At 41.8% G+C, this 144,179-nt stretch overlaps 3 protein-coding genes across 5 annotated transcripts; 1 reads left to right on the forward strand and 2 right to left on the reverse strand.

Annotated features, from left to right (window-relative positions):
- Positions 1-673: 673 nt before the first annotated feature.
- RAB8B (RAB8B, member RAS oncogene family) lies at positions 674-74,224 on the reverse strand. Its single transcript, XM_064267438.1, has 8 exons — positions 74,033-74,224; positions 18,559-18,619; positions 15,462-15,522; positions 11,152-11,229; positions 10,092-10,181; positions 8,098-8,163; positions 5,477-5,527; positions 674-4,359 (listed from the first exon to the last, which is right to left on the reverse strand). The coding sequence occupies exons 1-8, from the start codon at positions 74,154-74,156 to the stop codon at positions 4,267-4,269; spliced, it is 624 nt and encodes a 207-aa protein (XP_064123508.1). The 5' UTR covers positions 74,157-74,224; the 3' UTR covers positions 674-4,266.
- A 39,052-nt stretch (positions 74,225-113,276) lies between these two features.
- Positions 113,277-116,160, forward strand: RPS27L (ribosomal protein S27 like). The gene is made up of 4 exons (XM_003418342.3): positions 113,277-113,403; positions 114,228-114,336; positions 114,973-115,083; positions 115,954-116,160. Exons 1-4 carry the CDS (start codon positions 113,398-113,400, stop codon positions 115,980-115,982), a joined length of 255 nt encoding a protein of 84 aa, XP_003418390.1. The 5' UTR covers positions 113,277-113,397; the 3' UTR covers positions 115,983-116,160.
- Positions 115,855-144,072, reverse strand: LACTB (lactamase beta). Of its 3 annotated transcripts, XR_010317428.1 has the most exons (7): positions 143,695-144,072; positions 143,106-143,172; positions 138,235-138,425; positions 137,572-137,923; positions 136,081-136,246; positions 121,742-125,028; positions 115,855-120,844 (listed from the first exon to the last, which is right to left on the reverse strand). XR_010317428.1 is itself a non-coding variant. In XM_064267439.1 (6 exons), exons 1-6 carry the CDS (start codon positions 144,055-144,057, stop codon positions 124,503-124,505), a joined length of 1,665 nt encoding a protein of 554 aa, XP_064123509.1. In that variant the 5' UTR covers positions 144,058-144,072; the 3' UTR covers positions 115,855-124,502. The 3 variants fall into 3 exon arrangements, 1 of the variants encoding a protein (XP_064123509.1); XM_064267439.1 differs by having other exon boundaries at positions 115,855-125,028; XR_010317429.1 differs by lacking the exons at positions 115,855-120,844; positions 121,742-125,028 and adding an exon at positions 125,035-132,572 and having other exon boundaries at positions 136,081-136,242.
- Positions 144,073-144,179: the final 107 nt, after the last annotated feature.

Consider the following 144,179-nt stretch of genomic DNA (forward strand, 5'->3'; position numbering starts at 1 on the left):
CATGAGTATTTTCATTATGTAGTCTTTATTTTAGATGAACATTATTGTAAAAAAAAGTTCACCTGGAATAAAATCCATTAAAAAAAACGAAACACAGCATCAGTATCAGTACACAGTTAATGAATCAGCTTAAACAAGTTTAACCACATGACAGGTCCACTTTATCTGCAGGAGCTTTTCACAGTAAGCCGCTGGAGCAAAAATAAAATATGCTTAACCATACACAACAGGATAATTCCAGGGAAAAACTAGATATTTTCCTTTAGGGGCATGATTTTAGTCAAACAGTTTATGGTATTTTGGATTAAAGGAACTGCGTGTCAGCTGCAAACAAAATAAAATCTAGCAATAAGGCCAAAGGAATGAATAACAGTGATTAAATTCACATTTTAAAAAAAAAGTCAGAAAATGAAATCAGAAGTTCTATTAGTTCTTGGCAACAAGAAATGTAACTGAATGTGGCACAAGCGTTTCAAAAAACAAAGTAAAATCTGAAAACATCTCTAAAATAACTAATTTTCATTTCAGTTATTTAATTTTTTCATAATGAACATGACAGCCATTAATTGCATTAGTCTAAAAAAAAAAAAAGACTGATTCTATTGCAAAACTGTGCTAGAATTGGAAAATTTTATTAAACTATCCTCTAGGTCAAGGGATTTCATTTCAAGGCTTCTTCTTTTTTTTTTTTTATTTCCCTTCTGGATATAACAAGAAGGAAAATGCAATCTCTTTTCTGTTAAATTTTTTTTTTCTAAAAAGCCTGATTACAGACACGAGTGCTTAAAATCTGAGCTAAGTAAGCCAACATAATGCAATGTGGTTTTAAAAATTTAAGCTTAGAAATTCACCTGTAAAGATTAAAAACTAAATTTATTAAAGAATCCAAGTCATGAACTAGAAAAAATGTCTGCTCAAATGTATTACTTACTGATCACAGGAAAAACTTTATAAGCCTTAATACAGATTCTCAGCATTCAGAACCTGTAAAATTGAGTTATAATCTCTGACATAGAAACTTCTGCAAAAATGTATCTATATTGCACAGCTAAATTTATTAATGGGGACAGGGAGAAGATACTTTTTTTGCGCTACTGGATGTGACATGTATGTTCTATTCTAAACTAAAATTCCTCCTACCTTTCCCAATGATGCCTTTAGTTCAAAACAACAGATATAACCTAAATTTCATAGAATGCTTACAGGCTGGCTCACTGCTTTTCTACCAGATATTAGAATACTAGTTAGTTAAATGAGGTATAATTAAAAAATAGTCCTTCAAAGTAAAGAGTACATGGTCTTCTGAAAATTTACAACAAAGGCTGCTCAAAGTGTTGCCTTCGATAGCAAGAAACCCGGCAGCAGCACTAACTGATGCACAGGTGGATTACTCTCTCATCATCTGTCTGAAGTAAAATAAGTCCCCGGTGAAACATTCTACAATCACCTGCTTTACATGCTACTGAGTTACAGCACAGTTTCATTGTCGGACACTCCCAGACTCTGTTTGAAAAGGGCTAGTCCAATCATCATCAGAAGTCAGCACGCTGATAATAAAGTGCAGCCACCGAAACACTAACACTGCTGCAAAAGTTTTCGTGTACCTGATCCGTAAGACCACAAAGACGTTCACCCAAAACTAGAATTCTTCCGTTTCAGCAGGGAACAGACAATTATCTGTCACTAAATTCATCTACGAATAGAAAAAATAATGCACTGTATGTACATTATTAAGCAAAGTCGAGTATTTATTGGGTCGCTTTACCATGCAGAAAGTGAAATTTCCTATGGTCTTAGCTCAAATTATATACAATTTAGCAAAGCTAAATGTAAGAAAATAGCAAGGACATTTTATTTCTATATAACAGAGCATATACACCCCAATTTGCTACTACTTCAAAGAGCACTTTTAGACTCATCTAACTTTTACAGGCTCTTTCAAAGGGAAGTTCATGGAGACTAGTTATTAACCCATATAAGACAAGAGAAGAGAGAAGAAATACAACAAAAGCAAAGCATTCTGTTAAAAAAAAAAAGTTAACCACACCACAGAATATGTCAGTTTTGGTTTGCAGACAAGCCCTGAGATATCAACCAAAGTGTTAAGACACCAAATAGTCAGAGGTAAATTACTAAAAGAAGTACATTCATACATGGTGCCATGACACTTGCCTCTTAGAAAGTATTGTTACCATCCAGAAAGCTTAACTGCTTGGATATTTTTGAGAAAATCAGTGAATACAGGATGTCTCTAAGAAATTCTCTTTCCTTCCCAAAAATGTATCTAATTCAAAGATGGTGGACTTAAAATCAACTTTCAGTTGGGGAACTACTGATTCTACTGGGCCAAATGTTCCTTAATTTTAGTATATGAACCTCTGCTTTAAATAGTCTACTCTTTTTTAAATAGCCTAGTTAACTACAAAAAAAAAAAAAAAATTCAGGGACACTGAAATTGGTCAATAATAAGTTTAGTATACTGTATCCATCAAAAATAGATCTAGTACACTTGCTGCCGCTAAATTGTGCGTAAGTTTTCAAACAAGTAGGAAAGGCTGATTGGTCCAAGCATCTAACTACATATCTTAATTTGAAGCAGAATTCTCTGTGGTAACAAGCAATCCATTTCCACCTCAATTCTCCATTCTTAACTATCAAGCATGGTGGTATCCTTTATGAAGCAAAATAGGCATACCAGGAAAAGTAATTATTAACAGAATTCATGGCCCTAATCACCTCTTTATCATCCCCTCTGTTATGACACTGAAGGCTACATTAACAGCAATGACATACTGATCTGAATTTTGGCACATAAATTAACACTAAATACCTTTTTTTCTTATGTGATAGTTTCATCCATAAAATGTATACCAGTACCATTGCTCAGCAAGAAAGGCAGCTAAGCTTTTGGGTGGCTTTGGCCTAAACAACCAGACCAAGTTCTGTAACAACAAACCTGAACAGATGGAGCTGGGTTCTACAAGTAAACAACTGTTTTAAAACTGAAATCTTGCTCATCTTTTTTCTAATGAAAAGGCAGACCTTTCCTAGAGGTTGCACTAAGTCAATTATTTTCATTCTTTAAAAATAACACTCTCCCCTCCAAAAAAAGGAAACCAAAAATTATTATTATCACCATCACCAAGAGCTATCTCTATTAAATGTCTGTCAAGTTAATCTCTCTTCCTACAGGTAAGCTTTCTGCACCCTAAAATCTAAATCTAACTTCTGTTAACTGTTCAGACAGGGATTATGGTAGGAATTAGGTGATGTAACTAAATCAGCAAGCTAAGGGGTCAACCTAAGAAAAAAAAAATAGAGTATCCTAATATGACAACACCACAAATAGATGCTGAAATAAAACCCTAAATGGCACATCTCTCTGCTTCTGTAAAATTTCACCTCAAGAAGTTCACAATTAGAAACAGACAACAGTATTCAAATATGTTATGTTTTCGATAACTGAGGAATTACAACAGATCCAACAAGGGAGAGAACGGTAAATAAAAATCCTAGAAAAAGTGACAGGAAAGATTCCCAGATGCAGTTTCTATAGATTAGGCAGAGGTGAGCACCTTCAAAAGTGATCCTTTCAGCCACTCAGACACTCTGTGGCAAAGAGGTCTAGAATGAACCAAAGCTGTAAACAATCTGGAGAAATAAAGAAATTGTGGCCTCTACTGATGGGCATTCTTATGAATCTTTAGAATAAATTTTACCACAGTTTAATGATTTTTATTTAAGAAAATCACAAACCAGAGTCCTGAAATAAATGCTATCAATGCAATAACATCTGGCCATAAGAACTGGACCAAATGTTCTTTAATTTTAGTATATTAACCTCTGCTTTTTAAATGTTCTGCTCTTTTTTTAAACATTCCCCAGTGCACAGATCTGTCTAGAACTTTGTGAGACCAAACTCCACACCTACGAGTCTAAGATTGTGCTGTAACCGGGACAGGCTAACACTGATGTGCAAAGTGAAAAGAAAGATAGCAGCTTCTGCAACAGGCAATAAAACAAAGAAAAAACAAGGTAAGTCCTGTATGTGTCTCCACTTCATTGCTTCCGTGTTTGAAAAAAGGAGCCTGTTATTTGGCTACGCCCAGAGGCTGAGTCCACTTGGCATTTTGTGTCGAGAGGTCTAGGTTCACAGGTGCTCTCAGCAGCAGCTGGGCGGTGATATTCTGAGGCTGGATAACCTGTGCTTTCAGAGAAGCAGGAAAGGTTCCTCTCGGTTGGCTGCAGTCTCTCAGAAAGAGTTCATCAAAGTAGCGAACAGCGGAAGAAACTGGTCTTCTTTGATCGGTTTTCTGTTATTTTCACCGGTCCACCTGCCCCTGATAAATTGCTGTCATTCTAAAAGATAGAGGGTAAAGTTACCAAGAAAGGAAAGTTTCATGGTTTAAGCCCAATTACCTAAAAATACCACACCATATCTTAAAGTATTCACTAAAAAAACAAACAAAAAAATATTTTATTAGAAAGGGACATAAAAGGGGCTGGACAGTGGGTGGGAGAGAGATGCTGATGAAGAGTGAGCTAATAATATCAGGTGGACACTTGAGACTGTGTTGGCATCTCCTGTCTGGAGGGGGGACGGGAGGATAGAGAGAGTTGGAGGCTGCCAAAGTTTTCACGGAAGGAGAGATTGGAAGGGCTGACTCATTAGGGGGAGAGCAAGTGGGAGTAAGGAGTAAGATGTATATTAACTTATATGTGACAGACTGACTTGATTTGTAAACGTTCACTTGAAGCTCAATAAAAGTTAATAAAAAAAAAAAAAGAAAGGGAACTAGCAAATCTTCAATGTTGTGTCTTTTTCTTTGGAAATGATGGATTAAAAGGTGAAAAATGTTTTTAGGATAACACATTTTATATTAATAATATATTGGATAGGAAGCTCCCATTTCTAGTCCAGAGAAATAGTCAATGGAGTGGACAGTTTCAAGGTTAAGGATGGAAACAATATTAAGATACTGGTATAGACAATCCTGTTGTTAACAAGATACTGTTGTTGAAGGTAAGAAGAGTTGGTAACACAAGGTATACAATTATATTCAGGATTTGGGTTAAAACAAATTTCCAAGGTTGACTTAATGGTTCATCACTGGAATATTTTCAAATTTACGCAAACACTGGCAATTTCAAGATCATAATTACACGTAGGTAAAATGTTCATCATGTGAAAACTGAACTAGATAATTTCATGGCAAAAATTTAATTTGTGCCATTATTAATTTTAATTATTCTGATCAAAATCCAATTAAAGACCACTTAAAGAGCCAGATGAAAGAACTGAAACAGCTGCCAGAAATAAGAATCAAAGTTTAACCAGGTGACTATGTAAGTCAGCGAAAAAAAAAAAACAAAAAACAAAAAAACAAGTTTAATGTGACTACATAACGTAGCCTTTTGATCAAAATGCTGAATAAAAACTATCATAATGAAAATAAGAACTATAAGCAATACCAACCATTTTTCTGTTGAGTTTTGTCATTATATCTCGTGCAAGTGTAAAAAATGCCTAAAAAAAAAAAAATCATAATTATAGAGTTAAAATATAGTTTGGGACAGAAATACAGAAAATTCTCATCCCTTCACTGTACAATATATTCCGTTAGAATTTTTAACTGAGAAAAGAACACAACTGTAATCATAGTATGCATATGTTATATCCCATCTTTCATTTACGTCATAAACATTTTCCAAAGAATTTTCCAATGTTATCAAGCTGCCATTCATTCATTCCTCAACATTTCCTCCACATAGCTCCTGGTAGAAGTTCCTGATATGACACTCGTGGAGTTAGGAGTAGCTTCCTCAGTAGACCAAGAGCACCTCAAGGGCAGAAGCTCTGGCTAAGTCACCCTTGCGTCCCCAGAGCAGGGCATACTGCCTGATCTGGGAGATGCTAAATATCTATTTAATGAGCAAATAAATGATTATATATTATTTCATAGCTCTAAAATCTGTCTTCATAAAAATCTTTACCTTTTACTCCTGTACTTCTTTCAAAGTGCTTTTATTCTTACACCTGAGACCCCTTATTATGCTTCACATCTTCCATGTCTTCCAAACCCATGGCCTGCGAGTTGATTCTGACTCATAGCGACCCTGAAGGGCAGCGGAGGACAGCAGAGGCCTGCCCCATAGGGTTTCCAAGGCTGTAATCTTTACGGAAGCAGACTGCCACATCTTTTTCCCGTGGAGTGGCTGCTGAGTTCGAACTGGCGACCTTTCAGTTAGCAGCTGAGTGTTTAACTACTGCACCTCCATGTCTCCCCAGTCCAAAATCCAACAGTTCCTGGAGCTCAGCTAAATCCCCCAACATGGAAATCAGCTTACATGGAAGGGAGGCGAATCTGATTAATCTTGGCGGTATGTTATCCATAGTGCCTCTTGACCTAAACCAAATGTTTTTAAAACCCATCCTCATTCTACTCTAATTCTACAGAGCCAAGGACTCTTGAAGCTTCTTAGGCTGTCTCCATGCTATGTCAGACTCTGCCGCCAGCCACTCCTGCCATCCAAATAAAACGTTCAGGAATAAAGATTATGTCAAGTCAAATGGAAACAATATGACGACTCCTCTTACTACTTTTTATCTGCAGTTTAGTGTCACACTGGTGACCTGGGAATCCAGGTTTCTAAGTAAGCCCCATGCCAATTTTTATGAGGTTAGTTTTAAGCTCTGGGAAAACTGCTAACTTTTGTAGAACACCTGGCTAGAATAAGCAGCTTTTACACTTCCACAGCTCCATGTCCTCTCTAAGCCACAGCTGGGATGGGGTGGGGTAGGGGTGGGGGGCAGGTACTAACTGACACCTAAGCCTGTTCTGTTGGCCCAAGGGTAGGAGCTCATTCTGTGGGAGAAAACCTATGTCGGCCATCTTGGTGGTGAGCTCTTCTCCACCATTCAAGTTCACTGCAGAGGCTCTCCCCTCTCTGACAGTGAAATCCTCCTGTAGCAAGCAGAAGGAAGCATTTTCTGCTTATCTGTGCTTGTGTAAATAAATCAGCGGGGCTTCCTGTTTCCTAACACCCATTAGCCAACCTGAAAAAAAATGAGTGCTAATTGTTATTTAAAACAAAAGAAAAACTTCTGATTAGCATCCCCTGGCCAATAAGGTCCTTTATGTCTTGATATCTAGCCAAGATGTATGATGAACAGTGAATAACCTAAGCAATTAAATGTTTATGAAACCATCGATATATTGGTAAGTGAATTACATGAATTAACACACATTCATACATAAACATGTATTACTTTTATGATCAATTTAAAAAATGCTTTTTAAAAATAAAATATTAACAATTCTGCCCTTGGTGAAGAAAACAATTTGGTTTTCTTCAACAGCTAACTTACTGTAAACTTACATTAAAGCTACTCTCTGATTAACACACAGTCTGATTTCTAGTAACTGCCATTGTGTTAACAATGTATCGTGCTTAATCTAGTCTAAATATGTATGCTAAGGAAATCTCTTCAATAAACCAACAGTTTAATGCTGTCTTGAGAGAGTACAGGTATGAAAGCAAGAGTCTTCTGCTACGGGCTACTACAGCTGTTAGGTGCCATCGAGTCAGTTCTAACTCCTAGCAACCCTCTGTACAAAAGAATAAGACGCTGCCTGGCCCTGTGCCATCTTCACAATCATTGCTATGTTTGAGCCCATTGCTGTAGCCACTGTGTCAATCCATCTTGCTGAGGGTCTTCCTCTTTTCCACAGACGCTCTACTCTACCAAGCATGATGTCCTTCTCCAGGGACTGGTCCCTCCTGAGTGATGATAACAGGCAGGGGACACTGCTTGGTCTGCTAGTCCAGCAATTCCACCTTCCCAAACAAAGGGAAAAACTGAACTTAAACGGAACTTCCATCTTCTGTTCAGTCAATCTTAAATGAGTAATCTAATACAAGCTCATATGGAAGCTGGGTGCTAGAGATTCAGCAACCAGGGCCCACATAAAAGTCAGAAGCATAAAAGTTCACAAAATGGAGGTGGGTCAACAAAAGGCTTTCAGTGTTGCTTGAACGTAGGCATCTGAGCACTAGTGCCAGTGCATAACAAGTCACCAGACATTTCTTTCTTACCTCTTCTACATTTGTACTGGATTTTGCACTTGTCTCCAGGAACTTAATCCCATAGTCAATTGCTAACTGAAAGGCAAAACAGAAACATTAAAATCCAGTGAAAGTAGCTTGAACATATAAAGCATTTATATTTTTTAGGCTTTTCAAAGTCCTAAAGGTAGAGTATCTATTTTAGAACTTCTGCTGTTTTCCAATTTCTTTACCTTCCTCTATGATGTTTGGAATTTAATCATCTTAAGTTAAAATAAGGTACAACTTCCCCTTAAAACATTTTAAGTACTTCTTTCTGTTCTGTTGAGCTTTTAGCTCTCTCATATACTTACAAGAAAAACTATGAGATGGATACCCTCTATACCATTAACTGGAGATTCTTTGGCCTCTTTTATCTGCTCCCGAAGTACAACTCTCCAACAGTTATGTGATGGTTAAGGTTATGTACCAACTTGGCTGGGCCATAATTTTCAGTGGTTTGGCAGATATTATGTAATCATCCTTCATCTTGTGAACTGATATGAGCAGCCAATCAGCTGCAAGGCCAATGAGTTTCCTTGAAGGTATGACCTGCATCCAATATATATGGATGTTCTCGCTAGGCTCTCTCTCTGGATCCTGCATCTGACTCATCCTCCTCTGACCTAGGTTCTTGGGACATGAGCCAGCGGCCAGCAGCCTGCCCCCTAACCTCCAGATCTTGGGATTCACCAGCTCCCATAACCCCATGAGCCAGCAGCCTTCCGCCTGACCTCCCAGTTTTGGGTTTGTCAGCCCCTGTAATCATGTGACTCAGGAGAAGCCTTCAGCCTGACACCCGACCCACGGATTTGGGACTTGCCAGCCTCCACAACTGCATAAGCCATTTCCTTGAGAGAAATCTCTCTCTATATATTTATATGGAGCCCCAGTGACACAGTGGTTAAGGGCTTGGCTGCTAACCAAAAGGTCAGCAGTTCGAATCCACCAGACACTTCTCAGAAACGCTATGGAGGCAGTTCTACTCTGTCCTTACAGGGTTGCTAGGGGTTGGAATTGACTCAACGGCAATGGGCTTGGTTTTGGTATATATTTATATATATATATATGCTTCATTGGTTTTGCTTCTCTAGAGAACCCAGCCTAAGACAAGTTACTATATTGATTTTAATAAATTGGCAAATAATAGAAGCAAAAGCTTAAAATATCAAAGTATTCATTGCTTTGATTTCTATTGATTGAGACAAATTGTGAACTCTTCCATATTTTAATCTATTCCCAAAGAGCTCCCAGTTCATTTACAACACCAAGATTAAGTGATTGTTTTTAGGGGAAAAAGTTTGCTGGTCAGAATGAAAAACAAAACGCATTTTGCATGTATCACTAAAAAAGGCCAAAGCAAAATTTCAAGACTTGAAAAGTGAGCAAAATGAAGCTTTTCAGTCAATGTAGAAAATATCACAGAAGTTTTTAAATAGGTACATAAGATACTCTTTGGCTTCACAGGGCACAAAACAGAGACCTGTCTATAAATGACCTATAACAGCCTCCACAGCTTGGTGAGTCACAAACAGTGTATTCACAGTGGCCTACAACTAATGTGTACTAAAAAATTCTTTAATAAAATAACAAATTGGAAAAATGATTACTGCTGAAATGTCACCTATCCTATTTTTTCAAAGAGAATGAATTACTTTAACTTGAATACTGGGCATTTTCACACAGATATAAAAAGAAAGCATCTGAACTCTCAGCTGCAGGAATCTTGAAAAGGACCAATTTGTACCTCCCAGAAAACATGAGCGAATTCCTTAGGAATGAGTCATGACCACACAGTATACGGGCTGGACCTGGAATACTAATTCACGCCATTCAAGTATGGATTACATGTCTCTGCTGGGGATAATGTTAAAGAATGAAAACAGATTTTTTAAAAAACCTTAAATCAATAATTAAATAACAGTAAGAAAATACATGCTCAACATGAGTAGATTGAAATCTTCAAGTATGCAATTCAAATTTACCTTCTCGCCTCTTTCTTTGGAGACTTGTCTTTTGTCATTCATATCACATTTGTTACCCAGGATCATTCTTTCAACATCTGAAGAGGCATGCTTCGGGGAGAAAAGAGGACGTTATAAAAAGGGCCTGAGAAAAATCGTGTTCTGCTAGACAAATGCTAACCTGTCAGAAACGCACCCGTAAATTTAATAAGACAAATAATCATTCACTCAACACGAGGCCTGATTCAGAGAAAAGTTAACAAGGTGGCAGCAGGGAAGCTCCGGCTTGAGCGCCTCCACAAAGTCCGTGCAAACTATTTTTCCAAAGGCTGTGGAACTTTGTTCTTGTGTCTCTTTTTGCACAGGAACAAACAGAAATAAAACGCATGGTTATATAACCACAAAACACATAAACATACGTTAGTGTCAGAGGAGGAAAAAAAAAAAAAAACTGGTCCTCAGTGACTCAACGGGAAAGGTATTCTGGATTCCCAACCATTTAAAAAATGAATTCAGCTGGATTGATAAAGATGTGTACCAAATTATTTCAGAGTCACAGTTCTTTCTGAAATGGGAAAGACACAGAAAAACCTTAATTCCAATCAAGCAGGAATTAAGCCAAAATTACAGACCCAGCTTTCAAATATCTAAGATGGATAAAAGGTTTGAAGGGCAAAATGTTAAATTGCCGGGGTAAAGATAAATTTTTGCTCGCCAAACAGCCCGACAGACAGCACCTGGGGATCGGATGGTTTAGTCCGGGCTCTCCTTTTTAAAGGCTGGATGACTACAGGCAAGTCACTTTTCTCTGGCCTCAGTTGCCTCATGTGTAAAATGGAGATTTGGATTAAGTTATGTCCAAGCTCTGGTCCAAGTTTTAAGTTCTCTGAGCTCTCTCCTCCATCTGCCCCCACCCTCAGACAGGCAGAGGAGGCAGGCAGGCAGCACAGGACAGAGCCCTCCAAGGTGGCTGCCCTGCCCCGCTTCTCAGCAGCTCAGCTGCTCACAGAGACAGGTGGAGCCTGGTAGGAGCTCCCAGCAGGGCTTGTCTCCGGTGCCACCACCTGCTTTCCAGACTTACCTCTTCAATGTTTCTTATCCAATTTTTAATATTGTCAAAGGATTTTTCATTTGTGATGTCGTAAACCAGCATAATCCCCTATAACAGAGAGAAAAACGAAGATCTCTATTTGGTGTTTTCCATTTTTAAAGCTGTGGGATATTAATGTCAATGTCCTCCTTCCCCCCAGAAGCCTTTTATTAGTTTGTCCTTTTTTCCCCTCTTTGTAAAAGGGGTTCACAATAAATTTGAAGAATACGGAGAATTAAATAAATAAAGTCTTCCACTGTTTCACTATGTAAATAAATAATAACTGTTAACATTTTGACTGTTAAACTTTAATGAATTGTGGTAACGGAGATGCACCCTTTCTACCTGGCCTCACATGATAAGAATCAGCACCAACAGGCACTGAGCAGAGACGACACCGAGAGCAAGAGGGAATCACTTCTACTGCACACTTGTTTAATCCAGACAGAAACCGTGTCCCTTCCTACTCTTCTAGTAAGATTGAAACCATAATGCTTTTAAGGTTGTTTCTTTTTATATGAGCTGACTAAAATGTCACTATTTATCTAAGTGAATCACAGACACTTGTATATAACACACTGCTATACAGGTTTAATGGAAGGCCTTGTTGTTGTATTTTTTTTTTTAATAATTTTTATTGAGCTTTAAGTGAACGTTTACAAATCAAGTCAGTCTGTCACATATAAGCTTATATACACCTTACTCCGTACTCCCACTTACTCTCCCCCTAATGAGTCAGCCCTTCCAGTCTCTCCTTTTATGACAATTTTGCCAGTTTCTAACCCTCTCTACCCTCCTATCTCCCCTCCAGACAGGACTGTTGTCATGTTTTTAAGGACCCATGTCTGGTATTTCTGAAGAGTCCACCTTCCGATTGCTTCAACTAACACCTGTAGGTTAACTACTCCTAAATCTACATCCCTAGACCACGCTTAAGGAGCCCTGCTAACCGTAAGGTCAGAGGTTCAAACCGACCAGTGGGTCTACGGAAGAAAAGACCTGGTGATCTGCTCCCATAAAGATTACAGCCTAAGAAACCCTATGAGGCAGTTCTACTCTGCCCTATAGGGTCAATATGAGATGGAATTGACTCGACGGCACACAATAGACCACACTTCTATATTAAGTGCTACACCCACTATCCATCCACACATTCAATAAGTAGTGGGTACCTGGAAACCCTGGTGGTGTAGTGGTTAAGTGCTACGGCTGCTAACCAAAGGGTCGGCAGTTTGAATCCACCAGGCGCTCCTTGGAAACTCTATGGGGCAGTTGACTCTGACCTATATAGGGTCGCTATGAGTTGGAATCGACTCGACGGCACTAGGTACACTGTGTAACAGATATTATGCTAGGTACTGCCAGCAGTAAACAAGATCAACAAGGTGCCTTCCTCTCGTGGATGGCTAGCAAAGGAAACTGATGATGAACCATCAATATGCAATTAATTATAATTTTACAACTGCTATGAAGAAGCACAGGGTGCTCTGAGTGCATATACTAGGGATGTAACCTATGCTGGGAGGATTAGGGTGGTCAGGGAAGGCTTCCCTGTAGAGAACAACATCAACGCCAAAGCCTAAGGACTGAGTAGACTTGAACTGGACAGAGGGGTCCGGGGCAAGGTGAAGAGGGAAAGCCCACAGTGCCTAGCACACAACAGATGTGTTATAAATATCTTGCAGTCCATGAAAGCTCAGAGCCCAATGGAAAGCAAGGCAGCTTGCCAGGAGTGCATAGATCACAGAGGAAGGGCACACGATGAGGCCGAAGAGGTAGGCAGGGGCCAGATGTGCCTAAAGACCACAGACTGGACATAAGCACCTAGATATTCCCCGTAGTCACCACAAACTCAACTAAGTAAAACAGGAGGTTGTCTTCTTCACCTTCAAATCTTCTATTCCTCTCATCTTGGTGAAAGCCAATGCCTAACCAGCCAGCAAGCCAAGTAGACACCTGGGGGTTACTTTTCCCTCCATAGTCAATCGGACACTAAGTCCTACAGCCCTAACTACTTCAGCATTTCCAGAATTGGATATCTGGCAGACTCCAGTACAGTACTTACCAACATGCTGCATACCCAAACCAACCAAAGGAACCCTGCCATAACTACCACTTACTGAAAATGGTGCCCACCAGTGAGAACACATGACCCAAGAGAGCCAAAAGACTATCAGAGCAGGATTTCCTGAAGATTTATGTAAGGCTGCTTCTAGGCATGAGATGTGCCACTTTTTTCATTGCTTATTGTTGGCTGCTCTTTCAGCAAGCAAGCATTTATGGAACATCTACTATGTGTCAGGCACTACTGTAGGCACTGGCTTTACAGCAGAAAAGAGAGATAAAAATCCCTGCCTTCAAAACAGCAAAGACACGACTCTAGAAGAGCAAAACTTTCTAATTATTTGAAGTTCTGAAGCAACGTGAAGAAGGACTAGGCAGTAGATATGCGAAGGTGGACAATCCCCAAATCTAAATTAAACAGCATGTCTCCACGACCTCATCTTTCATTCCACGGACTAGAGCTAGGCATTCGAGCTGGACGTTTGCTCCACATTCTCAGTGCTCCCACCCACTTGCTGGTGAAAACAAGCACTGACGTGATGTCAGCACACCCCTCCCAGAGAACAAATCATGGTCAATAGAAAGGCTGTGTGCATCGAAAGCCTCTAATCGGAACTACCTGTAAACAACTCCAACTCGTCCCTGTGAAGGTGTTCTTTTTGGTTTTTTTTAATTTATTTGGTGAAAATATACACAGCAAAAGCTACAGCAGTTCAACAATTTCTACTTGGACAATTCGGTGACACTTGAGTACATCCTTCAAGTTGAGCAGGTCTTATTTATCTCTACAGTCCTTCCTGGGGGGAAACCAACCAACCAGCCTCTTCAGGCATACAAGATAAGTCAGTCCCTCCCACTTTGATTCCAATCTAAGCAAAACAGAGCCACTTGCAACTCTCTTTCACAATCTTATTAGGGTGGTGTGTGAATACACACATACAAAATGCTTAGTGGTGTGTAGTACAAAGGTGACGAAGTTTAAAAAAGGGATCCCTAATCTTTTTGTGGAGCCCTGGTGGTGCAGTAGTTAAGAGCTTGGCTGCTAACCAAAAGGTCAGCAGTTTAAATCCACCAGAAGCTCCTTGGGAACCCTATAGGGCAGTTCTACTCTGTCCTATAGGGGCACTATGAGTTGGAATCGACTCATTGGCAACGGGTTTTTTGTTTTTTTTTTTTAATCTTTCTGTGGGGATGATTTACTGTTGCCCAAATAATTGAGGCTGAGTGACAGGTGGGGAGGAGGGAAGGGCAGCATGATAATGAAGGGGTTGTAGAGTCTGATCACGCCTTCCTGGAGACAAGGGGATGGCCAGCCAGCATCCCCTTCAGCTCCATCACCCCTGGCACCACTCCTGGGAGCAAAACAGTTTTTCAAGTAATGAACTGGGTGTGGTGGCAGCTGATACCCCACAAACCATAGGTTGGCTTCATGATCTCAACTACTAAACCTTCAAAAACTTTCTGAGCATAATGGGTTTCACTGAAATTCAAGGCTTCGACTTGTGAGGGCTTAGGCCTTAAAACCAGAGGTAAAAGCCCTGGTCTGGACCTGACGTTCTAGGGGCTAAACTGCCTGATTTCCACTGTACTCCCAGACCACACAGCACCTGCACAGAGCTGACATGCAATATAAACGGGTTGTTGAATGGCTCAGGTATCTCAGATGGAAAATAACCAAGCAATGAAGTTATGCTAACAAGGATAAGGTCAGGATGTAACACAGAAGGACTGGGTAATCAAGATTCACCAGACTCTAAGCCCCCAAATCACAGATCATTTAGCTACTTCCTGGTTAGCTGGCAGAACGCTGGCCAAGGAGCCTCCACGCATAAGCAGTGGATGTTGTAGAGGTGGCAAGAGAGAAGGGGTGATGGCACTGGGGCTGAATGACAAGAAGGTGCTGAAAATGAATACTGAGCCACGGAGGCTTGTGGTTTGCCAAGATTTTGCATAAGGTCTTTAGAAGAAAAATCACAAAAATATACAATCACCTCAACATGTGGAGGAGATCTAGAACATCAACAAGCCAACCATCTGATTATTATTACGAAGACCAATGGCAAAGTATACAGTTACCAAACATAAACATAACAAAAACCCCTTTACATGTCTTGTGTTCATTATCAGTCTATTTCCCCCATAGTACTAGACCCCAGCTTGAATGCTATGATCCTGCCAAATGAAGGTTCATGTTTGACTTTCACCTGAAGAGTTACAAAACCCTAAACCACACTCACCATGGCTCCTCTGTAGTACGCTGTCGTAATTGTTCGGAATCTTTCCTGACCCGCTGTGTCCCTAAAATTTGAAACAGAGAAGGAATGGCTTTAAAAGTCATGACCAGCATCACTGAGGAGAGACCCTAAGCAGCAGGAGCTATATAACACTGGTCTGCTCACAGGCGCAGTGGTTTGAAGGGTACAAGGGAACCCACCATGCGTCTGCCATCTGGAGGCAGTGTGGCCACAGGAGCCTGTTGGGAGCTCACAGTGACTTGGGTGAAAAACTTGGACTTGATAGTAAAAGGCAAACCCTGGTGGCATAGTGGGTAAGCGCTACAGCTGCTAACCAAAGGGTCGGCAGTTCAAATCCACCAGGTGTTCCTTGGAAACTCTATGGGGCAGTTCTACTCTGTCCTATAGGGTCGCTATGAGTCAGAATCGACTCAACGGCAACGGGTTTTTTTGGTCTGGATGGTAAAAGCAGCCACAGGGAAATACAGGGGCCCTGTGAGGAGCTAGCAAGTTGTACTGGTTCAAACACATGTGGGAGGGAATACAGAATAGTTCTGAATTCTGGGGACTCCTGGAGGTAGTTACAATCCTTTTTGTAAGTACTTAATGATTAAGACATTTTGCTCTCATGATTCAAAGCGTGATTTCTGCACAAAGCAAGCTATCGAGCTAGACTTACTACTGTGTCAATTCCGTTCAGCAGAGCACACTAAAATGGATCTCAAGAACTATTTCAGCTGTGGGCCTGTAGTTGAAGGGGAGGCTGGAGTTGAATGTGTAATCCTCGGCAATGTCTCCAAAGTCTTTTAAACATGAACAGCACCTCAAAATTGTGTAACCCTTTCATATATTCTTGTTTTTTAGTGGATGGCATGCCATTAAAACACATTCGAAAAAATGCAAACCTGCCTAATTACATTTGTAGAAGCAATCCAATTAAAGGAAGATAAATTTCCTTGATTTTTGGAAAAAACAATATTCCCAAATTTGCCACTTACAGCCAAAACTAATTCACCACCTGTGCTACTAGGACAAACTAAATTGTACAATTTTATTGCAAGAGAGCAAGAGGCATCTGTAGAAAAGTACGAGAAGTCTAATGCATAGCAAACTCAAACAACAGATTAAGGACCAAGGGCAATACGGTAAATTAAAAACCATCAATAAACACATTAACACTTATGTCTACTTTACAAAACACTTTCAAATGGTCTCACATGATGTGTGCACAGCCTGGCACAGCGGATCTTACCATCATCCTCGCGCTGAAGAAGAGGCGGCAGGCTCAGGAGGGCTGTGGGCCCAGCTCTGCACGAAACAGCTAATCCACTTGGATGAGACTCCCAGATCCTAGGCCTCAGCTGTTCGATGCAGGGCCAGGACTCACCTTATCCTATCATTCTCTGACTGACAGGACTACATATGTGCTCACTTGTTTAGTACACGGAAAACACGCCATGGGGAAAAGAGAGGCCAAGCACCTCTGAGCAGACGAAGACGAACCGTATTCTCTTGATTCTAACACACTACTGACTTAGACCCATTTGGCAGCGTGGATGGAGAAGCCCTACCACACTGAATGTGGGTCGTGAGGACCGAACGGGCACTTCTGTGCTGCCGAGGGCAACACTGACTAGACGGTGCCATGATGTTCTGGCTGCTCTGTAGTAAGTCCTCACTAGCTGATCATCCTCAGGCTCCTAGAAACACTCAGGAACCTGTGCTCCTTATTGCTATGATCAGGACTGCAGAGCATGGAATCGGGAATTCTCTTTGGTTCTCTCTTAAAAATAGTTTTTATCTCTTTAAGATTTTTGGCTTCCTACTAAATACCAACAGATGAAAAGGGCAGCCTGTGGTAACCGTCACCATGTTTTCCAGTAAAGCACACAGAGACCCACTATACGAGGCTACCCAGGAAGCTGATGGTCTGTTCCAGGATATATGGTACTGTCTCGTTTTACCACTAAACCTCACGTATGCTCTCAGATGGACGTAACCACTCTAAGGTCCACTTTCCTCCTCTGTAAAAAAAAGAGCTGGTGGATTTCAATATAATGTTCAAATTCCACCCCAGTTCTGAGATTCAAAGAGGAAAAACAGCCTAAGGAAGAAGTTGACATCCATTTCTCTACTGTTCAGCCCTGCCACCTTCTCAGTCCATGCCCTCTAAATGTCTAAATTCGGTCTACGGCTGCCATCATCACACAGTAAAAAACAGTAGATCAGCAAATATCACCAAAAACCTTCCTCAAGGCCCCAAAGCCATATGGCGCCATACAAGGCACTGCACTGGAAGTAGTTAAACCAGCTTTGTTTTTTTGCTTTCTATGAAGTTAAAGAAATCTAAGAGATCCTGAGTTCAAGCTAAAAACATTCAACCTAGTGATCTGGAAGAACCATATTTATTAACTGAAGTTTGAAAAATTCTTCAGGAATTCACCGGCCACAGGTAGGTGATCACAAGGAGATCTGTGCTTTGCATATTACAGCACTAAAGATGTGAAACATAACTTTTTCTCCCTTATTTCCCAGTCCAGTGGTCCTCCTCATTTCTTTATTTAATGAGAATAAGCAAAAAAAAATCATAAAATTTCAAAGCTGGAAGGGAACCCAAAGGTCATCAATCCAACGCATCAATTCATAAATGAGGTTAGCAGGCCCAGAGAGGGGAAGCACCCGACCCAAAGGCACCTGAATTTAGGGGCGGTCAAGGCTAGAACCTAGAGCTGTACTTGCTGCTTAGGGTTCTTGCCACATGACCACTTTGCCTTGTTTGAATTCACAGCTGCAATAACTATGAAAAAGTAACTTACACTCTTCAGAATTTCATTTCTTCTCCTATAAAATTAAACAGTTTTGGATGAATGCATGCTCAGATCTCTTTTGATGTCACTCCTCACTTTCCCACCCCTGGTGGAGATACCTTAGAAGGACGCTCAATACTTAACCTGTTTTCCCCTTGTTTCTGATTTTAGAGAAAAGATCCTTTAGCTACCACAGGATGCCTCTAACTTCTCACAATTCACATTTTAATGTCCACTTCCAATTCCTGATGGAGAAGCTGTGTGTGTGTGTGTGTGTGTGTGCGTGTACTTACCATATCTGAAGCTTAATTTTCTTTCCATCTAGTTCTATTGTTCTGATTTTAAAATCAATTCCTGCCAGAAAAACAAAAAAAGACATGCTAAGTTTCTTCAACTATAATCCAAGTCCTCTTAGGAAAAGCACAAAGGTTTCTATTGAGAAAAAGTTCTCCAACGCACTGGAAAATGTGAACACAGAGAGGGTGTGAATGGTATGTTTCCTCTGAATGCAGGCCGGAGAAAGGAATGCTAATTACTCTGCAAAGAATTCCCACACATGTTAAATACAGCGTATCAGATGCCTCATTATTTTGACACAAATGGATCACATCCCCCAGAGGTACATAATTTAGACAGACTGAGAACATGCCATATTTTCTACTTCCTGAAAGACACAGAAACAATGTTTCCCACCCCTACTCCAACCCTTCCTTAAAGAAGGGTGTGGGTCCTTTTAAAATGCCTTCCTCTGTCTCTGTCCACTCCATTCTTCAGAATGTGCAACTGGCTAAGGGGGGACAAAATACACGCAGTCCTCATTTATTGACATGACCAGGTTGTTATGTGAAAATCAGCGTTACGCAAAAATGGAGGATGACCACATCATTACATAACTGCTAAACCACTGAAAATCATGGTCCGGCCAAGCTGACACATAACCATCACAGCCAGTGTTACTCTTGCCTCACATCGCAGCCTTCGTTACTGCCAGATGTACGCTGTTTATGCATTTGAAAGAGTGGGATAGTAGTTGTTTTTTTTTTACTGTTGTTGCAAATGCAAAATGTCAGATAATGAGATAGTCAATAAATGATGAGGAGGTGTATCATCCATTTGATACACATAAGGGAAAGTCTACACATTTATTTTACATAGTTACCAAGTATTTTATATATATATGTGTTAATGAACGTTTTCCACAACTTACTGGCTAGAGCTGAAGTAGCTACAGTGGTTTTTAGCCCTGGCTGCATGTCAGAGTTACCTGTGGAGTTTTTAAAACTAGTAATGCATTTAAAAATCCTGCCCCTCCTCAAAATTCTGCGATTCTGATCTAATAGGTCAGAGGTAGGACCTAAAGGTAGGACCTAGGCACCAGTAATTTTACCATTTCCCCAGTGATTCTAACCTGTAGCCACAGTTGAGACTCGCTGGATGGGGATCCAATAGGTAGCATGTGAAATGTGGAAGTCATCTGAGGCTCTGGCACTTCAAAGGTTTAACCCTCCCTCTACTACTTCCCTCCCACCTCTCTCCTCTCACTTCTTCTCCACACCCCCACCCCCAACCTTATTTAGCAGATTTCCACTACAAAGAACTACAAAGCCCTTTACAAATACCAGCTTGTAACTCTTCAAGAATAAGGTGCTTTCTCTCTAAGGGGAGCAGTCAGTGGACACAACATGGTTGCTATTTGCTAAACCCTCCTCATCTGGTTGCTCAGCTTTTGGACTTTTCTGTTCTTTTGCATTCTATACAGAATCCCTTAAAGTGATTTCTAAGACATTTCAGGAAAACATGTAAATTATGTATCCTTTAAATTAACTCAAACATTAACTGCATTTTTTGGGGGGGGCGGGCCTTCAACAGCTATGTTACTACAATGTTTCTACATAAAAATATCGAGAGCAACTGAAAAAGGCTGCTTCCCCGCTTCAGCTTTATATAACGCTTAGGCATAAATGGGTGAGCCCTAGCGGCGCAGTGGCTGAAGCACTTGGCTGCTAACCAAAAGGTTAGAGGTTCAAACCCACCAGCCGCTCCGTGGAAGAAAGATGTGACAGTCTGCTTCCATAAAGATTTACCGCCTTGGAAACCCTATAGGGCAGTTCTACTCTGTACTATAGAGTCACTATGAGTTGGAATCAACTCGAAGGCAGTGGGTTTGGGTTTTTGGTTTGGTAGGCATCAACAGATTGGATTTTTTGCTTTTTCTCTGTATCGTACTGTTCCCCCAGGGAACCTTCTTAGGTACTCTAAGGAATCCTGACGTAGGGAACAAACACACCCAAGCTAAAGCAGCAGTCCAGCTTCTCAATCATTCTTTTCCCTCACTAATAGCTACGTATTAACAAACACAATCTGATACCCAATATCCCCAGGTTATCTGGCTCATATTTCCCCTTCAGCATCACAGGGTCTGCAATGGCAAAAGCAAAACTTAGCAACACAGAATGCACGTTACTGTTAGCATCAGTGGGCCTCCCCCCAACAGAATCTACTGATGCCATCACTCATTTGGACTTAATACATGGAACCACCATCCACTGCTAGTAGGAATGTAAAATGGTATAGGCACTATGGAAAACAAGTTTGGCGGTTCCTCAAAAAACTAAACATAGAATAACTGTATGACCCAGCAATTTCACTCCTAGGTATATACCCAAAGCCTTGAAAGCGGACTCAAACAGATACATGTACACCAATGTTCACAGCACTATTATTTACAACAACTAAAGGTGAAAACAAGCAGTGTCCATCGACAGATGAACAGGCAAACAAAACGTGGTACATACATACAATGGGATATTATTTGTCCATAAAGAGAAACGAAGTGCTGATATATTTTATAATATGGATGAACCTTGAAAATATGCTGAATGAAACAAGTCAGACAAAAAAGGACAAACATTGTATGATTCCCCCTTATGTGAAGTATATAGACTAGGCAAATGCACAGAGACCAAAGTTTATTAGTGGCCACTAGGGGCAGGGGAGAAGGGGAGGTGGGGGGTAGTGATTACAGGGTACAGAGTTTTTGTTACGGGTGATGAAAAAAAACTGGAAGCAGAGCAGATGGTAGCGCAAGCTGATGGATGTGATTAATGTCACTGAATTATACATTTAAAACTGGTTGAAAGCAAATTTTAGGTGATATATATTTTACCACAAAAAAAAGATTCAACACACATTGATTTTTACTGTGATTTATCTTTTTATGTAACTCCAAAAGCAGCACAACAAAGACCCTCTAGGGATCCTCCTCGATCCTGCGTGGTTCCAGCATCAAGAGCAACGCCCATCACCGGGTAGGCACTCAATAAATGTTTATTGCTATTAATATTTTCTTGAAAATTCAAAACTTTCAAAATATCTACTTTACACTTGGAGAATAAATTACTCGATTAGAAGGTTAACGTCCACCATTTCATTGTTCAGTACGGTAAAAGCAGCGAAAGCCGGAACCCATATAAGGCTGAAACCATCAAGAGAAGGAAAACTCAAATACTTTCCACCAAAACGAGCGACAGGAAAGTGATAAGACTGCACCCTGTCAAAGGTGGAAAACTGGCGAGACTCAGAATAACAAGGCAGTCCCATAGAGTTTCAGCTCTCACAGGTTTCACTGTAGTTCATTTGCATTTTAAATAAAAGATGATGTATGTCAAAATGCCAGTTAATACTTCTTTTATTCTGGTTTATTAGGATTATAACTCCTGTTCTTTCAAGGTTGTTTTTTGTCTGCAGTTGGAGTAACGGGCAACTTTACCATCTTCATTCAACAAAGCTATTTTGAGGCTCTCTTAAAGTCTCACTCTGCATTCATTGAAAACATTTAGGAAACCTGCTACTGACCTATCCTTCTGTTATTCATATTTGTTAGAAGTATTGTTGTTATTAGATGCAGTCGAGTCAGTTCCAACTCACAGAGACCCTATGTACAACAGGACAAAACACTGCCCAATCCCGTGCCATCCTCACAATCATTGCTATGCTTGAGCCCATTGTTGCAGCCACTGTGTCAATCCATCTCACTGAGGTTCTTCCTCTTTTCCACTGACCCTCTAATTTACCAAGCATGATGTCCTTCTCCAAGGACTGGTCCCTCCTGCTAACATGTCCAAAGTACGTGAGACAAAGTCTCGCCATCCTTGCTTCTACGGAACATTCTGGCTGTGCTTCATCCAAGACAGATTTGTTCGTTCTTCTGGCAGTCCATGGTGTATTCAATATTCTTCACCAATACCATAATTCAAAGGCACTAATTTATCTTCGGTCTTCCTTATCCATTGTCCAGCTTTTGCATCCATATGAGGTAACTGAAAATACCATGGCTTAGATCAGGCGCACCTTAGTCCTCAAAGTGACGCCTTTGCTTTTTAACACCTTAAAGAGGTCTTCTGCAGCAGATTTGCCCAATGCAATACATCATTTGATTTCTTGACTGCTGCTTCCATGGGTGTTGACTATGGATCCAAGTAAAATGAAATCCTTAAAAATGCCAAAATTTTCTCCGTTTATCATGATGTTGCTTATTGGTCCAGTTGTGAGGATTTTATTTTCTTTATGTTGGGGTGCAATCCACACTGTAGGCTGTAATCTTTGATCTTCATCAGTAAGTGCTTCAAGCTCTCTTCACTTTCAGCAAGCAAGGTTGTGTCATCTGCATATATCACAGATTGTTAAGTCTTCCTCCAATCCTGATGCTGCGTTCTTCTTCATAGAGTCCAGTTTCTCAGATTATTTGCTCAGCACACAGACTGACTAAGTATGGTGATGGAGTAATAATACCCACCCATGCATGTACTCATATAACCAGTTGTTGAGAGGGCCTATTTAGACAAATTAGGTAATGTGTATGGATGTGCTTTGGAGACTGTGAAATTCCATACGAATATAAGAGAATACACATTCAGATTCTATTATCCTACTGCTGTTGTCATGTGGTGCATGGATGACGGTAACAGCTTCCTGCGAGGCCATGCCAACATCTCTAATTCCCCTACCTGCCGGTGCTGGAATAGCTTTCAACAGTCCCTGTGGTAATGTCACTGCACTATCTAAGAAGCTGTGGATCTAACTTCTTCAGCCTGGCAATACCAGACTGTGCAGGTGCACCCATCTCCTCAGGATACTGCAGCCTACACCGTTCCCTCACTGTCCCCTCAGCACCACTCTACTTAGGCCTTTTGTTTCTCTTCTCCAATGGCGTGCATGGCCACCCACTCTCCACCCTTCTCCAAAGGTACCGCTCCGCCCCTGCAGTTCTCTCTCCTGTCCCTGTAATTTCTGTATGTAAGTTAGATGTTCGTAACCCAGGACTGCCTGTAACAAGCCCAATGGTGAGGTGGGGTTCAGGGCTGGCTCAATCCAGTAGCTTTAGCTCATTTTCTCTGCACTTCCCCTGGCTCTGCCCTCCTGGGAGTATTGCTTTCATCCTCTGACTGACAGCAGTTCCTGACCACAACAGCAGAACTGAGAAGAAAAGAGATCCCCTTCCCCTGTGGCTCTCTTAAAAGTGAGGAAACATTTCCCCCAAAGCCTCCAGCAATCTTTCTGCCGTGTCTTATTGGTCTAAATTGGCTCTCAAGGCATTTCTGGTCTTATAACTATGAGAATGTCGTGTTCTGGTGAGCTGAAGCTGAGTTCTTGAACCAGTCCCTGCCATGGGGAGTTACCTAGACTGGATTAATCTAAACCCATCCCTAAATCTAGATTAATGAAGACCAACCCCCAGAGCTAGGCCACTTGCTCAATCCACAGGGATGCTACAGTAGGAAAGACAAAGGAAAGGCTGTCAGAATCAATCATGATATCCATTACAATACTCAAAAGTGTCTAATTAATAAAATTTCATATTCACGGCTCTATGAAACGGACAGCTCATGGTAGTGGTCACTCCCACCCGGTTACGCATGTTGTTAAACTTAGTGATGACGTACAGTACTTCTCGAAGGGAACTTTGTCTAGTGTTCTGCCAAGAACCAGAAAAGAAGAAAATAAAAAGGACCATGAGCAATCTATGTAGCTGCCACATCTTTGCATTAAACTATCACCTTCACTAACAGGAGAGTCCCCAGGTCCACAATTCCAAACACCTGGGTGTCTCCTCACCCCACAGGGTTATAGACCACAAAGGAGGAGGGAGCTGTCATGCTGACAGCAGCAAGAACCACAGCTCATCCTGACACTCAGGAGGAACCTTGGTTTTTTTTTTTTTAATTTAAAAAAGGACTACACAATTCCCAAAACCACAGCTTCTAGAGGGTGTTAAATTTAGGGCAAAAAGCCCTTCATATTTCAATAGCCTTTTAGACAGCATCATATTTTTGGCAGCACGTGATACACTGATTCATGTCCAAAATGACAAGCCTGAGTCACCCCAACTCATAAGCAACCCATGGCCCACAAGCCTGCATGAGGCCGAACCAGCCCGGCAACACGGCCCAGCATCTAATTTCAGGAGACAAGCTTCGGGAATTGCATCTGTGTGGCTCAAATATGTCCCAACATTCATTTTTTTGATGGCTTTAAAGCAGTGCCAATGTTACCATTAATATTTATGCAGTCAGTAAAATAGCAAATCTAAGTTATAAGAAAGCATCCCCAAAGGACTCAGTAAAGCCATTTCCATTTTTAATTTAAATATTATACATATATATATGTATGATTACATACACACACACACACACCCCAAGTTGATTCTCAGGCTGAAAGTATACTCATAACCGGTACACATAAGAAGGCAGAGAAGCAAGTGTGAAAGAGAATCACAGAATTCTAGATCTGGAAAGAACCTTCCAGGTTACTTAGTACAGGCCTCCCTCTGTGGCTAAGAAAACCGAGGCCCAGAGAGATGAGGCAACTTACCCAGACTCACAAAGACCAAAACAAAAAGTAATTAAAATAAAATGTTGGCATATGAACATCGGGCCTTCCCGAGGAGACATGTAGGAGAACGTCGTCTCCTTTTTGAGCCTCGCGGCAAAACAGTGGCAACAACTGAGATGTCTACCAACAGGAGGACACCTCGGGAAACGGTGGAATACACCTCCGGAGAGAAATGTAGGCAAAAGGATCAGGGCGGGGACCACCGGGGACTTCAGCTCTGTCTATAATTTATTATTCCTAAAGCTGAGTGCTAGGTACATCAATGAGGAAATTTTCTACATTAGCTATACTTTTTTTTGCATGCCTCAAATTTAAAAAAATTTTTTAAAAAGCAAATCCTGTTGTTGTCATTTTGTGCCACAAGTGGACTGCAACTCATAGCGACCCCATGTGATGGAGTAGAGCTGTCCCGTAGGGTTTCCTAGGCTGTAATCCTTATGGAAGCAGGCTGCCAGGTCTTTTCTCCTGTAGAGCTGCTGGTGGATTCCAACCACCAACCTTTTGGTAAGCGGCTGAGCACTTAACCAACTGTGCCACCAGGGCCTGAAATTTTTCATCATTTTTTAAAAAGCAAATAATAAAAATAGCATTTAAAAACTGGAAAATTGACATGTGGAGGCATCCATTCATTAACGGTGGTAGAAAAACCAAACCAAATTTTAGAGATGGAAAGTACCTTAGAAGATTTAGTTGGGGAAAAGCTGACACCAGCACCCTTGCTTAATATAAAGAGTCTGTGAGCCCTTGTTGACCAGGTATGGGGTGACAGCAAGGCTGGATATAATTCAGAAAGTGAGGGGCAGATCAGCAGACTGAGGTAACAAGGAGCACTAACTCTCACGGCAAGCAAGGGGTTCCGAGAACCCCACCTCAAGGAAAAGGAGCTTTGCTCTGGGCCAAGATCAAACTAAGAATATACACTTGGGCCACTATGTTGGGGGTGGTACTTTGGCAGGAGGAACAGAGGGGTTCTGATTTCCCATTCTAACGGGAGAAGGAGGAGGTGGGGTGGGACGGTTCAAAGGCCTCTGCCCTCCACCCTCCACCTCTCCAGAGAAGGCAAATGGTACTTGAGGCTCAACATTGTCCAGGGAGACCCAAGGGTACAAGAGCTGGCAGAGACCTGGGACTGAGGCTCTAGTAAGAAATAGAGAGTGAGCATGCCCAGAGCACTGCTAATCAGATATTTCTGATTAGCAAGTGACATAGTTGGAGGCAGCTGGACGGAAGGGCTTGGCCAGCAGAAGAGAGGGAAGGAAACTTTGAACTTGGCCCAAACCCAGTCAACAGACCTAATAGGGAAAGGGAACTTGTAATGAGCAGTATTGGGCCACCTTTTTGGTCCACAAATTAGAATACTATTTAACACAGAAAAGAAACAGGCTGCCAAACTTCTACACTAAAGCTGAATCAGTCAACAGATACTAATACTACAACCTTTTCTGTTTCAAGAGAATAGGGAGGTTGACCCTGGGTTTGTGGATTAGTGAAAGGATACCAAGGAGTGTGGGAAAGAGTACAGAGAGGGCCTTTTCCTGGCCTTCAGAACTCTCTCTCTCGAGGGCCAGCCAATTCTCCTGACCTTCAGCATAAGCTGTGACTTGATGCATTTTTGCCCTGTGGGTGCTGCAGCTAAGGGCTCACAGAGCTCTTTCTTCTCTCTGGGTTGTGATCCTGATCTGTTGCCTGGTCCAGGAACTCAAGAATGGAAAACAGCAGGGACTTTAACTGAGGGTTTCTGCACCTGCTTCCCATGGAAGTTAAGAGACCAATCTGACTCCAGTTAAGAGAACCATTAAAAAAAAGAAAAAAAAAATAGGCTTCTGGGTTGGTCAGTCTTCCAGTGAACAACAGCTGTAAAAGCTTTCAATGTTGGGATCACCCACAATGCTGCAAATCAACAGATACAAAAGCACCAGTTATCATGCCCTTCAACCCACTTTAAGAAGCAGAAGTTTAAGACCATGTTTTTACAACTGAAAAAATGTACTTTGCTTCAAAAGTACATTGAAAATAACATCTGCGATCCCAGGCTCTCTGAATATGGGTTATATGTGGTCTATCTATTTACATTTCAGAGATCTTCCAGAAATAGAAAACAAGGTTCCCAAATATTGAAATCCACTTTAAAGAAATGCTACATTGACTTCCTTACTCAAGATTTTTATTGTTGGCAAGGAAGATACACCGTGGATCCTGTCAGTTTTGGAACTTTCTTTGCTAACTACATTTTGTTGATGCTTTTTTTTTGGTGGACTTTTAAACATAGAGATTAATGAAACTGCAGAGTAGCTGGCCTTGGGATAATTGGTTGAGATCTCTATTTAGAAAAATGATTACTGAAATAGAAAAAATATGAGTCACAGATTGAAGCTTTAAAATATGTTTTTTTCCAAAATAGACAAAGGACTTAGAGAAAATGTATAAAAGTAGAAATAAAATTAAGATGGCATTTAGATTAAAAGAGTTCAAGGTATTGTTTTTTTAAATAAAGATACATCCTACATGTTCATAACAGAATATTTGTACCAAGAAACAATTTATTTTGCTGCATATATTTAGAACTGATTTTTGTTTATGTTAAAATTTACAATCTGTTGTTTTATTTGAAAATTGCAAGTCTGAAGTTTAAGAGGAAAACACATTAAACGTAAGTTGAGAGAATTTTAACCACAGTTTGAAAATGATCACTGGTAGTCGAATACATTGATATCAGTTTTGTTAAATGCAACAGAGGAAAGGGGAGCATTTTTCATAAGGTGGACTAACAAATTGCCTGCAGACATGACTTGCCCTTAAAAAGGACACCTGATATACTAAATAGAAGACAGACTAGAAGCTTTCAGATTTCTTTGGTTCTTCTATCCTGTAAAAAAAAAAAAAAAAAAACAAAACTGTTGCTGTCAAGTTGATTCTGACTCATAGCGACCCTACAGGACAGAGTCAAACTGCCCTATAGGGGTTCCAAAGAGCAGCTGGTAGATTCGAACTGCTGACTTTTTGGTTAGCAGCCAGGCTCTTAACCACTGCACCACCAGTGCTCCTATTCTATAAATAGGAAGTGGTAAACTGAATCCCATTTATGGTATAAATCAACAGTGGCATACATTACCACTTCCTGCTGAAATGGCTGCACATTTTAATGCTGTTTTAAAGTTTTCTACTTGCTACCGAATTACATTCAATTCTTGGCATTCTCTCTAAGACCAAACCTGATGCGGTCGATTCCAACTCATAATGACCCTGCGGGACAGAGCAGAACTACCCCATAGGGCTTCCAAGGAGCGGCTGTTGGGTTCAAACTGAGACAGCTGTACCCATAAAATCTAATCATACCAACAAAAGACAAGAAACTCATTAACTAATTTTAGAAATTAGTAAGGACTTCCTAATTTTTCTTTGAGCCATAAACACTTGCAATGACAAATACAAAAATACTACAGTTAGGAATAGTGTTAAGTAATATCTATATTTGAGAGGCTCAAAGGGCTTTAGAGATTAAAATATAACGATCTAATTAACCCTCAAACATTTTTGGAGAATGAAAGGACAAGATAACAATGATTACAGGTCAAATGATAACTACTAAAATATAACCATGTGTTGAATCACAAATAAAAAGTCTCTAAATGCTAGAACTACCAAAATGTCAAGAGAGAGAAAAAGAGAAACCACAAACAAAGTATAATAACACAGCTACAACAACTCAGATAAGTATGCAGAAACACCTATGAAAGACTGAGAATTTTAAATGTGATTAAGGAGCCAGCAGAGATTATCCAGCATTCAGTTCACCATTTGAGAGTGGCCAAATGAATGCATGATGTCTCTTTTGCAATCTCGCATTTTCAAGAGGAAATGTGTTTCAAGTGTTACTCAATCTGGAAGTAGCAATGTGCTCGAAGATGTGAATTTTAGAGATTTTCCATGAGCAGATGCTTTACTTTCAATAAAATCTCTCTTTTCATAAAGGGCTAATATGTGATCTAAACTTTCCTGAAGAATAAAAGCTTGAACACCTCTCAGATTTCCACTCCTTTCCTCAATCTTAATTCATGACCATTTCAAGAACCAAAATGCTCCAAAACAAAACCAGTTGCATCTGCTCCATCCACTGTTTCTGAGAAAAAGTACCTCTGGAACAGGAAAACCCCTCCAGTAGGAATCACTATTACTTTCTTACGCCTGGAATTTCCTTGTTTGCATTTTAACAAATCAGGGTCAGGTGAAGGGAATACTGTGGTCACTGAAGAGGTGAAGATTAAAAAAACAAATCCCTCGTATCATGTACTATTGCTATGGGAAAACCTTACCATCAAATCATTTTGGAAAAAATTACAACTACATTCCAATGATGTTGCAGCAAAAATGCAATGAAACTGATCCTGTGGAACTTCCCAAGTATTGACCATGTATCATATTTTCCATTCATTTAGAGGCAAGTGAAAGCTAAAAGAAGAAAATATGTATATATACACACCCACGCCTCACTTATCAACATGGTTAAGTTCCAAAGACCAGGCCATTATATGAAAATCAGTGTTACACAAAAATGGAGGATGACCACATCAGATCACAAAAAGGTGAATGCTTACATCACTACATAACTGCCAAATTACATCATTATATAACTGCCAAACCACTGAAAATCATGGCCTAGCCAAGTTGACATATAACCTTAACCATCACAGCCAGCGTTGCTCTCACCTCGCACACACCTTGGCACTTGTTACTGCCAGACAAATGTCATTAATGTGCAAAATAGTCAGATAGGAGATTTGCTATTATTGTCATAAATGTGAAGTGTCAGATAATGAGATAGTTGATAAGTGAGGAATACCAAACCAAAAAACCCACCGCCGTTGAGTCAATTCCGGCTCATAGCGACCCTACAGGACAGAGTAGAACCGTCCCATGGAGTTTCCAAGAAGTGCCTGCCGGATTTGAACTGCCAACCTCTTGGTTAGCAGCTGTAGCACTTAACCACTACGCCACCAGGGTTTCCAAGCGAGGAATATGCATATACGTATATATGTATAATAATAGAACTAAATAACAGCATTACAAGGTGCAGCTAACTAAAAACAAAGAATACTTTTTTTCTCTTTTAGAATGAGCTCTTAAAAGAAGTTGTTATCCATGTCGCAAATCAGATAGCAACTAGAGCTGAAACAAACTTTAGCTACAATTTTATTGTTTTCCAGAAAAATTCCCAAATCACTTTACTTAGAAAGATTTCAACTCAGACTGGTGCAAACTGTAAAATTTAGTGATTTCCTCACCCAGTTAATACAAATCAGCAATATTTGGGGTGGGAGAAGGATCTGCACCAAACTGAGGGAGGCAGAGAGAAAAATCTAATGTCACACTCTCTCTCCCACCCACTCATCTGCCCCCTCCTCCGTCCTCTTCTCCCACTGACTTTTCTCTAAATAAAAGGAAAATGATCAGTCTTTGTATAATAAACAAACACAACTGCAACTCAGAGTGCTCTGAATCTCGTTAGTAAGAACCTTTTCTTGATCAAAAACCAACATCAATGCCACAGCATTAAGCAGTACTTACAGCAAACTGCCGCCAGTGTGACAGATGGATAATTATAAGCGATGGCTAATGAGTAGGGTTAAAACAAACAGATGGAGTATATATGCAAGTAAAAGGATGAGACAAAAACCAACAAAAATGGCACAAGCAGAATATAGGTTTTCCCAATTAAAAATGAAAAACTTCTACCAGTGATTATATCTGCCCGATGTGTCATCAAAACCCCCTATAAGACAGAAGTTTGAAGCTGACGGCATTCTGTAATCTTCATGCATAAGGTGAACGCTTCCGCAAGCCAATTATGCCTATCTATGCAGCCATTAGACATTTTTCAAGCTTTATAAAGTGATGAAGGTTTTGTCTCCTACTACATCCTTGGATTGGCTTTCAAAACAGGACATAGTGTTGCCCCTGGGTTGGTGAATCCAAAACCTTCTCTAACCTACATTTCAGACCTAGGGATGCAGTCTGGGCAGAAGACAGAGCTAGAACATGTCATATTTTCTTCTGTTTCCCTTGTCCTCCAGCTAATTGCCATTTTAAGCTGCAAGCGCATAAAGAATGAGCAATAGCTATATTCAACACATAAAATAAATCAGTTGTCAAAATATGCTACAGTGAACTTCACATTCAATCATTATTCTCCCAATTTCCAGATCTTTGGAAGTGTTTAGGAAGGGGGGAGGGGGGAGAAGATGAAGGGAAAAGAAAGCCTAAACGACATTCATAAGAAGCTGCTTTTAAAAAGCCATCCTGACATCGTAATGGCTTGAAGAATCATTCATCGCCACATATAACAATTTTTCTAAAATTGACAAAAGAATTATTTCAAATTGTATTTGATCAACTTGTGATTAAGAAAACCAAATTCAAAGTGGAACATTAAGGCCCCACCCTCCCATAACAAGTAAGAGGAAGAACCTGTACTGTTTCCACCAACCCTCCCCCAGTCTTGGATAGGAGAATTAGTCACCTTACATTTTCCTTTACACACTTCTTTCAAAACGGGTAGTTATTTCCAAACCCTGGGAAACCACGTTAAAGATCTCTGAGTGTCTGTGAGCACTTGTCTTCGTTGGGCGGGTTTTTTGAAGCGACAAATATAAAATATGCTTTTTAAACAAGTTAAAAACCAGGCAGTCGCCCCAACTGACAGGCATGCAAAATACAAAGACTCATCTACAAGTCTCTAGCATGGGCAAAAGCCTTATTTCCCCACATCAGACTACCTGGGAATGAGTGGCCAAGACCTACATCGTCTCTTACTACGGGACAGACCAACTTCCTTGAAAACAGCTTCCCCTAACGCCTGCACCCCTTACTTCCCAAAACTGGGGTAATCCATTTAAGGCTCTGTGTCTTTTTCACCATGAAGGAATATTCTGGGGCCATTAAAAGTAGTTGTTGATCATTATCAAGATTATACAGAAACTTGAAAGTAGCAAATGCACTATGCTGCAACTATTCAGAAAATACACATGTACAGAAAGCAACACATAAAACAGTGAGGTTATGTTAGTGTGTTAATGCTAGAGCAAAACTATGAACTCAATTTTTTAACTTAATCTTCTATTATCTTTGCATTAAGCAATTCTGAAGAAGAGATTACACATTCTGTTACGCATATAGGAGCCCTGGTGGTGCAGGGGTTAGAGTGCTCGGCTGCTATTCGAAAGGTCCGCCGTTTGACCCCACAGCTACTCCGAGGGACAAAGATGTGGCAGTCTGCTTCTGTGAAGATTCACAGCCTTGGAAACATCATGAGGAAGTTCTGCCCTGTCCTTCAGGGTTGCTGTGAGTTGGAATCGACTCCATGGCAATGAGTTGGGGTTTTGGTATTCCACACATAGAATATTACACATTCCACAATTACAGTACTCACTACGATTATACTTCAAATTCTGGATTAAAGAAGCTTTTGGGCCTGCCCTCACAAAATCTTACTATTCATTATAATGTTGTTTCTATGGAAGGAAAAAAAAAGCACTAAGAGCACCAAACAACCAATTCACACTCCCAGATGTGAAAGAGTCCCTGTGAACTGGTGACTACAACCATTATTACCGACCAACTAGCCTGGACAAATCTGTTCTTCTTTCCCTAATTCCTACAATCCCACTTTATTTGCTGTCACCTGCAAGACAATGTGTAGGAAACAAAGAAAGGGATAAAAAGAAAACGTGCGCCACTTTCCATGACGCTTCTCTGTAGTGTCTGTACCAACAAGTCCAGGAGGAGGGCGTCATCAGCAGGTTTCGTGTGTCCTGGCTATCCCTGTCCCCAATTAACACAGATAATTCTGAGTTTGCCATGCTATAATTTATTAATCATATCCAATTAATCTAATCAGCTGTAAAACAGGAGAAGGCAACAGTGCATGCTTTAATCAAGTGAGCTCACTGGGTCTGAAAGCCTGCTCCGCTGAGGACCGTGGTGAATTCCCACCCAGGCGAAGGGCAAAAGTGGCCCTGGCGAATAAGTCACTTTGTACTTTTAACTCGTCGTTCTACTTGTAAGGTCCCATGTTACAATGAGGGGAGGAAAAAAACGCCGTAAGTGTACACGGTTTATTTAAATTAAATTTAAGGGTGCAGAGGGTGGAGAATTCCAGGCACAGTGGTTAAAGGGCCCAGCTACTAACTGAAAGGTCGGCAGTTCGAACTCACCAGCTGCTCCATGAGAGAAAGATGTGGCAGCCTGCTTCCGTAAATATTACAGCTTTGGAAACGCTACAGGGCAGTTCTACTCTGTCCTATCGGGTTGGTATGAGTTGCAATGGGTTTCTTTTTTTTTTTTTGAGGAGGGGCTGGAGGGGGGGTAGATGGAGCCAGAGTATTGCCATACATAAACAATTGAGAAAAAACAAAATTAAACAAAAAATACCCTTGAACATCAAGTGGAGAATTTTTCATCTGCAGTTGAAAAGTTGGTGCTCTACAATGTGAAATTCCTCTACCCCATTTCCGACTGATCCAAAAGGACCTTGGCAGCACCCAAACTGTAACCCTAAGTTACTAACAGGAAAAACGAAAACAGAACTGTCCACTCACATGATCACAGACATGCTGTAAGTTCAAGGATATCCTCAGGCAAGCCCAGGGCAGGGTTTCCACATCTGTTGGCCACAATTTCTTCCCCCGTCTGGACAGCACAGCCATTAGGTCAGGAAGTACATACATCAGAGATGCAAAGAAGTTACGAAACCTGATACACAGTGACTGCGTATTTTTAACCCCAAATGGTCTGTCAGCAGAACGAGGAGTGTGAAGAAAAATGTCACTGGCCATTTTGGGAAGAAAGAGGTCACAATCACTGGGCTGCAGCTCTTAGCGTGAATTTCTTAAAGTACCAGAAGAATGCAGAAAAAACCTGTGCATTCAGCAAACCTGATCTTTAATCTCCTTCTGACAAGCAATACACCTTTGCAGGCCTGAAGGCTGACGTCCACGTTCCATCCAACAGCCAAATGTGGACTTCCTGTGTGAGATTATGGAGCCTGGTAGAACAGTGGTTACAAGCTCGGCTGCTAACCAAAAGGTCGGCAGTTCAAATCCACCAGCTGCTCCTTGGAAACCCTATGGGCAGTTCTACTCTGTCCTATAGGGTTGCTATGAGTTGCAATCGACTCGACAGCAACAGGTCTGGCTTTGGTATGTGAGAAAATGAGGCTGCAGTCAGAGACCTGGCAGACTTGGCCCCTTCTCAGACTTGAGCTGTGTGTGAGTATAATCCATTTCTCAAATTATAGAACACTAGGGCCGTTTTATTTTAAAGACATAAAAGATATGGCTAAAGAGTGCTCAGTCAAATGTTATAGCTACAATGAGGTTTAGCTTAGCCAAATGCAAGTCACATGTATTGAAAATAAGTTGACTAATAAAAGTGCAAATTTCACTATTTGATTTAACAATCACTGATTGAGCACCTACCATGAGCCTGGAATCTCTGGGTGCTATAAATGGTTAATACCAGCTAGGCTGCTAACTAAAAGGCTGGAAGTTTGAGTCCACCCAGAAGCCCCCTGGGAAGAAAAGCCTGGTGGTTACTTCCAAAAAATCAGCCATTCAAAACCCTATGGAGCACAGTTCTCCTTTGACACACTTGGGGTCACCATGAGTCAGAGTCGACACAATGGCAACTGTTCTTTTTTTTTTTTCCCATGAGCTTGGTGTTACACTAGGCATTGAGGAACACAAACATGAAAAGTCTGGGCCTAAAGGAGGTCCTAAGCCAGTAGTTACTAAAATTTCCTAGTATGAAAATCCCACTCCACACTTTTGTCTTTTGCTGAAGATCACACTCTAAGGTTCTGTCTTCAGAAGCAGGAACTACCAACAGATGATGAGGCAACAGAAAACATGATTTCCTAAAATATGAAACTGCCTGCTTTAATGCTGTCATTTCCACAAGCAAGCATATAATTATCTTCCCAAAGGCTGCGAGTAAACAAGCAGCATTTGTCTATCACAAATGGTAAAAACGGTAACAGCAATTTTCCACTGCTATTTAGAAACAAATTTGGCTTCAGATTTAAGAAAGTTAAAAACAAAAAAAGTCCTCACTATACCACCACTTTCACACTCCATCCTTGCCCTCACTATACCACCACTTTCACACTCCATCCTTGCCCTCACTATACCACCACTTTCACACTCCATCCTTGCCCTCACTATACCACCACTTTCACACTCCATCCTTGCCCTCACTATACCACCACTTTCACACTCCATCTTTGTCCTCACTAGACCACCACTTTCATGCTCCGTCCTTGTCCTCACTATACCATCACTTTCACGCTCCATCCTTGTCTTCACTATACCACCACTTTCACACTCCATCCTTGCCCTCACTATACCATCACTTTCACACTCCATCCTTGCCCTCACTATACCACCACTTTCACACTCCATCTTTGTCCTCACTAGACCACCACTTTCATGCTCCGTCCTTGTCCTCACTATACCATCACTTTCACGCTCCATCCTTGTCTTCACTATACCACCACTTTCACACTCCATCCTTGCCCTCACTATACCACCACTTTCACACTCCATCCTTGCCCTCACTATACCATCACTTTCACACTCCATCCTTGCCCTCACTATACCACCACTTTCACACTCCATCTTTGTCCTCACTAGACCACCACTTTCATGCTCCGTCCTTGTCCTCACTATACCATCACTTTCACGCTCCATCCTTGTCTTCACTATACCACCACTTTCACACTCCATCCTTGCCCTCACTATACCATCACTTTCACACTCCATCCTTGCCCTCACTATACCACCACTTTCACACTCCATCCTTGCCCTCACTATACCATCACTTTCACACTCCATCCTTGCCCTCACTATACCACCACTTTCACACTCCATCTTTGTCCTCACTAGACCACCACTTTCATGCTCCGTCCTTGTCCTCACTATACCATCACTTTCATGCTCCATCCTTGTCTTCACTATACCACCACTTTCACACTCCATCCTTGTCCTCACTAGACCACCACTTTCACACTCCGTCCTTGTCTTCACTATACCACCACTTTCACACTCCATCCTTGTCCTCACTAGACCATCACTTTCACATTCCGTCCTTGTCCTCACTATACCATCACTTTCACACTCTCTCCTTGTCTTTACTACACCACCACTTTCACACTCCATCCTTGTCTTCACTATACCACCACTTTCACACTCCATCCTTGCCCTCCAGTAAAGTGAAATTCTCTGTGAACTCTAAGAGCTGTTGTGACTAGTTGAAAGTCAAAGTTACCAAACATCATTTTTACAAAGCATGATAATACATACTAAAAACCACATCAGTTTTAAGTTATATTTAGAGATTTTTTTTTTTTAGGGGCTCAGCAAACCTCTGTAACTCTGCTGTGGAGTCCTGAGTCCCTGACTCCAAGGTCCTTTGATAAGCATGATGACATATATTAAGAACTACCACTTATTGTGTAGCTACTATGTGCCTAGGATAACCCTCGGAAATCATTATGCCCCATTTTACCAATAAAGAACGTGAGGCTCAAAGAGGCTAAGTCACTTGTCCAAGGTGACAAGCTCATAAGTGGCAGAGCTGGGGTTTTAACCCACGTCTACCCAGCAGCCAGAATGCTCCTTAGAGGTGAGGATGACAATACTGCATCTTACATACTTAGGACATGTTGTCAGGAGGGATCAGTCCCTGGAGAAGGACATCATGCTTGGCAGATTACAGGGTCAGCGGAAAAGAGGAAGACCCTCAATGAGGTGGACTGACACAGTGGCTGCAACAATGAACCCAAGCATAACACCGATTGTAAGGATGGCGCAAGACCGGGGAAGTGTTTTGTTCTGTTATGCATAGGGTCACTATGAGCTGGAATCGACTCGGCGGCACCTAACGACAACAACAACCCAACTCCAATGCCCAGTGGGCTATATATTAGCCAAGGGTGCGAAGTCTGTGGATCAAGTGGTATGTGTTGCCGTCAAGTGGATTCCGACTCGTAGCAACCCTACGGGACAGAGTAGAGCTGCCCCACTCAGGGTTTCCAAGGAGCAGCTGGTGCATTCGAACTGCATACCTTTTGGTTTGCAGCTGAGAGCTTAACCATTCACCCTGGAGGTACTAGCTCAGATAACCAAGATTTGGGAGGAACGGGTTTCCAATAGAGAGAACCTAACTCCAGGTCTTCTCTAGGTCACAAAGGAATGGAATCTACTCTGGGTGGACCTGAACACCAGGTATTATTAGTTCTTTGAGCCTCTGAGTATGCTTAGTACAGCCACTGTGTAACAAATTCTTATTTCTAGATTAGTCCAAAATAGATCATCCTGGTGTCTCCGTTTTTTTTTTTGTTTGTTTTTACTATGAGCTTGACGCTATGCTAGTGTCTTCCTGGCATCTTTCAAACTGGGAAAGACTTCATCTATGTAGGTCTGTTGTGAATCAGAGTGAGTTTCTCCCCCAGGGCAAGGCCCAAAATAAAGGCTGTTCAGGAGAAGGAGTAATAGGAAATTGTCTGCTCATTCAACTGAAATCATCTGCTGTTAGCCGGTGAGACAGGAACTGTGGCATCCAATGCGCCAAAGGGAATATGCTCTTGGTTCTAGAGAAAAATCAGGAAGAACCAAAAAAGTCTGAGGATAGAATACCTGGGGTATCATCAGTGGTCAAATATACCTCCTGGACATTTAGAGGATACCTTTCAAATATATATAAATGTCTTCTGACATGAGATGTATGTTTTATATAACTTTTCTCTATTTAATTGTAACTGCATCCTCCAACTCTGAGTTTATAATATGAAAAAATGTGGGAAACAACTGCAAAACCAAAACCCACTGCTGTCAAGTTGATTCTGACTCACGGCAACCCGACCGGATGGGGTAGAACTGCTCCACAGGGTTTCCAAGGAGCCCTGGTGGCACAGTGGTTAGGCACTCAGCTGCTTAATCAAAAGGGCGGTGGTTGAACTCAGCAGCCACACCTCGGGAGAAAAATGGGCAGTCTGCTTCCATAAAAACTGACAGCTCCGGAAACCCTGTGGGGCAGTTCTGCCTTGTCTAACAGGGTCATTATGAGCTGGAATCGACTTGTTGACAATGGGTTAATCTTTACGGAGGCAGACTGCCACATCTTTCTCCTGCGGAGCAGCTGGTGGGTTCAAACCTCGGACTTTTTGGTTAGCAGCCAAGCACTTAACCACTGCACCACCAGGACTCCTTGGAAATAACTACAAATGCTCATAAAAAATTAACCTACTACCAGCTAGTAGCCAGTTCCATGACATCACTGAGGATCCCAACATACTCAATTAAAGCCTGATAGTTTACAGTGCACTGTTTTGTTTTGATCATCACTGATGAACCTGAAAATGTAGGTATGACAGGAATTACAAGTACCTCCATTCAGACAGATGAGGCAACTTACTCAAGGCCTCAGTGCCATAAGTGCCAGGGCTGGGATCCTAACCTGGGTCTGAGAGACTCCATATCCACTTCTCTTTATACTGCATGACACTGCTTCATTAGGACACATTTTGTGGAATAATGGGTTGTTTTTAAACCTACTTCTGCGGCTGCACCACAGAAAAGACAACATAGCACAAAAGAAAAAAATCCTTTTTTGGAACAATGTATCAGTCACAGCCTAGTGCAGGAAAATAAACCATTTCAGGTATTTACAACAGAAGGAATTTAACATAGGGAATTGGTTACACAAGCGGGGAAGATGCTGAGAGCCAAATGAGGGATGGTAAGAGATTTAGCAACAGCAGGAAGCCACCACCTCTCCTAAACCAGAAAGAGAAAAGGAAGAGAGAGTGTTACTGGAACTGAGGGTACAGAGTCACCGGGCTAGAGAGTAGAAACACAGAGGGCTGTCTGCTAGGAGCTGGGGCCCTGGAAACACAGTTTCCGCTGAAGAAGCCACTTGAGGCAGAGAGGGACAAGGAGATAAACCCTGGCTTCTCCCTTTCTCTTCCCCTCCAATCTTCTGCCTGAAACCGGCTGACCCAGGAGCCTGGGCGGGGAAGAGTGAGGAATGAATCTGAGGGAAGACGGACCAAGGACTACTGCTAACCCTCAGCTGTGAGAATTAAATGTGACTGTTGTAAAGTGCTACAGCTGCTAAGCAAAAGGTCAGCAGTTCGAATCCGCCAGGCGCTCCTTGGAAACTCTACGGGGCAGTTCTATTCTGTCCTATAGGGTCACTATAAGTCGGAATCGACTTGATGGCAGTGGGTTTGGTTTTTTGGGGGGTTGTAAACTGCTGAAATCCTGGGGTTGTGTAATTTAGGAAAAGCTAACTGATACATACTTACACAAATAATATCAAGGAGTTAAGTAAATAAGCAGACCGAAAAGTAAAATAAATGGAGAATCAAAAATGACATAATGCTAACAATTATTTCCAATACTTGCTTGGGGGCAAACATTTCCACCATTAATCTGTGAGCTGAGGTAGCTGGCAAGCATATGTATAGACGCCCAGTCGTGCCCTGGTTCTGAAGAAGCATGCTCAAGAATCTGTCTAGGAAGGTGGAAGAACCCCCGGCTAGAGGTAGAAAGTGGCCCTGGCCGTTACTGACTTGCAGCTTCACATTCAGCTGGGCAGTTTGGCACAGGATGACCCAGTGAACTGGGAGTGTCATATGCTGGCAAGTCAGGAGTTAGGCCTTCCAAAAAGGAAGTCTGTCACTGAGTCAGCAATGTTGCCTCCTAAGCCAGGACTCAAAATAACCTATTGCTGTCAAGTCAAATCCAATTTACAGCAACCCTACAGGACAGAGTAGAACTGCCCCATAGGGTTTCCAAGGCTGCAATCTTTACGGAAGCAGGCTGCCACATCTTTCTTCCACCGAGCCGCTGGTGGGTTCAAACCGCTGACTCTTCAGTTAGCAGCCAGGCGCTTGGTGACGCCAAGCTTTTTGCTTATAATTCCATCACAGTACAGCCTAGGTAGCTATTGACAAGTCCCTCCCTTCTCCCAAAGTAGGCTCTATGCACCGCAGGATGGGGAGTGCCTAGTTAGCTTATGTAACTCCACAATTACCCACCTTAAACTAGTGCATGGCCCCACCAAATGTATTCAACCTTATTTTTCACAATTCCTCAGCCCACACCCTCAGAATACACACATGCCTTCCTCATGCTCTACTCTCTGGTATTCCCTGCCTCTAAGCCTTTTTCAGAAACCCTGGTGCCACAGTAGTTAAGCGCTATGGCTGCTAACCAAAAGGTTGGCAGTATGAATCCATCAGGTGCTCCTCGGAAACCCTATGGTACAGTTCTATCTGTCCCATGGGGTTGCTATGAGTTGGAATCAACTCGACAGCAATGGGTTTGTTTATTTTGTAAGCCTTTTTCAGGATACTCCAATTGTCTGGAATATTCTCCATTCTTCCATCTGAATCCCGACAGTGGTTCAAGACCCAGTAGCTCTACTTCCTCTGTCTCCAGTTATCCCAGCTGTTTCTACTCCCTCTCTACCCTAAAGTCCTACAGAATTTAGAATAAATATTAGATTCAGCATTTAGTTATTCTTGTTTTTTCATATGGTAAACTTGTGTCTCAGCAATTTTGAGCAGAGAACCTAGCACAGTGCATGGCTGACAGGGAAGGCACTCAATAAATGCTTAAAGGGACAAATGAAAAAACACGCCCCTCAAAGCAGGAGACATTTCTTTTACTTATGAACACCTTCTCACATCACGGGCACTTGACACTGATTGATTACTTCCAAATATAATCAGGATTATTTATCTCCAAATTGATCCTATTGGAATGTGTCTTAATGACTAACAAATTAAGTTACATATTTGGTTAACTTTAGATGATAAATACAAAAAACAACCACACTGAAACATTTCAGTTATTAAGAAAAGTCCTAATCAGGAAACAATAGTAAGTACTGAACATAAATAAAGTAGATGTCTTCTCATTTTAGGATGGAGAAAAGACAGTACTGCAGTCTCTTCCAGAGAAATGGGATGGAATTAAAGGATGTGCTATCATTGTCTCAATTCCTATCCTTAAAAATCACACATTAATTTAGACAGGTTTAGGGGTCCAGTGCTATTAAAAAAAAAAAAAATCCACATACAGTGAGATAAACATCAATTCTGTAATTCTATTAGGAGGACTAATACATGGGCTACCATCAGGGGAGAAAAAAAAAAATGGACATTTCATGTAGGCTGGAAAGTTTCACTTTCTTCAGAAACCCTAATTTTTTATACTTGGTCAACAATCACAAAACGCTATGCTGCAGAAGCCTCTGTGACTGTGGGAATGATTGCCATCGCTCCAACAACTGGAATGGCTTCCAAGGTCCACGATGAGAGAACAGAAAGGGAGAAACCAAAAAGGAGAGAGACAATAGGCTCATTGCCCAAGAGACCCTAACAAACTCATGGCCATGCAAGCCAGGAGCCAAAGCCTCCATCAATAAAGGCTGGACAGTGAAAAGGCCCAGTTATCCTTTCAAAAACACGGGATCTGTCCGATCAAATCCAGCCTTCACAGAATTGTTGTTTTTTAAATGAGACAAGTCTTCAGCAGCAAAACCAGCCTAGAGCAGTGACTTTCAAGCTTTTTGACCCAAAGTTAAGAAATACATTTTATATCACAACACAGTACACATATACGCGCTTACATAACTAAAACAAAAGTTGCATAAAATAGCATTATGACTCTTACTCCTTGATGCTGTTATAACTATTCTATTATGTTCTAGTTAATCCACTTCCCCATTACAGAAAGAAAAAAAAAAAGTTGGCCTGGACCCAGTAAATTGATTTCATGACTGAATAATGGGTTACAACCCACATTTGAAAAACACTAGCTTAAAGAACCTTCTGGAAGTCAACCAAAGGCCACATTCTATTTCTCTCTCTCTCTGTTTTCCCCTCCTTCTCTTCTTTTTCTCGGTTGCTGGTAAGAAAAGGCCACTCTAGCTTCACTTTTTTAATATATTTTTTATCATGTTTTAGGTGAAAGTTTACATAGCAAGTTCAGTTCCCATTTAACAATTTGTTCCGTTACATTTTTCACAATATGTCAGCATTTTCATTATTTCCACCCTTTTCGTTCTGTTTCCATTAATTTGGCTTCCCTGCCCCTCCCTAGCTTTTCATCGTTGTTTCAGGGTAAATGTTGACCGGTTGGTCTCATATGGTTGAATAATTCAATGGAACACAGTATTCATGGGTGATATTGGTTTATTTCATATTCAGCTTCACTTTTTAATGAGAGAAAAAAACAAAACACTAACATCTTCATTTTTATTAGCACAGGGCCTAGCTTACAGTAGGCACTAAACTATTTGTTAAACTTCAGAGACCATTAAAAAAGTATTGTTTTTCTCTACTGGGTGGATAAAATAACATACAGGAGTGGGGTGGGGGGTGGCTAACAGTAAAAGAGAAAAGGAGAATTCTAATAGTGGAAATATTGCCCTGGCAACATGTCCAGTTTTCTGAGCATGACTTTGTCAGGGGTTCTGCTTCCTCCGTCACCTGAGATACCTGGATCCATCAAGAAAGAAAGGTCCATCACCAAAGGGCAGAAGAATTCAACAGAGTCTGGTAACTGACCCTACTCCAAATGAGTGACATGAGACTATACCCTTTAAATGAAGGAATAACTGCCTGCAAAATCAAGGACTGCAGGTGAAATCAGCGCAGAATGGCTTGAGCACAAAGCGCACCAAAGAACAAAACACAGCCAGACAAGATGAGCATCAGGTTAGATAGCTCTGTATAATGGGATCAGTAATGTCCCCCAAGATCCTCTCCTGAGACACCCACAATTATCTCCATTTTACACAAGAGGAAACTGAGGTCCAGATAAAGTTAAGTAACTCGCTTATGATCATATACCTAGAAAGTGAAGGGGCAAGGATAATGAACTGAACCATGAGATTTCAAACTCTCATCTCCCAGGGGCCCATTGCTCTGCCAGCATAAGGGTTATGAGCATAAAAATAAAGCACAGATAACCAAACACACAACATACATGGAGTATCCATCCGAAGAAAGGAAGGGAGGGGGGAAGGATGAAGGAAAGAGGAAGGAACCAAACCTTTTAAAGAAATACATTATTTCAGAAAACAGAAGCAGCCTCCCTTAGGTTGGTATCTCAGTTTAAGCTCTGTAGTGCTGTCTATTGGAATCATAATTATTAATATGTAAACTTTGTGCTGTCAATCTAGGGGAGAGAATCTTGCCACTAGGAACAACTTCAAAGTGAGAGTTTCCTCTTGATACAAAAATTTAATAGATATTAAGTTGCATGAATACAGAAATCTACTCAACCCTCCTCCAAAGAGCTGCCTTTATCAGATTTTTTAGGTTTGTTTAGATTTTAAAAATGTCCTCGAATTAAAAAAAAAAAAAGCTAAGTCAAAAGAAATCTATTATTACTAAAGGAAATGCTTTAAGTATATATCAGGGACCCCACCCGCTTGCACGCTGTTACAGACTGAACTGCACCCCCCAAGGGTATGTGCTACAGATCCTGAACTCTGTGTCTGGCTGTGATTCTGTCTGGGAATGGGTTAACGAGACAGGATGAGTGTGGGGTATGTCCTAAATCAATCTCTTTTGAGATATAAAAGAGATCAAACATGCAAGTGACAGAAGCAGAGGTGGTAGGGGAAGATACCAAGCCACGTGAAGTTTGGCCAGGAGCAGAAGCTCTAAACAGACAAGGACCTTCCTCCAGAGTCGAAAGAGAAAGAAAGCCTTCTCCTCAAGGCAACACCCTTAATTTGGACTTCTAGCCTCCTAAACTGTGAGAAAAGAAATTCCTGTTTATTACAGCCACCCATCTGTAGTATTTTCGTTATAGCAGCACTAGAGAACTAAGACAGAATTTTCCACCCCTTGGCCCCCCAAAATTCCTGTCCTCGCCACATGCAGAACGCACTCACCCCATCACATCATCCCAAAAGTCTTAAATTCCCTCCAAGTCCAAAATCTCATCTTCTGAATCATCTAAATCAAACGTGGGTAAGGCATTAGGGATAGTTTATCCTGGGGCAAAATTCCTCTTCATTTGAGAACCTGTGAAATCAAGAACACAGGTTATCTGCTTCCAAAGTACAATGGTCGAACAGACACAAGTTATACATTTCTACTGCAAACAGGTGAAATTAGAGGGAAAGAAGAGGTAATGGCCACCAAGCAAGTCCAAAACCCAGCAGAACAATTTACATTCTCAAGGCTTGAAAATACCCATCTGTTCTCTGAGACCACCTAGGCAATGGCCCTGCCCTTCAGACTCTAGGTGTGAGCCACAATCTCTGGATTTTGGGTGGAGGTCCCTCAGCTCTGGGCTTCAGCTCTGCCTTCCAGGCCCACTGGGATGGCAACTCTGCTCCCTCAGCTTTGGACGGCCCCATTCTCCTAGTCCATTTGAATGGCAACTCTAGTTCCTTAGCCCGACAGCCTCCATTCTTCTGCTCTTGGGCATGACAACCCCTTAGCCTCAGCTTTGTGCAGCAGCCCCATCCTCTTGACCAAACTGAGTGGCAGACCCACACTCTGGGACCGAGTTGGTGAAGATCTGAATCTTTAAAACCTAGGAGGCTGTGGCTCTACCCTTTGACACCCCAGAAACCATGGCCCACCCTTTGAGACTCCAGAGGCTGTGGTCCCCCCCTTTGAGACTGGGACAACTCTGCTTCCCATGCTCCTTCCAACAGTTCTGCTGATCTCCAAACTGTTCCAGGGATGGCTCTTTTCTTTTCTTGGAGGATAGTAACTGTAACTCCTTTGGCCTGTTTCCTGCCTGTGGAATTCTAAGGAGCCAACAGTGTTCTCTTTTTCCATTCCTTCTCTGTCCCCTTTAGTCTAAGCTGATGGGTTTTCTGCTGTGGTAGTTGATTAGATTCATCAATCACAGGCTTAATCTCTTTAACATAAGGTTGTGTACCCATGACCTTGGTGAAAATTCTAGGGCATGTCTCCTCAGCTTGTACAATAGAATTTTTCAAATCTTTAAATTTTGCTTTCATTTTACACAGTTCATTTTTAAGTCTATCTCCTTCCTCTCACGTTTTACTATAAGTGACAAGGAGAAACCACATGGCCCCTTTAAGATTCTTGCTTAGGAATCTCCTCAGCTAAATATCCAAGTCATCACTTACAAGTTCTATCTTCCACCAAACATCTGAACATAACTGAGACAAGCTCTTTGCCACTGCAGAAAAACCATCGCCCTTCTTCCATTGTCCAGTCACACGTTCATCAATTTCTTTTAAGGCCTCGGCAGGTGCACATTTAACTTTCACACACACATTGTCTAAGATGACAGAGACTTTCTCTATAGCTCTCCTCACTTCTTTCTGAACCCTCATCAGAACTGCCTTTGACGTCCATAATTCTACAAACAGCCTCTTCAAGACAATCTAGGCTTTTGCTATTAGGCACATTAAAACTCTTCCAGCTTCTACCCATTACCCAATTCCAAAACTGCTTCCACATTTTTAGGTATCTTGTTAGAGGGGCACCCCACTCCTATTACCAAATTCTGTTTTAGGCTGGGTTCTCTAGAGGAGCAAAACCAGTGAAGCATGTATATATGTATAGATAAATACAGAGAAATTTACTGCAATGAAATGGCTCACGCAGTTGTGGAGGCTGGCAAGTTCTAAATCTGTGAGTCAGGCTTCAGGCTGGAGGCTTCTCCTGACTCATGGGATTGCAGGGGCTGACAAACTCAAAATTGGCAGGTCAGGCAGAAGGCTGCTAGCTCACAGGGTTGCAGAAGTTGGCTAATCCCAAAATCTGCAGGTCAGGTGGCAGGCTGTTGACTCACGTCCCAAGAACTAGAGGCCAGAAGATGCCAAGTTGAATGCAGGATCAAACCAGTGCGAGTTTTGCCAGAGTGCCCACTGGATGCAGGCCACACCCCCAGGGAAACTCCCCTTATATGAGCTCACAAAATGGAGAATATTTAGAATAATACTGAGAATCATGGCCTAGCCAAGTTGACACATAACATTAACCATCACTTACACTGAGCGTCTTCACATTACCAATTGAAACCCTTCTCAAACGTGGGGAAATTATTCACAGCTGTTCAAAACCATTAGCCCTCTGATCTTTCATTTGATTTTGAATGGCCATAAACAACTCCTCAAATTTGGCCAAGGACCTGTAATTCTTATACACAGTACCGCAAAGCACTAGTTTTGGTCAAGGCACAGTTAATCCAAAAACAGTACATAGTGAAATAAAAGTGTTCTTAAATGCCTAAATTACCATTAAAATAAAGATCAGGAAATATTAGAAAATTCCAATAAAAAAGCCCCATATTCAACTTTTTACATAAAAGATCTTTATTTTACATCTTATACCCCAAGAAAAGAAGCATAAAGAATAGGCCAACGACACCATGTAATCCTCAAACCACAACAGACCTCTGCATGTACCATCTCTTCAATAACCTCTCAGACAAGTTAAAAAAAAAAAAAAAAAGAAACAGTTGCCATTCCGTCAATTCTGACTCATGGCAACCCCATGTGTGTCAGTAGGGTTTTCAATGGCTTATTTTTTGGAAGTGTATCACCAGGCCTCTCTTCTAAGGCACCTCTGGGTGCACCTGAACCTCCAATCTTTTGGTACATTAGTATTCCTTTCACCTGACTGATTATATAGTCCTCTGATGAGATGTTTCTCAGGATGGAAGAGACGAGCTCTTTCTAAAGAGGAAGGGAACTACCATGAGCTCAGATAATATAATAAAATGAAAGAAAATCAGATTCAGTGGAACTAAGAGAAACACAGATGTAATCAACCCATGCACAGCTGGTCAGAGCACAATTTCTTGCAGGGAAAAATCCCCCCTTGTGACAGCAGTGGAGACAACTGCATTGACTTTATCTTAGGACTAAAGAAGGAAGAATACTTTGCAGGTTAAACTTCTCAATTAGTGAGGCTCAGTACTTAAAAAACGGACTGAAGCATTTATACGGACATTAAAAGAGGAGAAAAGTGAGAGTAGGTAATATAGATGAAAAATCAGAGCAAAGACAGATACATCTTGTGGGGCTGTGTAAGATGCTGAACCTAACATGCACTCTCAGACAGCTTCCACTTTTAAGGGTAAACAGGATACAGATCCTCTTTCCTCACCCGATGTCCCCTGCCAATTCCCACTTCCAAATGACAGCAAAAAGTAAAGGACTGTGAAAGTAAGATTGAGTTGATAATTCTAAAACTAGCTAAAATTAATAAAAAATTATGAGGACCGAGGGCATTTTCCAAAATAAACTAGGAGAACTTTTCCCTTCAATAGTCCATTTTACAACTAGTAAAGTGCATCACACAGGGACTTCCAAGTCCTTAGGGGACCACGAAGAATGTCACATGACAAAGGTGTTGTTGTGTGCCTCGAGTCGATTCTGACTTATAACAACCCTACAGGATGGAGTAGAACTGCCCCACAGGGTTTCCAAGGCTCTTATTTTTATTGAAGCAGACTGCCACAACTTTCTCCCATGTACAGGCTGGTGGGTTCGAACCACCAACCTTTCAGTTAGCAAGCCGAGTACTTAGCCACTGTGCCATCATGGCTCCTTATGACAAAGGTATAGTATTTAAACAGTTAAATTTTTACATAAGCATAAAAACTCTACTTTCTACTCATTACAAAGTGGATATTGACTAGAAAGTAGTTTTTCACTTAAGATCGTGGAAAACCAGCAGTTGAGTGAAAAATTCCAAGACAACTTTTGGAATATTTTAATCATCAGAATGGAAGTATACAAATGAATTTTTTAAAATAAAATCAATACATCAATGAATGAGATGTAATACAAAAGTACCCTCGTCCCACAAGGCAAATGTCTAAATCAGAGATAAGAGAAGGGTTGGACATAAGGGAGGAAGGACCCTGGGACTGAATTTTTAAGAGAGGCTCAGCTGATGCCTTCAAACTCCAGATTCCCAGGGCCCTAGCTGGTGGTTTGGGACAAACATGGTATTTGGTCACAAAAAGCAAGAGTAGGGTATCTGCCATGTCTGGAGTGGGGAAGAAGCTCAGAATCCTGTGGAGGCCGCAGACACCTGACTATGAAAACAAGCAGAGGACACAAGGACACAAGAGCTCTGGACGCTCCATTCAATTTTTTTTTTAATAATTTTTATTGTGCTTTAAGTGAAAGTTTACAAATCAACTCAGTCTCTCACACAAAAACCCATATACACCTTGCTACACACTCCCAATTACTCTCCCCCAAAGAGACAGCCCTCTCTCTCCCTCCACTCTCTCTTTTCGTGTCCTTTTTGCCTGCTACTAACCCCCTCCACCCTCTCATCTCCCCTCCAGGCAGGAGATGCCAACATAGTCTCAAGTGTCCACCTGATCCAAGAAGCTCACTCCTCACCAGCATCCCTCTCCATCCCATTGTCCAGTCCAATCCATGTCTGAAGAGTTGGCTTTGGTAATGGTTCCCGTCCTGGGCCAACAGAAGGTCTGGGGGCCATGACTACCGGGGTCCTTCCAGTCTCAATCAGACCATTAAGTCTGGTCTTATGAGAATTTGGGGTCTGCATCCCACTGCTCTCCTGCTCCCTCAGGGATTCTCTGTTCTGTTCCCTGTCAGGGCAGCCATCGGTTGTAGCCGGGCACCATCTAGTTCTTCCAGTCTCAGGATGACGCAGTCACTGGTTCATGTGGCCCTTTCTGTCTCTTGGGCTCGTAATCACCTTGTGTCCTTGGTGTTCTTCATTCTCCTTTGATCCAGGTGGGTTGAGACCAACTGATGCATCTTAGATGGCTGCTTGCTAGCATTTAAGACCCCAGACGCCACTCTTCAAAGTGGGATGCAGAATGTTTTCTTAATAGATTTTATTATGCCAATTGACTTAGATGTCCCCTGAAACCATGGTCCCCAGACCCCTGCCCCTGCTACGCTGGCCTTCGAAGCATTCAGTTTATTCAGGAAACTTCTTTGCTTTTGGATTAGTCCAATTGTGCTGACCTCCCCTGTACTGTGTGCTGTCTTACCCTTCACCTAAAGTAGTTCTTATCTACTATCTAATGAGTGAATACCCCTCTCCCACCCTTCTCCCTCCCTGCTCTTGTAACCACAAAAGAATGTTTTCTTCTAGTTTAAACTATTTCTCAAGTTCTTATAATAGTGGTCTTATACAATATTTGTCCTTTTGCAACTGACTAATTTCACTCAGCATAATGCCTTCCAGGTTCCTCCATGTTATGAAATGTTTCACAGATTCCTCACTGTTCTTTATCCATGTGTAGTATTCTATTGTGTGAATATACCATAATTTATTTATCCATTCATCCGTTGATGGGCATCTTGGTTGCGTCCATGTTTTTGCTATTGTAAACAGTGCTGCAATAAACATGGGTGTTCATATATCTGCTCGTGTAAAGGCTCTTGTTTCCCTAGGATACATTCCAAGGAGTGGGATTGCTGGATCGTATTCTCCATTCAATTTTAACAACTTTAATAAACAAGAAAAATCAATATAGATACATACGTGTGTTCTGCAAAAAATATTTCCTCTCGTTTCTTTGCAGGGGAAAAAACCTAAAACACCACTAGTATACGTAATTTTTAAGTGAGGGGAAAAATTCAGAAATAGAAACTCTCAAAAGCAGAAACTCGTACCTCAAGGGTTACATAAGACAAGAGAAAAGAACTGCTGCTGAAATTGGAGGCAGGAGGCCGGGCCCTGGTCATATCCACTGTCAGATGCAAAAGCTTACGAAAGTGTTACAGGCTGAGCACACCCATTTCCAAGGAATTTAACAGCATCACCGAATCCTTTTTCAATCTGAAAAAAAGCTCTTCGATCGCTCCCACACTAGACTACCCCGAAAGGAATGACCCATTTGAATTTTTAAACACTGGCAACTTCTACATTTTACAAAGTTGCTGGAGAGAAAGAATGTACACCAGAAAGCCATTTTTGTTTTGTTCTTTAGACCAGATATGAGATATGGGAATGAATAGAAAATTATTTGGAGACAGAATTTAGTCATTTTAAGTTTCAACACGCCATGTAAACAAAAGGCAGCTGGAAACAACTCATGTAAGAATTCCCCATAACCAAAAGGAAGGGTTTTTTGGTTTTTTTTTCTTGGTGTCCGTATTACAACTTACATTCGCAACTTAGGCTTTTGTCATTGTTTTTAAAATGAAAGCTGTATCATCTATAGTAATAAATGCTCAGCCTACTGAATTTTAATGAGGGGTACATTCTGGTTTTAGACATCCATTACAGTGACCAAATGGAGCGCAGCGGTTAAGAGCTCAGCTGCTAACCAAAAAGTCAGCAGTTCAAATCCTTGGAAACCCTATGGGGCAGTTCTACTCCATCAGAATCAACTCAACAGCAACAGGTTTGTTTTGTTTTGATTTTGGTTTTGGTTAGTGTGACCGAACAGACTTGAACAAGAAATTTTCTAGGCAGTACAGTGGCTTTTCCGGGCATTTGGGCACTATTTAGGGGACCCTGATTACAAAGCAGCAATCCACTGACCTAGGTCACATTCTGACAGCTCCCTCCCCACATCCCACCTCTACACATATCCACCTGTTTTTGGTAGGTGATACAGTGCCTAGAAGATATTTATCTCCATTGGATTTTATTTGAAGAAGTCAAAAAGCAATTATCCAGTACAACTTAGTTACAACCCCAAGTACTGGCTAGGAAGCAGAAAAAAAGAAAATTAATTTAACCTATATACACGTTGAAATAACCCTATGGGGCAGTTCTACTCTGTCCTATAGGGTCACTATGAGTCGAAATCAACTAGAGTGCAATAGGTTTGTAGGTTTTTTTGGTTTCACAGATTGAAATTGTCCCTAGTTTCAAAAGAGAATAGTCAGAGTCTAGGGAGTTCTCATTTGATTCCAAAGGGGAGGGAGAAAGGAAGGAGGGAAAGGGAGAAGGAAGAGAGGAGAGAGGAGGAAAGCAGGGATGGATGGAGGTCTCAGACACTAGAACATGTGTGAGGTTTCCGCCACAGTCTTATAAAAACCTAACATGAACCTCAGAGCTGACTACTGATCAGGGCATGTGCTTTTAATTATATTCTGGAAATGTGCAAGCAAGCAAGGAAAAGTTATATCATGATTCTCATTCACATTTATCATTCCCTTACCTCGGGAATACATAATCACACACAGACATCTGCGGACGATTAAGTATGAACGTGGCCTTTCAAGATCAAGTTTAAGAGTTCTAATGTCTTTCTTTTTATTCATACACCAAACATGCGGCAATTCAGGAGAGCTGTTTTAGTGAAGAGGGAAACACTTGGGGAACTCCACAGGCTGTCTCTCCACCACATATGAAAATTCTATAAAAATTTCCTCAAAGCCCCCCCCACCCCCCGTTTTCCACAGTAAAGCTCAGGGGTGACATCTCTTTTCCCTAGCTAGTTACAAGAATCATTTTGTACTTTATAACAATTTTCTTGTATGAAGTCTGTATTTTTTCCTTGAATTGAAAGTGATGCCAAATTATCACTACTATATCTTGACTCTTCTGATCCCCACTGAAAATTTTCCCCTCTCCTGGCTGCAAGTGACATTTTCTGGCATGAAAGATTTCCAAGCAAAATGGGGTTAGACTAGAATAAATATGAGTCACAGCTGGACATGAACTGAAACAGAAAACATACTGGTAAAATCCCTGCCTTACAGCTTTATCTCACAGCCCCGGATGTTTAAAATTGATAAACGTGATGCCATATCCAAGAACAACCTGGATATCAGGTTTTCATTGTTGTTTGTTTTTAGGTGTACTAGTCCAGCATGCTCTGCTTGTTACATACCAAGGATGCTTCTACTCAGAAGGCAGGGCCACAACGCACCATGCTACTGAGACAGGGCAGGGCTTTGAATGATGCTGAAAAACCGACTAAGAGCATTTCATTTTCGGATAGGATACAGAAGAGCTGTACTTGGTCAGCTGATACGTGACAATCGAAGGAAAATGTGGTGCTGGTCAAAAATCTACCAAAACCATAACTGGATTTGTTGTTGTTGTGAGGTGCAGTCAAGTTGGTTCCGACTCACAGTAACCCTATGTACAACAGAACGCAGCACTGCCTGATCCTGCGCCATCCTCATGATTTTTGTTATGCTTGAGTCCATTGTTAAAGCCACCGTGTCAATCCATCTTGTTGAGGTTCTTCCTCTCCTTCGCTGACCCCCCACTTTAGCTTGGGATTAATTCTGAACCCTACCACACTCGCTTTTACTTTTTACCAAGTGCATTTAATAGAATATTTGCTAAAAACAGTATCAAGAAGCTTTATAAAGGAAATTTCAAACTAAGATTCTCTCTGAAGTCTTGCTTAAGCATTCTTTCCCATTGAAATGGACATTAAAGTTAAAGACGTGATAGGGTTAACTAAGCCTGTCTGTGAGAGAGATGGTGAGTGTATACAGACCAGGGTGGAGCGTGTTTATAACACCCCACCAAGTGAGACAACAATCTCCCAACCTCCCAACACGTAAAGGGGCAAGAATTCACTCAGTTTGGCTCTGGTTTCAGGAACATCTGTGAAACATTTCCCCCTAATCTCAGTAATTTCTATACTTCGGATCTGCAAAGATATTCTATTATTTGTTCTCTTGTCAAAAAAGAAAGGTAGGGCCATAGAAGCCAAAAGAAATTTTAATGCAAAACACTTACGCCAGTGAAAGCAGAATTGATCTTTCACCTTTATTGGGGTTTTTGCAGCAAGACACATTGTGATGTGATGCAGATCACTCATCTGGGGGTATTGCCTGGCACCAGAGTCTTCCTTAGGCTGAGTTAAGGCCCGGTTCTTCCAAACTAACTAGAACCACATCACATAGCACTGTTAATATGCTGTCAGAAAACGCCTGAGGTGTAATGTTAAGCCTTCATTCTCTTCAAGAGACAATTTAACTCCTCATCTTTTATTTATACACCAGTCACTCATAACAGAAAATCAACCTACAGCCTAGAAAAAGCAGGCCAAGAACTGACCAACTGGTCACTGCCCACAACTGCAGCTACCACCACTGCCATCAGGAGAAAAGACGAGGGAGAAGGCAGTGGTACGTTCTTCCTACTCCTTTCGGGGTCTTCTGTGTGCGAAACCCTGCCACCTTCCCCTAGCCCAGAAGGATCTCAGTGCTTCAGGGAGAAAAAATTGAAAAAGGGCTCCACAAAAGTTGGAACTGGTGGTAGAAGGTGCTTCGACTGTACTGAAGGCTGCCTCAAGCACATTCCGGGAGGCCTAGCTGTGGGAGCACTACCCAGGTTTGCTTTTTCACGATTCAAACTCAGCACCAAAAGATTTTGGGGAGAGAGGTTAGAGGTAAATGAAACAGTAAGAAAAACTGAATTCACAAAAATTTTTTAAAAATGAATAATGAAAGCGACAGGCTGCGTATGGCACAAAGACGGTGTTCACCTGGTCACTTTCAGAGAAAGCCTCATTTTCTAGATCAACCAATGTTCACAGGGTGCAGCTCTAGAGACGCCAGAGGCAAAGAAACATAGCCTGTCGCCTGAGAGAAAAGAAGATTTTCAGGGCCTCCTCTGTCAAAATGAAATCAAAATCAACTTTCCAACAAAGGTTTCACAGAAGAATGTCAAGTGACCTGTGTAATTTCTCAACTGTAACCGCCGTAACCACAGCAGACCTGAGTCCCCTCTGAGATGTCTAGCAGTCTAAGATGATTTTATCTTTAAAAGAGAAACAAGCAATCATTCCTAACACATTTCAGTACGTACTCGTAATTCTAATTTCAGATTCATTAAAAAAAAAAAAAAAACTAGCTAGTACCTTTAGCTTGGATGAAAGTTGTACTTAACCAAATTATTTCATCGGTATCACCCTGAAATTTCAGGTCAATGACAATTTTCTGAGCACCAAAGATGTGCCAAGCAGTGTTTGGTCATGCAAAGATAAAACAAGCCTCTCTCCTAAAGAAATATACCATGGGAGGGAGTGGGGAGCTGGGAAGACAGCCCTGATTGTAACACAGGAAGAATGCGGTAAGTGCTATGCAAAAGTCCCAAGTACGAGGGTACAGAGTACCACCGAGGCAGTCCCAAATACAAGGGTACAGACAGAGTACCACTGAGGCAAATCTTGGGGGATGTGGTGGGGAGGGTTCTGAAGAGGCAAGTAGTACCTGAGGAGCCAAAGAAAGAAAGGCAGGACGTCAACAAGCAGAAGCGAGGTGTGTTTATGAAGACATCCATTGTGGGTAGAGAAGCAGTTCCTAGACTTTTTACTTTAGTGAGTCACTAAAATCCCACCCACCCCCCTCCACCCCTGTCACACACACACACACACACACACACACACACAGGTCAAGGGGCAGGGGATGAAAGAAGTTGAAAGAAGGAACACAGTAAGCTACCCGTTGCCATCGAGTCAATTCCAACTCATAGTGACTGTATAGGACAGAGTAGAACTGCTCCACGGGGTTTCCAAGGAGCAGCTGGTGGATTCGAACTGCCCACCTTTTGGCTGGCAACCGAGCTCTTAACCACTGTGCCACTAGGACTCTGCCAGAGTAAGCTAGAGACTATATATTCATATTCCCTAAAATCTGCTTGAGGAGAAAAGTAAGCTGGAAATAGTTTTTCTCTCCTCGGAGAAATAAAAAAATTAGCAAGAATTCTATTGCCTTTTTTTGGTAAGGTAAACAATGATCATCTATTATCACCATCACTCCATAAATAAAGGAAGTCTTTTATTCTAAAAAGGTAGGAAGCATATCATCTCAGAAACTAAAAATGGCATTCCTTCTCATGAAAGGGCAGCTAGCAACCTTACACCGATCTGGTGGAAATGCTGCCGGGCTTCACTGGGCACAGGTGTTTAGGGATCCCTGGTTTAGGGTATAGGGCTCCTGTAAGGAACAGAAGTAGGCACAGCTGGAAGAATGGGCTGAAGCTACACTGTAGGGGATGTGGAATGAGAGCCCAGGGAAAATACATTCAATTAGGCAAAGTGAAAGATCAGACTTTTAAGGGGAGGGAGGCTTAATATGATGATAAAATCAGGACTATGTTCTAAAACTAATTCGACTAAAGTGTGTAGGATGGAATGCGAAGGAGCTTGAGTGAGACTAGAGTTGGTAAAACCAAAAGAAAAAAAAAAGCCATTGCCGTCGAGTTGATTCCAACTCACAGTGACCCTATAGAACAGAGCAGAACTGCCCCATACGGTTTCCAAGGAGCATCCGATGGATTTGAACTGTAGACCTTTTAGTTAGCAGCCATGGCTCTTAACAACTAAGCCACCTAAAAAGATACTGCAAAGCCCAGGTGAGAGGCGTTGAGGGCCTAAGTTAGGACAGTAGAAGCAAGAATGGAAAGGTCTTGGCAACAAATACTGCAGTATGTAGGGACTGAGGAAAAGGAGTCAGAGATGACTTCCAGGTTTTGAACCTAGATAAATGAAGGAGAGGGGATGATAGTGATGTTAACAGAAGTACGCAAATTCATGAAAGGGTGTTACGTAAGAGGAGAAAATGAATTTCTTTTGAGGTGGGACAGGCAGGGTAGGAGTTTGGGAGAGGCTGAGGAAATAACGAGAGAAATTTAGGGGGTCATACTGGTTCACTGACAGACAATATAGACCAATGGAACAGAACTGAGAACCCAGAAACAAATCTATCCATCTATGAGCAGCTGATTTTCAACAAGGGGTCAAAGTCCATCAATGGAGAAGAAACAGTCTCTTTAACAAATGGTGCTGGCAAAACTGAATATTTATTTGCAGAAAAATGAAACAGGATCCATACCTAATACCACACACAAAAACTAACTCAAAATGGATCACAGACCTAAATGTAAAGTTCCTGGAAAATAATATAGGGACAAAACTAGGGGACCTAACTTTTTTCAGTAATAGATTGCCAAACACAACTACAAATGCACGAGCAACGGAAGACAAGTTAGATAACTGGGATATCCTAGGAATTAAATATATACATTCATCAAAAAACACTTTATCAGAAAAGTAAAAAGAGAACCTACAGATTTGGAAAAAAAATCTTTGGGAAGGATATGGCTGATAAGGATCTAATCTCTAAAATACATAGAAAACTTCAACAACAAAAAGACAAACAACCTGATTAAAAAATGGGCAAAAGGCATGAACAAACACTTCACCAAAGAGGCCATTGAAGCAGCCAACAAACCCATGAAAAAATACTAACATCATTAGCCATTTGAGTGATGCAAATCAAAATTACAATGAGATACCCTAAGATCTCACTATTTTAAAAAGACAAGAATAGGTATACATACAGAAAGCAACATTCTTTGGTGGTTGGTTACTGGGGAGGAGAAGGGAGGAGGAATCACTTTCTAGATAGCAGACACTTGTTAGTTTTGGTGATGTGAGAGGCAATACCAAATAAGAGTGAAGTCTGCACAGCTTGACGAAGATAAAAGACGACACTAAGAAGTACACAAGAATAAAGGATGAATAAGAGTAAAGAATAAGGATAAGCCACAACACATACAATTCTGCAACAATAGGAATAACAACCAAAAATGTGTGTGTGAGGTCACTGAACTGTACATGTAGAAATTGTTGAATTGGTATACGTCTTGCTGTGTATATTCTCAACAACAACAAAAATAAATTATATTTTAAAAAATATGTGTGTGGTTACATGTTAGATATGTATGCTTATTTATGTATAGGTAAGCAAATATGAATATATGGGTGTGCAAGTATAAGTGTTTTTGTACACAAGTGTATATATATGTCTGTGTGTGTGCTGCATATATATTCATATACAAAATAAAGCATATAGGGAACCCAGTTACGGACACTTCCTAGGCATAACCAAACACCTCGTGGGATTGGGTTACTGGGTTTGAGGGCTTAGGACCATAGTCTCAGGGGGCACCTTGGTCAATTGGCATTAGCCTAGCTCATAAAGATAATGTTCTACATCCTAGTTTGGTAAGCAGCATCTAGAGTCTTAAAAGCTTGCAATTGGTCACCTAACATACAAAAGAGAGTTGTATCTTAGAGAAAGAAGGAAAGAAAAAACTCAAAGTATAGTACCAGGCACCATACTAGGTATAAGGGATACAATGGGTGGCAATAACACTGGTGCCCACACTCATGGAGTTTACAGTCTGGCAGAGAGAGTGACATCACTGCAATAATCACAAAGGTGGGTGTGACTGCAAATTGTACTGAAGTATCTAATTTCCAAAAGATTAAAAAAAAGAGAGACTAGAAAAACACTTGGGAAATGACTTCACTTAAAAGGAGAAATGAGACTATGAATGGAAAGAGAAGGCACAACTAGAAGAGTAGGAAGTAAACTGAAATAGATACAAGCCTGAAGCCGGTGGAGGACGAGTTTCCAGGAGCAGGTAACAGCACCAAATGCTGCCGAGAGGTCAAGGAGGAGGAGGACTGAGAAGAGGCCATGGGACTGCTCAGGTAGGAGTGGTGACCTGAGCGCAGGTTTGAAGGAGGTGGAGCAGGACTTGGAGGAGTTAATGAGTGAGGAGATGGCAGTAAACTGCAGGTGGTGAGACTTCTCTTTCAAGAAGTTAAGCAAGAAAGGGAAGGAGATGGAGAGATGGGTGACTTGAGGAAGCAGCGAGTTTCTGGGGTCTCCTTATTAGAACAGGGGCGGTTTCAGCAGGAATGAAAGCAGAGCAGAAAGGGCCAGTGGAGAAAGAGAAAACAGGAGATGTAGGGCAGGAGGAGAGTGACTGCCAAGCCCGGTCCCAGGAGAGCGAGAAGGTATTAGATACAGAACATTAGCCAACAGGTTAGCTCCTCGGAGAGAAGGGGAAAGGAAACCAGGGAAGTGAAAATACGCAGAAACTAGAGATGTCAGAAAGGATGCTAAGAAAGCTCTTGTTGGGGGGTCAAGGGGTCTTTTCAAGAAAGCGGGGAGGGGTGGAGAGGTGGGGGAGTGAGGGGCCATCTGCTGCAATCTGAATGAGACATGAACAGCTGTGATTTGAGGACGCCGCCATCAGCTGTCAACTGTCCGTTCATTCAACAGACATTTCCTGAGTGCCACCCTGAGCCAGAAACTGTGCGTTTATGCGCGGTCATAAATGAAGTGAGCAGGCATTTGTTACTATAGATAAATACCCTGGGTAAAAGAGAACAGGTTGATTTTATCACCCTCACATCTAGAAAAAGACCATAAGCAATAACAGGTGATAATTACGCATCCTTTGAAGGAGGACACTGGGTTTGAAGCTTACGTATGTGCAAACGGATGAGAGCTCACTATTGCAGCAGCCCTAGACCCATTCTGCAGAAGGAAATACGTGGTGTTAGTCCATTTATTCCACAGATGAGTACTGTGTGCCTGAGCAGCAGATCAATGGGCTCTGAAGAGGCAAGTGACGGTACTGCCCTCAAGGAGTTGTGATCTGTCCTGCAAGCTTCTGCTCTTTCCACCATTTTTGCTCAAGACTGAGCATTACCTGAATCCGCCATAGCAAATCTTAGTGATTCATTAGAAAGTAAGACTCCTACCATCTGAACATTTTTAACAAGATACTTTTCTGGATGCAACATAATTTTAGGTAATGGACTGGACAGAGGGTTCCATGGCATGGTTTTTCAGTACCATTAAACCCCAAAACGAACTCACTGGAAACCACTTCACGTTTAAAAAATTATAAATCAACCATGTCACTTCTCTGCATGTAACCCTTTCGCGTATGTTGTTCCTGTTAGTTGGTGTCAAATCCATTGACTCATGGCAACCCTATGTGTGTACCTATTTTAAAAAAAACACACCAAACCCAGTGCCATCAAGTTGATTCCGACTCCTAGCGACCCTATGGGACAGAGTAGAACTGCCCCATAGGGTTTCCAAGGCTGTAAATCTTTACAGAAGCAGACTGCCACATCCTTTTCCCACAGAGAGGCTAGTGGGTTCAAACTGCCGACCTTCTTGGTTAGCAGCCAAGAATTTTAACCACTGTGCCACCAGGGCTCCTTGTATGCACCTATTTAAAAAAAAAAACCCATTGTTGTCGAGTAGATTCTGACCCATACCAACTCCACAGGAGGGACTAGAACCGCCCCACAGGGTTTCCAAGGAGCGGCTGGTGGACTCAAACTGCCAACCTTTTGGTTAGCAGCTGAGCTCTTAACCAATGCACCACCAGGGTTCCTGTGTGCACCTATAGTAGGATTAAATCCATCTTCCCTACACTGGCCCTTGACACCATTCATGACCTGGTCCCTGCCACCTGTCTAATCTCTTCCCATCTTGGTCATTGCTTTTAATGTTTAAAAATATTTTTAACCTAGTGCAAAAGTGCCTTGCCTCATCTCGCTGGCTCAAAGCACGTGCTGTTCAAAGCCAAGCCCAACATGGCCTCTATGCCTAGTTTGTACGTGTAATCATTCATTATGTACATTAACTATCACAAGGGGAAAAGTGCTAAAAGAGTGTGGAAAAATCATGCTTTATTCATATACTGGCACATTTACTTCCCTACTTCTCTTGATGAGACAGTTTAATGATGAAAAAGAAATTAATAGCATGTATCTTTTTTATCGATACTTTAAAAATATGATCAATGGCTTGAGATTAATGAATCATCATTTTGATTATTAGGTAAAGAAAAGCCTATTAACTAACTTTCAAGTTGGGTGACCTGCTCCATTAAAATCAGCCACGGTGTTTCAAAATTTAATGTGTTGTTCAAATTCATGTATGCAAACAAACTCATTCAAATTCAGGAGGCTCCACTCAGAAACTCACCACACTTAAAATTCAGGCCCCAACAGAAGACACTGAGCCGGAATTTGTAGACCGAAACATTTATCCTTTCTAGACAGGGCATTCTTTGCTGGCTTTTGTTTTTGTTTTCACCCGAAGTAGGAATTTGAGATGCCCTAAGAGTCTGCAACAGTTGGAAAGCCACAAACAACTTGCTTCTGAATTGCACTGACATGCTGCACCCAAGGTCAAGGGCTGCTTTCGGATACCTTCACTCTGGGAAGGAGGTTAGGGACAAGCATGTCTAATTCTAACTTTATAGGCGCATGTGGGCCTAAACTCTAAGAACTAATTTTCTAGAAAACTGAAGCATACCCCATTAAGTCTCTTATCATTTAGGAGCCCTGGTGGCACAGTGGTTAAAGCACCCGGCTGCTAACTGAAAGGTTGGTGGTTTGAACCCACCAGCCACTGTGTGGGAGAAAGCTGTGAAAGTCTGCTTCTGTAAAGACTTACAGCCTTGGAAATCCTAGGGGGCAGTTCTACTTTGTCCTGTAGGGTCGCTGTGAGTTGGAATCGACTGGATGGCACTGAGTTTTTTGGTTCTCACCCTTTTTCTTAGCCTGATTGTGCACTCAGCACTGTGCTACACTCCCCCATTAAACCACCTGCTGACAACCTTCTGCAGAGAAAAGGGAACGGAGATCAAGGAGGCTGAAGAACTTGGAGAAGTCAGCCAGCTGGTAGGGGTGGTGCCAAGGTTCACCTGCACTACACGGCCTCCCTAAAGGTAACAAATGGGTTTTTTTAATTATTATTCTGAGTCACTGTTGGGGAAGAAAGTCACGGTGGTTGGAAACACAGGCTCGAACCAGGCCGCCTGAATCCCGATCTGAGCTGGTCCTACACGTACTCGCTGCAGGACCCTGAGACATTCTTTAACCGTCCTACCGCTCCACTGGAGCCCTGGCCGCGCCGTGGGTAAGACCTCAGCTGCTAAGCAAAAGGCTGGCAGTTTCAAATCCACCAGCTGCTCCTCGGAAACCCCTATGGGGCAGTTCTACTCTGTCCTGTAGGGTCACTATGAGTCAGATGGGTTTGGTTTTGATTTTTTGGTGGTGTAATGGTTAAGAGCTTGGCTGCTAACCAAAAGGCTGGCAGTTCAAATTCACCAGCCACTCCTTGGAAACCCTATGGGGCAGTTCCATAAGGTCGCTATGAGTAGGAATCGACTTGACAGCACCGAGTTCAGAGTTTTGTGCCTCCATGGCCTCATTGGGAAAACAGGGATAATTATGGAATGTACCTAAGAGGTTGTTGTGAGGATTCAATGGATTAATCCATGAAAAATGCCTAGGATGGTGTCCGGTAGCACTCAATAAGTGTTAGGTCTTCTCATTAAAAGCAAGTAATAATGTAATAATGAAGCCCCATCGGGACCTACCCTCCCCACCCTCAGTGGACTGGGACTGACTTCGCTCACACACACATTTTTATTTTAGTGTCTCCCAAGCTCTAGACATAGTGTGCACGCAATTATGCATTCTCAATTCTCAAGACAAAACAGAAATCCTGCAAGGGAGTTACTGTTCTTCTTGTGCCAATTAAGAAATGGTTAAATCATTTGCTTAAGGTATAGGAAATAGTAGAACCGGGATTTGTTTCCGAAGTCTACACCATGTTATTTTGAGTTCTTACATCCTTTTTTCCATTTTGTCCCTGAGTCCATTGGTGATCACTTAGGATCAGGGTTTTAGAAGGCGCTTTAGAGTGTATCTAGCACAACATTCCTTTCTTACATTTGAATAGAAGCCCAGGAATTATAATACTGATTTGCCCCAAGTCACAGAACAAATGCCATTTCCACAGCACCACACTGCCGCTTTTTCCTTTCAGGTGTTGGTGGCCTGCCCCTAGGAGGCCCTCAGCCTTGCTTCTAATCTTTTTTGCGGGGTGGGCTGAGAGAAACCAATGACTGGTATATAAATCACGAATGAAGGCCACGTGAGGGCCCAGGACACCACTATGGGGCAGGTTTTTGAGTTTCAGCACATAGACACTGTTATGTCAAGCCTACCCGCTCCTACCTCGCTGCTTCCTGGCTCACAGTGCCCTTGTGGAGACTTAAACAAATCAGGTGTCAGTCTAGTCTACAAAGCCACTGGACTCTGAGGAAAACTCTACCAAACAGGGCTTTACAAACAAAATGCAGTTATAATTTCAACCTCAAAAAAAGGAAAGGGCAAGCTAACATCAAGTTTAGACTTCATTTGTCAAAGGAAGGAAGCTCGCAATTAAGGTAGCTGTTCCTAGCACATTACAGTCTATTTAAGCTGCACAACACACAAGCATAACAAACCAAGGGCCCCACATGGAGAGGCAATGTGAGATTTCCGATATAATTACTTCCCTTTCCACAAGAGCCAGATTCGTCATTAGACTCTGCCCCTGCTTGCCTCTACTCCATGTGCACAGATTTGAGTACATCCTCAGGGGAATGCCAAACTGGCCTGGGTTAGGAGCCAAGAGGCAAGCCTAAACCAAAGTCCCCTGGCCTTCCAGTGCCAGCAGGCAACGCGCTGCGTGCCTGCATTCGCTGTTACAGGGCTGATTTCATTTGTCCACTCAATGAGCCTCTCAAGGGTTGGTGATCAGTTTCCACAGGTCTTACAGACCACTGGAAGTGACCTCTCCTGCTGGCTACATGCCCAACACACTGAGTCCCACAGAAAACTCCAGGATCCACGCTGAGAGAGGTCATTTGTCTTGGACAGAGTGTGGTCCAGGACCAAGGCTTGGATCCTCTACTGAATGAAATGACCAAGTCAATTACCCTCTCAGAACCTTAGTTTCCTCATGTAGAATGTAGAGATAATAACCTCTTTCCATCTTAGATAATAATTGAAAATCATAAACAAAGTTATGTAAGTGAAAGTACTTCGTAAACAGTAAAGGTGCAAGTACAGGAAAGAGTCTTCTAATAATCTCATCTGCTAACTAGTCTCGCTGCATAAGACCCGCCAGCGGCTCCCCACTGCTCTCAGGTTGAAGTCCAGCCTCTGCAGCAAGGTTTAGAAGCCCTTCACAATCTGCCCTCTATTTATCTTTCAACTTTACCTCATGTCACATCCCCCACTTCACTCTAGGCTTCAGCCAAACAGGACGTCTTTGAGTTCCTCCAGAAGGCTGTGCTGTCTCTTGCATCCACAGAGCCGCTTTGCCTGGAAAGCCCTCCCTGACTCCCAGCTAACTCCTTCTTTACATTCAGATTTTAGCTCAGATGGTGTTCATATCCTCCTAGAAACTTTCCCCACCCTCTCCTCTACACTTTCTTAACATCTTGTATTTATCCCTTCGGAGCCCTTATCATCACTGTTAGAACTGCATGGATACTCATCACTCTTGCCTCTCTGAAAATGCTGTAGACTAAAAAATGCTGGTGACTGAATGAGTGAATTTAGTAAAAACGATAATGACTTGGTGTTCGACGTTATTGGTTGACTAACAAATCGCTACAGCTTTCCCCAGGGAACTTCATAAACAATGAATCCTGGGAGTCTTGAAGATCAAGGTCAAATCTCACCCACCTCCAGCAGCTCTTTTCTACTGATTCGGAAATAAAGGTCCTGAGAAGCTAGAAGACTTGCCCCAAAGTCAGATGGCTAATCAACGGCAGGAAACCCTGGTGGCATAGTGGTTAAGAGCTACAGCTGCTAACCAAACGGTCAGCAGTTCAAACTCATCAGGCGCTCCTTGGAAACTCTATGGGGCAGTTCTACTCTGCCCTACAGGGCTGGTATGAGTCGGAATCGACTCAACTGCAATGCGTTTTTGGTTAATCAATGGCAGAGACATGCTGAGATCCTAGATCTCCTGGCTCTCAATCCCTGCCCTTTCTCCCACAAAATGGTGACTATGTCCAGAATGTATGCTAAACCGTCAGTGTTTTCTTCATAACAAGAGAACTGAAGGCAGATGACGTCTAAAAGAGACTTGAAATCAGGAAGCCAAAGTTCAACTGCTTACTCTCTGATCTTGGGCAATCACAGCACCTCAGGCTTCTCATCTGTCAAATGGAAATTTAGCAGTGGCATACCTAAATAGCGAAAGACTTCCCATTATTTTAGATTAGTTTTCACCTACCTCACCAATTTTTATGTGAAGATAATGAAAATATTTGAAGATGCTTTACAAATTTCTTCTCAAACATTTTTACAACTTTCAAGCACTTATTTTTTTCTGGTGATATTTAGCTTCACTGCTCATCTTAAGCGGTAGGATTCAAAAACATTAAGCAGTCTCTTCAGAACTATAAAAACATTAAACAATTTACAAGATGAATCAACTAATGCTATTACATCGTCCTTCTGTCTTCATGTCATCAACACACTAGTGTCCACCTGCAAAAGGAACCTTCACCCATAATCATTAGCTGAAGAATGAAGGGGACAAACCCATTTTCTGTAGAGACACTGCTTGATTTCACAGACTCACAGAATACTTCAGCCAGAAAAGACTCTGAACACCACCAAAGCTTGCATTTATTTGCCTTTCATAGTGAGAAAACCAAACCCACTGCTGTCGAGTCAATCTCAACTCAAAGCAACTGCCCCATAGGGTTTCCAAGGCTGTAAGTAGTTACAGAAACAGACTGCCACATCTTTCTCCTGCAGAGTGGCTGGTGGGTTGGAACCACAGACCTTTCAGTTAGCAGCCCAGCGCTTTAACCACTGTCCCACCAGGGCTCCTCGATGAGAAAACAGGCCTAGACTAATTTCTTTGGGAGGGCCTTGTGCCATGACCAACTGGAAACATACACTAATTTTTTTTTTCAGAGCACTATACATTTCATTTGTAATGATTCAGAGATGATTTGAACAAAAAAATGTGGTTAATCATATAAAACAAATTAAAATATAAGTTTATATATTAATGAATAATGTTAATAATAATACAAGTTTAAAATGTAATGGTGTTTATCAAAGTTGAAGGGACAACATGGAGACACAATTCTGACATACACATATAGTAGCCCAGCATTCAACCAATGTACCGCCCAAAAAACCTGTGCCGTCAAGTCAATTCCAACTCATTGCGACCTTTATACACATTTATGTTATATACTTATACATGTAAGTATATAAATATAATTAGTCATAATACATTGATACGTTTACATATAATGCACACATATATAAACATATAACTGTAATTAATATATTTTATATATCTAATTTAAGTGTAATGGAATTTTATGGAAGTAAAAGAAATGATTTCACTTTTCCCAGAAATTTTTCATGTTCCTGTAAGACTGGAAAGTTTCAAACAATGGTAAGTAAACAAATTAGGAAACGTACCCACTCAGATTATTTCGTTTGTGGACAACGCCGTATGTAATTGTTCATTAACTGGCTGCGATCCAGCCATGTACCTATTTTCTATTATCTAGTTTTTTTTTAGTTCTAAACAATATAAGAGAGGGATGGTAGTCAAAGGTCGCTATTAATTCTCCCACTGTTTTATGCATAAGTTTCTAACTCTTCACCAAATAGTTCACTGTGACTGCTAACAAGTAACAAAAGAGGCTGAATGGGTAGCAAAAGAGACGGAAGGGTGGGGAGGGGGGCGGTGTTTTCTTCATTCTTCTCTTCCTCCCCGCTCCCCAGACGCTGGTCTGAGCGAGGTTCTAATGGGCAGTGGTCTGAGTCATTCCCAAATGGAAGAGTTAATCCTCAGTAAAGAATTAATTGTTTTCCATGCTGTCTCAAGATTTTATTCAGCAGAGAAGTGAAAAATTTCTTGTAAAGAACCATCAACAGCTACCCCATCCAAATTCACACCCAATAAACAAATCACTGCAGGGTTACTCACTGACATCTCACAATGCAGATTTTTTTTCTGGTAATGGATTTTGTGTATCGTGTGTGTGTGTGTGTGTGTGTGTGTGTGAGTGTGAGTGTGAGTGTGTGTGTATAAGATCAGAGTATTTTGCAGTATCTATTCCAGATAAGCAAATATTGCAAGTTTTAAATAAATCACCCTATATCTCATGTCAGAACTTGGTCACGCATCTTCAGAGATCTTCGTCCACTTTAGACATCAGGAAAATATCTACATGTTATTAAAATAATTACTGCCAAGTTCTTTGCCAAAGTATGCACAACTATAATGTGATACGGAGGAGCCAAGCCAGTCCCAACTCTGCCAGCAGAAAGCTGAGCAACACTGCACATCGCTTCACCGTTCTGTGGCTGGTTTTTATCGTGATGAGGAGAGACTCTACACATAACCCAGCTTTCACAAAGTGCTCTGAAATCCTGCAGTGCTGTCACGGACTGCAAGAAGCACTGTCATGCAGTATACGTTAGTGACTGCAAGCCTCAATTTGATGAACATGCTACAGTCAGAGTTTTAGCATTTTCCCCTGTGGGCCAAGAATTAAAATTCTGGACTGAGGAAGATGAAAGCTCCCTGGAAAACGGCCAAGGGTTCAGCAACAGGTAAATACCAAAGTGCCTAATTAAACTGATGCTGAGTGCTACAGGTAGGAGGGCAAGAAAACACTCCATCCCAGCCAAGCGGCAGGCTCTTGCTGTTTCCACCAGTTTATGTGGCTTCCCAAAGGAAGTCCCGTGTAACTAAGCAACAAAACAAAAGCAGACTTATTTCTTCCTCTAAAGATAATCGGGCAGCTACTTCCTTTAAAGTTCTCATTAATTCAATTCGAAATAAGAAAAACCCAAAAGTGCAAACCTGAACAAATGAAAAGGACACATTTCAGGCATAATATATCCAGTTATGATGCACCAAGAATATTTTTAATTCTGAAATTTAGCCATAACAGTTGGACAACAAAAAGCTACATGTGAATTTTACAAAAGGGATAGCAAATGATATGGTGTTGGTATCCTTCCCAGGGCAGACATTAGGGATCAATTACAGCTCAGACAGGTCCTCAAAACGCTATACAACACAGCATCCCTGACGCTCACTACCAGTCAGTCAGAATCGACACTGATGTTAAGCCTATCTCATCCTGGCTTTGAATACTCTTCAACATAGCTATGCCAAGATATTGAAATGGATCTTTAAAGAAAGCCACTGTGTGGCAGTTTGAAGACTAAAATAAAAGCTTCACTTAAGCCATAAAATAATTTTTCTCCCCTGTAATGAGGACAGAAAACATAACTGCAAACATCAGTTTTACTCTAAACACTATGCAATGAAATATTCAAGCGGTTCTATATAATAAATGTTTATATACATCTTTTTTTTTTAATGGGATTTGGCTTTATTCAACGCAAATGCCGAGCCCAGCTCCAACGCGCTCAGTACCCTGTCACTCCAACAGTGCTGGGCAGAACACAGACACACACATAGCTCCATCTGCTAATTAAAACTGGGTTTGGAACTATTAATAGGCATCTGTTGCATTGTTTCAAGCTAATGGGCAGAGACAAAGCTGAAATGGCTCTTTTAATGCAAACCCAGTGATTTCACTCATTTTCTATTTGGTTTTTATGTTAGCGGGGGGTTGGAAGCAGGGAGTTAAACAGCTTATTAAGGACACTGACAGATAAGTGAAATGTCTTTCATATTCCAAAGCATCCTTTTAAAACAGACTGTCAAAGGACATGCAGCGTTTTATATGGGGGAAATACATTTTTGTGTTAAGAATTCAAATGAAACACTTTTAACCGTAACTCTGACCTCGTCCAGTCACCTGTAATACCACAAAGGATAGTAACGGTAACTAAAACGCATTAGCGTTCATACTCTATGTTCACAGCTCGTTCGTCCACCCATCCGTCCAGTCAGTTAGTCATTTAATACAGGCCTCGGAGAGTTAAGAGGTGAGTAAGACTTATTCCTGCCCTAGGAAACTCACAGCAACCCTGAAAGGTAGGTGCAGTATTTTTAACACTCTATTCTAATGAGGTCCTAGAAGGACAATTGACTCCCCAAAGGCCATAAAGCAGGTAACAGCAGACGCCACGACATGAACCAGATCTGAGCCCAGATCCACTGTTCTTCCTAAGTCACCATACTACCTCCCTAACACTTAACATGAGCCAATACACTGCATCTGCCTCGAAAAATTTAATTATTTTAGGGCTTTTTCATGTAAAACACCAGCTCTGATAAAGGATCCATTTTCAAGTACTGTAACCACCACACCAGCCTGGGAACCCCTATGGGGCAGTTCTACTCTGTCCTATAGGTCACTATGAATCAGAATTGACTTGACAGCAACAGGTGTGGTTTTCTCAGCCATCGTGACCAGTTTGTAAGCAGGTCGCTCATAGACTACTGTTTTTTTGTTTGGTTTGGTTTTGTTTTTAATTGCTAAATAATTTAGGTTTTTATGAGACACTTTCAGCATGTCTTGAAATATGAGAAGATTTTCCAGCATGGAAATGGTAAAGCTACAGCTGAAAAACAGCTGTCCCCTCAGGCAGGATATATGCTATCCAGTTTGCCAGGATCCACACTACTCCCTATTGCCTCCTGCTCTGGGCCCACTCCCCTTGTTCACGGTTCCTGCCAGATCCCTTTGAGTTTGCAACTCCTGACCTAGATAGTAATACTCTGTAATCTTATCCTGATTCCCTTTTTTATCTTTCTGTGGCTACTTACATTTCAGAATCTTTGCAATATTACACTCCATGATATTATTCACCACCTAAAATCTACTTCCCCATCCTCATTCAAATCCACTTCTCTCACCCTGCTATGAAAGCTCTTTCCTGCAAAATTTTCCTGAGTAGCAATTCTAACACACACAAGGAAGCTGGTCCCCAGGACAATGGTGTATGTAGGCAGGCTGACCCAGACTACAGCCAGCCTCAGGCCACAACAGCAGCTGCCCAGCTGTCCACTTCTGGTTCTATGGTTCTTTTCGGATTTAGTTACTGGGCTCATCTCAAATTCAGCTCCTAATTTCTCCCTGTCTTCAAAGACAAAACTTATGTTCCTTTAAAACAATGTTCACGCCTATTTCTCTCCAGCTTTTCTCAGTGGATCCAAACAATCTAGCTGCTGTTGCCAAGAAAACCTCCTCCCCGAGTTGCTGGCGTGCAGAATAGCTGGTAGAGCTCCTTATTAAATTACACTTAGTCTTAAGACATAGCCATATCTGTATCCAAGACTTGGTCTCCTCACTCCCAGCCTTACATTCGTTGAATGGCTTTTTTCAATCATTAGAACACTAATTTAGGAGATGATTTTAACCCTTTATCATCAAGCATTAAATTCTACTCTTTCTGAAACAGTGTGGCTCTCAAAGCCATCATATGCATTCTAAAGGGGTCCTAATGGCAGTCTACTGACAGCTTTGAAAGAACACAATGACATTAAAATAAGGCATTATGCAAAAAATATTCAATTTGTACTTGAATGTTCCTTGCATATTTTTGTTTGAAAAAATGAAACCAAGGAATACAATTGTGAAAATTAAAGTCAGCTTGCTCTACGCATCTGGGTTGTACTCAGCCAAGTGTTGATATCATCTTGGATAAAAATGTAAATATGACAAAGTTTGTTTTTCAGTCAGTAAGTCTGGATAAAAGCTTTGAATTGCAACGAACCAAAAACAGCTTTTAAATGTAAGCCAACTTTTCCTGTAAAGGGCCAGTCAGTAAATATTTTTAGGTTTTGCAGGTCACATATGGTCTCTGTCACATATTCTTCTTTGTTTTCTTTCATTAACAACCCTTTAAAAATGTAAAAAATCATTCCCAGCTTGTGGACTGTACAAAAACAGGTTGTAGGCCACATTTGGCCCACAGGTGGTAGTTTGCCAACCCCTGATCTTACAGAAAGTCAACCTGAGAAAATATACAATGTTAGAGAATAAAACAGCTAAAAGTGCTCTGATGAGACTGTGGTTGTCATCCAGTCAATTCTGACTCATAGCAACCCCAAGTGACAGAGGACTGCCCCATAGAGTTTCCTAGGCTATAATCTTTAGGGGAGCAGATCGTCAGGTCTTTCTCCCGCAGAGCAGCTGGTGGGTTCACGCCCCAACTTTCAGTTAGCAACCAAACACTAAACCATTGCACCACCAGGGCTCCTTCTGATGAAACTAGGCTTCAACAATTGCCAATATGCCACTCCTAATGTGATTTCAGTAGTTATTTTGTACACGGAATGCACTTTGATCTCCTTACCTGAAACTACATACACAGAAAGAAAGGGCAAAGGACGGCCATGTCTGGAGTTACCCAGCGCAATGTGTAGGACTCTGAATCACTGTATTTGCATTTACTATTTCCCTGAACAGACTCGGCTAATAGAGTGGGGACAGCTTAACTTTCCTCACATATGTGCAAAATCTAATTCTTCCCTGGAAGAGGATCATACTGATCGAAATAGCAGCAGCTCCGTATTTTGAAAAGTAACACAGCCTTGGATTTGGGGTCTCCCTTGAAGCTCTGCTACAGCCAGCTGTGTGATTCTGAGGGCATCGACACAACTTTAGTTTTCCTATTTACAAAATTGGGGCAGGGGCAGAAAATAGGTAATTTCTAAGACACTTTCTGCTGTCCAACTATGACTATACTAAATAGTGAAAGCACTCAGGAAATACCCCAGCAGGAAGCCGGGGGCAGGGGCAGGAGCCAGATGGCAAAGGGGAGAAGATTAAGTTGCCCCGCTAGAGGACAGAGCTGGGTCTTCTCTTTAGTTCTACCAGCACCTTGACTGCTACAGGGCCATTCCAAGACGTCAATTCATCCTCGTGTCAACGTTAAACCCACGTTCCACAGGAAATGTACATACAGCTAATTGTATTGCCAGTTCCTAGTTGTCTTAACGTCACATCGTACAGACATTTAATTAAAGGTGAATTTTGATTATAGAAGTGGCTTTTGTTCTGTTTTGAGTTCGTCCAAAAACTTTTTCAGTTCTCAAACATTTGAACTCAGAGGCTCGTTGGCACTGGGCGTACCGATTCAAATGGATAAAACAGACCTATTCAATAGTTCACAAATACTGTCTGAATGATGGACCAGAAGGTCCTCAGTAAGTCAGAGGAAAGAAAGTCTACCCCACCCCCACCCCCAAGAACAGAAAGGCAATAAGGAAATGAGGGGCCCCCGGGATATGAGAGAAGAAGGCATCTGTGAGACAACTCTATCTGGAATCAAAATAATTGTCTCCTTCCTTTCATGATGGCAGAACTCCTATCAAAACAGTGACTAAAGACAGCAGATACCCCTTTTTAAAACTACTTACACTTTGACAAAGCAAAATTAAGACTTAAAATGTATCTTCGACAGAGGAAACAGGCACGTATACGTATCTACCAAAACATACGCAAGCAAACCCTAGGCGTTAAGAAATGGGTCTTTGCTGTGAAGCAGACCTTAGCGAGTACTGTCAGCAATATTGTGGCAGACCTTGTCAAAGCCCAGTCAGAAAAGCCCAGGAGATTACACACCTAGCTACATCAAGAAATAATCACTACCGGGAGAAGACGGACCACCAACTCCCACCTCAATAACTTCAGATCACCTGGGGGTGAGTCTGGAGGACTTGGGGCCAGAGGAGTAGATACTACTGCTAGAGATGTTAACACTCCAACCCTACGTTTGTGAGCAGTGAAGAGTCTGCGAGATTTTTCACTAGAATGGTGTTAATATTCACCTCATTTTCCCAACTTAATTTCAACTGCAAAACATTAGGTTTCAGGTATATAAATTCTTCTGCCTTTTGAAAGCAGTATGCTACCACTTCCTGTCAGAGGTCTGGGGCTAAATAAGGGGCATGGGATTTCCCCTCCTTCATGTCAACTGAAGACAAAGCTCATAGCCTCTTCTTACCATATCCACCCCACAGGAAATATAAAGACCAAGGTCTTACATGCAATTCACTCTATTTAACATCCACCTCCTCTTCTGAACCGTTTTAAGACATTGGTTTTCATGCTGTAATAACTGCAACCCTCCAGAGAACTCACATTTCAGTCATTTAAAAAAAAAAAAAAAAAAAACCAAGAAAGATTTTTAATCCTTCAGATGGAAAAGTTATTTTTAAAAGCTGCTGTTAAAAAAAAAAAAAAAAGCACTCTTATAGGAAATGTGGGACAAAAATTAAGGCAAAAAAAAGAGAGAGAAAAAATTAATAGAAGTATTGCAAACAAACAAAAGTCATCCAGAGAGCACGCAAGAAATAGCACCAGTGAGACTGATTCACTCACAGGGCAGAAGGATACTTCTGGGAGACTCATACAGAGAATAAACAAAAGACTGCCCGCTCCTTTAAGACCATCTGTACGGCATTATACATTCAATAATGAAAAGGGATGGTCTGGGCTTTTGAAATTAGTACCTACATCAAAAATTAACGCCCTTTAGTTCCTGTACCAGCTTCCACCAAATCTCTTAGGAATATACTTGAGAGATGACATTTAAAATCTGCTTCCTCAGAGAAGAAAAAGTTCCACTCATGACTGACTGCCAAGAACTTGCAACTCAAACTTCCCTAAGCCCAGACATCACAACACAAACGAGGTTGCTAACCACCCAATCCATATGAAAAAGACCAAAACAAGCAAACAAACAAAACATAGCCTTTTCTAATACTTGATTTAAAGAGCACTCTAACCTAAATATTTCTTTTGAAAAAAAGATAAATTATGCTTTAAATACACAAATATTTGAACACAGCTACTACCGAAGTACTAGTCCCCTAGTTTTCCCCAATCCAGAAATTCATGGTGAAATACGCTGAAAGAACCATAGGAAAGAGGCCACAAACATCACCCAGACAACCAAAAGCTGAGATTCTTAAGGCGCTTAATTAACTGCAGCTATTCGGGAAATGATGTTAAGGTCACTTCTAAAGGCAGCTTAAAACCAACTTTGATTTGCTCTTCAGTTTATGGCAAGTTCGAGATCTTATTTACCTGAACACAATGGTTTCCACTGCAAAAGCTGGAAGGACAGCTCCCAGCCAAGATCAGGAAAAAACTCTTCAATCAATTGGAAGAAATGGGGGCGGGGGGTGAGGTGTGTCACATGTTGTGATTCCTTTAGAGAATAATAATTAGAACCAAAACAAATACACAGGGAGGCAGGGAGAATGTAAGATCAATTTGTTGGCTGAGAAGTTATGAAACATTTCAGCTTAAGCATTAAAAAACTGAGAAGTATTGTTTCTCAGAAGACAGCAAAGGAGTGAACTGTATTTTCCTGAGCACACCATTCCCCCAAATCACCAATTCCCTCAACACCCATTAACATTCACAGAACAATTTAATCCTTTTTAGACATTACTCTATCATTAGTCACTTTTTGCTCTTCCTCCTGCACTTGATCCAGCAGAGAAAATGGTAACCAGTGTTCCCAGTTACTGGAGAAAGTCCTGCTCTGCAGAGCTTTCCATTTCCTCTCTCTTTTCCATCTTCTTTCAACCTCTCTTTGCTATACATCCTGTTTCTCTTTTCCTTTCTATCTCAAACCCAGCTCTCCTGTACTTTCTTTACCAAGTGTCCTCAACCGTCCCTCTAGTCCCCTAAACTCTTCTTCCACCTGCAATTTTCTCCTGCCCCTCCCATGACACCTCTGTCCAGACCTCTTGGAGACGGTACCTCCTGATCACTCACCCCACTCAACTCCCTCCCGATTGCTTGAGTCTCACCTCTCTTGTCCCTTGTGTCCTCTGTCCCTCTACTTCATATTTCACACCCCTCCCACTTCCCCCAGCCCTTCATTTCCCCCGGCCCTTCATTTCCCCCTTCACATCTCCTTCCTCTTTCCTGTCTTTTAATCCATTTTCACACCCACTATCCTCTTCCCTCTCCCCATGAGAGTCCTTGTGTGCCCCGACTTTGTCCTGCTAGGACCCCTCCCTGTCAGCCCCTCAGCCCTCTCATTTCCCCAATATCTCCAATCCTTGTTCCTCTGGTTCCCCTTTCCCTTCCCTTGCCCCCAAGTTCCTCCTCTCCCCCAGCCCCACGTCCCCGCCCGTCCCTCTCTCTCACGCCTTCGCCCTCTCTCGCTGCCCTCGGCCCTGCCGCCCCCGGGGTCCCCTCCCGGAGAGCCCGAGCCCCCCGCCTCTGCCCGGCCCCCTCGCTCCCGCCCCCCGTTCTCACCCCGTCCCAGACCGCGGGCCCTCCCTCACCGATGGTGGAGATGAAGGTGGTGTTGAAGGCGTCCTCAGAGAAGCGGAACAGGAGGCAGGTCTTGCCCACCCCCGAATCGCCGATCAGCAGCAGCTTGAACAGATAATCGTACGTCTTCGCCATCTTCTCGCTCCGGCCTTCTGACCGGGGAGCGAGAGGAGGCGGCGGGGACAGGCGGGGAGGGAGCCGCGGGCAAGGGGGCGTGCCCGCCGAGCCGCCACCGCTCGTCCCGCCCCGCGCCCCGCCCCGCCTTTCGGAGAAGGCCTGCGCGCCCCGCCCCGCGCGGCCAATCCGCAAGGACTTCGTCATCATCGCCCGCGCCCCAAGGCTTCGTGGGACTTGTAGTTTCCTGGGGGAGTCTCGGGCGTGCCCGACGCGCGCTGTCGGGCCAGCACCAGGGAATAGAAGAGGCTCCGCTCTCGGCGGGTGACCGGGTGGACGAGGCGTTTCCACCCGAGCTAGGAGGGAACTCCCCGAATCAAACTCTGAGCCTTGCGCCTCCGGGACTTAACCTCACCGTTTCTTTGTGTGCAGGCGCCTTTCAAATCAAGGACCTTGGCATCTGAATCCCGCGGCTTCCACATCTCTTCCGTTTGGACCCGGAGCAGAGATTCTTTCTTTCCTCCGCGCTATTGTGGCGCAGCCTGCGGGTTATCTGTAGGGTTTATTATCTGACTTCTCCAATTCCTGCCCAGCAGCACCTCTAAGCCACCACCAGCTCTCCTATCTCCATGTCACACAGTCCAAAGCCACATATGATGAGTATTTTAGAAGCTCTGCTACTCAGAAACCCCCCCACACACAGACGCGCGCGCGGGCACACACACACACAAGGATGCTTTTTAAAAAAAAAATCTGGGATTGAAAACATTAAGGGTTGTGCTACGAGTTTGTGCCCTACAAAACTGCAAGCATCATGTGAGGCAGGAACTATGACCGTGGGAATTTAGAGAGTAAGATTTGGATTTTGGCTTGGCTCAACCACTTAATTGGCTGTGACAAGTCACACAGGCTCTCTGCACCTCATTTTACTCATCTGTAAAATGGGTATAAAACAAGCTACCCCCCTCCACACACACACACACACACACACACACACACAGCGTCGTAATGAAAATTAAATGAAATGATTAAATGCTGCATGTGAAAACACTGAAACCTATAACCCGCTGTAGAAATGTGAGTGGCGATAGTCATCATAGTAAGCTCTCACTTAATGGGCAATGAATGAAGAAGGCAAACAGCATTCTGTCATACTAATTTAATCCTTTATTATTCACTGTCTTGGACTAATTCTTTAATTGTTTGTGGGTATATTCAGGCCTTTTTCATTCACTTATGGCAGAAATCCAGCCAGATCAAACTCTTGTGAAAGGGGCATTTACTAGCTCAGATGATCCAGAAAAGCAGGCAAGTAGCTGGGGAGTCGTCAGTGGTGCAAATGGCTAACAAGCTTGGCTGCTAACCGTGTTAATGAAAAGGATGGAGTCCACCCAGAGGTGCCTCAGAGGAAAGGCCTGGTGATCTGTTCTCAAAAATCAGCCAGTGGAAACCCTACAGAGCACAGTTCTACTCTGACACCTGTGGGATCGCCGTGAGTTGGTGGCCACTGGGATATAGCTGAAGAGTAGCTGAGGACGTCTGTGACCAGGACCTCCATTCTGTGAGGGCTTTCATCTCTCCTTCCTTCTGAGTTTTAATTTTTAATATGGTAATATCAATAGTTAAAACTCGCATAAACAAAAGTGCTTTGGAGTCCTCAATAATTTTTGAAAGGATAAAGGAGTCCTGAGACCAAAATACTTGAGAACCACTGGCTTAGACATATGCCTTAGGTATAAGGAGACACCTTCTGGAAGGTTGGAGGTTATTATGGAAACCAGTGAACTCAGCCATTAATGGAGTAAGGAAAAACTTGGCCAGAAAGCTAAACAAGACTGCAAGCTTTTCTAAAACAAATATTGAGTGCCTTGTGACTTCAGGTACAATATCAGTGATATTCCATCCTGAGTCTTCTATGTGGATAGAAGATGGGAGGCATCGTCATTAAGTAACACATTGATCATGCAGTACCCAGAGGGCTGCTGCTGCTACTGCTAACCTAGTGCCTAATTTCTAGAACCTACTTGATGAGAACAAAGCTCTGATGAGGTCAAGGTTACAGTTTTCACCCCGTAATTAGGAGGGGGAAAACCTTGGTGGACATAGTGGTTAAGAGTTACATCTGCTAACCAAAAAGTCAGCAGTTTGAATCCACCAGGTGCTCCTTAGAAACTCTATGGGGTCCTACAGGGTCACTATAAGTCAGAATCGACTTGATGCCAACAGATTTGTTTTTTGTTTGTTTGTTTTAATGAGGAGGGGAGGAGCCCTGGCAGTGCAGTGGTTAAAGCACTCAGCTGCTAACTGAAAGGCTAGGGGTTTGAACCCACAGTCGCTCCACAGGAGAAAGATGTGGCAGTCTGCTTCTATAAAGATTAAAGCCTTGGAAACTCTGTGGGGCAGTTTTACTTTGTCCTGTAGGGTTGCTATGATTTGGAATTGGCTCTATGGCAATGGGGTTTTTGGTTTAATGGGGAGAGATTCTGCCCTCTGGCACAAGTTAAGTTCCCTTGCCTCAGCCAATCCTTGGGCAAGCCTGTGAACTTGGCCCCAGCCAGGGTCTGAAGGCGTGTGGTCAGCTCAGTGGTACATTTTCATCTTCATTCCTGGAGAAGGAAAAAAAAATCTTCAAAGATAAGTGGAATCTTCTTTATTTTCTAAAATGTATGGTTATTAAAATAACTTCCAGTCCCACCTTCTGCATGCAACTATTTACATTCTCTTTCTGTATGACCAAGAACACACTCATGTGGTAAAGAGCTTACATTTAGAAGGGAAGCTAGAGTTAGGGATTTTAAAGTCCCTAAATTTCCTTAGGGGAATTTCGTTAACTAATGGGAATTTAAAAAAAATCATTGTTTTATTTTTACTTCCCTGGTGTTGCCCTACTACCAAGTGTATACAATATTGGGACTTTCTAGCTATTAAGGTTGTGCGCCACCATTAAACCATTCAAGCATTTTGATATATTGTCATCACTTCAAGAAGAATCAGATTTTTTCCCATTTGATGTAAAATTGACTTTCATGTTTTTGTATATACTTTCATATTTGCACACAGCATATTATTTAGTGATCAGATCGGGTGGTAGTAACTGAGGACTATTGAATCTAGGCACTTTGCTTAAAGGACTGGACAATACATGCGTCAGCAGAGCTGAGGGTGCCTCAGCTAACAAGCTGTCCTTGTCCCTTCTTTCTCCATGTGGTACCAGTGGATCTTTTTCTAAAAAAACAAAATCCACATTAATGTGTTCTGAGGAAACCATATGGATACTTTTTGCCACTTGACCAAACTCACCTTGGAAAGGCTACATCACTACAGACCACTAGGCAGACCAGCACATTCCATTTGATTCAGTAACTATTTATTGAAACCTTTTTCCATAGGATTAGGAGCCCTGGTGACAGAGTGGTTAAGACTTGATGGCGGCAAGTTTGGTCTGTTTTTTTTAGAGGGTTAACATTGTATACAACAACATGTCTACAGAAGTCTAGATGTCCAAGGATTTTGCTGTCTGTGGTTTTTGTCAGGCCGGCACTCTTTCCTCCTCCTTTTGGGAAGCATCTCCTCACCCACTGGTGGCTGTGAGGTACTTCACTCCTCCAGAGTACTGAGATGGGCATATGACTCAGGCTGGATTAATCTGAGTTCTTCCCTGTGAATTTTCTAATGAGGCGGGGTCATGATGCTGAAAGGAGATATGCCTGCTGTGAGGTCTGGTGAGCTTCAGGCTGAGTTTGATCAGGGCTTTAGTTCCTTTTCCTGTTTTCTCTTGTTCCTGCTCTTCTCAATAGATTTACTTTATCCTTGGGCTGGCTTTCCTGGTGGCAGCAAGCCTCTTGGTAGTGTTGCACAATTCCAGGGTAAACTACCTTCTATGGTAGTTTACTCATCCTGGGTCAAAGACCCCCTCCCACCCAGAATCTACAAACATATTCTCGAGGGTCTGTGTGTTCCCTATAAAGATTTTTCAAATTAATATAAGCATTTTTAACTGGTTTAAATTGCTCCAAGGTGCTTCCCTGTCTATAAGTGCAAGAAATGTCACCTTTCTTAATTCTTTAAATCAAACTACATTTGTCAAAGGCTGGCAAAACCAATATCAGTCATTATTGGGACTTTTCCTCCCCTTAATTGGATCCTACATGGATACAGGACTTTACATAGCCCTAGAAAATTAGGGGTAAAGTAGCTTCTGGTCATCAGTCTGCACTTGTCTGCATTGATGTTTCTGCTCAACTACTCTCCAGTCCTGGTCCTCGCCCTCTGTCGAGCATAGCTGTCCCAAAGAAGTCCTACATGATGGTTGTCTTTACTGCTGATGGCTCAGCTGTCAAACAAGTCCTCTCTCTGTTGTCTAATAGTTTGTGGACCTCTTTGTCTTCCCCCTTAAAATGTGAACTCTTTGAGGAAAGAGACATTGCTTGATTTCTTGCTGTGTTCCCAGCATGCCTGGTATGATGGCTTTCACATAGTAGGCACTCAAATAAGTTGTTGAATGAATGACGTAAATGAGTAAACATCTGTCATGCCAGCATTCCAGTTATTTAAATAACATCTGGGCCACCTTTAGTTTATTGTTTGCTATAAGACCTAGGTATTTGTGGCCTTACCAATACTTTTCTGATTATACTCTGCTTTGTATTTATATGTTATTCAACTGTAAGTATACTCTTCATTGTTGTCTCTAAGAAATCAGTGTGATTATATATTACTTCTCTAGCTTGTCATGATCACATTGAATGATAAACCCTCAAAAATACCAGTTTCTCCTATCACCTCTGTGTGATCCAAAAACATGCTATTTGTTTAGCAATCTTCCAGTGGGATAATTCTCTAATTATCCTCATCAAAGAGGGACAAATTGTACTCTTTCCACCCACTAGTATTTCCTGAGCAACCGCTGGGTGAATAATGTCCACTTAAACACATATCCATTAAGCTGACACTATGGAACCAGCTCAGAAAGGCTACCTGAGGACACATAGAGATCTAGCAGTGGTCCCTGCCCTCAGTTTGCTTCCTGACTAATTGAGGGCAAAGTCCATTGGTAAATGAGAGACCATTAAAGGACTGGTATGCAAAGCATTGATTCTGATGGGCCAGTGTCCATTCTGATTGGTCAGGCATCCACTCTAATTGGTTTGGCATCCATTCTGATTGGTTTAATGTCCATTTCGATTGGTTGGGCATAGATTCTGATTGGTCAGGGTTCCAATGTGAATGGTCAAATGCTCATGCCATACTGGTTGTTAAATAGTTTCATATCACCACTTGATACAAAAGCTAAATAAAAATGAGATAATACCAAAAATTTTTTTTGCTACATGAAAGTACAGTATCTGCTTGACTAACAGATCTCTACAAACCAAGTCAGTCTGGGATAGAGAGGTTGGGAGGAAATCCTGCATCCTCAGCATGGGTTAATGAACATGACTCAATGAAAGACTGTCTCTGGGATAGGCCCTGAGAATATGAATGAGGGTTAGGGTCAGTGCCCAGATGAAAGGGAAACTCTTCTTGCCAGAGGTGGAACAGGGCGGGGTAGGATGGGAGGCAGGGAGTTGGGGTGGGTGGTCTAACCATTTACAATAGAGAAAAAGTCACCCTAGTTGTAACTATTCTGAGTGGCTCATTTCTGGATAGAGACCACCCCACAGAAAGGAGAGATATAACAGTTTGCCTGGAGAGTAGAGCTCAATATTTCACTCTCCTTAAAAAAGGGCTTAGAAGAAACCTATTCTAATGAAGCCTCTTGGACTATTTCTTTCTCTAGTAATAAAACTTCTGACAATAGAAATGTTACTAAAATTCATTTATTTCATTAACCCAGCCATTGCTACGTAGGATCTTGTGTCAAATATGGCATACCTGTGGTAAGTACTATGCATTTTGGGTAAAGTTTCTTGTAAGCTTGAGTGATTAAAGAAAACCTTTTGGGGTAAACTTTAAAATGGACTCTGGTCCGATGGCTAAGTCAAGGTGTGCTGAAACTCACTATCGGCATCATAATAAGTATTGGGATGCTTTAGATAGCAAATAACAAAAAACTCAAACTGGCATAAATAATAAAGACATCTATTTAATCACATGCTAAAAGAATCAGATATAGGTTTAGCAACAGGTGTGGCTTAATTCGGCAGCTCAAATGACATGCCTGGGACCTGGTTTATCTCTCTGTTTCTTAGCGATACTTCTTCAGAATAACACTTTTTCAACAGGCCCACCCATGTGGTTGCAAAATGTATTTCTGTAACTCCTGGGACTCTGTGTTTCCAGACTCAAACACAGCAGAATAGAGAGAACCCTCTTCCCCAAGAGCTCAGACAAATGCCCTGGAATTGAGTTCCACAAGCCCTGACTGCACTTCTCTGAACCCATCACAGGGGTGAAGAGAACGACTTTCTCCAAGACAATGACCAGTCGGCCTGTGTCATTCTAAACCACAGGGTTCTGTCAGAAATGGTGAGGACAGAAGACAACACCAGGAAAGCAATGAAAACTACTACTTGTGCTTCAGTGTCAAATGCGTATCGATATTCACGTTGAGTATTGAAAAGTGGCTGACTATGCTCAAATTTCTGGAGAAGTCATGGAGCTGAATCTAGGAAAATTCTGACTTGTCATTCTCCTGAATGACTGAATTGACACTGAACTGAGAAGAAGGACCAAGAAGGAAATATTGTCTCTTTGAAGAGGGTTTAAGTGATCCAAAGCCAGAAATCACATGTCACTCAAGCACTTGGACATCTGGTCCCTTTTCTACCCTACATCGGCAACCAGCTAAGGTTAAAGGGCCTGTGAAAATGATGGCAGCCTCGAGCTTTCTAACTTCTTTATTAGTCTCTGATAAGTCTGTCCTGTGACTTTATAATGGAAAGAGAATTGGCAACCTCTGTTTCCAGCTCTGCCACTAACTAGCTGTGTGACTTAAACAACCACAATAACCTCTCTGTGCTCAGTTTCCTCATTGTAAAACCAGGGGGGCTGGATTATATAATCCCTTTCCATCTATAAAATCCTCCCGTTCTTGGATACAAACTCTCATAACAGATGCCCTGCGCAGTAAGATGGATTGCTTTCGTGTGGTCTTTCTAGCCATGGTCTTGTAACTTCCACCCAAGTGATTGGGCAGGACTGTGTAATAGGGTAATTGTGGCCCACCAAGGGGATTGGTTAGTTTTCCCATCCTGCTGGGCTTGAAATTAGCCATCCCAGAGGCAGCAAAGAAGAGAAGAGCCCACCACCACCAAGGAAGGAGAAGGTGGCAGGAGAGACCCGCAGGAGATGGCAAAGCTGACTGCCTTTACGCAGAGCCTGAAGCCCAGGGAAAGGTGTGCCTGTAAGCAGGGCTGGGAATAGGCTGTCCTGACGGAAGAACTGTATTCTTGAGTGTCCTTAAGCCTGAATCGTAACCTGTTACTTCCCGAATTAACCTCATAATCGTGAGTATGGTCCGTGAGTTCTGCGTGGCCATTGCAATGAGTTATCGAAACCAGCCGAGAAGTAGAGAGTGCCTGGGGAGGGACAGTTGGTGTCAGAACTGGTAAACATGGCCGAGAGAGGAGGCATATCTGACCTCTGCTTTACAGGAATCAGCCCTGGGCTGATGATCTTGGTTCTCCTTCCCCGTTTTGAGGTTTGCGGAGGTCAGATACCGTTCCCACACCATTTTTTACAGCCCCTGAGATCTGCCCTGGGGGTTCTGGTCTGAGACATATTGGTTTTCCCAGGCCACTCAGGCACCCCAGTGAATCAAGGGAATTTATCAGTAGCCTCAGAGACTTTCCGGGTCCCATTGAGGCCATGCAGGGTGTGGAGCTGGGAAAGAAGCCCAAGACATCTAGTTCCTTGTTCTAAGTAGCATTCAATTCACCCTTATGACTCAGTTATCGGCACTTCTCTCTTTCTACAGAGTGCAAAGTTTCAGCCCTTTTTGAGATGGCAACAACAATTTATTGTGTTGGTAACCTACTGAGTTAAAAGAAAAATAAAATTCTGCTTTGTATTTTGAGCCAGTTCCAATTAGATTTCTGCCTCTAATTCCTACTTAATATGGATAATCATTTCCTGAATAACTTTTAGCCTAGATTCGTCCCTCCCTAATTTAACAGCAACAAGAGCTTATTATAAACAGAGCTAATTAAGGAACATGAACCTATATTAAAACACCTATACCTCTGAGAAATTTCTCGCTCCCACTTTTCAGATAGAACGGAAGAGTTAATATGAAATCCAGAAGAACTCTTTGGTTACTCAGTTCGAAAATTTACGATTATAAACGATCATGACAGCCTAACAGAATGTTGAAGCTACAAGGCTGAATAGGTGGGTCTTTGGGGCCAGGATGAATGTTTCGGTTAAGAAGCACTGTTCATGAAATCCCAGTCATGTAGTCATTTCCCATCTATTACTTTCTGAAACCCGAATAGCTATGCAGCCTGATTAGGCCCATTTTGGGGGATTGTCACGATGTCTTGTTTCTGCAGTGAAAGGCCTCACTCGGGGTTGAATATTCATTGAGGATTTTATGACACAGAGAGGTTTCCATATGTCTCTAGAGCAAAACATTTGTGTTTGCCATCTGCTGCTCAAGAGTAGTTTTCTTGAAAAATAATGCAAATAGCTCGGTCCTTTAATGACTTTGGGGCTGGGCTCTGTCATACTTGGGGCTGTGAGACAGCCACTGCTGGGCGAAGACTGTTGTTTACTTAGCCACCAACTTAATTAAAGAATTCTGTACAAACGGCATGGAAAGAAACTGAAGCCTAAAATTATTTTTGGCCTTCTAACTCGAGGCAAAGACCCTTGTGAAATGACACATGAGACTTTCTAAGCTAGCATTCAGGAGAAGCTACAGGGATCTGGGCCTTTAGGGTCAGTGTAACACACATCAGTTCTCTTTTCCTAGTCCTGACACCAAAGGAATTTGTGACTTGTATGTAACACTTAAAACAAAAACAAAGGATCTTCTTGAGCTCAGGATCAAAAAAAGATCATTTACTCGGAGTCAGGCAGAAGCTAATTACCTGGGTTTTGGACTTTGTAGCGTCTGCTTCCCCTTCAGCTTCCTCTTACTAGCTTCTTGAACTGTGCGTGTTTCTCTCTTCAGTAGCACCTCCACTAGATTATGGAGAAGCACGGATTTCAAACCAGTGTTGGTCAATTAGGAGCCACGTTTAACCAACAGTGGTTAACCAAAAGTAGAAACACCATCGCTCAGGGATTAGGTATAGATTTCAATTATTGATGACCTCTCCAGCTCTCCTCATAGTGAAAGTTTATTACTGGAGTTATTGAATAATAGGATGTAAGAAACAGATAGATGAAATGGACCTAGTTTGGCCCCTGACTAGCTGTGAGATCCTTGGCAGGACACCTAACTTCAAAGGACCTCTGACCTCAGAGGCTGTTTTCTGCTTTAAGATGCTCTACAAGCAATGAGATTGTTTATTCCAGTGTTTCCCGCAGAGTGTACTTAGAACACTAAGCAACCTAGCAGATGTTGGTATGTGATACCAGAAGAAGGTATTCCCCGGGCAAACCCTTTTGAGAAGTGCTGCTATAGTAGTGTTTTGACTGTACGACTTTTCAGAGCCGTTGATATGCTGATGTGCGTTGTGAATTTCCACAACTGGGAGCTACGCACAGCTTTCCCCACGCTCTTGCCCAAAAAACAAAACAAAAAAACCAAACCCGATGCAGCTGAGTTGATTCTGACTCATAATGACCATATAGGACAGAATAGAACTGCCCCCATAGGGTTCCCCAGGAGTGGCTGGTAGATTCAAACCGCCTTCCTTTTGGTTAGCAGCCAAGCCCTTAACCACTGCGCCACCAGGGCTCCTTACTCCTGCCCATGGAACCTTTTTTGATGGGGCATCTTAAGTGACCCATGTTCTGCAAAATATATGTTTGGAAACCTGATTTAATCTAACCCCCTAGCTTTAGATACAAAGACACTAAATTATAAAGTCCTACTGTCAAGAAGAAAATCAGCATGTTCACAGGAAGCTGTAGGGAAGGAAGGCAGCCTCTGTTACCACAGTTCCTGACAAACTGGACTGAGGACTATCCTCAGGTTTCCCCAGAGTCTGAGGTCGGGGCTCCCTTCTGCCCCACCCCCCTTTACACCCACAGAAAGATTAGCCAAAGGTAGTGGTGGTGGGGAGTAGGGTGCACGCCATGATGGCTATTTCTTTCCCACCTGAGACAGATGCTTTACCACAAGTCCTTGGGGACTGGCAGACACTATATTAAACTGAAATGAAAATCACCTTATATGCACGAGTAAATACACCCAGAATTCTGAAAGTGCAAAAAAAGAAAAAAAAAAACCCCAGGTCCTTTTTTGTTCTTTTTTTAATTTTTATTGGGCTTTAAGTCAAAGTTTATAAATCAAGTCAGTCTCTCACACAAAATCTTATACACACCTTGCTATTTTTATATACCCCTAGTTGCTCACCCACTAATGAGACAGCACACTCCTTCCCTCCATCCTCTATTTTTGTGTCCGTTCGGCCAGCTTCTGACCCCCTTTGCCCTCTCATCTCGCCTCCAGACAGAAGCTGCCCACATAGTCTCATGTGTCTATTTGATCCAAGAAGCCCACGCCTCACCTGTATCATTTCCTATTCTATAGTCCAGTCCAATCCCTGTCTGAAGAGTTGGCTTTGGGAATGGTTCCTGTCTTGGGCTAACAGAAGGTCTGGGGACCATGACCTCCGGGGTCCTTCTAGTCTCATTCAGACCATTAAGTCTGGTCTTTTTATGAGAATTTGGGGTCTGCATCCCACTGCTCTCCTACTCCCTCAGGGGTTCTCTGATGTGTTGCCTGTCAGGGCAGTCATCAGCTGTAGCTGGGCACCCTCTAGTTCTTCTGGTCTGATGTAGTCTCTGGTTTATGTGGCCCTTTCTATCTCTCGGGCCTATAATTACCTTGAGTTTTTGATGTTCTTCATTCTCCTTTTCTCCAGGTGGGTTGAGACCAATTGATGCATTTTAGATGGCTGCTTGCTAGCGTTTAAGACCCCAAACGCCTCTCTCCAAAGTGAAAAAACCCAGATTCTTAAATGAACAGTCTTCATGCTGTGTTTTTGAGAAAAAGACTAATGTCAAGTAATTAACCTAACAGTTTTTTTTTTTTTCCTTTTGTATTGCTCTGTATTTTGAGTGAGTTATAGGATATGTTAGAAGGTCACATCACACCCAGCTAATTTCCTGCACTGACATTTCGAGTGCCGTAAAATGATCAGCACAGTAAAATATTTTTAACAATGAATTATTTAAACTTCTTGAGGGCACGAATTATATTCATATTGTATCCCAATAATTAACACAGGGCTTGGTATCTAATAGGCAGTGGCAATAAATAGGTTTGCATTAATTAGTAAATTATAATCTAATGATTGCTTGTTTGTTAGTTGCCATCAAGTCAGCTAAGATTCATAGCCACTTTATGTGTAACAGAACAAAACATTGCCCGGTCCTGCACCATCTTCATGATAGTATGTTTGAGTCATAATCTAATAATTAGACTTTAATGAAATTAAACAATGGTATCTACCCCATTGCCATCAAGGCGATTCCAACTCACAGCAACCCTATTGGACAGAGTAGAACTGCCCCATAGGGTATCCAAGGCTGTAAAGACTGTCATGTCTTTCTCCAGTGGAGCATCTAGTAGGTTTAAATGCCAATCTTTTGGTTAGCAGCTGAGTGCTTAACCACCGTACCACCAGCCCTTAATAGGACTAATGGTTTTGTGCCTTTTCAAAAACCTCAAAGATAGATTTCTTGATCTATCAAGGTTAAAAAAACAAAAAACCAAACTCATTGCCATTGAGTCAGTTCTAACTCATAGCAACCCTATAGGACAGAGTAGAACTGCTCCACAGGGTTTCCAAGGAGCGGCCAGTAGATTTGAACAGCCTACCTCTTGGTTAGCAGCTGTATCTCTTAACCACTGCTCCACCAGGGCTCCTTATAAACAGGGGCTACTTAACACTCCTTATTTAGCATCTACTGTTTTCATATATAATTGCCCCCGATGTGCTGTTTCCTTAAGGTGGTAGTAGTAAGAGGGGCCATTCTTCTATTTGACTTTTAAACACATGAACACAGACTCAGAATTGGGATGAATCGACAAAGATCAAGTCCTATCTTTCAGTAATTGCAGAAATTCCCTTACAGTCACTCAGCCTCAGCTTAAGCATGCCCAGAGATAACACACATAATAGCAACTGTGAACAAATGTGTGACCCTAGAGGGCCTTCTGAATCACAAGAGAAGGGTGAAGTCATGATGGCAAATGATAGTTGTGTTCGATACTTTCATTAATTTAATAAAAGCTGTTTTTTAACATCTACAATATACAACCCCCATGTGTCAGTTTCTCGTACTGTGGGGGCTTGCATGTTGCTGTGATGCTGGAAGCTATGCCACCGCTATTCAGATACCAGCAGGGTCACCCATGGAGGACAAGTTTCAAATGAGCTTCCAGACTAAGTCAGACTAGGAAGAAGGACCCGGCGGTCTACTTCTGAAAAGCATTAGCCAGTAAAAACCTTATGAATAGCAACGGAACATTGTCTGATATAGTGCTGGAAGATGAGCCCCCCAGGTTGGAAGGCACTCAAAAGATGACTGGGGAAGAGCTGCCTCCTCAAAGTAGAGTTGACCTTACGTAGATCAAGAGGCAGTTGTTTGGACAGAACAAGGGGATGCTGATTAGTTTAAAGTCAGGAAAGGTGTATGTCAGGGTTGTATTCTTTCATCATACCTATTCAATCTGTATGCTGAGCAAATAATCCGAGAAGCTGGACTATATGAAGAAGAATGGGGCATCAGGATTGGAGGAAGACTCATTAACAACCTGCGTTATGCAGATGACACAACCCTGCTTGCTGAAAGTGAAGAGGACTTGAAGCACTTATTAATGAAGATCAAAGACCACAGCCTTCAGTCTGGATTGCACCTCAACATAAAGAAAACAAAAATCCTCACAACTGGACCAATGAGCAACATTATGATAAACAGAGAAAGGATTGAAGTTTTCAAGGATTTCATTTTACTTGGATCCACAAGCAACAGCCATGGAAGCAGCAGTCGAGAAATCAAAAGACGCGTTGCATTGGGTAAATCTGCTGCAAAGGACCTCTTTAAAGTGCTGAAGAGCAAAGGTGTCACCTTGAAGACTAAGGTGCGCCTGACCCAAGCCATGGTATTTAGAGTCACATCATATGTATGTGAAAGCTGGACAATGAATAAGGAAGACCGAAGAAGAATTGGCTTCTTTGAATTATGGTGTTGGCAAAGAATATTGAATATACCATGGGCTGCCAAAAGAACGAACAAATCTGTCTTGGAAAAAGTACAACAAGAATGCTCCATAGAAGCAAGGATGGCATGACTGCATCTCACATACTTTGGACATGTTGTCAGGAGGGATGAGTCCCTGGAGAAGAACATCATGCTTGGCAGAGTACAGGGTCAGCGGAAAAGAGGAAGACCCTCAACGAGGTGGATTGACACAGTGGCTGCAACAATGAGCTCAAGCATTAACAACGATTGTGAAGATGGCTCAGGACCGGGCAGTGTTTCATTCTGTTGTGCATTGGGTCACTATGAGTCGGAACTGACTCGATGGCACCTAACAACAACAACACAATATATAACGCAACTTGCTAGGTACTATAAGGAGAATTAAAAAGACAGGAAAGAAAGAAAAGACCAAAATGTGTGTCAGAAGAGACTCTGAAACACTCTGCAACATAAAGCAGCTAAAGCAAATGGAAGAAATGATGAAGTAAAAGAGCTGAACAGAAGGGTCCAAAGGGCATCTCGAGAACAGAAAGTAAAGTATTATAAGGAAATGTGCAAAGACCCGGAGTTAGAAAACCAAAAGGGAAGAACATATTGGCATTTCTCAAGCAGAAAGAAAAAATTCAAGCCTCAGTTTGCAATATTGAAGGATTCTGCACAGTGGTTAAGAGCTCAGGCTGCTAACTCAAAGGTCAGCAGTTTTTATTCACCAGCTGCTCCTTAGAAACCCTATGGGACAGCTCTACTCTGTCCTATAGGGTCCCTATGAGTCAGAATCAACTCGATGGCAATGGGTTTGGGGGTTTTTTGGACAAAATATTAAATGATGCAGGAAGCAACAACAACAAAAAAAAGATGGAAGCAATACCAGAGTCACTATACGAAAAATAACTGGTTGAAGTTCAACCATTTCAGGAGGTCCCAGTTGCGCTGAAGGCATTGGCAAAAAGCAAGTCTCCAGGAATCGATGGAATACCAAATGAGATGTTTCAACAAACAGATGCAGCAGTGGAGGTGCTCACTTACCTATGCCAAGAAATTTGGAAGACAGCTACCTGGCCAGCCAATTTGGAAGAGATCCATATTTGTGCCCATTCCAAAGAAAGGTGATCCAACAGAATGCAGAAATTATCGAACAATATCATTAATATCATACACAAGTAAAATTTTGCTGGAGATAATTCAAGGACGGATCTTTGAAGAAGAATTGATGTCTTTCAGTTAACGTGTCGGCAAAGAACATTAAATATACCACGGACTTCCAGAAGAACAAACAAATCTGTCTTGGGAGAAGTACAACCAGAATGCTCCTTAGAAGCAATCATCGCAAGGCTTCTTCTGATGTACTTTGGACATTTATCAGGAGGGACCAGTCCCTGGAGAAGGACACCATTCTTGGTAAAGTAGAGGGTCAGCCTAAGAGAGGAAGACCCTCAATGAGATGGGTTGATACAGCGGCTGCAACAATGGGCTAAGCACAGCAAGGGTTGTGAGGATGGCTCAGGGCCAGGCAGTGTTTTGCTCTGTTGTACATAGGGTTGATATGAGTCATAACCAACTCAGTGGCACCTAACAACAATATAACGAGAATAAAGATGAAACTGGTACAGATCATCCCTAAGTAGCCTGTGGTCTTTCAGGAGAGGCAGGTACACACATGTATAATTACAATACTAGGTAGAATTATTATATGCTAGTAATGCACTGTTATGTTTGTTTATAGTTCTTTCAAAATTAGTTTATACATGTTTCAAAACTGGTAATGTATAATTAAGCAGATTACCCAGTTTATCATAACACTCCATTCCCTAAGAATTCTGAATAAATGGAAGGTTCTAATGCTTGGTATCAGTGACACTGGGTTTCACTAGCTGTCATCAACACCACTCATCTGTCAGTTTGTCGTACTGTGGTGGCTAGCATGTTGCTATGCTGCTGGAAGTTATGCCACTGGTATTTCAAAAGCCTTCCCATGGTAGGCTGGTTTCACTGGAGCTTTTAGACTAAGATGAACTTCTGAATATTAGCCAGTGAAAACCTTATAGATCACAACAGAATACTGTCCAATACAGAGCTGGAAGCTGAGCCCCATAGGTTGGAAGGGACTCAAAATATACATTGGCCACAATAACGGACTCCAGCGTACCAATGATCATGAAGATGGTGCAGGACCTGGCAACATTTTATTCTGCTGTACATGAGGTCGCCATGATTTGAAGCTTGTCCAATGGCAGCTAATAACAACAGTAGTCACTGGCATTGCCAGAGAGCCAGGCTTCTCACTAGATGGCAGGACAGGCTTATTCCAAAAAGATCTTGTTTAACTAGGGTCACATAACAACGTATGTATAAATTTTTGTATGAGAAACTAACTTGAGCTGTAAACTTCCACTTAAAGCACAATTAAAAAAAAATCTTGTTGATCAGCGCGGAGTCACTTACTTAGGATGCACGACTGAGTTTAACTGGATGGGCAAGGAGAATGAATTACAAGACAAGGGAACACGAACTGTGGTGGGATAAGCTACGGAGATGCTTTCAGGAAGCCGGACACTGGTGGGAGGACAAGAGGCAATAGCAGACAGGCCAAGTCATCAAGCAGCAACCAGAAGTGGGGTCAGTATGGGCAAATGAATGGTCCCCGGCTTTGTAGAGTAACTCTGAACAAATGGTGGATCTGTGGGGGACAGAACTGAGGGGACGAGAGGAGGACTTGCTGCCCATGTCACAAAAGTGATCACCTCTTGATGGTATGAACCGACTATTTCATTTTGATTCAGGCTGTATTTTTACCTCTTTTTTAAAAGCAAAACTTTTTTAAGGAAATTAATTCATGTAGCCAACCGCCAAAGATCGTTAAGGACATGCATCTTTTATATATCAGGAACAACGTTGTCAGAGAAGGTTGGATTAAAGGCCTTGCCTGACTCAAGAATCCAGAATTCAGTTCTGTTCAAAAGATACACATTTTAAGCATTTCCTTATTTACACCTTTGGTCATGAGAATTTGATGATGAAAATACTTTTTATATGTTCCTCAAAATTAAATATAGTATTCATCAAAGAGGATATTCAAATGGTCAACAGTGTTCAACATCATTAACCGTTAAAAAAAAAAAAAAAAGCCCACTGCTGTGAAATCAATTCCGACTCCTAGTGACCCCACGAGGTTTCCAAGGCTGTAAATCTCTATGGAAGCAGACGACCACATCTTTCTCCCATGGAGCTGCTGGTGGTTTTGAACTGCCGAGCTTTTGGTTAGCAGTCGAGCGCTTTAACCACTGCATCACCAAGGCTCCTTATTAGCCATTGAGTCAATTCCAACTCATAGCAACCCTATAGGACAGGGTAGAATTGCCCCCATAGAGTTTTCAAGGAGCAGCTTGTGGATTCAAACAGTCTTTTGGTTAGCAGCCAAGCTCTTAACCACTTCACCACCAGGGCTCCCATCAACCATTACCAAAAAAAAAAAAAACAAACCCAGTGCCATCGAGTCAATTCCGACTCATAGCGATCCTATAGGACAGGGTAGAACTGTCCCATAGAGTTTCCAAAGAGCGCCTGGCGGATTCGAACTGCCAACCCTTTGGTTAGCAGCTGTAGCAGTTAACCACTACACCACCAGGGTTTCCATCAGCCATTAAAAAAAAGGGTTTCCATCAGCCATTAGGGGGATGAAAATCAAACCCACAATAAGCTACCACTTCAATCCCATTAGAACGGCAGTAATCAAAAAAGGGAAAAACAACGAGAAACTAGAACCCTCATCCATTGGTGGTGGGAATGTTAAAATGGTACACCACTGTGGAAAACAGTTTGGCATTTCCTCAAAAAGCTGAGCTTAGAACTACCGTATGACCTAGCAATCCCAGTCTTAGGTATGTACCCAGGAGAAGTGAAAGCAGGAACGCAAACATAAACCTGTACAACGTGTTCATTGCGGCACTTTCACAATGGTCACAGTGGTCACAGTAGTCCAAAGGTGGAAACAACTGAAATGTCCACCAACAGAGGAATGGACAATCGCAATGTGGTGTGCACAGGATAGAATCTTATTCTGCCGTAAAGATAAATGCAGGCTTGATGCAACATGGAGGAACCCTGAAAACATCATACTGACTGAAATAAGTAAACTGTGAAAGGCAAATATTGTATGACCTCACTTACGCGAAATAAGCGAATACAAAGAAACCACAAACTATTAGTGGTTACCCGGGCGGGAGGAAGGGGAAAGGGGATGTTTTTGCTTAGGGGGGACTCACTTTATGTTAAATAGTGGTGGACTAATTTGGAAAAGGATAGCGATAATGGTCATACACCATGAAGAATGTAACCAACGGCACTGAGTTTTATGTGTAGAAATTGTTGAATCGGTGAATGTTTTGTGTTAGACATTTTCACCACAATAAAAAAATGAAGTGTAGTAATAATTAACTGAAACAAAATTGAGATCCAGGTTAACAATAAGAAAACTCATATTTTTATTGTGATAAAATATATATAACATAAAATTTGTTCCAATTCTAAGATTTTAGAGGCTGTCTTTCAGGAACCTAGGACAAAGACAACATTCTTTGAGTAAAGCTAATCATAAATCCCACATATGTCCGTTCCACATTTTGTTTATCTATTCATCTGTTGATGGACACTTGGCTGTTGTGAATAATGTCGCAATGAACGTTGGTGGTCAAGTATCTGAGTCTCGGCTTTCAAGTCTTTTGGGTGTATACCCAAGAGTGAAATTCCTGGGTCATATGGTAATTCTGTATTTAACTTGTTGAGGAAACTCATGATTTTAACCTCTTTGTATCACAAGCCAGGACTGAGATCATGACCCTGACTCTAGCCTAGGTTTTTGATGAGGCAAATGATGTGGACCTCAGTGTCTGTTTTGTCCTACAGCTCCGCACAACCTTGTCTGACCCAGGGACTCTCCGGAAACAGCAAGGCAGCACATGCCCAGTGGTCCTGGGAGTGCTGCTTTTCTTCTTCCTTCCACGTCAACCATTTTAGGGGCGACAGTGCTAGTGGCCACCGAAGATCACTATCTAGAATTTTGATATCTGGCTTTCTCATGGCAGTTCAACCTTTCCAGTGAAATATTTAATTACAGAGCATATTCACTTGGTTTCTGGCCCTTATATCTACCTCCCAGAATAAGTAAGCTATTTGTCGGAGGCAGCAGATAAGACACTTAAGACAGCTCATGTCTCTGTGTTTACAGTTGAGGCAGAAATTATTTATGGTATCCAGGTTTGTATAGACTCTACTTATTAACTTGCACTTCCGGCCTATTTATTGTTTGGGCGGAACATCTGGCTTATTTATTATTTGGTCACATATCATTTGCTCTTAAATCGTGCCAAGAGGGGCACCTCCTCTGAGCCACCCTATTTAGAGAGCCCTACCCTTGCCCTGGTGGTATAGAGGTTAAGAGCTACGGCTGCTAACCAAGAGGTCGGCAGTTCGAATCCATCAGCCACTCCTGGGAAACTGTATAGGGCAGTTCTATTCTTCCTATGGGATTACTATGAGATGGAATCAATTTGACAGCAGCGGCTACCTTGCCCTCCTCTGGTCACTTTTTCCCCTGGGGCCAGAGGTCCATAGGCCAAATGGATTTACTCAGAACCATGCCTCTTCTCGATCACACTCCAGGCACCCAGATCCCAGAATTCCCTGACAAAGGCCCTGCTTCCAGGACTGGTGGGGGTCTTTTCCCCTGGCCGGTCCTTCCAACGGTGGACTGCACCATTGGTGTGGCATTGTAGGTGCAACAGCGGCCAAGAGGGACTGGGTGTGTGGCCAGAGCCTGGACATGTGTGCTGGGATCTACACGTATGTGTGTAAGTCCCTTCATGATGCAGGACAGGCCTGGGGGTGGGAAAGAAGGGGAGCAGCCTTGGGCCAGAATGGCTCTCCCTGAGCCACCACGTTCTGGTGTACGGTTCTGACGGGCCAGAATATTCTAATTTCAAGCCTACTTTCTGGGTCATTATAAAGGTATATTTGTCAAGGTAGGAGACTAGTTTGTTAGCTTCAACTGTAATTTTTAAAAAATTTTCACATATGGCTTGTGGGCCTCCATTTTTCCCCTTGCCCCAGGTCCCACAAATGTGGAACTAGAGTTGTTCTTGTAACAGACTGATTCTGAATTTATTTAAAGTTTAAACATAAAAGATCAGTGCAGGTAGAGGGTACACTGCTTTGTCACCAGTCACATGTAGCATTGTTGCCAAGCAATGTTCCAACTACTCCCAACCTCCTGGCCCTGCTCCCTGGCCTGACAGGAGAAACTCTGTGTGCAAGTTGTACTTGTGGATTTGTGAGCTGTGTGTATGTGTGTGTGTGTGTGTGTAGTATACATAGAGAACCAGAAATATATGACATGGCTGTTTTCAAATAATGCAAGTATCACATATGTTCTGGTCTAGATGGCTGCTGGTTTCCTGCTAAGCTCTTCTACCCAGATGACTTCCTTAAGCTGCTTGGAGTTAAGAGCTAGGTACTCTGAAGGCCTCTTCCAGGCAAAGAAGAATTAACTAGAAAGGGAATCAGGCCAGGCTTCCTTGATTGAACACCACTTCAGCAAATCCCTAAGCCTTCCTATCTGTTTTGTCAGCTGTAAAATGAGCAGGATAATTCAGCCCTACCTCAGAGGGCATCTAGTGGCAGGTGTAATTAATGATCGTGATGGGCTTTGTAATGTCAAGTCGTGTATAAATGAAAAGCAGCACTGTTTCATCCAAACTCAGCAGAGCCTGGAGTGCATCCTGCTTTCCACTGCCGTAGTTAAGCTTATAAGTCCTGTTCACAGACTGCTGTGGACTTTCGGGGTTCAGAAAAGCAGCGCTGGGCAGGGCTCATGTTACCTGCACAGAGAAGGGTTTGGTAATAGGAGTGAGGTGAAGAGCGAGTAATCAGAGCACAGCTCAGATTTCTGGACAGGCAGGCAGTGCGAAGATCCACTGGGTCCAGCTGGTGGCAGGTGATGGACTGGTTTCTCCAAGCAAAGTACAAAGAACAAAGTGTACCCATTATCCCTGGGACTGTTCTGGAAAGATCCTTGGGATCTTAAGTGTCACACTGAGGGGACAGTTCTTTCTGATGATCTCCCCTATGCCTTTCCCTATTGTCCCTGCCTCGGTTTGCTGGCTGACAGTTCGTGTTGGTGTTGTTTTCTTCAGGGACTGTGTTTACTGAAAATAAGCAACAAGGAATCCATTTCTAGAATCCATTCCTTTCTTTAAAGTCTTGAGTCTTACTCTCAAGGGTCATATTCCCTGGCTCACTTGAAGACATGGCTATAGGATTTACCAGAAGTCATACTGGTCCTGCTGAGGATCACATCTGGGAATTGTTCGTTACTTTAGTTAACACAGAGCCCTGGTGGAGCAGTGGCTAAGGGCTTGGCTGCTAACCAAAATGTCAGCGGTTTGAATCCACCAACTGGTCCTTGGAAACCCTTTGGGGCAGTTGTACTCTGTCCTCTGGGGTCACTATGAGTCAGAATCAACTTGACATCAACAGGTTCTGGTTTTAGCTAACGTGGAGGCCTGGTGGCGCAGTGGTTAAGAGCTCAGCTGCTAACCAAAAGGTCAGCAGTTCAACTCCACCAGCCACTCCTTGGAAACCCTATGGTGTCAGTTCTACTCTGTCCTATAGGGTGGCTGAGTCAGAATCGATGCGACGGCAATGAGTTTGTTTTTTTAGCTAACATGGGGTTTCTGTCTCCTTCACACAGTTCCCCTACTAACATTTACATGCAGCAAGTCATAGCTCTTGCACACTTATTGGACATGCTCACTCCTTCCCTTCATCTCCTGGAGCCATGGTGTTTCTCAAACGATACATTGTAGCCAGCTCTGGGTTGGAATTATTTTTATACAACCTCCTCCCTAATATTAGATAGTCTGGAGCTCCTTGGAAACCCTGGGAGGGTCTTAATATTTTAACATTCCCCATGACATCAGAGCCTTCCTTAAAAAAAACAAAAAAATACTTGTTCAAATATGTGGAAAGTGAAAAGACTTGAGTGAGGAAAACAACTGTCATTGAGTGCCATCAAATCAATTTCGACTCAGAGCGACTCCATGTGACAGAGTAGAGCTGCCCCATAGGGTTTTCTAGGCAAGTTGTGGAATGATGTCAAGGATATCATCCATAAAGAAAGCAAGAGGTCATTGAAAAGACAGGAAAGAAAAGACCAAAATGGATGTCAGAGGAGACTCTGAAACTTACTCTCAAATGTCGAGCAGCTAAAGCAAAAGGAAGAATTGATGAAGTAAAAGATTTCAGAAGATTTCAAAGGGCGACTCGAGAAGACAAAGTATTATAATGACATGTGCAAAGGACTGGAGATGGAAAACCAAAAGGGAAGAACATGCTTGGCATTTCTCAAGCTGAAACAATTGAAGAAAAAATTCAAGCCCCGAGTCGCAATAGTGAAGGGTTCTATGGCGAAAATACTAAACGACGCAGGAAGCATCAAAAGAAGATGGACGGAATACACAGAGTCATTATACCAAAAAGAATTTGTCAACATTCAACCATTTCAAGAGGTAGCATATGATCAGGAACCAATGGTACTGAAGGAAGAAGTCCAAGATGCTCTGAAGGCATTGGCAAAAAACAAGGCACCAGGAATTGATGGAATATCATTTGAGATGTTTCAACAAACAGATGCAGTGCTGGAGGTGCTCACTCGTCTAATCCAAGAAATATGGAAGACAGCTTCCTGGCCAACTGACTGGAAGAGATCCATATTTATGCCTATTCCCAAGAAGAGTGATCCAGCCGAATGTGGAAATTATAGAACAGTATTGTTAATATCACATGCAAGCAAAATTTTGCTGAAGGTTATTCAAAAACGGCTGCAGCAGTATATCGACAGGGAACTGCCAGCAATTCAGGCCGGTTTCAGAAGAGGACGTGGAACCAGGGATATCGTTGCTGATGTCAAATGGATTCTGGCTGAAAGCAGAGAATACCAGAAGGATGTTTACCTGTGTTTTATTGACTATGCAAAGGCATTCGACTGTGTGGATCAAAACAAACTGTGGATAACACTGTGAGGAATGGGAATTCCAGAACACTTAATTGTGCTCATGAGGAACCTTTACATAGATCAAGAGGCAGTTGTTCAGACAGAACAAGGGGATACTGATTGGTTTAAAGTCAGGAAAGGTGTGCGCCAGGGTTGTACTCTGTCGCCATACCTATTCAATCTGTATGCTGAGCAAATAATCCGAGAAGCTGGACTATATGAAGAAGAACGGGGCATCAGGATTGGAGGAAGACTCATTAACAACCTGCGTTATGCAGATGACACAACCCTGCTTGCTGAAAGTGAAGAGGACTTGAAGCACTTATTAATGAAGATCAAAGACCACAGCCTTCAGTCTGGATTGCACCTCAACATAAAGAAAACAAAAATCCTCACAACTGGACCAATGAGCAACATTATGATAAACGGAGAAAGGATTGAAGTTTTCAAGGATTTCATTTTACTTGGATCCACAAGCAACAGCCATGGAAGCAGCAGTCGAGAAATCAAAAGACGCGTTGCATTGGGTAAATCTGCTGCAAAGGACCTCTTCAAAGTGCTGAAGAGCAAAGGTGTCACCTTGAAGACTAAGGTGCGCCTGACCCAAGCCATGGTATTTTCAATCACATCATATGCATGTGAAAGCTGGACAATGAATAAGGAAGACCAAAGAAGTATTGGCTCCTTTGAATTATGGTGTTGGCGAAGAATATTGAATATACCATGGGCTGCCAAAAGAACGAACAAATCTGTCTTGGAAAAAGTACAACGAGAATGCTCCATAGAAGCAAGGATGGCGAGACTGCATCTTACATACTTTGGACATGTTGTCAGGAGGGATGAGTCCCTGGAGAAGAACATCATGCTTGGCAGAGTACAGGGTCAGCGGAAAAGAGGAAGACCCTCAACGAGGTGGATTGACACAGTGGCTGCAACAATGAGCTCAAGCATAACAACGATTGTGAAGATGGCTCAGGACGGGGCAGTGTTTCGTTCTGTTGTGCATAGGGTCGCTACGAGTCGGAACCAACTCGACGGCACCTAACAACAACAACAACAATCTTTATGGGAACAGATCGCTAGGTCTTTCTGCTGCGGAGTTGCTGCTGGGTTCGAATAGCTGACCTTTCAGTTGATAGCAGAGTGTTTAACCATTGTGCCACCAAGGCTTCTGATGAAAATGATAGGAAGCGCTGATGTCCATTAGACCATTTCATTTTCAAGTATTTTTTAAAAAATATTCTTACTTGGGAGATATAAGTGTATCTTATTGGTTAAGATCAAAAGGTCTTCAGCTTTAGCCAGACCTAGCTTTGTGTCTTGGCTCTCTAAGTTACCATTCATGGGATCTTGGAAAATATACTTAACCAGCTCTGTTCCTTAGTTCTCGCATCTGTAAAATGGGGATAATAATACTATCTGCCCCATAGAGATATTGTAAAGATTAAATGAGATAATCCATGCAAAGTGCCTAGCACAGTGGCTGGGACAAAATAAATGCTCAGGTGACACCATTATCACCATCATTAGAGACTGTAGAGGAAGGAGTCTTGGCAGTTCTCAGAGCTTAAGAGTACAGCCTCCTGATTTAACAACCAGCCCTATAGTTGCCTCGGTGCCACACTGTTAGCCTGAAGCAGGAACCCACTTAGCCCAGAACCTCCAGATTGTCTGCTTTTAGACCCTAATTTCAGATTTTATTCTTTGGCCACTTGAAGAAGTATGAATAAGATCGTTTGCATTCAGACATAGTATGAGCGTTGTGTAAAATAGCACTTTGCAAATTAATTACTTGTGCATTATGCACAGTGATTTTGGTGGCTGTAAAATACACTGTTAGGGGATGTAAATCTTTGTAAATTGACTCATTCCATGTACGTTGTATGTCTTCAGTTTAAAACGGTTGCTCTCATCCACATGGGGTCTTCAGATCAGATTATTCTACATGAAAAGGTGTTTTTGTTGCAGACGCAACGTAGTGGTTAAGAGTTGGGCTGCTAACCGAGATGTCAGCAGTTGGAATCCACCAGGAGCTCCTTGGGTGATATGCGGCAGTTCTGCTCTGTCCTATAGGGTCGCTATGAGTTGGAATGGACTTAACAGCAATGGGTTTGGGCTTTTTTGGGTTATGGAAAAAATGGTTTCAGTTGACAAACTATATCCAGTTGATGTGCAGTGTTTCAGGCAGAAGGCAAAGCAACAGTGAGGCAGCCGGAGGACTTAGGGCCGCCAGCAGCTGTGCCAAAGGCAGCAGTGACAGTAGTGTAGAGGGAGCAGGCACCTCATGGGGTTTCTGTTCAGCCTATGCCCCCTTTCCTAAAAGCTGCTCCCCAGGCCCCTACAGGGACCCAGGAGTCACTGTCACCCCAAGGTCCCCGATCACAGATGACTAGGGTAGACACTCTGTCTACCCTGAGCTGAGACAACCATGTTCTTTCTCCAGAGCATTTGGAATTGGGACACAGGCCTTCTGGTCAGTCACTACTGGCCCTTGAACTAGGAGAGCAAATAACAGGGGCTGGTGTGACCATTTCACTCTGTGCCCTGTGAGGGAGGAAAACTGGGCTACAGAGAGAGGAGACTGAAACAGTGTCCGGGATGGGAAACCAGGTCACCCCCTAGGGAAAAAGGAGAGTGGGGAGAGAATAGCTGTCTGGATTCCCAGTGGCCTCTCAGGGCTTTGTTCTGACCCCGGTAAGGCCCGGCTACCTTTCCTGCCCTGGCCCACATCCAGTACACGCTCCGCTTTCGCTCAGATGTATCTGCTACCTGAAACCCAAGTAGCCTTGGCTAAGTAGGTGGGGCTGGCAGAGAGGGAGAGGCTAAGCCAGGGATCCTGGTTGCACAGGAAAGGTCTGACTGGGGGCGCCCACCCAGGTAGCTCCATCTCACTGGCCTATGGAAATCAGACATACAAACAGGTAATATTTTGCTAATGATAAAATTAAGTGGAGCCAATTTATGGTTATCCCTGAAATGATGTTCTCTCTTAGTCACTTCCTTATGCACTTTCTTGTATAATAGGAAAGGAGGTAGCATTATAGATGACACAGAAGTGTGTCTAACCTTAAATCCTTCTACAGGTGTGTGTTTACCTGTAGCTGTCATTGATCATGTATGTTGCAGTGCAAAAAACCTGGACAGGCACTGGTCTCAGTAATGACCAGTCAGTCCCCATTGCTGGGGCATTTGACACTCATTGTAGCTTTGGCCTGCCCCAGATTCAGGGGCAAATCGTGTCTCTAGCTGTAGGAAGCCCTGTTTTAGGAATCCAGGGGACATATTTAGGTTACCCTGTGACTTGTCCTGCTCAGATCAAACATCCTGGTTCTGGCTATTGGGCTTCTGCCTTGATCCTGGGATTGAGTCTCAGTTCAGATTCCCTGTTACAGGACCTGGTCCTTGACTCCCCAGTCTTCAGTCTCTGCCTACAGTACCTGCCTGGGGCCCTGGTCCCTTCAAAACCAGGCTCTACTTTCTGTCCAGGTAACATCTCTTCTCCCCAGGTAACACACCTGAAACACAGACCAAGCTGGGACCTTGCTACCTGCTGCCTGTTGGGCCTGACCCACAGCGCCAGTCTGGGCCACACACACTCATCTTCCCATCTCCCCACCACTCCACAACCCCACTTTCACCGCTGCCGAAGATAATATTTGTTTACTTATGAGACCCTACCTTTGGCTGCCTGCTGGATCTTTCTGACCCTGAACCTGTCTGGACCACCCCATCACTTGTCATTACCCTGAGGGTCATGTGGTCCTGCAGCTCTGCCTGCCGGGTAGACCTCCTCCCTCTGACTCCAGCTGGGCACCAGCCGGCATGCCAAGCACGCTGTAGGCTGGCAGGAAGGCAGTGTGGTACGCTGGAATGAGCGTGACGTGAGCCTAATATCATGAACAGCACGAGTGGGCCTGGGTACCAGCACTTGCTCTTCCACTTGGGCAGGTTTCTTAATTTCTCTAGAACCCAGAAGGATTACTGGGTTATTGAAGGGATTAGAACAGATAATGTGTCTGGAAAAATTTAATAGCTATTCAATAGTTATTCAACATCTGTCTTTCTTTCCTGAACTTAGATTTTTTAGATAGCTTTGTTGTTGTTGCTAGGTGCTGTTAAGTCAGTTGTGACTCATAGCAACCCCATGTACAATAGAACAAAACAGTGCCTGGTCCTGCGCCATCCTCACAATCTTTGCTATGCTTGAGCCCATTGTTGCAGCCACTGTGTCAAACCATTTTTGTTGAGGGTCTCCCTCTTTTTCGCTGACCCTCCACTTTACCAAGCATGATGTCCTTCTCCAGGGACTGGTCCTTCCTGATACCACGTCCAAAGTACATGAGGCAAAGTCTTACCATCCTTGCTTCTAAGGAGCATTCTAGCTGTACTTCCTCCAAGACAGGTTTGTTCGTTCTTCTGATAGTCCATGGTATATTCAATAATCTTCACTAACACCATAATTCAAAGGCATCATTCCTCCTTTGGTCTTCCTTATTCACTGTCCAGTTTTCACATGCATATGAGGCGATTGAAAATACCATGGCTTGGGTCAGGCGCACCTTAGTCCTCAAAGTGACATCCTTGCTTTAATGAGATATAACGTACGTATCACACAGCTTAGCAATTTAAAGTGTACAGTTCAAGGTTTTTAGTGTATTCATTGCAATTATAGGATGGGGGATATGAGGCTTAATAACAGTTTAAAGACTTAGAATTTTAGTCAGGTACAAACTCAGGTAAATCAATAGTGTGACGCCATTGCATTGCATGATATTGGGCTATAGTGATACACAGAGGATGATCAGAACAAGACAAGAAATTGTTTCTAATCTTCTGAGCTGGCAGTGTGTTCAGACATTGATCATATTTTAGACGGAAATGGGCAAATTGGAGCATGTCCAGAGAAACGTGAAAAGGGTGATGAGAAACTGCAAGTCTTACCTGTAGGAGCCAGTGATACTCATCCTGAAGAATAAAACCAATGGAGAGACGAAGCACTGTCCTCAGTCAGCTCTAGGGCTGTTGTCTGGACAATGAATGACATGTATTTTCTATATTCCTGCCCTAGACCAGAACCTCAATAGGTGAATTTAAGCAAATGGCAAGCAGATTTTGACACAATATACAGAATAATTGTCGTTGTTGTGTGCTGTCGAATTGATTCTGACTCAGAGTGACCCTACAGGACAGAGTAGAACTGTCCCAGAGGGTTTCCAAGGAGCAGCTGGTGGATTCAAACTACCGACCTTTTGGCTAGCAGCCTGAGCTCTTAACCACTTCACCACCAGGGCTCATTAGAGCTGTCTAAAATTGGAGTGGCTTATCCTTTCCTGAAATTCTGTATCTAATATTCTACCATGTTATTAGCAAGTCAGAAAGCAGCATCTTATAGAGCTCTTACTGTGCAACATGTTTGGACCAAAAAATTGTCAAGTAGGTCAACTCGTCAGGGCCAATCATCAGTTTGTGGGTTAGTCTAGTAGTCCATTCTTTCTCTCATTTTTCATTTCCGCTCTGTTTTTTATCATCGAATAGGGGGAAAAAAGCCCAAATGTATCAACATGAATATTTTATTAGTCGTTATGATGATAATGGGGGATACCCAAAAACCCAGCACAATGGGGGATAGTCCTAAAATAAGATTTTGGCATTATCTGATCAGGAGATGGTGTGCATCTATTCCCAACTCCTTGGAAAGCAGCTTTGCTTCAGTAGCTTGAAACCGGCTATAGTGGGAATGTTTACATCATGGAAATCGGTAAACACTACGGATCAGCACCCCCCTTCCAAGAGCTCTTGTACCAATGCTGCACTGCTTCAGAGTCTATGCTACCCAATTACTACAGAGTTGGCACTGTATATGCCCCATAAGAAATGTGCCCCTATAAAAAATATTCTTAGAGCCAATGGTATTTAACTTTCATGTCAGGACAACTTGAAATCTAAGTAGTTCAATTTAGTTAAGTAGTTTAATATAAGTAGAATATTGAGGGGAAAATACTTGGGGAAGATGAGACTGACTCTCAACTGCCTTCAAGGCCACATACTTTTTCCTTTACGAAAACCCATAAAAACTATGGTTTGTATATTCAAAGAACCAACTACGCCCAGCTTCTTATGGAGTAACCTTGTAACAGACTAGGAAGACATCTCCAAGAGGGACGCCCTCTAGAAATGGAAAGACAAAGGTCTCTGTTGGCCAGCACTTGTCCTGCGTGACAAGCGGCTCCTTATGCCACCTATTGGGCTTTGAAAGAACACTCAGCTTTCCGTTGGAAGCTACAGGACCCCAGTAAGTGATTTCTGCAGATGGAGCAGTTTCATAATCTTCCTTAAGGCAGAATCATTGTAAAGACATTGCATTTTACAAATTGGTATTGTGGAAATCTCCATCCATGCAAGACTCCCAGACAGGGGTGGATTATCCAATAGGCAAGGCAAGCACAGTGCTTGTCTTGCTTACCAGATCATCAGTAGTGAACAATTTCACATTTTTTCACCACATCAAAGATTCTACTTCTAGGTATGGCTGGCATCTGTCTCTCTCCCAAACCCACAGCACCTCCTACAGAATCAAAAACTCTTTTCAAGTTTTCAATCCCTGGCAGAGACGGATGACCCAGTAAGCAAGGTAAGCCTTTGTGGTAAAAAACATGTGAAATTAAGCACTACAAATTAGTAAGTAAGCACAAGTAAGCCCATGCTTACCATGCTTACTGGGTCATCCACCCCTACTCCCAGAAACAACTGATTTTCTCATCGTCAATGAGAACTAGGAATTATAATTGGCATTTATTGAGCACTTGCAGCTATGTGTTTTGCATGTGTTATCTCATTTTATTTTCATATAATCTTGTGAAATAGGTATAATTATTCCCTTTTTAGAGATGGGGTGGGGAAAACTTAGAGGTTAAATGGCAGTTAGAATTAAGTTTCAGTGCTCCTCTTGAACTGAAACTATCCCAAGTTACCTTCTAGCTAAATAGCAGGTTAGCTTATAAAGTATGAATATCACTCTTGAGTACTGTGCTCTTTCAAAAACTCATTTATGTGAGAACAGATGGTCAACAAATACTCTAAAGCATAGATGAGAAGGGAGGGGGCCAGGGCGACTAGGTTATTGGAAGTGGAACAACTAAAATGAAAATAATGAAAATGCTGACACAGTGTGAAGAATGTAACCAATATCAATGAGCAGTATATGTATAAACTGTTGAATGGGATCGTATTTTGCTGTGTACACGTTCACCGAAAGTACAATAAAATATATTTTTTAAAGTTTCGGTGCTCCTAGGAAACAGGGTTTAAATTGCCTACTGCCTTCTCTAGACATTCCATAAATTGTTGAATAAGTTATCTCAGTGTGAATAAATAGAGCACTGTTCTTTTTAATACTTTGAGCCCTTTGACCCATTAGCCTTTTAACCAGTTATTATCTAATAGAAAAACAGAATGATTTTAATTTATTTTGCCTGTACACACTTTGCAAGGGAAGAAGAACTCATATCAGTATCTCACTAACTGTACAATAACTCTGAATTATTTTCCCAATTTTAGAAGCAAGGAAACTGAGGCTTGGCCAGAACTTAGAGGTCTTCTGGCCTTTTCATCACACCAAGCTGAGACAGAGGAATGACCAAAGGGATGCATCAAGAAGGGCGTATGGAAGTTATGACCAGAAGAGAAAGGTTCTGGATAAACTAGCGGTGGGACTGTCAGTGTTCAGAGAATGAGTGACCACCAAGGCAGTTATGTTGAGTATGTCACTCAATCAACATATTCCCAGAGCGCTTATTAAGCACACTTGGGAAGATGAGACAAAGTCCTGATCCTCAAGAAGCTTATGGACTTTTAGGGAAGAGAAAACACAGATACGAGGAAAGTGAAATAGCAGCACAAGAGCTTAAAACACACACATGTAAGACAATGGCGGTTATTAAGAAGTGATGAATGCAGATAATAAGTGCTGCAGGAGTTTGGAAAAGGGAGAGGTTATATTTGCATAAACTTACGCAGAGCTCAGCATCTTTATTAAAACATTTTTACTACAAGCTATGGGAACACAACAAAGTTTGAGAGAATACCTGCCTCAATGTAGTTCACTTCCTTCCCTGGAGACTCAGGCAGCTAGTACGAGGGTTTGCAGGAAGCAGTAACATGAGAGATGAGAACAAGGCCAGACACCTGATCATCAAGGCAGGCAGGGACTGGTGCTAGGAGATTTCACCTGGCTATTATGGAGCCTGTATATTTTGAAATGTTAATTAGTGATTTATTTTTCCCTGTTTCTCTAAGTGGAGGTAGCTGCAGTTTTTTCTGGATTTTGCTTATGCAAATTCTAAGCCCTCAGGAGAACTTAGAGAAGTATATCTATCTCAACTTGGCTGCTTACTGTAATCACTTGAGGAGCTTTAAAGTATACTGCCACCTGGGCCCACCTAGGATACTCTAATTTAATTGGTCTTGGCTGCCAAGTTTGGGTATTATTGACTTAGAGTTTTCTTAGAGGAGATTGAAAAAAAAAAAAGATTTGCTGGAATGGACAAAATACCTTGGAGAAACAGGCAGAGGGGAGCTTCCCTGGCCAATCTAAAGAAATACTCTTGATTTGTGGTCTTGGAATAGAAGGATTCTGGGATTCAGCTTCCTGACAGCCCCACAGGGAGGTAGGAAGACTCCAGAGAGAATGGTAGTGTGGTGTTTAGTAGGCCAGCACTTCTCACACTGTATGTGCACAGGAATCTCCTGGTGACCTTGTTAAAATGCAGATTCCAGCTCAGTAGGTCTGGGCGGGGGGTGGCCCAAGAGTCTGCATCTCCAACAATCTCCTAGGTGACACCAATGCTGCTGAGGAGCTACAACCTGTCAGGTCCAAGGGTCCCACAGACAGTAACAAGGGGCATTTCTGTGGTGACCTGATGACTGAGGAGCAGACAGACCCTGCCAGGTCATGGCAGATCACAGATGGCCCACTCAAAAGGGGTGACTGAAGAGAGTTTCATGAAGGGATTATTTACAAGGTTGAGGTGGGGTTACTGAAAACTAACAAAGGATTGTGAGACAACACCCCTAAGTAGAAGGGGCAAGAGGGGAGGAAGTGGTGACCTGAGCCCCATGAGAGCTATAGGAAAGTGCCACATGAAGATGCTACTCCCTTTGCAGAAACATAGCCACTTGGGAGAAAAATAGACCACCAAGGACAGACTCAGGGGAGTAAATACTCAACACTGATCTTCTCATACCCTCTGATCTCTTACTGATGCTCCCCATTGGCCCAACCCAATTAGAAACCAGAAGGCAGGGAACTCTGTTGATGCAGTCCATTGGGGTCAGCCTGCTGGGCACAGAGCAGGGTGAAGGATAGGGAACAGTTCTGGTGGGGGACAAATGCGGAAGACCTAGTACAACCCCCAAGAATGAAATGAATTGTTCTGTCAGCCCAGCCCAATTCCCACTGGGCTTTCCCTCAGTTCGAAAGTAAGTTGCTATGAAAAATAAAATGACACCAGAGTTTGGGTAGTCTTACCCCTTATAGATGGGAGCTTGATGCGGGTTGCCAAGAATCCTCACTGAATGGCAAGTGGATTGCAACCTCTAGAGTTGGAGCTTTTGAGACAATGGGTGTGACCCTGCTGGAGAACTGATGTGCAGAGAGGACGGCAAATATTTAGCTGATCCTGAGGTGGCCAAGGTCTGTCTAAGCACAATAGCAAAATAGGAAAACCAAGAGATTTGAATATATATATAGTCTTAGGCTGGGTTCTCTAGAAAAGCAAAACCAGTTAAGTGTGTGTATATATATATATATATATGTGTGTGTGTGTGTGTGTGTGTATGTACATGAAGAGAGAGAGATTTCTCTCCAGGAAACTGCTCATGCGGCTGTAGAGGTTGGCAAGTCTGTGGGTAAGGCGTTAGGCTGGAGGCTTCTGACTCACGTAGCTGCAGGGGTCAACGAATCCCAAAACTGGCAAAAAATATGGCAGGCCACTGGCTCAAGACCCAGGAACCGGAGGTCAGATGATAATAAGCCAAATGTGGGATCCAGAGTGAGCAAAAGCCAACAAATTCTGCCAGAATGTCCATATACATACTGGATGAAGGCCACGCCCCCAAAGAAACTCTCCTTACAATTGATTGGCTGATCACATCAAGGCAGTGATTATATTACATCACAAAAGGGAGGATAACTACATCATTATATAACTGCCAAACCGCTGAGAAGGTGACACACAACCTTAACCATTATATAACCCACCCGCCCCCTCCCCCCCCCAAAATCCATTGCTGTCAAGGCGGTTCTGCTCATAGCAACCCTACAGCACAGAACAGAACCACCCCATAGAGTTTCCAAGGAGCACCTGGTGTATTTGAACTGCCGACCTTCTGATTAGCAACAAAACTCTTAACCACTATGTTACCAGGGTTTCCAACCATTATAATATATATATATATATATCAAACTTGTTACCATCTAGTCGATTCTGACTCAGTGATATATATAAAAACCAAACCCACTGTTGTTGAGTCGATTCCGACTCATATTGACCCCATAGGGTTTCCAAGGCTGTAAATCCCTGCGGAAGCAGACTGCCACATGTTTCTCCTATGGAGCTGCTGGTGGTTTCAAACCACCAACCTTTCCATTAGCCATCAGTTGTCTTAACCACTGTACCACCAGGGCTCTCTCTCTCTCTTTCTAAAATACACTATATATACACTGTGAAGCTCTAGTGGCACAGTGTTTAAGAGCTCAGGCTGCTAACCAAAAGGTCAGCAGTTCTAATCCACCAGCCACTCATTGGAAATCCTATGGGGCAGTTTTACTCTGTCCTATAGGGTCGCTATGAGTCAGAACCAACTCGATGGCAATGGGTTTGGTTTGGAGTTTATACATACATATAAAAACCCACAAACCCAGTGCCGTCGAGTTGATTCCGACTCATAGTGACCCTATAGGACAGAGTAGAACTGCCCCATAGAATTTCCAAGGAGCGCCTGGTGGATTTGAACTGCCGACCCTTTGGTTAGCAGCTGTAGCACTTAACCACTATGCCACCAGGGTTTCCTATACGTACATATAATAAAATAAAAAAACAATTTGGAAATATAGTTGCAATATAGATGATCAACGGTTAATATCCTAAATATGGAACGATAAAGAGAAAATAGATGACCATCTCAGTAGAAAAGTGCTAATGGTCCATACACGTGAAAAAGGTACAATAGTGTAATATAGTGAAACACCATACAGCTCTACTGGACTGGTAGAGGAAAACATTAAAATGCCCAGTATTGTCAAGGCTGCAAAGAAAGAGGCATTTTCATACATTTACATCTGGGACGTAAATTAGTTTAACTTTTCTGGAGAGTACTTTAGCAGCTTATATTAAAAACCTTAAAGTATGCGTCACTTCTGACTCAGCAAAACGCGCCTACCCTTAGACTCAGTTATTCCTCCTATAGGAATTTATCCTAATAATCAAAGATGTACACAAAGGCTTATCTACAAGAATATTTGCTACAATGTTATTTTAAAAGAGAAAATTTGGGGGAATGGAGCATTAAATGCTAAAATTTGTGAGCTGGGGGGTGGCTACATAGGTCTTCATTATTGTATTAGTTTTTCTATTGCTACTGTCACAAATTACCACAAATTTAGTGGCATCACAAACTTATTGACTGACAGACACGTGTCTGTCAGTTTGTCGTACTGTGGGGGCTTGTGTGTTGCTGTGATGCTGGAAGCTATGCCACCGGTATTCAGATACCAGCAGGGTCACCCATGGAGGACAGGTTGCAGCTGAGCTTCCAGACTAAGAAAGACTAGGAAGAAGGACCCGGCAGTCTATTTCTGAAAAGCATTAGCCAGTGAAAACCTTATGAATAGCAGCGGAACATTGTCGGATATAGTGCTGTTAGATGAGCTCCCCAGGTTGGAAGGCACTCAAAAGATGACTGAGGAAGAGCTGACTCCTCAAAGGAGAGTCAACCTTAATGACGTGGATGGAGTAAAGCTTTTGGGACCTTCATTTGCTGATGTGGCACGACTCAAAATGAGAAGAAACTGCTGCATTAATAATCGGAACCTGGAATGTACGAAGTATGAATCTAGGAAAATTGGAAATAGTCAAAAATGAAATGGAACGCATAAACATCGATATCCTAGGCGTTAGTGAGCTCAAATGGACTGGTATTGGCCATCTTGAATCGGACAATCATATAGTCTACTATGGTGGGAATGACAACTCGAAGAGGAATGGTATTACATTCATCGTCAAAAAGAACTTTTCAAGATCTACCCTGAAGTACGATGCTGTCAGTGATAGGATAATATCCACACGCCTACAAGGAAGACCAATTAATGACTATTATTCAAATTTACACACCAACCACTAGAGCCAAAGATGAAGAAATAGAAGATTTTTATCACCTGCTACAGTCTGAAATTGATTGAACATGCAAACAAGATGCATTGATAATTACTGGTGATTGGAATGAGAAAGTTGGAAACAAAGAAGAAGGATCAGTAGTTGGAAAATATGGCCTTGGTGATAGAAACAATGCCGGAGATCAAATGATAGAATTTTGCAAGACCAACGACTTCTTCATTGCAAATACCTGCTTTCACCAACATAAACGGCGACTGTCCACATGGACCTCGCCAGATGGAACACACAGAAATCAAATTGACTACATCTGTGGAAAGAGACGATGCAAAAGCTCAATATCATCATTCAGAACAAGACCAGGGGAAGACTGTGGAACAGACCATGACTTGCTCATATGCAAGTCCAAGCTGAAACTGAAGAAAATCAGAGCAAGTCCACAAGAGCCAAAATATGACCTTGAGTATATCCCACCTGAATTTAGACATCATCTCAAGAATAGATTAGACACATTGAACACTAGTGACTGAAGACCAGACGAGTTGTGGAGTGACATCAAGGACATCATCCATGAGGAAAGCAAGAAGTCACTGAAAAGACCAAGATGGATTGCAGAAGAGACTCTGAAACTTGCTCTCGACCGTCAAGCAGCTAAAGCAAAAGGAAGAATTGATGAAGTAAAAGAACTGAACAGAAGATTTCAAAGGGCCTCTGGAGAAGACAAAGTAAAGTATTATAATGACATGTGCAAGGAGCTGGAGATGGAAAACTAAACGGCAAGAACATACTCGGTGTTTCTCAAGCTGAAAGAACTGAAGAAAAAATTCAAGCCTCGAGCTTCAATAGTGAAGGATTCCATGGGGAAAATATTAAATGACGCAGGAAGCATCAAAAGAAGATGGACGGAATACACAGAGTCATTATACCAAAAAAAATTAGTTGATATCCAACCATTTCAAGAGTTGGCATGTGATCAGGAACCGATAGTACTGAAGGAAGAAGTCCAAGATGCTCTGAAGGCATTGGCAAAAAACAAGGCTCCAGGAATTGATGGAATATCATTTGAGATGTTTCAACAAACAGATGCGGTGCTGGAGGTGCTCACTTGTCTATGCCAAGAAATATGGAAGACAGCTTCCTGGCCAACTGACTGGAAGAGATCCATATTTATGCCTATTCCCAAGAAGAGTGATCCAACCGAATGTGGAAATTATAGAACAATATCATTAATATCACACGAAGCAAAATTTTGCTGAAGGTCATTCAAAAACAGCTGCAGCAGTATATTGACAGGGAACTGCCAGCAATTCAGGCCGGTTTCAGAAGAGGACGTGGAACCAGGGATATCGTTGCAGATGTCAGATGGATCCTGGCTGAAAGCAGAGAATACCAGAAGGATGTTTACCTGTGTTTTATTGACTATGCAAAGGCATTCGACTGTGTGGATCGTAACAAACTGTGGATAACACTGCGAAGAATGGGAATTCCAGAACACTTAATTGTGCTCATGAGGAACCTTTACATAGAACAAGAGGCAGTTATTCGGATAGAACAAGGGGATACTGATTGGTTTAACGTCATGAAAGGCGTACATCACAGTTGTATTCCTTCACCACACCTATTTGATCTGTATGCTGAGCAAATAACCTGAGAAGCTGGACTATATGAAGAAGAACGGGGCATCAGGATTGGAGGAAGACTCATTAACAACCTGCGTTATGCAGATGACACAACCTTTCTTGCGGAAAGTGAAGAGGACTTGAAGCACTTACTGATGAAGATCAAAAACCACAGCCTTCAGTCTGGATTACACCTCGACCTGAAGAAAGCAAAAATCTTCACAACTGGACCAACGAGCAACATCATGATAAATGGAGAAAAGATTGAAGTTGTCAAGGATTTCATTTTACTTGCATCCACAAGCAACAGCCATGGAAGCAGCAGTCAAGAAATCAAAAGACACACTGCATTGAGCAAATCTGTGGCAAAGGACCTCTTCGAAGTGCTGAAGAGCAAATATGTCACCCTGAAGACTAAGGTGCGCCTGACCCAAGCCATGGTATTTTCAATCACATCATATGCATGTGAAAGCTGGACAATGAATAAGGAAGACCAAAGAAGAATTGATGCTTTTGAGTTGTGGTGTTGGCGAAGGATATTGAATATAGCATGGACTGCCAAAAGAATGAACAAATCTGTCTTGGAAGAGGTGTGGCCAGAATGCTCCTTAGAGAGGCAAGGATGGCGAGACTGCATCTTACATACTTTGGACATGTTGTCAGGAGGGATCAGTCCCTGGAGAAGGACATCATGCTTGGCAGAGTACAGGGTCAGTGGAAAAGAGGAAGACCCTCAACGAGGTGGACTGACACAGTGGCTGCAACAATGAGCTCAAGCATAACAACGATTGTGAGGATGGTGCAGGACGGGGCAGTGTTTCGTTCTGTTGTGCATAGGGTCGCTATGAATCAGAACCAACTCGACGGCACCTAACAACAACAACAACAAACTTATTATCTTACAGTTCTATAGTTCAGAAGTCTAATCCAGGTCTTACTGGGCTAAAATCAAGGCATTGGTACAACTGGCTTCCTTTCTGAAGGCTTTAGGGAAGAACCTGTTTCCTTGCCTTTTCCAGCTTCTAAGGCTGCCTGCACTCTTTGCCTCCTGGTATCTTCCTCTGTCTTCGGTGCCAGCAACATACCATCTCTCTGGCGCCACCTTCATTGTCACAGCTCTTTCTCTGACTTTCTTCTTCTGTGTTCCTCTTCCATTTTTAAGGAAACTTGTGATTAATTGGACCTATTCAGATAATCCAGGATAATCTCCCCATTTTCAGGTCAGCTGATTAGCAATCTTAATGCCGTCTGCAACTTTAACTCCCTTTTGCTATGTAACCTAATATATTCAGAAATTCTGAGGATTAGGACGTGGACGTGTTTGGGAGTCTTAATTCTGCCTATTGTAATTGTGTTATTGTACATACTTGTTATTAAGTGCCATCATGTCAGTTCTGGCTCATAGCGACCCTATGTACAACAGAACAAAACATTGCTTGGTTCTGCGCCATCCTCACAATTGTTATGTTTGAGCCCATTGTTACAGCCATTGTATCAATGCATCTTGTTGACGGTCTTCCTCTTTTTTTGCTGACCCTCTGCTTTACCGAGCATGATGCCCTTCTCCAAGGACTGGTCCCTCCTGATAACATGTCCAAGGTATGTGAGATGAAATCTCGCCATCCTTGCTTCTAAGGTACATTCTGGCTGTGCTTTTTACAAGACCAATTTGTTCATTCTTCTTGCAGTCCATGGCATATTCAGTATATTCAATATTCTTCGCCAACACCATAATTCAAATGCATCAATTCTTCTTTGGTCTTCCTTATTCATTGTCTAGGTTTTGCAAGCATATGAGGCGACTGAAAACAGCATGGCTTGGCTCTGGCACACTTTAGTCCTCAAAGTGACATCTTTGCTTTTTAACTTAAAGATGTCTTCTGCAGCAGATTTGCCCAAAGCAATGTGTCATTTGATTTCTGGACTGCTGCTTCTATGGGCAATGATTGTGGATCCAAGTAAAATGAAACCCTTGACAACATGATGATAAATGGATCCCTTTATCATGATGTTGCTTATTGGTCCAGTTGTGAGGATTTCTGTTTTCTTTATGCTGAAGTGTAATCCATACTGAAGGCTGTAGTCTTTAATCTTCATCAGTAAGTGCTTCAAGTCCTCTGCGCCTTCATCAAGCAAAGTTGTGTCATCTGCTTATCTCCGGTTGTTAGTCTTCCTCCTATGCTGGTGCCACGTTCTTCTTCACGTGGTCCAGCTTCTCAGGGTTAGGTGCCCTGGAGTTAGTTCTCACTCATAGCGGTCCTGTGTTCAACGGGAGGGAACACTGCCCGGGGCTGCCCTTCTAGGGCAGAAAGAGGCCTCGCGGTGAACCAAGCAGAGCGGGTACTTCTTCAACACTTTTCCAGGACAAAGCAAACGCAAGGCACGGCCGTATCCCCAGAGAACCCGCACCATGGAAGCTGGGTGCACAAATACAGGAGCCTCTTCCACGGTCTCGGTGGCCCGTCTGGTTTTTGTTGTTTCTAATACAGAAAATAACGAAGAATAGCATCGCAGCCCCGTGTGCCCACGCCGCTGTGCACCGAGAGCCGACGGGCCCGAGGATCCGCTCGCCCAGGGTTCGGCGCTCCCTCTCGACACCCTACACCCAAGGAGGGTCCTCGTCCGCCCGAGCGTGGCCCCGAGCACCGCGGCCCGGAGCAGACCGGCGTCCTAGCCCGAGTGCCCGCTGGAGGCCAGGCGGGCCGGTGCCCCGCCTCCACCACCGAGAGGAGCGCCTAGAGCGGACGTGCTCCCGCCGGGCCGCTCCGCCCCGCCCGCCCCGCCGTCTCTATCCCGGAAGTTGATGAGGGGCGCAGACCGCTAGCGGTTCGCCGAGGGCGTCGCTCCGCTTCTGGACGCGCTGGACTGGCGAGAGCGTCACCATGCCTGTGAGTTGTTGACTTCACAGTTGGGGCTTGTTTGGAGTTTCTCTCTGTCTGGAGAGGAGTAAAGGAGTGTGTTAGCCCGGCGGGTCCCCGAGCCCACGGGGCTGTGCCGTCCGTGGCGAGGCGGCTCCGACCGCGCAGCCTCTTGGCGCGTGGCGGGCTTGTCGAGACTTGCCCGGGCAGCACCCCGAGTCGGCCGGCCTGGGTGTGGAGCCGGGTGCCGCCCCGGGTTGCCACCTGGAGTGGGTGGCTAGGAGGGGCGCGGCTCCCAGAGTGATTTCCTCCGTCCCCTTGGTCTTCGGTGGGCGCCCGCGAGTTTGGGGTCTTCTTGCTTTGCCCGCTCTTCATGCGCCTCGCCCCCCGCCTTCTCTCGGAGGCGATTTCCTGCTTGGTTCTGTTTCAAAAACGGTCTCCGCAGTAGCTTTCCATACGAATCCCATCAAGGGCGGCCACGCCTGGGCCACTCAGCTCCCGTCCGATCAGATGTTGAACCCTGGGGCCAGAAATCACCTCGCGTTGTCATTCTCTTGTTTACGCGGCGGTTTCTGCCAGAGCAATCCAGGGTCGGGTTCACATCCTGGCTTAGCGCTGAAGTTTTGTTTTTATTGGCAACTATTAATCAGTGCAGTAAAGAAGAAGGGCGTTAGCCTTACCGTACGGTTTCCGATCGTCATAAAGCCGTTTTATAGGGACTTGGAGAAGGCAAACATTATACAAGTTATTAATGAAAGCTAACAGTCTTTAAAAAAATAAAGTATTATTGCCTCTGTTGAATGTGACCATTACTCTTGCATGTAATAATATATATTTCTATTTTTTTAATTCAGTTGGCTAGAGATTTACTACATCCGTCCTTGGAGGATGAAAAGAAAAAACATAAAAAGAAACGACTAGTTCAAAGCCCAAATTCTTATTTTATGGATGTAAAATGTCCAGGTAAAAAACTTAATTCCTTTTCTAAGGAAATTTCTGTAGGGATTGGTAGTTAGGCATGTGTATTTAGATACTTCAGGACCCTCTGTTGAATAGAATTGAAATTACAGAAATAGAAACGCCATAAGGGACATTTTCACAATAAATGTGTTCAAACCATTGTAGAAACATTTTGGGGAGTGAAGGTGGGAATCCAAAGGAGATATGACTTACCAAGTCTTTAAGCTTTCCAAATGATTAGTTTTCTTTTTCATGATGCAATGAAAAGTTGTTTCTTCAGTTAAGCGCTGTGCCACCCAGTATGGTGGCCATTAGCCATACGTAGTTACTGAGCACTTGAAATGTGGCTAACCAGAATGGGGAAGTTCTTAAAGTGTAAATTATACACCAGATTTTGAAACTGCAGCATGGAAAATAAAACATTGAATATATAGTTGAAATTATAATATTTTAGAAATAATGAGTTCAGTAAGTGTGTTTTTACTTTTTAAAATGTGGCTACTAGAAAAGTTAGTTATTTATGTGGCTTGGTACTGAACAGCGCTGAAGTTCTTAATTCTTTACTGGATCTTTACTAGAAACATGTTTAACAGGTACTATGTTTTCTTTTCACTTTTAACACTACCTTTTTTTTTTTAGGTTGCTACAAGATCACCACGGTTTTCAGCCATGCTCAGACAGTGGTTCTTTGTGTAGGTTGTTCAACAGTGTTGTGCCAGCCTACAGGAGGAAAAGCCAGGCTCACAGAAGGTATTGGACAGCTCTTATCATTGCCAGCTAAGCCACAGATGACGAATGTGTACATGCCAGAGGTTTTATTTTCATGATTACTGATTAATACACAAATCTTATCATCATTTCTCTTTCATGTTAACTGCAGTAAGAATAACAGGACCTGTATTAGTTTTCCATATACTGTAGAACTCCATATATTGTTGGTTTACACTACCATAATGGTATTTGAAATTTCTTGTGATATTTTATGGAGCTGTGAATTCCATGTTCTCGCTGAAAGAGCTACAAGAGAATTGAAACAAATCAAGATCTATTTTCTATCACCTGGTGAGATCTAAGTATGAAGTCAACATACAGTATGTTGAATTCAGAAGAAAAATTTAAGAGCAGTATTTTTCTTAAAAGTATACTTGCAGGGTTTCTGAAATTTTTAAGTCAAGCCAGGATCTTGGAATTTTGTGCCTTTATGCTAACAGATGGATAAAAGGGTACATCTGTACTAGTTTTCCTACTAGTTCTGAAAAGACCCTAGTCAAAATTACTTTCTTAAGAAAGTAATCCAGAATAGTTCCAAAATATGAAGAGTAAATCTTCTGTGTTTGAGAGTTTTTTAACTGCTGACATCAGGTCCATGGTCTTAAATAGACTCCACTGTCGCACTGGAGGAGCAGGAGTGATAGGTGATAGTCACACTAGAGGGGACCCAAATAGAACAGATCGATTATACCCAACTTCTACTATAAAAGGGTAAATAACCTGGATATGAATATTAACCTAATATTCCTAAAGCTAAGGTTTTTTTTTTTTAAATAAAAATGTACTTTGTCACTGAAACTATGCCAAAGTTAGATTTCTGTTTAATATGCTCTTGTGATTCCTTTGCAGGTTGTTCATTTAGAAGAAAGCAACACTAATGCTCCAAACAAACCCCTAAATTTCTGTTATATCACAGAAGGCCTTATCGGTTCAGTAATTCTAGTTAATCTACCAAGATAATGTAATTAATGTTTGATTTTTATTTTTTTGGTAAAGTATACTGCAGTGATCTATTTTGGTGTCAGTTTTTTCAATAAAGTTTTGATTATGGGCAAATCCTCTTTTTTTCTTCTTTTTGTATGTGCGAATATATTATAAACCAAAAACAAACCCACTGCCGTCCAGTCGATTCCAACTCATAGTGATCCTATATAGTTCATATGTACTGTGTGCGTGAATTTGGTTTATATATTAAAAAAATGTATTCTGTGGTCACGGAATACAGGGTGGAGGGGAGGAGTGTGCTGTCTCATTAGGGGGAGAGCAGCTAGGAGTACATAGCAAGGTGTGTGTAAATTTTTGTATGAGAGACTGACTTGATTTGTAAACTTTCACTTAAAGCACATAAAAAAAAATGTATTCTGATTAGTTTGTGTTTCATAAGAGTAAAAACCAAACCCATTGCTGTTCAGTCAATTCCAACTCATAACAACCCTATAGGACAGAATAGAACTTCCCTATAGGGTTTCCAAGGAGGGGCTGCTGGATTTGAATTGCCGACCTTTTGGTTGGATGCTGAACACTTAACCACTGTGCTGCCAGGGCTCCTTTGTATGAGTAGAAGCCCTAAATTTTGATTTTCAGCCCTTTTCCAAATTGCTATGAATAGGACTAAATGATTACAAATGAAAAGACACCCATTAGTTTGCTAACTATATAGTTTTGCTATTATAGCTGAAAACAATATATGAATGTACAGTAAAACCTGCAAAAGCTACAACCTCTGTAAGGCAGAAACCTGTCAGAGAAGGAAAACATATTTTCCAACTAAAGCAATAGAAAAGTGATAAGACTGCACCCTGTCAAAGGCTGAAAACTTGCCAAGACCTGGAAAAACAGCAGACCAGCCGTTCTGGCTCTCACAGATCTCACTGTACAGGCATAGCTGGGAGATACTGCGGGTTCAGTTGCAGATCACCACAGTAGTGAATATCGCAACAAAGTGACTCACGAAATTTTTGGTTTCCTGGTGCATATAAAAGTTACGTTTATACTGTAGCCTATTAAGTGCAATAGCATTATGTCTAAAAAATGTACATAATTAAAAAATATTTTATTGCTGAAAGATGCTAACCATGATCTAAGCCTTCAGGGAGTGGTAATCTTTGCTGGTGGAGGGTCTTGCCTCGATGTTGATGGCTGCTGACTAATCAGGCTGACAACTGCTAAAGGTTAGGGTGGCTGTGACAATTTCTTAAAATAAGAGTGAAGTTTGCCACATTGATTTGACTCTTCCTTTCATGAAAGATTTCTCTCTAGCTGCGATGCTGTTTTATAGTATTTTACCCGCAGTAGAACTTCTTTCAAAACCGGAGTCCATCCTCTCAAACCCTGCTGCTGCTTTATCAACTAAGTGTATGTAATATTCTAAATCCTTTATTGTCATTTCCACAATGTCCACAGCATCTTCACCAGGAGTGATTCCACCTCAAGAAACCACTTTACTCATCCATAAGGAGCAGCTCCTCATGCATTGAAGTTTTACCATGAGATTGCAGCAATTCAGCCACATCTTCAGACTCCACTTCTAATTCTAGTTCTCTAGCTACTTCCACCACATCTGCAGTTACTTCCTTCACTGAAGTCTTGAACCCCTCAAAGTCATCCATGAGGGTTGGAATCAAACTCCTATTAATGTTGATACTCTGACCTCCTCCCATGAATCACAAATGTTCTTAATGGATCTAGAATGGTGAATATTCCAGAAGGTTTTCAATTTACTTTGCCCAGATCCGTCAAAGGAATCACTATCTATGGCAGCTATAGCCTTACAAAACATATTTCTTAAATAAGACTTGAAAGTCAAAATTACTACTTGACCCATGGGCTGCAGAATGGATGTTGTGTTAGCAGGTATGAAAACAACATTAATCTCTTTGTATATCTCCATCAGAGCTCCTAGGTGACCACATGCTCTGTCAATGAATGAGCAGTAATATTTTGAAAGGAGTCTTTTTTTTTTTTTTTTCTGAGTAGTAGGTCTCAACAGTGGGCTTAAAATATTCAGTAAACCATGCCATCAACAGATGTGCTGTCATCCTGGCCTTGTTGTTCCATTTACAGAGTAGAGGCAGAGTAGATGAAGTGTAATTCTTAAGGGCCCTAGGATATTTGGAGTGGTAAATGAGCATTGGCTTCCATTTAAGGTCACCAGCTGCATTAGCCCCTAACAAGAGAGTCAGCCTGTCCTTTGAAGTCAGGCATTGACTTCTCTCTAGTTATGAAAAGTCCTAGACGGCATCTTCCAATATAATGCTTTTTCATCTACACTGAAAATCTGTTATGTAGTGTAGCCACCTTTATCAAGTAGCTAGATTTTCTGAATTAACTTGTTGCAGCTTCTACCTCAGCACTTGCTGCGACACCTTGCACTTACACGTCATGGAGATGGCTTCTTCCTTAATCCTCATGAACCAATCCCTGCTAGCTTCAAACTTTTCTCCTGCAGCTCTCTCACCTCTCTCAGCTTTCACAGAATTGAAGAGAGTTAAGGCCTCGCTCTGGATTAGGCTTGGCTTAAGGGAACGTTGTGGCTGGTTTGATCTTCTAGCCAAACCACTAAAAGTTTCTCCATATCAGCAATGAGGCTGTTTCACTTACTTATCGTTCGTGTGTTCACCGGAGTAGCACTTTTAATTTCTTCTAAGAACTTTTCCTTTGCATTCACAATTTGGCTGTTGCAAGAGGCCTAGCTTTTGGCCTATCTTGGCTTTTGATTTGACATGCCATCCTCACTAAGCTTCATCATTTCTACCTTTTGATTCAAAGAGACAGACATGCAACTCTTCCTTTCAAACGAACATTTAGAGGCCATTGTAGGGTTACCAATTGGCTTAATTTGAGTATTGCTGTGTCTCAGGGAATAGGGAGGCCAGCAGAGAGGGAGACAGACATGGCTGGTTGGTGGGGCAGTCATAACACACAACATTTATCGATTGAGTTTGCCATCTTACATGGGTATGGTGTGTGGTACCCCGAAACAATTACAATAGTAACATCAAAGACCACTGATGATAGGTTACCATAAGAGATATAATAATGAGAAAGTTTGAAATATTACGAGAATTACCAAAATGTGACACAGACGGGAAGTGAGCACATGCTATTGGAAAAGTGGCGTGATAGACTTGCTTGACACAGGGTTGCCACAAACCTTCAATTTGTAAAAAATGCAGAATCTGTGAAGTGCAATAAGATGAGGTATGCCCATACTTATTTAATGCAGTAACAATCACAGTGTATGTAGTTCAGGGTCTTGGATTATCTGGGTGGGCCCAATGTAACCACATAAGAGAGAGGCAGGAGAGTCAGGATCAGAAGGAGATGTGACGATGGAAGCAGAAGGTGGACTGATGTGAAACCATGAGCCAATGGATGGCAAAGAGAAAAGACAAAGAGACAAACTCTCCCACAGAACCTCCAAAAAGAACGTGGCCCCACCGCCACGTGGGTTTTAGCCCCAGGAGACCCATTTTAGACTTCGGACTTCCAAAACTGTAAGATAATAAATTTGTGTTGTTTAAACAAAATTTGTTACAGTAGCAATAGAAAACTAATAACATGGCCCAACTATTTTTGGCCATATTTCTAATATGGAAAAACAATGTTTTAAGAAAAAGCAAATGAGAAGGAATTCTAGGACTACAGCAATTATTCTGGCTTCTTTCCATTCCCCAGCACCTCAGTAATCAGACGTGCATATTAGAGTAACAGTGGTACACAGCTAAACACGTGAAAGCCGGAAGTTGGCAGGACTGCCTTGTTTTTCTGGCTCTTCCAAGTTTTCTGCCTTTGACATGGTGCAGTCTTACCACTTTTCTATCACCTGTTTTAGCGGAAAAAGTTTGCGTTTTCCTTCTCTGACAGGTTTCTTCTTTACCTTGTTATCATCAAAATAGCAAAAATTTAAAGACAGTTTTGCCAGAAGAATGGAGAAGGGAAGAATATTTTCCTATATTGCTGGTGGGAAGCAATCTGTTACCCCCCTGTTAACATTAAAAATATTTATCTAACTAGCAATCCCACACCTGAAAATCTATCCCATAGAAATAAAGGCACCAGTGACCCAGCTGGAGCTGAGCTCACAAGGGCTTACAAGGACTCACAAGGACACATCACCCAAGCCCTGAGATAAAGACAATAGAATAATCTTGGAAAACATCTTTTAGGGAACCTTTCACATAAGCCAGAACACAAAAGACTTTCCAATCATCTTTTTCTATTAATATTTAATGAATAGAAATTTGCTGGACCAATGAAGACCCTCCTGACTGTCGGTTACTGTAACCTGTACCAATGATTGTTAAGAAGGACAATTCAAAATGTAAGATCACAGTTTCTAGCCAATCTATGAAAAGGTGAAGCTTTCAATGGTTTTGCCCATTTTGTAGTGTTAATACATACTGATGACTCTAACATTCTTTGGATTTGGGCAGACATGGCTGTGACAGCACGCTTGTCTGTTTTCCCATTCTTGCTTATTCTGTAATATTCTCTGGACTCTGACAGACATGGCTGTGGCAACATGCTTGTTTGTTTTCCACCTTTGCGTTTTTGAATATATGCTGAATAAAACTTTCTTTTTTCTTTACTAAAAATAAATAAAAGCACCAATATTAAGGGCATATTTAGATATATGGAAGCACTGTTTATAGTAGGGGGAAAAAACACAGAAAACCTAGAAACAAAAGAGTAACGCTGAATAAGTTAAGGTACTTCCGTGCCACGGACTATCATGCAGCTGTGAAAAAGAAGTAGAGAACACAGTAAGAACCCCACATCACACCATATAAGAACTAACTCAAAATGAATCACACCCAAATGTAAGAACTAAAAGTATCTCTTACAAGGAAACATAGGCATGAATTTTTGTGACCTTGGATGAGGCAATGGTTTCTTTGATACAACACCAAAACCACATAAAACAAAAGAAAAAATTGGACTTCATCAAACTTAAAATGAAAATAACCACAAAATGGGAGAAAATATTTGTAAATCATATGTATCTAGTTGGACATTTCTCCAAAGATGACACAAATGGCCAATAAGCACAGGAAAAGATGCCCAACATCATTAGTTATTAGGGAAATGCAAATTGAAACCACAATGAGATAATACACCCACAAAGATGGCTATAATAAAAAATATGGACAATAACGTATTTATTATAGCAAGTTTCTGGTATAAAAGGATAAATAGCCTATATATTAATATTAATCTAATAATCCCAAAGCTAAACTTTGTGGTGAGGGTGTGGAGAGATTGAAACCATCATACACTGCTGGTGAGAATGTAAAACAGCACAGTTGCTGTGGAAGAGTTTAGCAATTCCTCAAAAAATTGAACATAGAGTTGCCATGTGGCCTAGTAATTCCACTCCTAGGTATTGAAAATGTATGTCTACATGAAAACATGTACACGAATGTTCATAACATCATTATTCACAGTAGCCAAAAAGTACAAACAACCCAATGTCCATTAAGTGATGAATGGTTAAACAAAATGTTGTATATTCATACAATGCAACCATTAAAAGGAATAAAGTTCTGATGCAGCTACAACATGGATGAACCTTGAGACCATTATGCCATGTGAAAAAAGTCAGACAAAAGGTCACCTACCAAATGATTTCACTTACATGAAATATCCAGAACGGGCAAATCCATAGAGACAGAAAGTAGATTCTTGGTTGCCAGGTGCTCGGATGGGAGGAGGGGGGAGATTCTTGGTTGCCTGGGGCTGAGGTTGGCTGCGGGAGGGAGGGAAAGGAAATGGCCACTATTGGGAATGGGGTTTCTTTTTGGGGTGATGAAAACGGTCTGGTATTAGATAGTGGTGATGGTCGCACAACCTTTACATATACTAAAAACCACTGACTTGTATCCTTTAAAAGGGTGGATTTTATGGTATGCAAACTGTGAACTATGTCTCAATAATAAAAATATATAATCAGAAAGAAACAGATAACACAGATTTTAGTACCTGGAAGTGGGGTGCTGTCATAACAAAAACCTAAAACATGGGGGTGGATGTGAACAGAGCAGTGGGTGGAAGTTGGAAGGACTCTGAAAAGAGTGTTAGCGAAATCCTGAAGAGCCTTAAAGAAGCTGTTTAGAAGCCTTAGAGGAGGCTGTAGATGTGGACTTACAGAAAATAAGGAAAATCATTTTGGACATTGGTGGAAAGGGGATTCACGTATGTGGTGGCAGAAAGTTCTGAAAATAACGTGGCAAGTAGACAATGTGCCTAATGAACTGAGTGATCTAGCCAAGATTTCCAGACACAGTGTTGAATGTGCCTCCTGGCTTCTTGCTGCTTATACTAAAATGCAAGAGAGAGAAGCTAAAGGAAGAACTATTTTTAAAAAGGAGCCAATATTTATTTGATGGTTCTGAAAATTCCCTTTGTCTCCAGATGGCAAATGATGGCAAAATGAATAATTTCAAGGCAAAGATAAAATATAGGGTACTGCCAGGAAAACATGGTCTAAATATGAAGCCAAGGTGTGACTGTAAAATCTTTTCTTACCCAAGATGGTGCCTCAGTGAGCCATTCAAACAACAAGACTTCTTAGATGCTATGGATGTTTTCTCTCAAGAAGCCCAAGTCAGAGAAGGGCTTTCCTAAAAGAGATTTTTGGGTATGACTATTGTCTGCTGGCTCCTATTAGTGTAATGTAGTGGTTAAGAGCTTGGCTGCTAACCAAAAGGTCAGCAGTTCAAATCCACCACTGCTCCCTGGAAACCTTATGGAGGCAGTTCTACTCTGTCCTAGAGGGTCACTATGAGTCAGAATCACCTCCACAACTACGGGTGTGGTTTGGTTTTATTGTCTGATGGGACAAGACCCATTAAGACTCATAGGAGACAGACTAAGTTGTTTTTTTTTAAATCATATTGGTAGAAACACCGCCAACTTAGAGTTGAAAGGACAGCAAGAGTACAAAGTGGAAAGAGGCCTTTGGACCCCAAACTTTGACAAGCAGAAAGCAGGCTGAGAAAACTACTCAACTGCAAACACAGGCTACATTTCATGAAAAAAGGAAAGATACCTCAGAGAGCAGAAACAAGAGCCCAGAAAGCATAGCTGAGGACTAAGGAGAATTATTTCCAAACTGTGAGTACTAAGCAAGGAGTGGTCAACCTGTATCCAGTTGGATTTCAGAAATTCTAAGGCCGGTGGCTCCTATATGCCTCCCATTTCCCCCCTTTCAGAACAGGTGGGTCTACAACAGTTACATCTGTTCCACGTTGTACGCTGCATACGTAGGGAGCAGATAACTTGCCCCTTTAGTTCATAGGTCTTTGGATCAAGAGGAACCATATTCGACTTGCTGCACTTAAGGAACTACTCCCAAGGAGCCTCATTCACACTCTGACCTGATTTAGATGACAAGACACTGGACTTTGAGCTGGTACTATAATGGAATGAAGCTTTTGGAGACCTTGGGAGGTGAGTATATTTTACACGGGGGAGGGACACGAAACACTAGGGGCCAGAAGACATAGTGTGGTAGCCAACCTCCAAGATAATTTCTAGTGATGATCCCACCTCCTGATACTCATACCCTTGTGTAGTTCCTCCAACACTGTATCAGGTCTATACGACCTATGGAATATGGAAAAAGTGACAGTATGTGACTTCTGATGCTGGATTACAAAAGACATTGGTTTCTGCCTTGTGCTCCCTTTCCGATCACTTGGCTCCGGGGGAAGGCACCTGCCATGCCGTTAAGACACTCAAGCAGCCCTATAGAAAGGCATGCATGATGAGAAACTGAGGTCTCTTGCCAACAACTAGTGAGGAACAGAGGACACTGCCAACGGCCATGTGAGTGAGCCATCTTGGAAGCGTATCCTCCAGCTCCAGAGAAGCCTTCAGAAGACTGCACTCTGGCCAACGTCTTGTCGGCAATCTCACTAGAGACTGTGCCAGACCCACCCAGCTAAGCTACTCCTAAGTCCTGAGCCACAGACACTGTCAAATAATGAATGCTGGCTGTTCTAAGACAACAACCTGTTATGCAGCACTAGATAAGTAATACACCATTCCTCATAATCTCATTTCTGCTGCCATTTTAAAAGAAGAGTATTTGGAAACGTCTGTTGAATGGGATTTTCTCTGTATTACAACATTCAAAAAATACATATTTTTATCAGAATATTTTATTTCAAGTGTTAATACTTTTTCAAAAAGTAAAAACAATGTAGTTACTTCCCTGAGTATAAAGAACTAATCCTACAATAAAAGACATTTACAAAATTAAGCAATCAGAGGCACACAATTCTCTGCATTCAATTATACTCTATTAAAAATGTATTCTTAAAAATCTCACGTCTTTAGAGAGATCAATATTTCAAAAACAAAACAGCTCATTTTGCACCTGTGATCTTAAGGTATCAATCTGATCTGTCTTTATCAAATTCCAGAGCAATCTTTAAGGCAGTGCTATTGAGGCCAACAGACTGCATGTTACATATGATGGAAACAACTATTCCTCTGGGGGGGACCTTGTTATTTGTAGCGTCTTCATCCAGTTCTTCAGGAAGAACCAGCAGGACACTACTGGCACCCACTGCACCTCCGGTATGAGAGGCATAATGCCGCTGCCTTCTACAAGAACCGTATGTTTGCTTCTTTTCCACAACGCCCCACGCCATCGCATATTTACCCTCTTTATCCCACGACATCTCTGTGTTAGGCACTGGTGTCCAGATCATAACCATTGTTTCGGGCTTGAGATACCCAGGCAGAAGATTTTCATTTGAGTTCTTGAATAGTCCAACTTGGTAACCATACAGCATCGCGTTCCCAAACTTCAGAAGGTCACCCACTGTCGAGAGAAATCCACCGCCAGCCCACTTGTAGGAGTTATCCACGTAAGGTGTGTTGACAAGACGTCTATTTTTATTGTAAACATAAAATCTAAAATGAAATAAGAACAGTCACTAACACTTTAATGTTCTCCTATTGACTTTACCCATGATAATGAATAGAAAAACGGGAACATGAGATGGACTGTATTTCGATGTAGTGATCATGTAGTCTCAGAACTAATCACTAGTTTTCAGTATGATACAGATCCCAACAAAGCACAGATCACTGAGTAAGCTAGTCTAATTCCCTTCTGAGTTCAAGCAGAAAAGTGGTTTTTTGTTTTTTGTTTTTCCCTAGTGGCATGACCTGCCCATGCTGAGGGTACTTGATCCTCTGGATTCAACTTTTAATACCTGCAGAAGTGTACTGGTTAAGCTCACACACGAAATGTCTGCCTCATGCATATGCAGAAACACCTACAGTTGGGTAGAAATTCCTAGTCCTTGTGCTTAATGTTGAATCATGTGCCACAAATGAATTTGTAACTCTAAGCATACACATTGGGATGTTTTAGGCATAATGTTCACAATGGTAAGGAGACTAGATTTCCTGTACAAATATGCCACATAATTACCTGTATAGTGATGTGGTTCTTTCTCAGTGTGGTGGGAAAGGCTGGAGTTGGCAGACCTCACTCTGAATCCTAGCTCTCACCCTCACTGTTGTTGTTGCCATCAACTCTGACTCATAGCGACCCTACTGGACAGAGGAGAACTGCCCCGCAGGGTTTCCACGGCGGTAATCTTTACAGAAGCAGTCTGCCGCATCTTTCTCCTGCAGAGCTGCTGGGGGTTGCAACCACTAATCTTTTGGTTAGCAGCCAAGAGCTTAATCACTGAGCCACCAGGGTTCCTTCCATCCTTACTAGCCTAAGCTCATTTTATTTAGCATTTACACGGTTCTTACTATATACCAAGTGTTGTTCTATAAGAACTATACAAATATGAACTAATTTATTCTTATAACAACGTTAGAAGGTAGGTACTGTTATAACCCCCATTTTACTGGCAAGAAAACAGGGTACAGACGGTAGAACAACTTGTCCAAAGTCACACAGCTTGTAAGCTGCAGAGGTGGGTTCAAACCCAGGCAGTCTGGCATCCCTATTCTAAGCTGCCTCTCCGCCTCAGCAACCTAATTTGTAAAATGAGGATAAAAATACTTGGCAGAGTTGTTGTAAAAGTTATGAATATCTATCTAAAGCACTTAGCATATTTCTGGTAGGTACTTAAAATGAAATCTGGCTCATGAGGAACCTTTCAAGATTCACAAAATGCTCTTGAGTTTTCAGTTGCTGACTCTCCACCTCTAACGCTCTTCATTTTCATTCTATGAGCTCTTCGTAAGCACTGTCAGACCTGAACCTCGCCCTCACTTTAAACTGTGTTATTTCTGAGGTCTCAAACCCAGAAATTTCTTCCTGTCACTTTGGCTTCCCACCCTTCCAACTCTCTCCACTGAGACTGCCCTCATGGAGACTGCCATCTAGTTCCCCTGTCTCTTCCCTATTTTCTTGGGTCTTTTAATTCCTAGTGATTTCACTTGCTCTCTGCTTTAGCTTGAACTATATGACCATCCATTTCAACTATCAATTGTGGTCTCACTAGAAACTCTGTGTTCTTAACTCTTTTACATTATACTAATCTACCAATGAGCCCTGGTTGCACAGTGGTTAAGCATTCGGCCGCTAACCAAAAGGTCGGCAGTTTGAATCTACTAGCTGCTCCTTGAAAACCCTATGGGAGCAGTTCTACTCTGTCCTATAAGGGTCACTATGAGTTGGAATTGACCCAATGGCAACGGGTAATCTACTAATCCTCAATAAATCTAGATATCCCTTCCTTGGCTACTTATCTGCTAAGAAATACTATAGAAATTTATATAACGAAGCTGACTGGCCCACTTTGTACTCTTGCTAAGGGTTTTCATTGGTGTTACCAAATCTTTTTCATTCTTCTTCTGCTTATTCCCTGATATATTCTTCATAATACCTATTTCCCAATCTCTTCTACTCTCAATCCTCTACTCCTATCCCTCAGCCCCAGTCAGCAGATAACAATATTTTTTGTTTTACTGAAAGAATTGAGGCCATCCAAAATGAGCTAGAATTTCCATCTCTATCTCAAATTTATTTATATCATCCATTTTTTCTCCTTCTCTCTAGTCATTCCAGAAAATTTCCTGTTGCTTCTAAGACTAATTTCATTACCTGCATCTTTCTCCAACCTCTCTCCACCAGTTTTATTTCCTAGACTATCTTGTCTCCATACAGTCTATTCTCCATGCAGAAGCCAAAGATTGTGTCTCCTGCTTCTCCCATCCATTTGCCACCCTCCCATGGCTACCAGTGCAATGAGAACAAATGCTAAACTCCTTAGCATGGCCTACAAGACAATCAGTGGTCCTCAACAGAGATAATATCAACTCCTACGAGAAATTTTTGGAGATACTTTTTTTAGCTGTCACGATTATTAGAGGGCTCCACTGACATTCAATAGATAGGGGTCCAAGTACCCTAAATGTTTTATGATGCATGCAACAGTCCCACACTATGATACATTCTCCCACATCCTACAAGACCTTCAAATATCCCACCAGATATTCATGGAAGTAAAGAAATCTGTTTATAGCTAGCTGAGCCTAGAATCCTTTCCATTTTACATATACACAAAGCATTTCTTGCATATTTTTACTATACAATGAATTTTTCCCAAATGTAACCACCGTGAAAATAGAAGAAAGTCCGAATTTAACTTATCCAAAACTCTACTTAGAGTTGGTCGCTGTTTTAGAAAACCATGCCACCAGGAGCACAAGCTGAGGTACCAACACAATCCACCCGTATCGATCTGTATTTGCAGCTGTCACATTTACAGTACTTGGATGTATTAAGCTGTATCTGACTACCATGTCTTCTAACATTGTAGTGAGTCAGGTTCAACATAGCAAAATACCAGTTTATTGTAAGTTACATTCTTTTTATTTTTTCTTTATATTTCAGTTATTGTCTATTTTTAGAATTATGAATGTAGTTTATATTACCTATGGCTTTCACTTCAGGGTATTAAAGGAGGCATTATGAAATACTTGTTAAATTAAGGGGCACTGGGGTCTACTGGCACCGAGGTTCACGGCCCAATAAGATTTTGACCCTGCTTACCTTTTTTACCTCATCACTTACACTGCGACTCTGTCCTGCCTTTCATGTCTGGTTTATTTCTGTACTTGAACAAGGCAAGCTAATTTTCCTTATCATTTATATCTCAGCTCAATTAGCTAAAATGGAAAAAAACAAACAAAACAAAAACAAAAAAACACTGCCACTGAGTCAATTCTGACTCATATTGACTCTACATGCCAGAGTAGAACTGCCCCATAGGGTTTCCAAGGAGCAGCTGGTGGATTTGAACTGCCGACCTTTTTGGTTAGCAGCCAAATGCTTAACCACTGCGCCACCAGGGCTCAAATAGGCCTTATCTAAACTGTACATTTTAAACAGATCGCCACCATGTCCCCCCTTCCCTGTCACTTTATATGCCATTGCCCTGTTTTACTGTCTTCATATCAATATCTAAAATTCTTGTTTAAATTACTCGTTCACATGTTTGTCTATCTCTTCACACAGAATGTAAATCTCACAAGGGCAGGAACTTTATCTCCCTTGTTCACTGATGATCCTCGTACCTAGAACAGTACATGCCATATAGTACACGCTCATTAAATATGTTGAATAAAAAAAAGTATCATCTGCTTACAAATATTTAATGAAGACGTCTTGCAAGGCACTGGAAAGACAAGTGAACTACACGCTGTGGCTGCTCTCAAGGGGCTAGCTGGACGGTACTTCCTCAACTTCAATGCACCATAGGAATCACCTGGGAATTTTGGTAAAATGCAGACTCTGCTTCAGTAGGTCTGGTGAGGCCTGAAATTCTGCACTTTTAACAAGCTCCCAGGAGCCCTGGTGGTGTAGTGGTTGAGCATTTGGCTGTGGACAGAAAGGCTGGTGGTTCAAACTCACCAGATGCTCCTTGGGAGAAAGAGGTGGCAATCTGTTTCTGTAAAGATTGCCGCCTTGGAAATCCTACGGGGCAGTTCTCCTCTGTCCCACAGGGTCACCGTAAGTCAGCATCGACTCGACAGCAATGTGTAACAAGATCCCAGGTGGTTCCTAGTTCCTGGACCCCGGCTTGAGAAACAAGGTTGTGGGATAACTAGCAAGTTGGGTATGAAGAGCTCTCAACACCAGTGAAAGTGAGCATTGTTAAAATGGCCTGGGGAGCAAGCCTGGAACATTTTGGGAACTACAGAGTAGTTCAGTGTGGCTGAGGCAGAAGGTCTGAGGGGAAGGTGGCAAGACGGGATGCTAGGGGAGCAGATAAATGACTTTTTGTGCCATGCTAAGAACTCTGACTCCTTCACCTGAGTTCACAAAATGCTTAAGTTCCTCCATCCTACAGGGTGAGAAAGCTTTTAACCTTGCTACAGATTCTGGCAAGCAGTCCTCTCTCCTCCTTTACTGCCAAACGACATGGAATAATCCACACCTGCTGTTTCCGTAGACTCATCCTCTCCAGTCATTCTTCAGCTTTTTAAAATCTGGCTTCTGTTCCTCCATCGCTACTAAACAGCTCTCTTACAGGTTATCAAAGGATATTCTACTTCTCCTTTTGCAGTCCTCGTCCTACTTATCTCCTGTAGTACTGTTAGCTGGCATTTCCCTGACACTCCTCTCAGGCCATTGTGCCTTCCAATGACCAGCGGTTCCAATGGTACCAGGTCTCCAAAGCGATAATACCAGAGATAACTGCAAATCTGCACCTGGACCCAACCCGTCCCAGATTTACATCTGGATTTTCTGGAAGCATTGATACTCAAGTTTGGTTTGGGAGAAAACGAGTGAAGGACAGGAAAGACGTTCATCAGAATTCCCTGTGGGCCTCATCCCTCTCCCAAAATTATACCCTCCCTTCAAAATTCTTAACTTGGGAGGTGTTGTGGGAAGACATAATTTTAGAAATGACTCTTACTTCTTCCTCCAAGATTCGTATACATCCCCTAAAAGTTCAAGTCATGATATTCAATGAAGTAGGGGTGCCGGTGAGGAAAGGGGCGGCCACAATTATGTGCTGTGAAGATTAAAAAAAAAAAAAAGTCTGCAGAGGATCTTAATATGTTTTTTTTTGAGAACCAGTGACTTGATACGTAGTCTTTCATGTCTCAAAATCAGCATGTCTAAAATTAATCTCTTCCATACCTTCTCATATTTTTCTCTTCATTAAAACCCACATTATAAAATCTTGGATGATTCCCTTGTCCTCAACCCTCATGTCCAATATGATGCTAAATCCTATTCATTCATCCTCTGCTTTGTGTCTCAGCGTTTTCCTTTTCATCCCAAGGACCACTTCCATATTTAGGCCGTCATTACTTTCTGCTTCAACTCTATTACACTTGTAATTTCAGCCAATCAAATAAAATTAAATGCAAAAGAAGACACCTAATGGAAATACATTTTCTGAGAAATATATCTACTAGAGTGAACGTCAAGCCTGTAAACAAGGAGATAATTACCAGTGTGTATGGTAACAATAATTCAGCTTTGTGTAACTTTCTTGTAACAGTACAGCCTTTTAAACCACTTACATCCAGCTTGGAAATTACAACTCCTCAGTCATTTCTCCTTTAAGATACAGAAATACGGGGAATTCTAGACTTTAATCTGAAATTCCAGGCTTTAGGTAGGCAAATTCCAGATTTTAATCTCCTGGTTCCTTTTTAGTAGCTTTTCACGAAAATTTTGTCCAGCTGTATGGCAAACTTGACTATTTCAAGTTCTTAAGGAACTCCTGTTTATAAAAATGGAATATAGACACAAGTTCCTGTGTAAGGTATTGGGATGTCTTTATAACCACATAACGGATAGAATGATGCCCGATAAATGAACATCCTCTTCCTAATTATCTCCCGATTCTGTACAAGAACATTATCATATAACCATACAAATCTATGTCTACAACTTAGAAATTCGAAATACTTTCATTTGTTAAATACTTATTAAATCCCTTTAGAAACAATATGTACCACTGTATTTTGTTATAAGAAGTTTAAAAACTTACAGAATTTATAATGCATATTATAAAAACCACTCCCACTTTAACATTTAGTATAAACATTGTGTGCACCTACTACTGTCTCTACAGAGCCCGTCAGCTAAAGGCATAAAAAAGAGCTTGATGAGGAAACAGAGATTAATTGTGGAAGGTACTCTAGAAAATAAACAGATGATAAAGGCCATATCTATGCTGTCCAAATATAGCAAACACTTTGGCAAACATTCATTTTATTTGGTTTTGGTCTCGCCCAATTATCAAATTAGAGATTTTCATTGCAAACACTGTGCCAAATACACAGAAAACATGAACAGGGTCTAATAATAAGCTAATGCATTGGCTAAGGATTCTTCTGTCAACAAAGTATCCTTCAATGGCAGGGACATTGACTCCACTCCTTTGTGGACTGTTTGCCAGAAGGGTTATTTAGCTCACGTGGCAGAGACTGCTACCTGCCTAGACAGAATCAATGTTCCCATTCTCCCATTTAAGAAAACTACAATTTTATCCAGGACAACAATGTACGTAGCTAAAACTAAGTTCCCTGCCACCTCCCTTACAGCTAAGCATGGCCTTGTGACTAAAATTCTGGCTAAACAAATGTAATAGTATTTTGGGGCAGGATTCTGGGAAACACCTTAAACACGTGACCAATACTGGAAGGCACTATTTAAAACACACACATATATATACAGAGAAGTGATAAAGAACATAAATACTTACTCTTGGGATATAAATAGCTCTATAAATTCTTGATCAGGATGTTATAAACAGGCTTAATTTATGATTATGCTCAAGTAGTCAGCAGACTAAGTAACAGTCAGAAACATTTTATTTCCTACAAAATGGTACCATAAAACAAGTGAATAGAAAACATGTATTCACTAAGTTTTACTTTAAGGTTTTTTGCGCGTATCATGGAAAAGATTCCTTTCGCTCCCTCAACTCCCTATAAAGCTGGTGTCTTCATAACTCTTTTTAAAAAATATATTTTAAGAGAAGAATCAGAGTTGATCTTTATAGGCTCAAACAGATTCTGTCCCAAGTGAAAAACAAAACAAATGGGCAGAAAACTGTCCTAGGTAACAGTATTTCTCTCTCCATTTAGTGGCCTATTTTATTTCAGCAGCCCATTTAACCTAACTAAAATGTATCAACTATCCCATTACAGCCATTGAGTACTGCTAAAAAAAGCCAGAGCTGATTGGAAGCTTTAACACTAGAAATAGAAACCCACTGCAGTCTGGCAAAGAATGGGAGATAAAATGTCCTTCTCTTCTTCTCTACAGGTGGTGTTGTGTGCCATCCAGTTCAATTCTAGCTCACAGTAGGTACTCATTATCAAATGCCTAGATTTGCACCAAAGTAAACTCATGCATCTTGCCATCTTCACTAGAGAATTTTCTTTTATATTGAATTGACTACTTCCAGCATTTGCCAATTTTTCTTATGCTTCCCAGTAGAATATAATGGTGGATCCTAAAAAGAGTAAACATAGGAGCCTGAAGTTAAGAACCACAGGCAACTTAAAAAATTAAAACGGATTGCTTGCTGCTAACCTAATTTCTTTTGGGTCTGAAAAAATCTCTTTCAAGCCATAGACTGATTTGTAATGTACATTTAATCCTTTTAAACAAGCTGATAATTAAAAAAAAAAATCCATTATTTCATCCGTTATTTCTTTAGAAAGTACCTTTAAGTCATTTGTAAACCATGTACTAACTAACAGAAATATGCAGGGCTAAAGTATTAGCTGATTCATGAAATGCACAACCTTTCCATCAGCAATCCAAACAATAATAAGAGTAGAAAGGAAAAGAAAGCACAACTAACCATAAAATTCATTGAGTCTGTGGCTTTAAAATTCTCTCCCAATGCACTCTTCACAAATTACTAGTAAAAATTATGCCATTTGATATTATTTCATTTAAATGGTTTTCAAACTTTTTTAATCTCAACCCACAGGAAGGAATACATTTTTCATTTGACTGAGCATGCACACACACACACACACACACACACACACACCCCTCTGAAACAGAAGTTTTATAAAATAATACAGCAGCAGAGATGGATAGTTGTCCACAAAATTCATTCTTCTCTTCCTCCTTAGTAACAGAATTATAGCAATGCATATGCCTGCTCAGTTAGAAACTACATTTCCCAGCCTCCTTTGCAGTGAAGTGTGACCACATGGCTAAGTGTTGCCAACACACGTGAGCAGCTGTGTTTTCTATTCTACTCTACTCCACTAAAGAAAGAAACACTGGTACTCAACCCACTAAATTGATTTTCCAACTCACCAACTGGCCATAACCTGCAGTTTGAAAACCACTATACTAGAAAAAAAAAAAAAAAGTAAAAAGAAAACCAGTAAAGAACAAAAATACTTAAACTGAATAATTTTAACCACAACTATAGGGTCGCTATGAGTTGGAATCAACTCGACGGCACTGGGTTTGGTTCGGTTTGGGTTCATCAAGAGATAATTGAACTGGGTATTTTATAAACTTCGTCCCTTCCCAACATTTAGCCTGGTAAGTGCCCCTTCATTACTATCTTTGTTTGCCCTTTCTGGATTAAAGCTTTCTGAAAAGTTTCCGAGCATTTGCTTTTTAAATATTTTTTTCCTTTAATAGTAAAACTCCAAATTACTTTAAAAAATGAATCTTTATTGCAGTTGTTAGCACTGTTCAACTTAATTTTTTTTCATTTTCTGAAGCATCTCAAAATTTCCTTCACAAAATGAGCTAAAATATTTGTAAAATGATGAGACGGCTTTTAAAGGCAGTTGCTCAAATGCTTTCGTATGTGATTTTGAAATACACCAGTTCACACAAGGAATCTGAACTATAAATCACAGAAAACCCCTCCATAACACAAAGCATAGCTGAATTTTAAAGTATTAAAAAGCTAAAAAGCCAACTAAACCTTTCCCTATAATAGCAGTAAATGAATTAAATCATGGAATTATCTAAAATCATAGCATTTTTCCCTCCTTATTTTTAAGGATAAAAATTCTAGTTACTTTATCAAAGTCAGTGTTCAGAAGCCTCTCCATAAATTATATTACAACCTGTGCAACTGGCCTAAAATTTTCTTTGTATACCACACCAAATTTACATAAAGTAACTCCAGTTTGATATTTTACAGTTAAAAGCTGTAAAAGAAAACCCAGAGAAACGATGGTTTAAATATTTTAAATCTTAATCCCTATAACTAAAAAGTGCCTGAGTAAACGCACTAAAAGAGGCCTACCTAGAAGAGTCTTTTTAAGCCAGATATTTAAAATGCTCAATTACTTTAGTCACATGGCGCTTAGACAATATTTTTATGACACCAAAAAACCAAACCCACTGCTGTGGAGTCGATGCTGACTCACAGCAACCCTAGAGGACAGAGTAGAACTGCCCCATACAGTTTCCAAGGAGTGCCTGGTGAATTTGAACTGCCGACCTTTTAGTTAGGAGGCGTAGCACTTAACCACTATGCCACCAGGGTTTCCATTTTTACGACGTACTGTGTTAAAAATCTAATGGCATGTGGCAGGGGGTCTACCTAATCCAACCAGAGGAGCATTTTAATGTTCACTGTTAACTCAACAAAATGAAACATAAAGCTCTTTGGTTAAAAGTATAAACATATAGCTAAGCAACTTAATAGCTATTTACCCTTATAAACAGTTTTCTTTTACCTCTTGATATTTTATATACTTAATATTTTTAAAACAAGGTATCAAATAATGACAGTAACAAACTATAACTCACTGAATAAAATAAGAAGCCATGAGTGCATACTGATATGGATAAATACATAAATAAGGGAGAAGGGAAAGCACGTTCTTATAACAGAACGTCAACTCATAAATACAGAATGAACAATGGAATTTAGCAACCATCACCAGCAGGTGAAAGTCTGATGAGAAACAGGATTTTACATAGTCCCAAAGTATTTCTCCATAACATACTTGTTAATTACAAGGGGAAAAATAGTAACTTTACAGAGGAGAAACCAGGCAGGCACCACCTCAACAAAGCATCAAAATTACCATCACCAATAATGGGACAAATTGACATTATGTGTTTCCTGTTATGACTGACTGAGAAGGATACATCATTACTTCTGTGGGATTCCTGCCAAGAGTCCTAGCCTGAATCTAAACATGAGGAAACACCAGACAAATCGAAATTAAAGTACGTTCTACAAAAACAAATAGCCAGTACTCTTCAAAATATCAACACCATAAAAGACAAAGAAAGAAAACACAGACTGAGGAACTAGGCTCCTGATTAAAGGCTACTAAAGAGACATGACAACTAAATGCTATGTGCGGCCCTGGACTGGAACCTGGACCAGAAAAAAAAAAAATGTTTTCTTCTCTTTTATGAGAAAAGTCATTATTTGGACAATAAGAAAAATATGAATATGGTCCTCAGATTTGAAAGAAACACTGTATCAATGTTAATTTCCTAAAAGTTCTTGTTTATAGAAAATACACATTTAAGTGTTTAGGAGCAAGAGGGGTACCCTGTCTACAACTTATTTCCAAATGGTTTAGGAAAAAAAATAACACAGATTAAACAAATGTGATAAAATAGATAGCATTTGGGAAATTTGGGTGAAGGATATACGAGGATTCTTTGTATTATTCTTGCAACTTTTCCGTAAGCCTGAAGTTATTTCATAATAAAAGTCAGAACAACAGAAAATAATGAAAAGTAAACAAACAAAGCATTAACTAAATGATAAAAGAAAAAGGCTGACAGAAGAACTAATTAGAGATGCCCATGATGGGCGTTAATTCTGTGCTGGAATTAGTATCGCTGTCTTTGACTTAAGGGCACTCGATAAACACATTTTATTTCCCTCACTTTATAGATGGAAAAATAGACATGTAGAAAAACAGACACATTTGCTCCCAAATGTGTCAAGCTGATTTTGGAATGGAGACGAGGAAAATTACACACACCAGAAGGTATTCGTTTACCTTGCTCTATTGTAAATCACTGGCTCATTTTCCTCCTGCACAGTGGTCAGCATATCCAAGTCATGGAATATTTTCTGCATATAGTCCAAATATTTACATCCTGAAGCTCTTTCTACTATGGCTGCCAGTAAGGTATAGCCAAAAGTTGAATACAAAAACTGACTACCTTGAGACATCATTGCAAAGGGGGAAAAAAAAAGAAAATGCTTGATTATTATTTTAAAAATAATGTGAAATATTTTCCCACAGAAAACTGTCATACCTTTAAAATTGGAATATTTTAATTCAGCATTTAGAAAAAAGATCACCGACAATATATCAACAAATTTTGTCAGCTTTGCAATGGCCCTATCTATTCCACGTCCCTGACACAGGAATAATAAAATGATGATCAGTATATTTAAACTTTTATGTCAATCTGCCCCCTTTTACGATAATGAAATAAGCAAACAAATCCTGCCTCAAAACAAAACATAACAAAATCTTTCAAACTGGCAACAAAACAGGAAGGTGAAGAAAACCAAATTTAATTTCTTGCGTCAACTATTTTGTTCTTAATATACCTACTAACTGTTGAATAGGTGCCAGCTCTTATTTTAATATACGGAGACATAAAAACCTTGTTTCAAATACATATTAAAATACCTACACTGTTTCAAATATATACTTTCATATTTTAGATTCTAGAAATTTTAGATTGTATAATCTGTACTAAAAATGGGTTGGAACCTTACTTTTTAAGGTGAAGTCCATGATTATATTTTATTTGCCCTTACTAATTTTATCTATGTAATATCCATTCATGGAAACCCTGGTGGCGTAGTGGTTAAGTGCTACGGCTGCTAACCAAGAGGTTGGCAGTTCAAGTCCGCCAGGCGCTCCTTGGAAACTCTATGGGGCAGTTCCACTCTGTCTTATAGGGTCGCTATGAGTCAGAATCGACTTGACGGCAGTGGGAATATCCATTCATGGTTTAAAAAAAAAAAAAAAAGTTTTAAAAATGAAAATAGAGTAAAAGTACATAAACCTATCATATACCAAGTGTTTCCAATAGGCATCATACCAAAAAAAAAAAAATGTATACATATGTGTACATATACACACAAAAACAAAGATAATTATTTCTATAGATTAGCTTTTTGGGAAATAAAACAAAGTTGATGAATGCCAATTTCTTTAAAAAGGCACAAAATAAATTGAGCCATTGTCCACTTTGGTCTAGGTTTTCTTTGGAGGACGATTACTCCAATATTTCTCCGTAATTCTTCCATTAAAGTCTTAATACTGAGAATCAGCTAAATGACTGGGTAGTCTCAAATGAGGCTAAATCTAAATCGCTAAGGCTTTGTTAGAGCTACAGACTAAAAGACAAGTGCTGGACTGGCAATAAAACCCAAGTCACAATCATCAGCCTCATCTATCATTTTGGGTTTCCTGAAAATTAATACTTCAATAATGATGACTTTGTTAAGAGAAGAAATTAACACTCACCAGGTTTAAAGAACAAAGGATCATTTTTAAATAATCTTAAGGATTCAATTGAATTTTCAAACTTTTCTTTTAAATATAATTCGCCTTGTTCAAAATCATTCTTTTTCTTGCCAGGCTTTGAATTCCGGCCTTTGGCTTCGTTATCCTGTTCTGCCTTAGCTTTCACAAAGTCATTATTTTCATTACTTTTGCCTCCTTTCTCTTTCAACTGTTTCTCCTGGTCAAATTCCATTGTCTCTTTCATCATCTTCAAGGCTTTATAAGCTTTCTCTTCTTTCACCTTTTTCATGTCTTTTTCATAGTGACGAATTCCACTTAAATGGGAAATCAGTAGTCTTGTTGTGACAGAAACCTAATTGTAAAAACACGAAAATTCAATTATGACATTAAACTGTACAACAAAAAGTCAAGAGCCTTTGCATAATGCCTCAGTGATCTTTTCCATCTTGAACCACAGCTGGAAAAATATGTCACATATAGCTTTTTAGCCCAAATTGCAGGAAAATACCCACCTGGTTATTATCTAGGTTAAAAAACAAAAACAATCTAATCCATTAAAAACAGTAAAAGATATCCAAAAAATCCTATGAAACATTTTGAATATAAATTCTAGCATAAACTATTTAACATGCCATTAGTAAAATGAACTCTGAGTTTCACTACCTTTTCACCTTCATATTCCTTTTCTGGAAACTCAGGAACATAATGTTGTACTGGAATATCAAGGTCCAGTTTTCCTGCTTCCCACAATTTGGCAAGAGCAACCATGGTGAGACTTTTGCTGATGCTGGCAATTCTCATAACTGTCTCTGGCTTACATGGTACACGGTTCTCAACATCAGCATAACCTAAACCTTTGGGGGGAAAAAAGCAAAAAGTCACTATTAATAGGCTCCACGGTCAAAGGAGTTATCAAAAACTGAGATAATACTATCTTAAAACATCCTGTGTACTTATCTAAGGAAGATATTCTACTTTTGTAAGTTAACCAAAACCGGGCATGTAAAGGATCAAAGTCTTAGCAAAATTGACAATTTCATGTCGTAACTGAACTGAAATTGAACTCTGGGGTCCTAGGAATTTTCCACCTGATTCAGACAAATACAAATTTTTCTGAGCTTATCTAAACAATTTAGCCATTCTACATTTTAAATAAATAAATTCACATTCTTTAAAGAAAACATCATGTTTCTTATTCAGACATTCTTGATTTTTTGCATTTCCAATGAATTCCTTAAAATAGCAACCCAATTAAAATGAATGAGAACAAATCTCCTGCAAGCCCAATCTAGCAATTTAATTCAGCTACAAACCAGACAACTATGTGCCTGCAAGGTCACTGTGAGTCAGAATTGACTGGATGGCGACGGGTTTGCTTTTGGTTTGGTATGGTATGCTACCAATTTAAGGCTTTCTAAGAAAATTTTAAAGTTTGGTTTACATCTTCAAGACAGAGTGAAGGTACGGAAATCTAAGATTATAAAGAATGGAGATTGGAAAAGAAAGGGTTATAAAGAACTGGGATCTGTTTTTAAGCTGTAAATGTGAATTAAATTGAAAAATATCTTCATAAAAACAAAATCCTCACAAAAAAAAGCTGATATTTACTTTTTTTTTTTTTACTACAAACCAGGCATATTGATTAGACTATACTTATACTTGGGAGAAGAATCATTTTTCTTTAAAATCAAAACCCTGCTGTTCCCGTCAATGATTCCTAAAATTACTACTTTCTTTAAATAATGTCTAAAACATCGTTTCCTAAAAGTTGTTGTTGTCAGTTGCCATCTACTCAGCTCCGACTCGTGGCGACTTTACGTATAACAGAATAAAACTTTGCCTGGTCCTGCACCATCTTCATGATCACCGGTATGTCTGAGCCTACTGTTGCAGCCACCATGTCAGTTCATCTCACGGAAGGTTTCCCTTGTCTTCACTGACCCGCCACTTAATCAAATATGATGTACTTTTCTAGTAACTCATCTTTCCTGATGATGTGTCCAAAGTAAGGCAGTCAAAGTCGTGCCAGCCTCACTTGTAAGAAACATTCTGGTTGTACTTCCCCTGGGACTGACTTGTTTGTTCTTTTGGCTGTCCATGGGTATATTCAATATTCTTTGCCAACACCACAATTAGAATGCATCAATTCTCTTTCAATCCTCCTTTTTCATTGTCCAGCTTTCACACGCATAAGAGGCAAGTGAAAAGGCCATGGCTTGGGTCGGGGGCATCTTAGTCATCAAAGTGACATCTTTGCTTTTTAATGCTTTAAAGAGGTCTTCTGCAGCAGATTTCCCCAATGCGATATACTGTTTGATTTCTTGACTCCTTGTGTTAGTCATCCAGTGATGCCGTAACAGAAATACCACAAGTGGATAGCTTTAACAAAGAGAAATTTATTTTCTCATAGTCTAGTGGGTTACAAGTCCAAATTCAGGGTGTTGGCTCCAGGGGAAGGCTTTCTCTCTCTGTTGGCTCTGGAGGAAGGTCTCTGTCCTCAATCTTCCCCTGGTCAAGGAACTTCTCAGGCACAGGGACCCTGTGTCCAAAGGACATGCTCTGCTCCTGGTGGTCTGAGGTCCCCAACTCTCTGCCTGCTTCCCTTTCATCTCTTGAGAGATAAAAGGTGGTACAGGCCACACCCTCGGGAAACTCTCTTTACATTGGATCAGGGAGATGACCTGAGTAAGAATGGTATTACAATCCCACCCTAATCCTCTTTAACATAAAATTACAGTCACAAAATAGAGGAAAGCCACAAAATACTGGGAATCATGGCCTAACCAAGTTGGCACATATTTTTTGGGGGACACAATTCAATCCATGACACTGCTGCTTCCATGAGTGTTGACAGTGGATACAAGTAGAACAAACTTCTTGACAACCTCAATTTCTTTACCATTTATCATGATGTTGCTTATTGGTCCAGCTGTGAGGATTTTTATTTTCTTTATGTTCAGGTGTAATCCATATTGATACAGCAAGCAAGGCTGTATTATCTGCATATCGTAGGTTGTTAAGAAGTCTTCCTCCAATCCTGATGCCCTGTTCTTCTTCCTATAGTTCAGCTTCTCGGATTATCTGTTCAGCATACAGGCTGAATAAGTAGGGTAAACGAAAACAACCCTGCCACACACCTTTTCCAATTCTGAACCACACAGTATCCCCTTGTTCTGTTCAAGCAACTGCTTCTTGATCCATGCACAGGTTCCACACGAGCAAAATTAAGTATTCTGAAATCCCCATTCTTTTTAATATTATCCAAATTTGTTACGATACCAACAGTCAAATGTCTTCCCATAGTCAATAAAACACAGATAAACATCTTTCTGGTATCCTCTACTTTCTGCCAAGGTGCATCTGATATCAGCAATGGTATCCCTCATTCCACATCCTCTTCTGAATTTGGCTTGAATTTCTGGTAGTTCCCTGTCAATGTATGGCTGAAGTGTTTTCTGAATTATTTTCTACAAAATTTTGCTAACATGTAATATTAATAAAATTAATAATATCATTATATTTCTTTAGAATGGGCTCAAATAAGGATCTCTTCCAGTTGGTTGACCAGGTAGCTATCTTCCAAATTTCTTGAGTAAGCACTTCCAGTGCTGCATCCGTTTGTTGAAGAATCTCAATGTTTTACCTATAGAATTCTTTGGTATTGCAGTTCCCAGGCTTAAATTTTCTATTCAGTTCTTTCAGCTTGAGAAATGCCAATCGTGTTCTTCCTTTGGTTTTCTAACTCCAGGTTTTTGCACATGTCATCATAATATCTATGATGACATCTTTTGAAATCTTCAGTTCAGCTTTTACTTCATCATTTCTTCCATTTGTTTTAGCTACTCTGTGCTTGATACAATTTTACAAGATCAACTACCCATTCATTGGAAATACCTTTTTTCAACAATATAAACAGCAATTATACACGTGGTCCTCACCAGATGGCATACCAAGAATCAAATCAACTACATCTGTGGAAAGAGACAATGGAGATGCTTAATATCATCAGTCAGAACAAGCCCTGTGGCCAACTGTGGAAGAGACCATTGATTGCTCATATACAAGTTCCAGTTGAAACTGAAGAAAATTACAGCAATTCCACAAGAGTGAAAATACGACCTTGAGTATATCCCGCTTGAATTAAGAGACCATCTCAAGAATAAATTTGACAAACTGCCTCTTCAAATGAGAGTCAACCTTAATGACGTGGACGCAGTAAGGCCTTTGGGATATTCATTTGCTGATGTAACATGACTCTAAATGAGAAGTAACAACTGCAAACATCCATTAGTAATTAGAACATGCAATATAGAATACCTGAATCAAAGAAAACTGAAAATTTTCAAAAATGAAATGGAACACTTAAAGATCACTATCATAACCATTGTTGCTGTTAGGTGTGGCTGAGTCGGTTCTGACTCATAGCAACCCTATGTACCACAAAACAAAACACTGCTTGGTCCTGCGCCATCTTCACAATCATTACGTTTGAGCCTGTTGTTGCAATCACTGTATCAATCTGTCTTGTTGAGAGTCTTCCTCTTTTTTGTTCACCCTCTACTTTACCAAGTATGGTGTACTTCTCCAGGGATTGGTCCCTCCTGATAACATGTCCAAAGCACATGAAACAAAGTCTCGCCATCCTCACTTCCAAGGAGCATTCTGGCTGTATTTCTCCCAAGACAGATTTGCTTGTTCTTCTGGCAGTCTACAGTATATTCAATATTCTTCGCCAACACCATAATCCAAAGGCATTGGTTCTTCTTCAGTCTTCCTTATTCACTGTCCACCTTTCACATGCATATAAGGCAACTGAAAACACCAGGGCTTGGGGCAGGAGCACCTCAGTCCTTAGAACAGTAGAGGGACTCAATAAATTGTTGATTAAATGAAAAAAGGAAAGTACAGAACTCCTTACATCTCATCTACCCATGAGGGTTACCTACAAATTCGCAGTTATCACACTATTCTATTACACCTTTTGGACCAATAAATCCAGTCCTAATAGAAAATTGGGGGCAGAAACAACCGACTTTAAGACTCCAATTTATTCCTTAAAAAAAAAAACCCAAACCATGCTGCCGTTAAGTCGTTTCTGACTCATAGCGACCCTATAAGACAGAGTAAAACTGCCCCATAAGGTTAACTTATTCATTAGTCACATTTTAAATCTTGCTGTTATAGAAAACCCAATTCTTTATTCTGTTAAATACGTTTTCTCTACAATATTGTATGATTTTACGTAAACCGAATAGCATTTCATGGGATTCATTCCAAGTAGTGGAAACCCTGGCGAGATAGTGGTTGAATACTACAGGCTGCTAACCAAAGGTCAGCAGTTCAAATCCGCCAGGCGCTCCTTGGAAACTCTATATAGCCGTTCTACTCTGTTCTATTGGGTCGCTATGAGTTGGAATTGACTCGAGGGCAATGGGTTTGGTTTTTTGGGTTTTATTCCAAGTAATAAAACATCAAGACTTCATTAACCATCTGGCATAAAACAAACCACTAAATCAAAACTTTTCAGAGCCCACCTTCTGACCAGACTTCTTTTCCATCCACAGAAACTCCAACCACTATGCCCGGTGCACCCACCTCATCCTAGGTGCAAAGGAAGAAACAATAGACAATTCAAAGAAAGGGTGGATAACATCTCCCAGCGCTTTCACCTGGGACCTTCCAGGCGTCGACCGTTCCCTGGGCCCCACCCCCTCGGCTCGGGCCCGCCTCCTGCGTCTCGGCCCCGCCCACCGAGGCCGGCCCCACCCTCCCCTCGGCCCCTCCCCTCGGCCCCGCCCCGCCCCCTGGGCTCGGCCCCTGCCGACCGCGGCTCAGGTTTCGCCTGGCCGCTAACCAGGAGGGGTGTGCCCGGACAGGCCCGGGTGGGGAGACGAGGGGGCGGTCCCCGAGAAGGGCGGTGACGCCCGACCCACTTAGGCAACCCCCGGGAGCCTCGGACCGTGGCCAGACGGTTGGGAAACGGGAAGTCTTTCTCGGAAGCCCAGGGTGGGGTCCGCTGGGCCTCGGGGGATGAGCACCGAGGGTCCCACTCCGGGGTGACGCCTGGGACGGGCCGTCGGGAAGGGGCGCTGGGCCCCGGCCACCCACGCCCGGCGCCCGCACCTTGATCCTGTGCAGCAGGTCGCGGCTGCTCTTGATGGCTCTGGCGAAGCGCTTGGAGAGGGGCGGCGCCGGGGTCTGCGGGGACCACGGGGCGAGGGACTGCTCGGGCTGCCGCGGCGGCTCGGCCTGAGGCGACGCCTCGGGGTCGGGGGCTGCGGGAGGCGGCGCGGGGGCTGCGCCCCTCAACCCGCCCGCCAGCTTCACCCCGAGCGCCAGCCCCAGCCCGAGCCCGAGGCCCCCGACCCAGCCGTGGCCGAGCGGCGGCAGCCCCGCGCGCTGGTGGGCTCCGCGCCGCCCGCAGCCCCAGGCCCAGCCCCCGAGGGTCGCGGCCCGCGCCGTCGCGGCGGCCGGGACCCGGTACATGGCGTCTGTGGGAGCCGCCGCCTCGGAGCTCGGGAGGCCGGGCGGCCGCGGCGTGCGGGGGAGGGGCGGTGACCGCGCCCAGACACTAGCAGTCGAGGCCCGAAGGCCGGAGCGCCGATCGC

This window comes from Loxodonta africana, chromosome 13 (genome assembly GCF_030014295.1).
Source record: "Loxodonta africana isolate mLoxAfr1 chromosome 13, mLoxAfr1.hap2, whole genome shotgun sequence".
Classification (NCBI taxonomy): Eukaryota; Metazoa; Chordata; class Mammalia; order Proboscidea; family Elephantidae; genus Loxodonta; species Loxodonta africana.

Bases quoted from the DNA above. Each gene is read 5' to 3' on its own strand.
- RAB8B (XM_064267438.1), bottom strand. From the start codon at position 74,156: ATGGCGAAGACGTACGATTATCTGTTCAAGCTGCTGCTGATCGGCGAT. The intron at 15,523-18,558 runs GTAAGTACACGC...TTCAAATTTTAG, and splicing joins AAAATTAAGCTTCAGATATG to GGACACAGCGGGTCAGGAAA. The intron at 5,528-8,097 runs GTAAGAAAGAAA...TTTTTTTTTTAG, and splicing joins CCAGTACAAATGTAGAAGAG to GCATTTTTTACACTTGCACG.
- RPS27L (XM_003418342.3), top strand. The intron at 114,337-114,972 runs GTAAAAAACTTA...TTTTTTTTTTAG, and splicing joins TATGGATGTAAAATGTCCAG to GTTGCTACAAGATCACCACG. The intron at 115,084-115,953 runs GTATTGGACAGC...ATTCCTTTGCAG, and splicing joins AAAAGCCAGGCTCACAGAAG to GTTGTTCATTTAGAAGAAAG.
- LACTB (XM_064267439.1), bottom strand. From the start codon at position 144,057: ATGTACCGGGTCCCGGCCGCCGCGACGGCGCGGGCCGCGACCCTCGGG. The intron at 143,173-143,694 runs GTGCGGGCGCCG...CTTTGCACCTAG, and splicing joins ACCTGCTGCACAGGATCAAG to GATGAGGTGGGTGCACCGGG. The intron at 136,247-137,571 runs GTGAGTGTTAAT...TGATGTCTCAAG, and splicing joins TCCTTTGTTCTTTAAACCTG to GTAGTCAGTTTTTGTATTCA.